This window comes from Erpetoichthys calabaricus, chromosome 11 (genome assembly GCF_900747795.2).
Source record: "Erpetoichthys calabaricus chromosome 11, fErpCal1.3, whole genome shotgun sequence".
NCBI lineage: Eukaryota > Metazoa > Chordata > Cladistia > Polypteriformes > Polypteridae > Erpetoichthys > Erpetoichthys calabaricus.
The window spans coordinates 28,242,955-28,387,133 of NC_041404.2; the positions used below are offsets into that span (position 1 = coordinate 28,242,955).

Consider the following 144,179-nt stretch of genomic DNA (forward strand, 5'->3'; position numbering starts at 1 on the left):
CCTGTCTATATAAGGTCCCACAGTTGACAGTTCATGTCAGAGCACAAACCAAGCATGAAGTCATAGGAATTGTCTGTAGACCTCTGAAACAGGATTGTCACAAATCTGGGGAAGGTTACAGAAAAATTTCTGCTGCTTTGAAGGTCCCAATGAGCACAGTGGCCTCCATCATCCGTAAGTGGAAGAAGTTCGAAACCACCGGGACTCTTCCTAGAGCTGGCCGGCCATCTAAACTGAGCGATTGGGGGAGAAGGGCCTTAGTCAGGGAGGTGACCAAGAACCCGATGGTCACTCTGTCAGAGCTCCAGAGGTCATCTGTGGAGAGAGGAGAACCTTTCAGAAGGACAACCATCTCTGCAGCAATCCACCAATCAGACCTGTATGGTAGAGTGGCCAGATGGAAGCCACTCCTTAGGAAAAGGCACATGGCAGACCGCCTGGAGTTTGCCAAAAGGCACCTGAAGGACTCTCAGACCATGAGAAAGAAAATTCTCTGGTTTGATGAGACAAAGATTGAACTCTTTGGTGTGAATGCCAGGTGTCACGTTTGGAGGAAACCAGGCACCGTTCATCACCAGGCCAATACCATACCTACAGTGAAGCATGGTGGTGGCAGCATCATGCTGTGGGGATGTTTTTCAGCTGCAGGAACTGGGAGACTAGTCAGGATAAAGGGAAAGATGACTACAGCAATGCACAGAGACATCCTGGATGAAAACCTGCTCCAGAGCGCTCTTGACCTCAGACTGGGGCGATGGTTCATCTTTCAGCATGACAACAACCCTAAGCACACAGCCAAGATATCAAAGGAGTGGCTTCAGGACAACTCTGTGAATGTCCTTGAGTGGCCCAGCCAGAGCCCAGACTTGAATCCGATTGAACATCTCTGGAGAGATCTTAAAATGGCTGTGCACCGATGCTTCCCATCCAACCTGATGGAGCTTGAGAGGTGCTGCAAAGAGGAATGAGTGAAACTGGCCAAGGATAGGTGTGCCAAGCTTGTGGCATCATATTCAAAAACACTTGAGGCTGTAATTGCTGCCAAAGGTGCATCGACAAAGTATTGAGCAAAGGCTGTGAATACTTATGTATATGTGATTTCCAAGTTTTTTTATTTTTAATAAATTTGCAAAAACCTCAAGTAAACTTTTTTCACGTTGTCATTATGGGGTATTGTGTGTAGAATTCTGAGGAAAAAAATGAATTTAATCCATTTTGGAATAAGGCTGTAACATAACAAAATGTGAAAAAAGTGATGCGCTGTGAATACTTTCCGGATGCACTGTACGAAATAGCATCCTGCAAATCATGGAGTGCACACCGACTTGGACTTCGTAACACATTCGTCTGTTCTGATAATCACTACGTCAACTTATGAAGACTTCTTTTAATGTGATCTGCAATGTCAGTGACAACCTCTAGGGCTTCACGGATTCAGAGTATTGCTCACTGTGAAAAAGGCTCATATGTCTTTTAGGCACTGAAGCCCAGTCACATGAAAGTTGGCAGAATTTGAGTGTGCATGCAAGCATGAGAGGCGTGCAGCATGAAAGGCAGAAATACTGAAGATGCTAGAGAAAGTTTTAAGTTTGTGTGTTTGTTGACCAAATGTAAGTTAATGTAAGTTCTTATGTATATGTTCACAAGTAAAGGGTTGAACATTACAGGGAAAACTGTTCTGAACTTTACCATGTTAATAGTTTACATCACTTAGTGTTTATTATGGCAGTAAATACATGTGTGGTTCTAACAAGGCAAACAACAAAAATAGAACATTCTGTATATATTAACATTTAATATACATAATATTTATATAAATATAAATATTTATTATTTCATATATTAATATTTCTGCGATGGGTTGGCACCCTGCCCGGGATTGCTTCCTGCCTTGTGCCCTGTGTTGGCTGGGATTGGCTCCAGCAGACCCCCGTGACCCTGTGTTCGGATTCAGCGGGTTGGAAAATGGATGGATGGATATTAATATTTTTAAATGTATTGTATATTTATTTATAAATACATAAACACATATATATATATACATATAGTATATATATAAACGTTATTCAGCAGTACTAATTGTAATGTTGTTTTACTATTCAATACAGAAAACTTCCAATAGGTGGCACTGTAGCTAGACACTAGCAATGTAAGGTACTTGCTACTGAAACTCAGTGCTACAACAAAATAGGCTTACATCCAAATTAATAATAACAGATCACAGAACTAGCAATTTCCTACTTTTTCACCAATTGCTGAATTTCACATGAATACTCAGAGCAGAATATTTTTACACGATTCCTCACGTTAACTTGAAGGAGTCTGTATGTGTAATAAACTGGAGTTGATTCTATTGGCAAACTAGGGTGTGAAGCTTCCAAAAGGCTCTACAATCCAGACCGGGCCTCTAGGCCTTACCGGAATAGGCCTCACCCCAGTGGGTCAAACCTCAGGTCTACTGGCCTGTTCTGGCATTCACGGGTGTAAAATGGGTTTAAGCCTCAAAAATATGTATGTTCCAAAATATATCCAGAAGAAGAATATTTTATCAGATAGAGAAAACATGCAGAAAAATAACAGTAATACCAAAAAATATATAAAAGGAGTTGCTTACAGAACAACCTGAGAAATAACCAAAACCCAACACAAAATCTAAATTGTTATCCTTAGTTAAGTGCAAAAAAAGTCAAAGAAACCAATAAATGCAGAGAAACAATGCAATACTCACAAAAAGATTCCACTCCACTCCACCACATTCAAATGACCTGCAATGTGGCCTAAAAATCACACAATTTTGGGGACATGGCTTTGTGACATGGTGGGTGTGACTGCATTGAATCAGCATGTGACATCACAGCATCTGTTTTTTCCCCGCTATATAATCAGGTCGGCACGATGGCATGATCTTCAGCTCTTCTGAACTCTTTGGAATTGACACTCTCCCTTTGTAATTCGATTTATTGTAATTTTAATGAACGTTTTACAGTGGTGTCTGTGAATGTTCCACATTATTTTCACCTTTTGTTTTTATATTTCTTTGTGCTCCTGTTTGATTTATTTTTGTTCAGTCCTGTTTTAGATGACTGGCTCTGTGGTGTTGTTTTTTTTATCTTTTTGCAGGAGCTAGTTAATGATAGGCAGGCATTCACATTACCATATGGCAGCAGTTTATACAAGATCTTTCATGAGAATTCATCTATAAGCCCTTTGGACCTTTTCTCAGGCTAGCGATAGCATGACTTTGTTTTTTTATATTTAAATAAAACAGGATAAAGTAAGTTAAAAATAGATGGAAAGGTAGATGAAATAATTTAACATGAACTTCATTTGACTGACAGGTCGTATATTCTCATTAGAACAGATATTTAATGAAACAGGATGTCGCAGACAAATTTCAGGCCTGTTGAGAGTGAGAAGTAATTTTTCTTGTTTTTCAACAAACAGCGATAAAGCTGAGGCCTGGCTGTGTGCAAGGTGCTCCAGTGTCATTGGGATGAAGGTACTGAGAGTACAGCCTTTCTCTCCAATCTCATCCACTGTAGTTTGTCACATTTTCAGAGTCCTCATAGGTCTCTTGTTGGCCTCCCTCAATAATCTTCTTCTTGCACAATCAGTGGCAGACAGGAAGTATCAACTCACTAAGGCTTGCCCCCCACAGATTTGATAGCAGGTACCCACCCCTCTTGAACTGAAAAGTACATTTTGTTTTTTTTTCTGACCCTTTTGCTAATTCACTGCTGCTGCTATTAAATAAGCACAACATTAAATCATGTGGACTCTTCACTTCTACCTGTTTGCATCAACTGCAAAGCACTCTGGGAAATACTATTATGAGGCTGACTCATGTATTACACACAGGTCACATATAAGTCCATACAAAAAGACATTACTTTTAAGACATGAATGCACCCACACATTCCTAGCTTCCTTCTTCATGCACATTTTACATTTAAATTCACTAGTTTTCCTCTAATTTTTACTTCACAATGAATCAGTTCCTATTAAATCCATATCAGAAGAGGAATATAATCTGGTATGGTGCTTGATCTAGCGTACCGCCCGCAAATAGGATCAGTATTATATAATGAGAGGGCTGTGCCATCCAACATTGGTTACTTCAGCTTTGTGATGTCACGCTGGCCCTGCAAAACATCATGGGGAACTGGGAAAAAAATTGTTCATCGGAAGCCGATGTTATATTACTTGACTTCTAGTTGTGGGGTATGTCTGATTTTGTTTGGAACAAGTGGCAATCTTTGAGTGCAGTTGTACTGGCAATAATGGGTATTGTGACAGCCAATAATGGGTACAATGGGTTAACAGCTGTAGTAAGTTCAGCAGCAAACTCAACCCTTTTGTATCTTCTTTCTATTTCATTATAGTTTGTAAAACACCAAACATCAGGCTGAAAAAACATTTTTTCGGTTTGTGAGGTACAAGCCTCCATGCTGCCTGATGGAGCCGGTGCTCTACAAAGGGTTAACAGGCACATTGAATTCAGCTGCAGTCTCAGTCATTTTTTTCTTTTTTCTATTCTGTTTTAGTACATAAAACACAAGACATCAGAAAGATGAGCCACTATTCTGTTTGGGAGATTCAAAACACCGGTGTTCTTATTCCTCATCACTACATTAAATGGATTGTACTTATGGATGAGCATTCACTGATTGTCAGTTCTCATGCACACAAGACTGCCCCTGTGATTAAAGACAAAATCTAACCTATGATTTTATTGCATCAAGTCACAGACTAGTTGGTCTCAGTTGTTGGGTATGTGACACTAGATGACCGGTTTCAACTTGCTATGATTATGTAAATGAAGGCTACAACTGAAAATCGCTGAAAAAGTCATCTAATGTGACACAGCCTTAAGCCAACATCACAGCGAATTCTTGGGAAAATACTTGGCAAACAAGGTCAGCAGTAAATTTGCTGCAAAAATACTTCAGCGGATTGTGCTGATCATCACTATTTACTATATGGAGTCAAGCTTTTCCACCAATGTCATTAAGAGAACTGTTCTAAGTTGTGGTGTCTATATGCATTTTCAAAAATGGTTTCCCTGTCAAAGTGCATATCTGTAGTTAATTGTATTATGCATTCTTTTATTCCTTTTTCAGGCATCAAGTAATAACATTACCTTGTCAGACACACAAATAAACCTGTTTTCTGCAACTGAATAAAAATGCAGTTTAACAAGTGGAAACACCTTCAGTAAACTTGGCTTACTTAGAATTAAGTTTTGACAAAGGAGACAGACTGCCAAAAAGGACCTGAGTGAGAGGTTGGGTGAGGGTGAGAGAGAGAGAGAGAGAGAGAGAGAGAGAGAGAGAGAGAGAGAGAGAGAGACAGACAGAGAGAGAGACAGACAGACAGACAGACAGACAGACAGAGAGAGAGAGAGAGAGAGAGAGAGAGAGAGAGAGAGACAGTGACATCTTGTGGTGATTAAGGAAAAAGATCACTCCAATTGCCCAGATTCATAATCATTTTGCTCTGTTCCTGTTCAGCCTGTACTCTGAGTTCAAATACAAAGAAGGAGCCCACCCTGGACACAATGCTGGTCCATCACATAGCACACACTCTCAAAATGGACCCATCTTTATTCAGTTCCGCAGTGAGAAGTTTCTACAGTGCAAGCAAACTGAGGCCACTAACAGAAAATTAAAGAGCCAAGGCAAAACTGTCTGGGCTGCAGGGAGCTGTGAAGAAGCCGTGTTATCCTTGTGTCATCCATTTGAGTTTTCTACAGATCATGGATAGGAAAATAGTTTGTTGTTAGTTTTTATATTTTCATTTGGTCCATAAAAATTCTGATATTAGCTTACATTGTTTTCTGTGCTTCTGTTCCTATGGTGTCCTTTTGAAAATGTGTTCTAAAATAAAATGTATTAGTTCTTTTAGGAAATTTGTAGAGTGTTACGAGCATGGGAAATGTGTTCTTTAAATAAAATATATTACTACTGTGTCACTAGTGCCAGCTTGTGTTTGGAGTCTGTGCTGTCACTCTGAACCTTCTTCATTGCTCTTGGTCATAAATGGGTCACCAGCTGTGCATGACAGCTACCTGAAGAGCAGATGGTACAATAAGTTGACTGACACTCCCCTGAATCCACTAGAAAATAATATAGAAGTGGCAATATACAAGTGTTAACATTTATTGAAGCACTCTATATAGTAAAAGAAAACAAGGGAGGAGATAAGGGGCTCTTCTGACATTCCTAATTAGAAAAACACCTCAGCAGTGGCCTACAATGAACACATGCCTATGAAAAGTATTCACCAAACCTCCTGGAAGTTTTCATATTTTACTGTTATGCAACATTGAATCACAAAGGCTGTAACTTGGATGTTTTATAAAAGATCATCAGAAAAGGACTCTTTAATGTCAAAGTGAAAAAAAAAGAATCTCTGCAAAAGTGGTCTAAAATAATAAATTACAAATATAAAACACCAGTAACTGATCTCATAAGTATTCACTCCATTTAATTTAACTCATCCATCACTGGTGCAACCAATTGGTTTTAGAAGTTGCAGAATTAGTTCAGTGGAGATCACCTGTCTGAGGTTTCCACTGATTGTAGTTTAAATGCACCTGACCTGGAAGACATCACTTATGCTGAGGCAGTATGGTGGCCTAACCTATACTATGAAGACAAAAGACCTCAACAAGCAACTCCATGATAAGCACAAGGGAATAGAGGCAAGAAAATGTCCAAGAGACAGGATATTCCTTGCAGTGCAGTTAAATCAGTCATTAATAAATATAAATATATGACACAGCTGTATTTGCCTAAAGCAGGCCATTCACAAAAACAGAGTGAACAGCAAGAAGAAGACAAGTGATGAAGGCCACCAAGAGACCCATGAGAACTCTGAAGGAATTATGAACTACACTGGCTGAGATTGGAGAGACTTAGCAGACAGTAAATGCTGACTGAGTGCTTCACTAGTCTCAGCTTAATGGGAGAGGGTAAAGAGAAAAAAGTAGATGACATCTCAGCTAGAGTTTGCCAGAAGCCTCATGGGAGTCAGCTGAAAGAAAGTTCTACGGTCTGATGAGACCATGATTGAATTTTTGGCCATCAAACAAAACTGTGAAGCCTGGTGGTGGCAGCATTATGCTGTGGTGATGTTTCTCTGCAGCAGGACCTGGAAAGAGTCTGAGAGTAAAATGAATGCAGCAAAATACAGTGGTACCTCTGGTCACAATCGTAATTTGTTCCAAAACTCTGGACACGACCCGATTTGGTCGCGACCCGAACGTAATTTCCCCATAAGATTGTATGTAAATACAATGAATCCGTTCCAGACCGTAAGAACTGTATTTAAATATATATTTTTAAGCACAAAAAGTTAATTATACCATAGAATGCACAGTGTAATAGTAAACTAAATGTAAAAACCTTGAACAACAGAGAAAACTAACATTGTAAGAGTTTGTGCTACACCCTTACGAACCGCTCGCTGTAAATACTTATTTTATGAGTTTTAAGCACAGGGAAAAAAATTAAATGCCTCTTCTCTTCCGTAACTTTCATACCATCCTTTACTGTCTTTAAATTCCTCACCTCTGCCACACACAGAAGGATTTTTTTTCAGCAAATCGCCATGAATCTTCCTGGCTTTCTCGCATATGATCGGCTCGCTTACGCTATTCTCTGCAAGTTGCTTCTCGTTCAACCACACTAGCAATAGTTTTTCCACCTCTTCCAGCACTTGAGGCCTCTGCTTGGTTAACATTATAATTCCTTTTGCAACATCAACTGCTTTGTTAGGCCTTGTATACGAAAACAAAATAAAATGGGAAACGGAGAATGGGAAATAATTGGCGCACACGAACGCGCATAGGGAAACTGGCCGCCAGTGTTTTTGTTCGCCACCAGAGCATGTGGTCGTGAACAGATGCAAGATTTTGGCACACTTTTTGATCGTAACACAATCTGTACGTGTTCAAAAACGTTCGTGACCTGAGGTTCTACTGTACAGAGAAATCCTGGAGGAAAACCTGATGCAATATGCAAGCCACCTGCACCTTGGGAGAAGATTTGTTTTCCAGCAAGACAACAACTCCAAGTCCAAAGCTACACAGCAATGGCTTAAAAACACCAAAACTTAATGTCCCGGAGTGGCTGAGTGAGAGTCCCGATCTCAATTCAACTGAGAATTTGTAGCTGGACTTGATAAAGGCTGTTTGCTTATGAACCCCATGCAGTTTTGGAAAGAGGATGAGGGTGAAACATGGCAGTGACCTCAGCACACAGACTCAAGGCTGGCATGGCTACCATAGCTGCACCGACTAAACAGGTCAGATTGCAGTACTGACTTACCACAAATTGGACCCTCCAAGTAAGATGCATTTATACTGCAATCAGATGAAACCCCCTGACTACAGACAGGTGACACTCACCACACACTGGACATTCTAGATGAGGTACATTTAGACTACAATCAATGGAAACTCCAGAAAGGCGATCTTCATTGATATAGGTCTTTTTTATTTTCTATTTTAAAATGGGTGAATACTCATGCAATCAGTTATTTTGGGATTAATATTTGTAATTAATGTAGTCCATTTTTCAGACATTTTTTTCACTTTGACATTAATTTTTTTCTGATTAATGACAAAAAGCCAAATGAAATCCACTGTGATTCAATGTTGTATAACAATAAAATGTGAAAACGTCCAAGGGGATGAAGACTTTTTACATTTATTTAGCTGACACCTATAACCAAGGTGACTCACCAGATCAGGATTGTTTAAATTTGTTAAATGATATATTTTCCAGGAGTGTTTTGCTCAGGGTCCCACGACGAGGCACCTTAAATTTCAGTGCCTCAGCCCTAAACACACAAGAGAGTTACAGATGGGCACAATCCCACTTTTTTAAGAGAAGTGAGATTTTTACGATGCACCTTGCATTAACTCTGGATGGAAAATACATTAGGAGCAATATTTCACAAGCTCCCTAAATTTACATTTTAGAAATCTGCTACTGTAAACACTTTCCTTTAAACCACAAATTATTCTGGGATACCCTGAATGGACTGTTCTTCATTAAACGAATCGCTAAAAACAAAAACAAACAAACAAACATAAGCAATGACATTGACTAAACGAAGGCTGATGCTGACTACCCTGACTCTTTTATTTCCATCAGTGGCGTAGCTAGGGGGAGGCAAGGGGGGACATCTGTTCCCGGGCGCAGCATCCAGGGGGCGCCAAATTTCCCTTCCCCATTGCATTTTGGCAAACAGGAGTGGGTGTGAAATCTTCAGCTGTCCCCAGGCGCTGAAAACCCTAGCTACTTCTCTGATTTCCATTAGCACCCTTGGCTTACACATTATGACATTTTTTGGGACAAACACAAAGCAGGAACACAAACTTCACTCCTGAGCTGTTTATCCTAGCTGTGCTTTTAATCACACAAAACCAAGACACAAGCATCAGCAGAACCTTTTTTAATGAATCAGTGCAGGACACAGTATCACAAACACAGTTACAAAATGTTCCTTCTGTTTTCCTTCCACACAAATAACCAGGATTCCAACCACCGATAGAGCCTTAAGAAAAATAAAAATTAGGACAGGATTTGAAGGTTACCCTTCATACAGTGCAGAATTCATCCCCGCCATGTCGCAGGCATTCTTATAAAGCACACTTCCATTTAGAAACCCAGCACTTTCATTTTGACCCGGCAGGGAAAAAATAGCTTAGGTAAAAAAAAAAAATATCAGGATTTTTTTATATCTTTTTTTTTAAATATGTAAACAGAGCCTGGGATGTCGGACAAGACTAAATTTGTGTTGAAACTCTGGCGATACACAGGGACAGGATTGTGGTTTAATTAGCATCCAGCTTAGCCATTTCCTGCACATAGATGCCTATACTCTCACTGTCGAAAAGCACAAAGTAAACGGTCTTGATTGAAGACGACATTGTGGAGACAAAGTAGCTGGAAATAGCTTTAAGGATCAGCTGGGCTGCTGTTTGCTTTGGAAAGCCATTTCTGGAAAAAAAAGTAAAGAAATAAAGTGAAATGATATCAAAGGTACAAAGCAGGGGTGGCCAACTCCAATCCCAGAGAGCCGCTGTGGCTGCAGGTTTTTGTTCCAAACCCCGTTGCTTAATTAGAAGCCAATCTTCACCACTAACAGATCTTACTTAATTTCATAGCTTGTTAATATTTTAACACTACACTGTCAGTTCATTCTTAAATAATAGATTTGTGTTTCCTTTCTAATGATACATGTATAGTCCAAGTGATTTCCATCCATCCATCCATTTTCCAACCCGCTGAATCCGAACACAGGGTCGCGGGGGTCTGCTGGAGCCAATCCCAGCCAACACAGGGCACAAGGCAGGAAACAATCCTGGGCAGGGTGCCAACCCACCGCAGGACACACACAAACACACCAAGCACACACTAGGGCCAATTTAGAATCGCCAATCCACCTAACCTGCATGTCTTTGGACTGTGGGAGGAAACCGGAGCCCCCGGAGGAAACCCACGCAGACACGGGGAGAACATGCAAACTCCACGCAGGGAGGACCCGGGAATCGAACCCAGGTCCCCAGATCTCCCAACTGCGAGGCAGCAGCGCTATCCACTGCGCCACCGTGCCGCCCTCCAAGTGATTTGAAGCCTAAAATGGATCAGTAATTCACTTCATTAAACCAAATAGTGAATGATGAGTACCAACGGGGTGGAAATGGAGACAAGCTAGATGTAGAAGTGCTGGTTTCTTTGTCATTTGCATCTTTTGACAATAAGGAGCAGTTAAAATAATGAATACAGCTCATTAAGAGTAAATAAGCAATTAAGGGTTTAAAATCTTAACAAGCGAGACAACTAAAATGAAGAAGAAAAATGTCAATTGAGCAATAAGTGCTTCATCAGTAATGAATGATTTCTCTAGAAGCAATTGGGTTGGTACAAAAACATTGAAGCCACTGTGGCCCTCCAGGATTGACATTGCTCAGCCCTGATTTAAAGGGTCCGAGTCTAAAATAGCAAATAAATTAAATGAAGTTAATTAGTAGCAAAAACTAGTCAGTAGTTAAAAAAATAGTTAGAATGAAAGCCTGTAGCCACTGTCGCTCTCCGGGATTGGAGTTGGCCACCTCTAATATAAAGTGTTGCGGAGTGAATGCCTGGGGCTAGGACTGTAGGTAGAAGAGGGCGCTACTGGACAAATGGCACAGGAAGATAACAAATAATTTAACACATCTGTGGGCACAAATGAATCCTCTGCAGTTTATGCTGTATGTTGGGGAGGACATGGTTGTCTGGGGGTTGTTTGCTCCTTTAAATGAAACCTGGCGCACAAACCTGGGGTCAAAAGGAACACTTAGGGATTCTCGGCAGACCTCTACGATGATATCCCCAGGGCACCAAGAGCACAATCCAGAAATGATAAGGGGATTCACTCTAGAAGGTTTAAAAGTACCTCCCTGACACACTTGCAGCACACCTGGAGTCATGCTGTGAGCTGCATAAGGGTTCAAATGGTGGGAGAAAGTGAAGCCAAGCCTGGAGAGAAAGTTAGGAGGAGAAGAAGGAGTACTTACCTCCAGTACTTTGGTAAGTAGTAGACCAGCCTGGATTGGCATGTGTATAGGAACGCCCAGGAAGCATTGGTAATCTGTTTATGTTGCACTTGTTTCATTCCCTGTGTTATCAATGTCTATTGTGTACTACAAATGCCACTCTTATATTCTTTGGAAGATTCCCTATCTTCCACAATAGATTCAGATACTGCCTTAAATGTGGCCACCTATTGTTTCATTCAGGAAAGTTGAATGTGGCCCCTCCTTTCATGTACCGAAGAGAAACAACATTTCCTACAAATGTCCAAGATCTTTAAATGTGACCCCCAAATCCACGCACAAATTCAGATATAAACCAATCACAGTCTGAAAAAACAGAAAGTGGTTCAGAAATGCACCCAAAAGTGACATAATGATAGGAGTACAGGAAAGATCTGAATATCTGCTCAAAGTTGATATTCACACACATTTGACTCTTTTCTAGCTGGTTCAGTAATAAACAAGGACTCAGATGTTACCCAAAATGTTTTGTGTCTGGCCTTCTGATTATTTTAGAATAATTTCCAGACATTTCTAAGAGGCTATTTGGATTTATCACAGGCCATAAAATGCTTGGATGATATCCAGTGCTTGATAAAGTATTTGCAACTAAACAGCGACAAAACAGAAGCCATTTTTGTGGGTACTCCATGTCATGGCTACACTCATGTTAAAATAAATAGTCAGATGATTCCACTTTCCTCCTTAGTCACAAACCTAGGTGATGAGTTTTTACCTTCCATAGCCATATTGCCTCTGTCTAAAGCTTCTTTTTGCCACCTCAGGAATATATCAGATCTCACTTCACTTTTATTAATGCAGGATGCTGAGAAGCTGGTCCATGTTCTTATATAATCCTAACTGGATTACTGCAACTCTCTGTTGGTCTCCCACAAAAGACCATCCAGAGATTACAGTACATCCAAAATAGTGCTGCACGTGCACTTATACAAAAACATATTCCAATATCCCTTGTGATTAAATGTAAGATTCTGCTCCTCCTATACAAGTGTCTTGCTGCTACTGCTCTTACATCTATCTTTTGGGTCTCACTTACTTCATCCACTTTTGCTGTCTAATTCTCTGGTTGTCCAGCAGACAAAGTTGTCTATAATGGGTAATCGAGATTTCTGCTCCATTGGCCTGCACTTATGAAATAACTTGCCATCGTCTGTTTAGGCTTTACCATAATTGGCTATTTTTGAAGACGCATCTCTTTCGATGTGCTCTTAGTGATTTGTAGTGGTTATTTATAATGATTATTTATTTATTTCATTTTATTTTTCTTTTAACAGATGATTCCTACTTTAGCCTGTTTTGTTTTCCATATATATTGTGAAACATTTAGTGATGACATTGTTCTTTATTATTTATTTATGATCATTACACTATAACATGTGTGTACAAGTATTTATTTCTCTATGATTTTGATTATTCTCTAGAACAGAAGCACTTGGCCACCTTATCTACTGTATTTGGTTAATTAGTACTTAACTTGCCCAATATCCTCATCTGCTCACTTGTAAAAAGGATGATGCCATCTGTGAAATAGCTGAGGATTTAGCTTCTAAGACAGAAAAACTTCTGCCTTTGCTCTAGTAAACAGCTCACATAAATGCTCCCTTTCAGTATCACTAAACAGATATTTAGCCAGGGCATGCTGTCCTTTAGTTTTAAGGCCATCTAATTTAAGCTAACGTTGCCTTTCAAGGGTTTTACTAATCTGGGAACTGGTTCACTTTCATTTCCATCCAATTCTATTCCACTATTTAAAGACCTTTTCCTCTGCAAGACCCTCAGAAACAAAAATCCTCAATGACTACTATATGTATATGGTTATGTACATAAGCATTGAGAGTGCCTTACTGTGACCGATTTATTGGGACAGTGAGAGAACTAGAGAGAGGGCTATACTGTATACTATACAAAATTTGTATTCCCAACCTCAGGGCACAGGAAGCCCCCTGGACTCCCAATATATCAGTCACAGTAAGGTACTCACAATGCTCACATGCATGACAATGGTTACACTGAAAGAAAAAACAAAAAATTAAACATACCTTCCACTACCAATAGAAGGGAATGCAATCGACCTGAGCTTCTTCTCATCTGCCAGAGCTAGGCAATTCTTCACTGTCTTTTCAAGGAGCTCCTCACACTTGTCTGAGCCCCAACCCGGACTGTTGCAATGTATTACAAACTTAGCTGGCAGACCGTGACCAGTACTTAACGCCGCTGCAACAATGAAAAAGAAAAACATTTACAGGTAAGTAAATTCAAATCAAGAAATGCAAGAAGAAAAACAAACAATGCTACAAACACTTTAATGAAGTGAGTTTTGCAGCAAGGCTAATGGAAATAATATACGCTTGGGCAGCAGTTACATGTACAAAAAGTCTTAAAAATTATTCTGTATATTATTTGCAAAAGTAAAGAGGATGGGTGAAAATTATGATTTATCAATACTCAAACCAACATGGTGCTCTTCCTGAGGAATGGAAGGTCAAAGCTTTTACTGGTAACATTGTGCACAAGTCCATCACAGGGCACACTTACACACATACATACCCACATGGGGCCAACAAAAAGCAGTCTATTAATTTAACATGCACACTTTTTGGATTTAGGAGGAAAACTGGAGGTGAAAAACTGATGAAAAATTCCCACAGATATGGGGAGGAAATATAAACTTCACACAGACCTTGACCAGGGCAAGACTTAGAAGTTGTAACGTGTTCTCTGCCTCCTCAAAAAATCATAATAATTAGAATAAAAATAAAATGGTATATTTCACTATGCTGGTTATAGCTGTTTGTGCAGAGCTGCATTGATATTTTTTAATTTACTACATATAAATTTAGGCTAACAGTTGGCACTACTGTCTTTCATACCCAGGAACCTGCACTTAAGGCCAGAGTTATACTTCACGCGATGCGACGCATGCTGCAGCGGACGCTCCTGCTACGCAAGCGTTGAAGTGTTTATACTTGCGAGCGTACTTTACGTAAATCTGGAGGAATCCGCCAGATGGCAGTGCGAGATATTATCACGGTGAGAACATGTTCGGCTTCTCTGTGTTATGAATTGCCTAGAACACCCATTAAATTCCGATGACACCTTACTGCAATATCTCTGAAAAGGACGTTTATTGATTAAATCCAGGGATGTGTCCATTCCAGCAAGCATTGGGCACGAGTGAGAAATAATCCCTGGACAATGCCTCGGCTCATCGCAAGGTGAATACAAGCACACACATACACTAGCGTCATTTTAGCGGGACCAAATCCCCAAATCTGCATATATTTGGAAGGAAACTGGAGCACATTGAGGAAACCCAGCAGGAAAACATATAAACTCCAGGCAGGGAATATCAGCGACGTGACTCCCTGCAAGACAGCAGCACTAACGCTCTGCCACTGTGTCACCCCATGTGTGTAATTATAATAAAAATAATTCTTTGCATTTATATAGCACTTTTCTCACTACTCAAAGTGCTCAGCAATTGCAGGTTAAGGGCCCAACAGAGCAGAGTCCCCTTTGGCATTTACGGGATTCGAACCGGCAACCTTCCGATTGCCAGTGCATCTCCCTAGCCTCAGAGCCACCACTCCATCCTATTAACAGTATTCATTATTTAAATGAAATTACCGATTTATCTGTAAAATGTAATATACATACTTTAATGCTTTTCATCATGAAAGTGATAGCAAGTATAAATCTAAGGATTCTAAATGTGCAGAGAGTTGGAATATCATACATTTAATGTGCTCAGTGTCGCGATCTATTGCTGGCGATTCGCTGCTGTCAGGAGCAGAGGAAGCCCTAGAAAAAAAGAAGGCACAGTATGTGAGAATTTTAAAATGTATCGTGTCACTACGATCGGGAATATGCGACACTTGAATATAAAAGCACCACGAATACATCTGTATGTCGGCATTTTGCTTCACCACATTGAACCATTTATCAAATATCGAAGCACGCACACCGATCTCGTAGGATCCGCAAAGCAGCTTTCTGTCACATGTAGATAGTAAACAGAGACTCTGACATCACATTCCAACTTTAAGCACACTGCGCCCTCCGACTTTTTGCTGGTACTGCAACTCGCGCACGCGTCGCGTTAATTTCTGAGGACCTGCTCAGAGGACGCATCAAATGAACGCTCAGAACGCGTGGCGGCCATGATGCAGGCGCGTACGCGTTCTGAGCGTAAAGTATAAATGAGCCCTAAGTCCTATACCTGTTTGTAGTCCATATAGGGGTTACAGTTTTTCCTTGTGTCTGCATGGACTGCTAGTGAGAAATATGGCAGCAAGTAATGCTGTTAATCCTTGAATCTGTGATAGTCAAATAATTAGTGAGTAAAAATGTAACATTTACAGTACATACCCACCTAGTCTAGTTCAAGGTCACGTGGGACTACAGCCTGTGAACTGGACTAGGTGAGTTTATACTGTAAATATTACATGTTTACCCTGCAATTATATTGAGTGTTTGACTATCACAGACTCAGGCATTAACAACAAGCCATTCCATTTTCCATGTCCCATATTTCTCACTAACAAATGGGAGGAGCAGTCTCTTTACCGTCTAATTGCAGAGATGAACCTGTGCCCTCAGTTCATATGGCCAATGATTTGTATTGGATGCTTGCCTGGAAAGGAATGGTGGGGTATCAAACTAGCTAGTGTCTGTTTGTTTGTAATATCATGGGGTACTTGCAAATAGCAGTGGTGTGATTGCACAACAAAACAATTGGTGTGATCGGAAGAGTTGAAACTGTGTATGGGTGGAGCATAGTGGCAGTGCTGCACGAATGTTGGGCACTGAGTGAGTGAGAACTCAGCTGATACACCTGCACATATGGACATAAAAGATTTCCTATTAGATCACATTGTAATGAGAGTGCGTCTGATGGCCTTTGTAATCCAGATACGATAGGTTTGTGGCTGGCCATTAGCAGTTACCACAGTGTGAATGTCCAAAATGGGATGGATCATGGTGTAGCTCCATGACAAAACTGAAGTGGAGGTCTGCATGGATTAGCATTTTGGCAGGGTTTCCAGCATACTGGAGTTTTTGTTTGCCTCTTCTCTGTTGTCATTATGCCTTATATAATGTGTGCAGTTTTACCAGTTTACCAGTCTAAACAAGTTAGCCAGTTTTGCAGCAGCTTATTAAACTGTCACCCAAATGATCTGAGTGGCACGAACAAATGGGAGAGCTGCATAGGACATATTACAAAATGTAGGTGTTTAAGGGGCTAAGATACCGTATAAGTTTGAAATTGGTGGATTTTTGTTAAAATTGTACTGGCAGTAACCATAGTCTGTCTGAGTGTACAATACGCATAATAAAACATCTGTGTTTTTCCTTCTTACATAGGCTGTTGCTTATTAAGGGAAAAAGAACATAAGAAAAATGAAACTAAGCCTTTAGGAAATGAGTGGTCAGTGCATATTTATTTTGTTTTAATCAAATTCAGAAAGTCACATTTATGAAATAATAAGAAAAACAATATTTTGTTCAGGTAATATTTGATAGATTAAAAACATCACAATGTGCTCTATTGAGTGATGGCCTTGAGGCTGTTCTGGCAAACTGTTCGACGCCTCAGAAGAGGAAGGCGTGACCTTGCCAAGACTGTATTAAGCAGGGATGGAGAGGCCCTCCTATCAAGAGGCAGTGTTGGACCCATCACTGCTGCTAATGTCACTATGGTGGTCCAAGGAGTCCATGGTGGTAAGGCTGCTGGGATACATAAGATCAAACTGGAGAAAGCATTGGGCATTGTTTGGATTGTGTGGTTATCATGTCTATTCAATGTTGCAAGGAAGGAGGGTAAAGTACCTTTGGACTGAAGACGGGAGTTTTGGTCCCCATATTTAAGAAATTTGACCAAAGGGTGTGCTCCAACTACAGATAGATCACACTCCTCAGCCTTCCAGGTAAGGCTTACATCAGGGTGCTGAAGGGGAGTTTCTTCCAAATGGTTGAGCAACATATACATGAGGAACAATGTGGATTCCATCCATAGTGTGGTAAACACAGCAAGTTCTTGTTCATTTGTATTGCATCACTGTGTTCATTCTAATGCTAATGTGAGGTCTCACCTGAAATACTGGGAGCAGTTATGGTCTCCCTTCATATTATAAAAAATACATGGAAATTCTAGAAAATGTTCAGAGAAGAGTGGCTATTATCATCTTAGGTCTATAAAGCTTGAGTTTCAAGGAAATTTTGAGCTATTTTTTCAGATTAAGCAAGAGGAGGATAAGATGAGATATGACAGACATTTTCAAACTTATGATAGAAAGTAGAATATGGGCACAAAACACATTGGATTAGGGTAAATTTTGCCCTAATGTTATAAAATATTTACTTAAACACATGACAACAGGTACAATGAATAAGTTTCTAAGCATTGTAGTAGGTATTAGCACTTCAGTGAAACTTCAGTTCTTGATTAGAACAGCTTTCTGAAGGCATCAAGACCATGTCATGTTACTCAACTTTTTTCATTTACAGAACTTAAGTAAATCGGTGATGATCATGGTGCGCTCCTGTGCCTTTTAGTCGTGTAGTTTGACATCTCAAGTTACTCAGTCTTACCAGTTTATGACTCCCTCCAACAAAATCAGCCTGGTGTGATTTTGTCTTAAGCTGGAGTTGTGGGTTCCGTGTGTGTGAGAGCTGAGAACTAATGAGCACTCAGCCAGAAGCACAATGCATGAAATGTGGAAATGTGAAATAAGAAATGTGGGTGTTTTGGACCTCACCAGCAGAAGAGAAGCTCTTCTGTCTCATGTCTTGTGTTTTACATACCATGACAGAATCAAGAAGAAAAAAAGGAGACCGAGATTGCAGCTGAACTCAAAGAGATCAGAAACTACAATCATCAAGTTTGACATTCCCTCCAGGTACAGGTCATGTGATGCGCCAATGACTTTAGCAGAATAGAGATTGACAATCTAGGTTCTTGCCAAAATGTTTCCTATGTTACCTCCTGCCTTACACTTGACATTGCTGGAATTGGTTACAAACCCATCCATCCATCCATTATCCAAACTGCTATATCCTAACTACAGGGTCACGGGGGTCTGTTGGAGCCAATCCCACCCAACACAGGGCGCAAGGCAGGAAACAAACCCTGGGCAGGGTGCCAGCCCACCGCAGGGCACGCACACACACATCCACACACCAAGCACACACTAGGGACAATTTAGGATTGCCAATGCACCTAACCTGCATGTCTTTGGACTGTGGGAGGAAACCAGAGTACCCGGAGGAAACCCACGCAGACAAGGGGAGAACATGCAAACTCCATGCAGGGTGGACCTGGGAAGCGAACCCGGGTCTCCTAACTGCGAGGCAGCAGTGCTACCCACTGCGCCACCGTGCCGCGGTTCCACTAAATTAAGTGGGCTTGAGAATTTTGTATTAGGTCAAAATATTCACCGTCTGCTTACTATTTTTATAAGCAATACAGGGCTCATACATAAATATATTTTCCACATAGCCTCCTTGCTACTCAAAGAGTATATAATGTAGTAATGTACAAACTATGACATGCTTTATGTTAAAAAATGGATACATTCAGCATGGTGAAAAAAACACATGTATATTATCTCCCTTCTAACATTGATGGTTACTATGGAAAAATTTTGTATATTTGATTTATCCCTTTATTGATTGTTACACTCTTCTCGGTTCAAATTAGCGTGAAGACATGTCAGCCCTTTCAGTAGTCAATGTGACTGGACACAATTGACCTTTCTTTTTCCAAAAAAGTTTGCCATTTTAATATATTAATTTGTACAAGCTTTCTGAAATTAAACACAGACTTTACTATGCTGATAGTCTTTGATGAATGTCACACATAACCTACATATACATACGTATATGTACATATCGTGCTCACAAAACTCAAAACAGTGCGTACAACTTTTCTTTGTTGTACTGTATGTGTAAAGTCACACTAACCTCAGTTCAAGCCAGCTATGTATAAGGAGGCTTTGTATTAAGTTTTATACCACTACACCTGGATCAAAAAAGACATCAACACTTTGCAGATCCACAGTGAAAGTAAATGACATGTGTTATATTAGACAGAATAGCTTTCTCTGTTACTCAGGGTGGTGTCTTGTGAACTGCGAAAACAAAAACAAAAACAGCACGCTTAAAGCTGTAGTACCAGGCCGAAGACAACTATTGAGCACTTAGACCTTGGACACAGCTCAGTGCCTTCTAAAGCCACATGAAAGGTTTTGAGGACAGGCCAGATTTGCCGTGAACCAGATTTGTGTTAAGTGAGAACGTCTGCTGCTTTCTGATTCATCTCATTTGTGTTTTCTTGGCAGCCACAGGCTTGCTGTGCTAAAGCCACAAGAAGCTACGAAGTGGGAAACAATTTAGAAATATTTAAACTGAAGTGATCTGCTTGCATCCTGTACAGAGGTCCCACAGTGCAAAAATAATGGTGTGAACTCACTAATTTCTGTTCATCATTCATATTTTAATGAAGCAGATCCTTTAATCAACACTAGTGTGATGCATGGACTCTACTGCACATTCGCTCAACTTTAGTTTTGGACTCCTTTCATTGCTTTCTGAATAATTATTTTGAAATGTTTTGTCAAGTAAACATAATATAAAAATGTTCAACAGATGATGTGAAATGACAGCCTATCAGAAATGTGACAGCCTATCAGAAATTACATTCTAGCAGGGGTCAGACTGACTGAAAAAGCAAATTTAGACTAGTGCTCTGTTTAGTTATGTGGTGTGGCTGAACTAAAAATTAAAATTTCCATCCCTATCTGACTAAGTGACCCTGAGAATGTTACGTGCAATTTTCCTTTAAAAACACGTAACATTAAAAGTGTGATGTTGCTCTCCACAATAAAAAACACATTTGCTTGTCTTTTTGAAATTTGTGCCATAATTAGTAATTAGGAGGAAACTACAGTACAGAGTGAAAGAAAGAACATACAATCTCCACACATTTAATGTCCGGGGCATGAGTTAAATCACCAGAAATATGCAACAGCTACATGTCACCTACTTTTCATGTTTTTTATTTTTAGTTCTTCCACCTACATGTACTTCCATCAAAATAGGTGGATATTTACATTTGCATTCTTGGCAGAAAAATCTAAAATTTATTAGGCTCTGAAACCACTTTTTTATTCTCATAGGAGACAATATTTACCTTTGTTGTTTTTTGCAAGCCTGTGGAATTTGACCATAGGCAGTTTCTGCAGTATCACTGATTGTCAGCAGATGCTGCTGTATATATTTGTATCAGTGACACATCTACAATTATAGTATAGAGTTACTCTTAATTAATGTGAAGAAAGAGATTCAAATGTGATGTGTCATCCTGATGTAAAGTGTAATGACGTTGCTAACATCTCTGAAAGACATCCCTCAGGATAGACAAACAGATGTTAAAGGCACAACAGACAGATAGACAGAAAATGCACTATGTATTAGATAGATAGATAGATAGATAGATAGATAGATAGATAGATAGATAGATAGATAGATAGATAGATAGATAGATAGATAGATAGATAGATAGATAGATAGATAGATAGATAGATAGATAGATAGATAGATAGATAGATAGATAGATAGATAGATAGATAGATAGATAGATCATATGTTTAGTGCTTCTGAAGAATTCAGGTAGGTTGCTTTTCCCTAGAGATAATAAAAACATACTGGCTTAGCATATTTTTTATGTAATGTGTCTCTAGATTACCGAACATAAAATGAGAAAACAATCTGCATTAACATTGCTTCACAAATAAGTTGTCAATGTAGCAATAACCTAAAGCACTTGAAACACTATCAGTGGACACTTAAAATAAATGTAGGCTTGAAAGGGGCAGAAGAGGTCCAGACCTGAATTCTTGATATGACTTGATGTGACTGTAGCTATAATAAAACATGCTTCTCATGCAAAACCTGCTACAGCCCGAAAATATTTAAGTTTATATTTAAGGTGTAGTACAACCCCAATTCCAATGAAGTTGGGATGTTGTGTAAAACGTAAATAAAAACAGAATACAATGATTTGCAAATCCTTTTCAACTATATTCAATTGAATACACTACGAAGACAAGATATCGAATGTTCAAACTGATAAACTTTATTATTGTTTTGCAAATCTTCACTCATTTTGAATTTGATGCCTGCAACACGTTCCAAAAAAGCTGGGACAGGGGCAGCAAAAGACTGGGAAAGTTGAGGAATGTTAAAAAAAACACCTGCTTTGAACATTCCACAGGTGAACAGGTTAATTGGAAACAGGTGTTTGTCATGATTGGGTATAAAAGGAGCATCCCCAAAAGGCTCAGTCGTTCACAAGCAAGGATGGGGCGAGGTTCACCACTTTGTGGACAACTGCGTGGGCAAATAGTCCAGCAGTTTATGAACAATGTTTCTCAATGTACAATTGCAAGGAATCTAGGGATTTCATCATCTACTGTCCATAATATCATCAAAAGATTCAGAGGATCTGGAGAAATCTCTGCACGTAAGCGGCAAGGCCGAATACCAACACTGGATGCCTGTGACCTTCGATCCCTCAGGCGGCACTGCATTAAAAACTGACATCATTTTGTAAAGGATATTACCACGTGGGCTCAGGAATACTTCAGAAAACCATTGTCAGTTAACACAGTTCGTCGCTACATCTACAAGTGCAAGTTAAAACTCTACCATGCAAAGCGAAAGCCATATATCAACAACACCCAGAAACACCACCGGCTTCTCTGGGCCTGAGCTCATCTGAGATGGACTGACGCAAAGTGGAAAAGTTTGCTGTGGTCTGACGAGTCCACATTTCAAATTGTTTTTGGAAATCATGTACGTTGTGTCCTCCGGGCCAAAGAGGAAAAGGACCAGCGCAAAGTTCAAAAGCCAGCATCTGGGATGGTATGGGGGTGTGTTAGTGCCCATGGCATGGGTAACTTGCACATCTGTGAAGGCACCATTAATGCTGAAAGGTACATACAGGTTTTGGAGCAACATATGCTGTCATCCAAGTGACGTCTTTTTCAGGGACGTCCCTGCTTATTTCAGCAGGACAATGCGAAGCCACATTCTGCATGTGTTACAACAGCATGGCTTCATAGTAAAAGAGTGCGGGTACTAGACTGGCCTGCCTGCAGTCCAGACCTGTCTCCCATTGAAAATGTGTGGCGCATTATGAAGCGCAAAATACGACAACGGAGACCCCGGACTGTTGAGCAACTGAAGTTGTACATTAAGCAAGAATGGGAAAGAATTCCACCTACACAGCTTCAACAATTAGTGTCCTCAGTTCCCAAACGCTTATTGAGTGTTGTTAAAAGGAAAGGTGATACAACACAGTGGTAAACATGCCCCTGTCCCAGCTTTTTTGGAACGTGTTGCAGGCATCAAATGCAAAATGAGTGAAGATTTGCAAAACAACAATAAAGTTTATCAGTTTGAACATTCGATATCTTGTCTTCGTAGTGAATTCAATTGAATATAGGTTGAAAAGGATTTGCAAATCATTGTATTCTGTTTTTATTTACGTTTTACACAACATCCCAACTTCATTGGAATTGGGGTTGTACTTACTTTTTAATTTAAATGTACCACAAAAACAAAGAGCTATTACTTTTATTACTGACCAGCGCAGTTCTTTTTTTTTTGATAGCTTTCATTATATTACAGAAGTATGCTACTTGCATATATTTGACTGTACATCATACATAACATAGAACTGTTCTATTAAAATATCCATCCATCCATCCATTTTCCAACCCGCTGAATCCGAACACAGGGTCACGGGGGTCTGCTGGAGCCAATCCCAGCCAACACAGGGCACAAGGCAGGAAACAATCCTGGGCAGGGTGCCAACCCACCGCAGGACTCTATTAAAATATATACATTTTAAATAATAAACATACACATTCAAATGTAACTGATGTTGCGAGACAGAATTTTTAATTCATTTAATATGTTGGCCTTGTATGTCTATCAGTATATAGTCCCAGTGAATTAATATTGTGGAAAGGAAAAATCACATTTATAAGTTTTTTTTTTCACAAGCAGCTTTCATGGTAAGAAATAGTGGTTTTAAAAGGCAAAGCTAGGTAAAGTAAATATAGAACATTCTACTGTGAGTGAATGAAAGTGCCTTTTAAAACAACAGGAAAGCTCATTTTTGACTATCTTGTTTGCATTTAATTTTAGGTAAAATACTCTTCAGTTAGGTAACAAATCACCAGCATGTTTGCTATCAAGGAATCATTTTTCCTGAATTTTATAAATGAATACTGCAGAAGGAAGATTCACTTGAAAGAGGCCCCAGATATTCCGTAATAACTCTCACTGGGACGAAGCAATCTGAACAACAACAACAACAACAACAACATTTATTTATATAGCACATTTTCATACAAAAAGTAGCTCAAAGTGCTTTACACGAAGCAATGTGCAATGTGCTCCTCAGTATATGGAGCTTTGAACAAGCCGGGATACCCCTGTGTCGGAGCAATGAGGTAGGCGTTGGATAGCCGTCGTCATGTTTAACCTCTGTTTGCAACTTCTGGGTGCATACCACCCGTACCCCTTCACTCAGTTACTCGACTTCTCATCAGGATGATGGAGTATAGTACTGAGCAGTGCGTCTTCATGGTGCAAACCTATTGGGTTACCAATTTGTTTACACAATTGCAGAATCAACTGGATGATCATGAGTTAATGGAAAGTTACTTTCAGCAAGATGGAGGAACATGTCACACATATCGGCAAGAAGCATGGCAGAAATTGAGTCCTTCTTCGGCAACAGTGTAATTTCAAAGGGGCTTTGGCCACCACGGTCCCTGGATCTAATACTACCAGAATTCTTACTTTGGGGTATGCTCAAAGGAAAAGTCTATCAGAATAAGCCTTGCACTGTGGAAGATTTGAAGGATAACATCCAACGTGAAATTGCTGGTATCCCCCCACCCGAGACACATGCCAATACATTCAGGAACATGGAGCACCGTGTTGAAATGTGCCTGGCAGAAAATGGAAACCACTTCCAGCATCGAATGTAATGCAATCGATTACACATACATCAAGGTATATAGTGTATTTTTTTGGTTCAGATTGCGTCACCCTAACGGGAGTTACAACAGAATATGCAAGACCACTTTCGAGTGAAAATCCCTGTACTGTATCATGAAGTAATATTACAACATTAGATTAGATTAAAATCAACTTTACTGACATTGTACAGATACAACAAAATTAAGTTTAGCATCTAACCAGAAAGTGCAAATTGTAGTGGAAGGTGCAAAAGACAGTGGGTGAAAATAGTCCATTAAAGTGCAAATGACAGTAAAGTGCAATAAGGCAGCATACAAATAAGAATATTTATCTATATGATATTTACATTTACATGTAGTAGTATATACTGTACAAGTACTGATACATAGTATGAATAAATATAGATATATGAAATATTTTTATGTACTGAATAGATAAATGCAAACAGGTGAAACATACATAGAGTACAGTCAGAAATTAATGATATTTAGAAAGGTCAGCTATTGAGTGGTGAGGGTTGAGAGTTCACAATGGTGATGGTGTTATGAAAGAAACTGTTTCTGAGCCTGCTGGTGTAGGACCAAAGGCTCCTGTAGCACCTCCCTGATGGAAGGAGGGCAAAGGTCCATGATTGGGATGAGAAGCATCCTTGATGATGCTGTGAGCCAGTCTCAGACACTGTGTATGCTACAGGTCAGGAACAGTTGGCAGCAGGATGCCAATGATGTGCTAGGCAGTTTTCACCACTCATTGCTGGGCCTTCCTGCCAGCTATGGAGCAGTTGCCATACCACACCATAATGCAGTTATACAGTATGCTCTCGACAGTGCAATGATAAAAATACAACAAAATCTGAGGACATGGACAAGCTTTCTTTAGCCTCCGCAGAAAGTCGCTGATGTGCATTTTTGACCAGACTGGAAGTATTTATTGTCCAAGAAAGGTTCTCAAAGATGTGGAAACACACTCCACCTTGACCCCATTTATATGAACGGGAGCATGTCTGCTGCCTTTAGTTTTCTGGTAATCCAACAATTAGTCTTCTTGGTGTTGATGGAGAGGTTTTTTGCCAGCACACTATGTTGTCAGGTGCTGAACCTCCTCTCTGTCTCCTCTCCTCTCTATGGTGACATCTGCATACCTTATGATGGAGTTGGAGCCATATAAAGGGACGAACCCATTTGGAATGCCAATATTCAGAATCAGGGTAGAGGATGTGTGGTTGTTTAACCTGACCGACTGGGGTCTGTAGGTTAGAAAGTCCAGTGTCCAATTAGAAAGAGAGGTGCTGATGCCGAGCTTGCTGCTAGCCTGTTACAGTTTTTGTCACTACTGAAGTCCATAAAGCCCATCACTGACAAACCTGCTAAATCTACTTCAGGGTTGCATGAGCCAGAGCTTTTCCTGGAAACACTGGGCACATGGAATGAACCAGCTCTGAGTACTCCTCCGGAAATTGACACAACTAAAATTGAGTCCTATGTTTAATCATTTATAAAAGACACCTCATGTATTACCTATGTTAACACAGGGAACTGACCTCATGAGGTGTGAAAAGGCAATGTGACATAGTGGTTAAGATCTTGGATCTTAAACTCTCATATTGTGGGTTCAAGTTCTGCTACTAACACTGTTTGACCATGAGCAAGTCACTTCACCTGATGTGCTTCAATTGGAATAACAAAAGAAATGCAATGAATTATATCTTAAATGTTGTAAGTCTTCTTGAATAAAAGTTTCAGCCAAATAATAATGAAGGAGCTACTCTGGTCTCATGTCAGCATTTCCTCCAGCAAACCATGTACAATTCATTCTTAAGTCGTACTCTTGTATTAACAGAAATTATTAAGGTGACCACAAAGCAGTGGTATCTTTGTATTAAATTCACACTACTGCAGTTAATGGAAATAATGTTTAACTTTTGCTCTCTTTTAGATCCTAAAAGGACAGCAACATAAAATATTCAATAACATGTTATAATTAATTCTCTCCTCACATTTATTTTACATAAGTAATTTGTTTCTTTCATCCCATTTATTTTATACAGATAAATTACTCATATGACAACATAGTGGTTCCAACAGTGTTTGAATCCTGGACAGGTTCCTTACAGTCATCCTCCAAGTACTCCACAGGATGTTTTTCAGATTGATTGGAGAATATAAATTGACCCAGTTGGAAAGATCATACACTGTGGGCTGCTGCTCAGGGCTGGCTCCAACTTTTGGCTCTTGCCTAACGTCACACTGAATTAAAATAACTGGGTTAGACAATGGATGTAATTTCAAGTTTTATATAATTATTTTCATTTATTTATATGCACAACGAACATAGTTTTGCAATTTGATTTTTATCTGATTTCACAAGAACAACCTGAACTTGAAATCTGTTGCAGTCACATAGGGCAGACTGTCTAATGCCACCTTAATTGTTCTAAATGTGTGATCCTTTTACCTGCTTTAGTTTGTTATGTTTATGGTGTAGAAAATTTCCATATGCAACGTTTTTGGCTTTGTTATTCATTTCTGTTTTTGACAAGGATGCTATTTATATTCATATCAGAGCACATAAAGAGTTAAATGTGATATTCTAAATCAATATCATTCTTTCAGGCAATTGGGTGAAGTCAATCAGCTGATCAGACCTATTTTAAACGTCTAACAGGTATGGAAGCATGTTCAGATCCTAATCAGGCTTGCGCTCCATAATGTGACTTTTGGGTTTGTGATTCACACGCACTTCATTACATTAACAGTCAGAGCTTCTGCACTGTTGCTGAGGAGCTCCGGCCTCCCTTATCCTTGAATTATTTCCAGCTCCAAATCCTCTGTCCTAATGCAATCTTTAGTCAGATGCACTCTACATGAAAGTGCCACTGAGTCATATTTAGTGTGCTCTAGAGATGACAAAATATCAGAAACAAGGAAAGACATCCAAGAGGACAGTCTGTACAAAGAATGTAAATCATAACTCTTTAAGCAACCATTCTATTTATGATGCCATTATTTCAGTGGTATTATCAAAAATGCGGGAAATAGTAAGACAAATTAGGGCTATTCACTCTAGCACTATTGCTCGAAACAAACCTGGTAGTTATCCAGTTGCAGGTAAATGGTTTCATACTAGTGTTTATAACCACCTTCAGAGTAACATGCTATGTAGACTACAAAATAAGCAAAACCAAAAAAATAAAAAATACTTCAATAGAAGGCCATTTTGTTCTGCCATTAATGCATTGCCTGAGTGTGGATTTGAATAACACGCCCTGAGGTAGACTACCTTCATATCCAAGGTTGGTTCACATCTTACTTACTTCTTATCATCTTGATATAGGCCAGCGTTTCTCAACCTTTAAGTATTTGTGACCCGAGTTTTCATAACAGTTTTAATCACGCCCCTCTAACGTTTTTTTGAAACCCTAATAAAATTTACTCCTATATTTTTTGCTGCCGATACACAAGTTTAAAATTTCCCTACGAATAGCGAAATTATGCCACATATGGCAACATTCGTGCCCCCTTTTTTGTTACTTCGGCATGCCCCACAGATTGAGAACCGCTGATATAGGCTATGACTCCCCGTGACTCCAAGCTGAATTAGCAAGTTCAGCAAATAATTACATTAATGAGCCATTAGCATCACTGTTAATAAGGCATTTCAAAATAACCTGCCATTTTTAATCTTGACTTGTATTTAAAGAAAGAATTAAAATCGTATTATGCAAAAAGAAAATACAGTATGAAAAGAGATCAAGTATTGTTTATTCTACAAATATATTCTAGTGGCCCAGGTACATTTGTTGGTACTCATAGAAAAGATCATAAATAATTTAAATAGAATGATTTTTCAAACAAGCTCTTTTCTTTAATTAGCATTTCACATGTCTCCAATTGTGTAATCAGTCACCCAACCTATTTAAATGGAGAAAAGTAGTCAGTTTGCTGTTTGGTATCATTGTATGTCTCACAGGCTAGTGACAAGTGTTATATTACATAAATATTAATAAGAAGTTTAGCTCAGTGTGGGACTGTAGCCAACCTCCCTGGGCACGGCTGCAAGAGAAAAATCAACCCCAGATTGGGCAGAAGCATTGCGAGAATGGCAGGCAAAAAGTCAAGGACAACTTCCAAAGAAATCAAATCAGAACTCCAAGGTCAAGGTCCAAAGCATTTCACCTCTGAAAGAAAAACATAAAAATGCCAGACTGGAATTTGCTAAAGTGTATATTGACAAGCCTTGATGCTTCTGGGAGAATGTCCTTTGGACAGATGTTACAAAACTGGAGGTTTTTGCTAAGTCAGCTTTATAGCCACAGAGATAAAAACTGAAGCTTTCAAAGAAAAGGACACCATACCTACTGTGAAACATGGAAGATGCTCGGTTATGTTTTGTGGCCTGCTTTACTGTATTTGGCACGGAGTGCCTTGAATCTGTGCAGGGAAAAATGAAATGTCAAGACTATAAAGATATTCTGGAGCAAAACGTACTGTCCAGTGTTAGAAAGGTCTGATTCAGTCGCAGATCATGGATCCTACAATAGGATAAAGACTCAAAACACACCAACAAAAGGACCTAATCAAGGACTTTGTTAAATGGTTCGATTCAAACCACCTACACCTGAACACCAGCAAAACCAAGTAGCTGGTGGTGGATTTTAGGAGGACCAGGCCCCTCATGGACCCCGTGATCATCAGAGGTGACTGTGTGCAATGTTTGCAGACCTATAAATACCTGGGAGTGCAGCTGGACGATAAATTGGACTGGACTGCCAATACTGATGCTCTGTGTAAGAAAGGACAGAGCCGACTATACTTCCTTAGAAGGCTGGCATCCTTCAACATCTGCAATAAGATGCTGCAGATGTTCTATCAGACAGTTGTGGCGAGCACCCTCTTCTACGTGGTGGTGTGCTGGGGAGGCAGCATAAAGAAGAGAGACGCCTCACGCCTAGACAAACTGGTAAGGAAGGCAGGCTCTATTGAAGGCACAGAGCTGGACAGTTTGACACCCATGGCAGAGCGACGGGCACTGAGCAGGCTCCTGTCAATAATGGAGAATCCACTGCATCCACTAAACAGTATCATCTCCAGACAGAGGAGCAGCTTCAGCGACAGACTGCTGTCACTGTCCTGCTCCATTGACAGACTGAGGAGATCGTTCCTCCCCCACACTATGCAATTCTTCAACTCCACCCTGGGGGGTAAACGTTAACATTATACAAAGTTACTGTCTGTTATACCTGCATTTTTATCACTCTTTAATATAATATTTTCTTTATCAGTATGCTGCTGCTGGAGTATGTGAATTTCCCCTTGAGATTAATAAAGTATCTATCTATCTATCTATCTATCTATCTATCTATCTATCTATCTATCTATCTATCTATCTATCTATCTATCTATCTATCTAAACAATGTGAATGTTACTTTGGTCAGTTTCAAATTATTTCAGAGACAATTGTGGGTTCTTCCTTTTTCGTAGAGAAGTACCAACAAATCTGACCACATTCATGTTTGTCCACGTATGTAAAAAATGGACTAGTTTAATGAATGTCTAAAGTATGTTTGAATTGTAAATGATTTTCCAATGATCTGTCCATGTGTCTACTTCCCGAATCTGCACAACTACCATTAGGCATTCACTCCTTACTTTATTTTTGTTCACTGAAAAGACCTTTTAGTTTTTATATTGCATGCAGGGTAAGTAATATCATGATAAAATATGAACAAGTCTATGGGTTAAACAAATATGTTTAAAATATAGTCTGAACTGTCCCGAACTCTTACCATGGCAGACTGATCCATATGACTTCAATTTGTGCACTAATAAAAAATACGCATCTGACTTGCTGCCTGTGCTACTATGTGTGTTCATGTAAGGTGACAAAGTTCAACCGGTCTGGGCAGAGCTGAACTCTGCACGCACACAAAACCTTTCATGCTTTGTTTTTCTTTCACTCTGAGCGTGTTTGAGTAATCACAGCAGTGCAAATACTGCAGCTTATGAGGGGAGAAGTCAAAGCACAAAAAAAATTCCATTTAAGCCTCTTGCAATCAAAGTCACATTTTATTAAAAAAATAAATAATAAATAAGATTTTGTTCATACATGAGCCAGTTTGGGTTACCTTTTTCAATTTACATTACTTTTCATCCAAACAGAATGGCCTTATTCGGTTTAATATGAAAATTATTTTGTTGATTCTCCAGGTTCAGTCAGCAATAATACACATTGCCAAAGCAGGCTGTCACTGAGAAGCTGATCCCTGAACACACATTCTTACCCATTCATTCCACAGTCCATCTGGAGCAAGTTTACCTACATGCCATGCACATAGTACACTTCAGTCTTAATGGGGTTTGTTTTGTGACTCTGTCACTCATGTTATGTTAAAGGCTCACATACCTCAATGGCCCATAAGCCCAATTTTATGTATCTGTGAGAGACTTTCAAGAAAGTCAGAACGTAACAGAATGACAATACCAGCACTAAACTATTCATATATATATGCATATAAGGCAAATGTTTTTTAACCGCTTGTACGAAGTTAGTATGAAGTGAAAAATAATAGCTCTTATTGGGATTGAAATCTTAATTTTTTTTTCTTGCTACAGTATAATTGAAAAATTTATGAGTGTTGAATTTCTTGTGATTAAGAAAACTCCAAAAGGTATTTTGCATTTAAAAAGCCATACAGTATATTCCAAAATGTTCATATGGCAATAGAAAATGGCAACTTAGTTGTTTTATTTCCATACAGGTAGAAAGTGCTTGCCTGATACAATACTGTAAGAAACTTTATATACATACTAGCAAAATACCCGCGCTTCGCAGCGTAGAAGTAGTGTGTTAAAGAGGTTATGAAAAAGTAAAGGAAACATTTTAAAAATAACGTAACATGATTGTCAATGTAATTGTGTTGTCATTGTTATGAGTGTTGCTGTCATATATATATACATATACACATATACACACACATATACACACATATACAGATATATTATATATACATATACACATATATTTTTTATATATATATTTTTTATATATATATATATATATATATATATATATATATATATATATATATATATATATATATATATATACACACATACATACATACATACATATACACACATAGATGCACTTACAATAACACAGAAATCAATATAAACAACATTAACATCATTATCATATGAGAATATGAAGTAATATATAAGAAGCACATTTCATATAAATATAAATTATTAAACAGTAAAATCTTCTTCTATAATTTGCTACCTTGGCTTTTCGTTGGTCTGTCCAGGATTTTAAATCACCTGTAGCTTGCAAACCGTTTCACCTATTGACTTGAAATGTGGTACACATATAATACGTCACGTCTGCTATCCGCTTTATGGGTGATGATTGTATTACTCTTTTTATGTTTATTTTATTTTAGAATCAACTCCTATCTGCGCACACCAGGGCGGCCGTGGGCAGATGCGTATGGTGTATTCACTCCATGTTATCGTGCATTGCGCTGTCAGTGGTATTTTGATAAAAGAATTTGAACAATATATAAGAAGCGTATAAATTATTAAACAGTAAAACATTAACATTTAAGAAGTAAAGTTACATTGAGTACTACTGCAGTGCCTTCGGGTATACCTCATTTTTTCTTTGCCCATTACATGCTTAAATGTATACATTTTTTGGTGTACCTACCCGAGAACACGCGACATATAACCGACCGTGGGAGAAGCATGGATTTTAAACATGCGTTGAGTTCATCTGCTGGTCTCCCTCGTGGAATAACTGGTAATGTTTGACTAAAATGTACAGCGAGTAAAACGACATTACCTCCTTTTTTTTTTTACGATCTCTGAGATGTTGCTTTTTTCGGTTCAAGGCTTCATAAGCTCTTTTATGTTCCATGGTGTACTTAATAAGTACTAATTATCCCAAACCATCATCTTTGAATGTTGCAAGACTTTCGCCTTGTATGTAGATCGGGGTAATTACATTCATTGCATTCCTAGTCTGAATCACAATCTGATTGTATGGGTGGTTACCTGGCACTGTAGGGTTGCCACCCGTCCTTTAAAATACAGAATCGTGCCGCGTTTGAGAATGAAATTGCGCGTCCCGTTTTGAATCAATACTGGACGGGATTTATCCCGTATTTTTTTAATCATTTTTTTTTTAAAGCAGCGTCTCATGCAAATCATCCCACACGCATTTTATGAAGATGCCTCCTTTCCTACTTTTGATTGGGTAATACTTGATGTCATCGTTAGTTTGATTGGTGTTTTTAACTGTCCAGTGAGGAGGGCGTGTCTTTTAAGTACAGTCTGCAAAGTGTTGGCACTGAGATGTGGCGTCAGCGCCATATTTGAAGCCCCTAACGTTGCGGTCAGCAAGTCGGCTAACATCCGCCATGTGCCGTCTTTCAGTTGCGAGAAGCAGATCATAGAATGGTTGAAACTGTTGCCCCTAACGTTGCGCCACGGCGTGTGGTTCGTTTATACCTCGTGTCTTCTCATTAAACTTTTATCTCGCGAATATGTTATTGCAATCCGCAGCGGGAGCGTTTCTATAAACTTTATTTAAACTTACGTTTTAAACCGTGGTTTGTTTCCCTTATGAACATGCTTGTATGCTTAACTCGCTCCGTTCTCAATTGTTTAATTAATTTTTTGCTCTTCGCTGTTTGCGGCTGTTCCTCCATTTCCCCCTACTTCGTTCTTTTATCTCGCGAATATGTTATTGCAATCCTTAACGGGAGCGTTTCAATAAACTGATTGAAAATAGTTTTGCATTTACCTTTTTAGTAAAAGGCGAGCTTTTAAGCCTGAGAAATCACCCCGTAAATGCACACGTTTAATTGGACATGTGTTAATATGTATGGTTACACAGTATTAAAAGACAGTGAACAACGTCAGTTACCTTTGTTCCCGCGTTTGATAAAAGGTGAGCTTTTAAGCCTGAGAAATCACCCCGTAAATGCACACGTTTAATTGCACATGTGTTAATATGTATGCTTACACAGTATTAAAAGACAGTCAAAAATTAACGTCATTTACCTTCGTTCCCGCGTGCGACTCGTGCTGTAAATCTCTTCCTTGTTTTTAGTTCACGTGATTACGTAGGAGGCGTGATGACGCGATACGTGACTCCGCCTCCTCCATTACAGTGTATGGACAAAAAATATGTTCCAGTTATGACCATTACGCTTTGAATTTCGAAATGAAACCTGCGTAACTTTTGTAAGTAAGCTGTAAGGAATGAGCCTGCCAAATTTCAGCCTTCCACCTACACGGGAAGTTGGAGAATTAGTGATGAGTCAGTCAGTCAGTGAGTGAGTGAGTCAGTCAGTCAGTCAGTGAGGGCTTTGCCTTTTATTATTATAGATACGATGTCCATAAAAAGCATTCACCTTCTTGGAAGTTTTCACATTTTATTGTTACACAGCACTGAATCAGAGTGGATTGAAGTTGGTGTTTTGTCACCAATCAGCAGAAAAATACTCTTAATGACAGTGTGAAAACAGATCTCTGTAAAGTGTCTAAATGAATTACAAATATAAAACACAAAACAACTGATCTCAAAAGTGTTCATCCCTTAATATGGCACACCTTAATCATCACTGATGCAGCCAATTGGTTTTAGAAGTTACATAAGTAGTTTAATTGTGATCATCTGTTGGTTGTCATGAGGCTTCTGTTGATTTTAGTATAAATGCAACTTATCTGAAAACTCCAACTTGTGGTGAGTCAGTATGGTGGTCTAACCTACACAATGAAGACAAAATAACACAATACACAACACCATGAAAAGGTGATTGAAAGTATATGTCAGGGGATGGATACAAGAAAATATCAACGGCACTGAATATCCCTTGGAGTCCAGTTGAATCTATCATTGAAGAATTTAAAGAGTATGGCACAGATGTACATCTGTTTAGAGCAGGCCATCCTACAAAAACCGACTGAATCTGCAAGTCTAGACTAGACTAGACTACAGAGGGAGGGCAGGTACAAGTAAAAGAAGATTCTATGGTCTAATGAGACCAAAATTGAGTTTTGTGGCTATCACAGTAAAAGGCATGTTTAGCATAAACCCAATATACAGTAAACATGTTTAGCATAAACCCACATTATTAGTAACACACCATCCTTACAGTTAAGCATGGTGGGGACAGCATCATGCTGTGGAGATGCTTCTCTGCAGCATGCCCTAGAAAGCTTGTGAAGGAAAAATGAATACAGCAAAATACAAGTAAATCCAGAAGGAAAACCAGATGCAGCCTGCAAGATATTTTCATTTTTGACTTGATATACTTTATTAATCTTTTTGCATGACCTTTGGAGGTCGTAGCATTTTGATCATTTATTGATAATCTAGTTGCTTTAAAAAATGTTAGAACATGTCAAGACCTGTAACATTCATTTGGACATCACCCCTGGAGCAATTTTCAGGTTAAGGGCCTTGCTGAAGGGCCCGAAAGAGTATGATCCCTTTTGTCAGTAACAGGATCTGAACGATGAAACCTGAACCTTAGGAGAAGATTTGTTTACCAGCAAGACAACCTCCACAAGCATACAGCCAAAGCTATGCAAGAATGGCCTAAAAACAATGATGTGAGTGTCATGGAGCAGCAAAGTTAGACAGCAGATCTCAATCCAATTAATAATTTGTGGGTGGACTTAAAAAAGGCTGTTCACACATAAATCCCATGCAACCTGACAGAGCTAGAACAGTTTTGTGAAGAAAAATGTGAAAAACTCTAAAGTCCAGATTTACATATCGGATAGCAACAGAGACCTAAGCACACAGACTCAAAGCTGTCATGGTTGCTAAAGGTGCATCTACCAGATACTGAGCTGAAAGCCATGAAAAGTTATGTGATTAATTATTTTGTTCTTTATGTTTTTAATTAATTTTGACCACATTGCAAGGATCTGTTTTCACTTTGATTAAAGAGACTTTCTATTGATCAGTGTCAAAAAAGACAAATTACACTAACTGTGGTTCAATTGTTAAGAAAATGTTTGAATACTTTCTATAGGCACTGTATAACATATGAATAATGAATGAATAAAAATTTTTAGGCATGAACCTGAAAGCGGTATTATATAGAGCTTGTTTTGTAAGTGTCCAAAGATTAGGGTACTAAAAAAAGGGAATTACAAGTTTCTAGCATTTGTAGCTTATCAAGTATGGTTCTTGTTTGAAAACTAAATCAACATGAATACCAAAGACTGCAAGACAGCAGCCTACAGACTCCACTTGTCCCACCTCTCAAACAGTGGCAGTGATGCATATGATTAATTCCTGAAAATGCATCCTATTTGTGTTTTTAAATTTGAAAAAATACAACTATTTGTTTGTAGTTTCTGAAGTTGTGAATGACCACTCTAAATATATTAATGCACTACAGGACTTGCTGTTACTATTAAACACACTCTCAGGAAAGGCGCTATATAAATAAAATGTATTATTATTATTATTAGTAGTAATCCCTCGCTATATCGCGCTTCGCCTTTCACGGCTTCACTCCATCGCGGATTTTATATGTAAGCATATTTAAATATATATCTCGGATTTTTTGCTAGTTCGCGGATTTCTGAGGACAATGGGTCTTTTAATTTCTGGTACATGCTTCCTCAGTTGGTTTGCCCAGTTGATTTCATACAAGGGACGCTATTGGTGGATGGCTGAGAAGCTACCCAACTTACTTCTCTCTCTCTCTCTTGCGCTGACTCTCTCTGATCCTGACGTAGGGGGATTGAGCAGGGGGGCTGTTCGCACACCTAGACGATACGGACACTCGTCTAAAAATGCTGAAAGATTATCTTCACGTTGCTACCTTCTGTGTGCAGCTGCTTTGTGAAGCGACATGCTGCAAGGTGCTTCGCATACTTAAAAGCTCAAAGGGCACGTATTGATTTTTCTCTGTCTCTCTCTCTAACTCTCTCTCTCTGCTCCTGACGGAGGGGGTGTGAGCTGCCGCCTTCAACAGCTTTGTGCTGCGGTGCTTTGCATACTTAAAAGCCAAACAGCCCTATTGATTTGTTTGCTTCACTCCTTTGAAGAGGAAGATATGTTTGCATTCTTTTAATTGTGAGACTGAACTGTCATCTCTGTCTTGTCATGCAGCACAGTTTAAACTTTTGAAAAAGAGACAAATGTTTGTTTGCAGTGTTTGAATAACGTTCCTGTCTCTCTACAACCTCCTGTGTTTCTGCGCAAATCTGTGACCCAAGCATGACAATATAAAAATAACCATATAAACATATGGTTTCTACTTCGCGGATTTTCTTATTTCGCGGGTGGCTCTGGAACGCAAACCCCGCGATGGAGGAGGGATTACTGTATTATTATTATTATGTGTCACTCTTCCACTTTTTTGTTTGTGCGTCTTGTCTGTATCCTCATAAAATGATCTAGAAATTACCCAGCTGATAATTAGAATAAACATTTTAAGCCACATTTCATACATTTTTAAGGGGTATCAATGAGCACCTTTATCTATCAAGGATAAGTTGCAGCACCTCAGACTTCTTCCTGAATTTTAATGCAAATTTCCCATAAAAATAGATTTAACAAGTTTTATCACTGCTGTGACTATGTAGATATGTCTTACAAAGTCAACAACACACTAGTTAAAACGATTAAAAGCATGACAGTCAGGGAAAATGAAACAAACCTCCTGCTATGTCCAAGGGACCATTCTTTTTCCGTAACTCGCTGACAGCTTCACCAAATTCCTTTCCACCCTTCTTCTCCAAGGCATGGCCTGATAAACAACAGTACGACAGTGTTAGAATCTAGTACATTTAGCAAAGAAAGGATGCTCTCTCCTGAAGCTGGGGTGTAAGGAATTAGCAAATAAGGCAGAATGACAGCAAGACACCTCACCCCACACGCATAGATGCTGAAAAGTACCCAAAGGCACAAAAAATGAAAATTCCTGTTATTTTTCCTCCTTTATCAAGCAACACATCAAACCAAGATTATCTACTACAGCAAGGGTGAGCAGCACTTTTCCTGTTGAACTTGTGTGATTTATTTATTTTTCACATATATATATATATATATATATATATATATATATATATATATATATATACAGTAAGTGTTGGCATTCAGTTAAACTAAAAAGTACTCTGGTGTATTTAAACAGCTGACAAAAAATGCTAGTTAGGTGTGCAAGGCAGAGTAGCAGACACTGCAGGGTGTTGGAGTAGCACAGTGTTTATTTAGCACTGCTCTTTCACAAATCCAACGTCTTGGGTTCAGATCCTACTCTTGCACATTTGCCAGTGCAATGTTTGTATGTTCTTTCCGTGCTTGTGTGAATTTTCCACTATCATTTCCATTCAAGTAAGGTGAATTGGTAGTTGCAAAATGGCCTTGTTGGGGTAAGTGCATGAGTGGGCTCTGGACCCCAGCAAAATTGAATTGCAAGAAGTGGGTTTAAAAAAGTTGTATTACTAAGTGAAGCTAAGCCTGGAGGTAAGTGTGAAGAGTTTGGTAGTTTTCCATTGACATAAACCTACAGCCTGTTATCAGAACTGCCTTCTGAATCTTCTTCAATTAAGTAGTATGTGTATTCTGAATAACTACAGCAGGTAAATACACACAAGAATAGAAGGGACTAAATTACTTGTATGTCTCCGCAGGTTGTCCTGGCTATATACTATATTATGATATATAAATAAAAAATGTAGTAATGTCAATTTCAGGGTGCTGACAAGATTTCTAATCTCTTGGGTTGTGCATTTTCAGTCTACAATGCAAGATCAAGCAAATCACAGGTTGCACATGCTCACAAGCAGTGGAATCAGTTTTGGAAAAGCAAAGCTGTCTATTTGAAGCAATCTTGATGCATTGATGTGAACGTTAATTTCAAGAGTCCATTTCAATTATTACTCATAGAGGTGTGTACTGAATTTCAGTTCCAGTTTGGAAGATTGTGGATATGAGCTAAATATCACGATGTGTTTCGTTACATATAGATGTCTATAGAAGCCTAGAATGAGTCAATTTCTCTTGCAGTCACCAAATATCTCAAAATAGTTAAGAAAGAAATTAAATGAAAATAAAAAACTAACTATCATAAAGGACTGAAGTACACTCAAACCATTGTTAAAAATATACTACTGCATTTTCCAAGGCCTTTATTTTTCTATTTTTCAGTCTCTCATGGTACATAAAATGAGTCATCAGACAAACAAGCTTCTCTTCTGTTTGTGAGGTCCAAAACACCAACATATGCTCCTTACTCCACGTTGCTGCATTATATGCACTGTACTTCTGGATGAGCATTCACTGGTTGTCAAGTTTCACACACTCAGAACACACCCCTACAACTAAAGGCGTTTGAATATGTCACTGCAGACTACTTGGAGTGAGTCACTAGGTATGCCACACTACGCTTCTGGTTTCACAGGAGCACGCCAATGACTGCTTCCAACTTGCTAAGATTGTGTAATTGAAGGCTATGGCTGAAAATCACCGAAAAAAGTCACAAATAGTAATGTCTTCAGTCAATGACAAAATGTTCAAGCAATTAAGAAGCTGGGCTGGTGAGCTCCATTTCACAGTTTCAGTTTCAACCAGTGATACATGATGGCTGTGTTATAAGGAAAATAAGAGTTTATTCATTTTGGTACATTCTGACTAAATATAGTGCTTTGTGACGAGTGATATGAACAAAAAGCACAATAAAGATTGCTACTTTTCATTACCTTTGTGGTGAAGCACAGCAGTTTCTAAATTTCATTTGCATTGCCATGTCTGTTTATAATAGAAAACAGCAAAACATAAACTACACTGCTAAAACATGCTTTTTATTGTATAAAACATAAATATTCACATAGGAAAGTATAAATTAAACATATTTTGATAATTTGGATGCCATTATTTTCTTAGTATTGTATTTTAGATTTTTGCACTTGGGCTAAATATCAGGAAGCATAGCATAATATACATTATCCAAGACTTTGTTAAGAAATATCTAATGGATAAGCAAAACAAAGTTTAAAAATTGTGGATTGAATTGTAAATAATCTTAGTAATTGATAGCCATATTTGAGACTTAGGTCCTAGATGGACAATTTGAACTGTGAGTTTTAAATGTCAGCTTTTAAGTCAGCTTCTAGTTTGTGCCTCTTACTGTGAACAGACCCTGCCTAAACACTAAGACCATCTTTGCAGTCTTCTTATCTAATGGGCAAACATTTCGAAACCTTTGTGGAATCTACCACTCCACTTTATCCAAGCTTTACAGACCAACATTAAGTGTAAGTGCGGACAGACATACACAATCAGCAGCTCCTTAAATATGACAAAAACAAAACACATCTCACTTCTCCTTACTTCTAGCACCTGCAGTGCCTGAAATCATATAGTAATCAATACTTTTTCACATGGAAAGCTGTACCTACTGTGCTAAATAAAAATGTATACCAATAATGTAAACAGTATCCACAGAAGAGAAGCACAAATTAAAATTTTCATGATTTATTCTAATCAGCAATGCTAAACTGAATCTGTGTGACAGTTTCAGGACACACGAAATTTGAAAGCATTACTCGGATGTTTCAAACTGACCCTTTAAATCTTTCTGACATATGTTGAGAAGACACAGTTAAACATAAAAAGCAATGACATATTGTTGACTAATTAGGACAGAGCTACTACAAAAATGTCAGCTTAAAGTTAAGTAATGCAACTGTGTAGGAAAAATATGAAGTCCCTAAATTCCACAAAAAAAAATGGATGGCGACTTCCTTTACTTTGTCAAAAGGTGTGAGTTGGTGAGAAAAGTTCAAATGACCTTTTGTAAACAAAATGACACTTTAATGGGTGCTTTAAATTTGTAGCTACTTCGTATTATGTTAACAGTATTTTACAGTGCTAGTACTTGTTTATGTTTATCACTCACATTCATTTCTGTTTTACTGTTTGCAACTTTACATGTGACAAAATAGCACCCCATCCAGGGCTGTTTCCTGTCTTGCAACTAGTGCTGCTTGGATTGGCCCCAGCCACCTATGACTCTGAGTTGGATTAAGCAAGTTTGAGAATGTTATGTTTGTTTATCTTCATACAGTCAGTCATTGTCCAACCCGCTATATCCTAACACAGGGTCATGGGGGGTCTGCTGGAGCCAATCCCAGCCAACACCGGGCACAAGGCAGGAACAAAGCCCAGGCAGGGCGCCAGCCCACCGCAGGGGGCATACACACACCCACACACCAAGCACACACTAGGGACAATTTAGGATCGCCAATGCACATAATCTGCATGTCTTTGGACTGTAGGAGGAAACCGGCGCACCTGGAGGAAACCTACGCAGACACGGGGAGAACATGCAAACTCCACGCAGGAAGGACCCAGGAAGCGAACCTGGATCTCCTTACTGCGAGGCAGCAGCGCTACCACTGTGCCACCGTGCCGCCCTATCTTCATACAGTATGTGTGTTAATGTATGCAAATATTTTATGGTTTAGAAGTGAGCTGTTGTCATCCTATAGCTGAATACACAGTGCCTATAGAAAGTATTCAACACCTTGGAAGCTTTATTGCTATACAACATTGAATCACAGAGGATTTAATTTGGCTTTTAAGGCATTAATCAAGAGAAAAGATTGTCTAATGTCAAAGTGAAAACAGATCTCAAGCAAAATGTTCTAAATTAATTACAGCTATAAAATATTATTTATTGCATAGGTATTCACCTTCTGTAAGTCACTATTTAGTATATGCACCTTTAGTGGCCATGACAGGCATAAATCTGTGTGCACATCTGTTTCTCTATCACCTTTGCACATCTAGACACAGCCATTTTTCCCCATCAGTCTCAAACTCTGTCAAGGTGGCATGGGGATGTGAGTGAACAGCATTTTTCATGTCCAGCCACAGCCACAGAGTCTGACTCGGCCAATCTAGGACATTAACATTGTTCTTTTGAAGCCATTCCTGTGTAGTTTTGGTTTCATGCTGGGGGTCACTGTTTTGCAGGAAAACAAATCTTCTCTTAAGGCGCAGGATTGCTACAGAATGCACCAGGTTTTCCTCCAGTATTTCCCTGCTTTCTTCATCTTTTCCCACTCCTATGTGTGGTCAATGTGCTTGATTAACCTCCATACAGCTCAGTCCTGAAACTCCTCCCCAGTCAAAACTCCTCCAGATCTTCTTTTACTTTATTCATCTATCTCCACTTTGGCCTCTCTTGCTTTGTCTTCCCCTGTACTTCCATTCCCATCACTTTTTTTTAGCTACATATTCATTGTCTCTCCTCATTACATGTCCATACCATTTCAGCCTACTTTCCTGCACTTTCTTAGATATCACTCCCACTGTAGCTTGTAACTCATAGGTCTCTTGATGGCCTCATTCACTAGCCTTTTTCTTTCAGGTTCACTCAGTTTTTGTGGACAGCCTGCTCTAGGTGGATTTACGGGATTTACGGTTGTGCCATACTCTTTCCATTTCTTCTTAACTAGATATCAACGGACATTCAGTGATCTGGATTGTTTCTTGCACTCCATCCTTTGACTTGTGTGTTTCAGTGTCCTTTTAAAGGAATTGCTTGGAGTGTTCTTTTCTCTTCTTTCTGTAGGTCAGGCCACCATTATGACTCACCATAAAGTTGGACCATCTAGATAAGATGCATTTATACTGTAATCAATGGAAACCTCTTAATTACTGCCAGGTGACTTCCACTTAATTAATTCTGTGACTTCTAAAACCAATTGGCTGCAGCAATGATGATTAAGGGGTGTCATATTAAAGGGGGTGAACACCTATGTCATGAATTACTTTGTTTTATATTTGTAAATAATTCGAGCCACATTGCAGAGATCTGTTTTCACTTTGACATTAATGAGTCTTTGTTGGATTGATCAGTGGCACAAAAAGCCAAATTGAATCAACTATGATTCAAAGTTGTTTAACAATAAAATGTAAAAACTTCATTGACAGTGAAAATTTTTTATAGGTACTGTGTGATCTAAGCCTGTACTTTCAATCAACATGAATGTTAAAAAAGAAAATATGGCACCTTACTTGCTAATATAATTTAAAACTAAAGCATGGCAAGATATCTGGAACTGTTAATGTTATGCCAGCGAATACTGCTAGTATATTCTTTTCAGACAATATGTCGGGAGCACTTGACCTGGCAGCTGAGCCCGTCTAGCAGAATATGTCTACTAACTGTGTTAGTTCCATAAAGGTACAGGCCAATGCTACTGTGAGTCCTGTCTGCACTAGTCAATCAGCATATATGAGGACCAGCACTAGAGAAAGAATGAAAGGAGCATAACTCATCACTGCAAGGATACAATGAGCCTTCTGCTGTCTGAAAGGGCATACACCTAAAATGAGTAGATAAATTAACTGGTCAACGATAGAAGAAATATAGGGACTAATGAATAATAGATCATATGAGGTCACATGAAATAAAAAAATCTCTTGAAAGAAAGGTACCTGAATTTGACGCTTTTTTATTTTACAAAATGATGATTTCAACCCACGTTTTTCAAATTGACTCCAATAATAATGTACATCTGCTGCTGCCATACAGGATCAAGACTGCCCACCTTTGCTCTAAAAGAATTGAAAATACCAATAGCAGTAAAGCTTGCAAGCGTGGTTTAAACTAAAGTCATCAGACGTGGAATGATTAAGACAAACATTGGTCCACGCTCTTTCTCATAACACCAGCCAAGCTCATGCTGAGGGGTAGTGAGGAAGCAAAAAGGCAGCAGCTGGAAGTGTCAAGGAGTTACAAATCAAGATCACAGCCCTCAACCTTTAGATTTGTTGCCAATGAATGCAAACACACAAGAGCCCTGCAGTGAGAAAATGTCATTACCTACTTCCCCACCAGTGTAGAAATCAGAATTGGTCGGGTGTACAATAGCTTCGCTGTCGATGGAGGCAATGTCAGCTTGCACAACTTGCAACTAAAACAATAACAACAACAAACACAGGCAAACACCCAGTGTCAACCACTGAAGGTCAAGGGGGAGTTGAGCATACATAAAAACTCAAGCCAATGGGAATTACATGAGACACATTTTCCTTTGTGATGATGAGCATTGAAAGTGGGAGGAAAGAAATTAAATTAAAAATGAAACATATCATATTTAATGGAACATGAAATCCCAAGGAAGGTTTCAGAGAAAGACATGAAAAACAAAGAAATGTCACATTACATAGCATTTAAGCAAAGAGCCCCTTTCTGGGTTTGCACCCTTTCTGTAGAGATTACAAAAATCCTTGAAAAGCAGAGCTAAAGAAAGCCAAATGGCTTCACTGCAACTTAATACATGCTCAGATGTTGCACAGCAACTAACGTTCCGCTAACAAATGCCAAGGTCCTAACAGGGGCTTAATCTAAAAAACAAGACACAAAATGAAAAATGATGATAATAATATTATGTTATTTTGGACAAATGTAATGAATGAATGAAGACTAAATGACCACCTACACTCTTAAAAATAAAGATGCCAGAGTGGTTTTAAAGAGTGATGCCATAGGGGTACCATTTTTAGCTCCCAAAAGAGCCATTCTATGTGAGAGTTTCAGAAAGAATCTTTTATTTTGATTCATAACAGGTTCCATATAAAACAATGAATAGAAACACTAACAAGTTCCTAATTTTAAAATGACTCTTACTGTATACAATAACACCGGCTAAGTTCCGTTTTACTTCATTTCTCAGCATTATGCTAGCTTGCCTACTATACATTGGATTTTTATTTTATCCATATATTAGGAACCTTTTATGAGCACAAAGAGACAATTTCTTATGCAAAGAACTTTTTCCAAAATGGTCAAACAATGGTTCTACAAGGAACCACATAACACAGTAAAGTGCCATTAAAGAGCTGTTATTTTTAAGAGTGAAGGTGGCACTTCAACAGCAAGACAGAACACTTAGACATAAGTCAGAAATGTTTATTTTTTTAAGACAGAAAGATTTTACATTAAATTCACATAGAGCTGACTATAGCTGCATTGAAAAAGAACTATACCCTTATCAGAACCTTAATGTAATTTTATAGATGGATTATTATTTTACTGTTTTTCACACTGTCACTATTCACTATCTTACCAAATAACTTAAACAGTCTAACAAAATGTAACATTCTCAAACTTATTAAACTCAGTTAAAGGTCATGAGGAGCTATAGCCTAAGTTGGCAGTATCGAACACTGAATGGTGTGCCGATGCATTGCAGGCCACGCTCATGCACACAGAGAGAATTTTAGACTTGCCAATCAAATTCTTTCTGGGGCAGAGGAGTGAGATTTTGGCTTATTGACAGATGTCATAAAATGTATATACCCTTTATATATTTCAAAAAACAAATTAGAAAACTAAATTCACTAAAAAACCAACATTTTCAGATGTGTGATAACTGGTTTTACTGGTTCTTAATAATTTACCGGAAGTGTTGTGTATTAATGGAGGGGATTAAAGGGGCTTGTATTAATGACATGCTTTCCTTAGACATTATTCAAGCAGTCTGCTAAGAAAGGTACAGTATAAAATAAAAACTTGTTTACCATACATGTTTACTTGTTTTACCAAAGTCTGACATAGTGACCAATTTGGGAATTAAAATTCAGATTGCAGCCTGTACACCATCTTTGCGACTTTGCATGTTCTCTCTTTGGTTCCCTCTGGCATCTCAAAAACTTTCTTTATAACTTAATAGGCCCAGTCCTAGATCCGTGTGACAGACTGGAGTCTTTCCCAAGGTCCATTCTTGCAAACTGGAGTATCTCTACTGCAATACACTTCTGTAATGGGTTAAGCAGGTACAAAAAGCGGATGGATGGATGAATGATTTTTAAAATTACATAAAATATAGCTCTGTAAATTACAGAGTAGGGAGTAGCTTGGCAACCTATGCAAGAAAAAAGACACTGGTCTTTGAAACACTGGAAAGTTATTTTGCTTTGTCATATGAGTTTGTGCATAAATGCTCCCTGCGATGGACTGGTGACCTATGCAGGGCTGACCCCTTTCTTGCTAGGTTCAGAAAACAGTGAGCCTGAACTGTATTAAGTGGTTGGACAATGGATGGGTGGATGGATGGAAGGCAATGCAGTTCAGCTTTCACTTTGTGGATTACACACACCAAATCTAAAAAGCAGATTGTCCAAGTAAAAAGGATGAAAAATGAGCAGGTGATGAACCAAGATGATTATTTTTGTTAATTCACACTGTCCTGTCACTGAGGTAAGACAGCACTGGAAAAAGACAGAATCTAGGAAAACAAAAGCGAGCTGTGTTTATTTAATGCAGACAGGTCTCTTTGTTTAGAACAGGGGCCACCCATCTGTCTCATGAGTGAAGACATCACCTGCTCTCGATGTCATTCCTTTTTAGACAAACCACTCATAAAGGTATATATTTTACAACTTTGTACAATTTCATTATTATGTTCTTTCACTGCTTTTCAAGGATTTCCTCAATCTTCTCAGAACACACCTACTCAGTAAGTGACGTGAACTTAGAGCTGTGAAAGAAAGAATTTAATTAAATCCCTTTATTATACGGATATCCTTTAAGAAATTAGTTTAGGATTGGCTCATCGGCTCCAAAATTATTTTCATATTTGTAAATAATATAGATTACGGTCAGAAACTTGGTCTACATTATCATATTTTTGAAACATACAATATTTAAAATGTCACGATTCTTTTAAATAGATTAATATCTCCATAGCAAAATAAATACTAGCCTTGGCTGACATACTGCAATTTACTTTAATAACAGCTCAAAGAATAAACCCACTCATTTTGATAACCATCAATCCATATTTTAGAGGAGTGGTGCAAATGAGAGCCATAGCCCCTAGTATCCAGGATTCCCTCAATAAATCAGCGGCACAGGTTGAGTTTCGAATGATTAATAATTCATCCTAATATGTAAATGGCGGAATTAGACAAGACATTGTGCTCAAAAGTACTACAGTATTACAGCCTCTGAGCTATATCTGCACAATCAGATGTTAGAAAGTCACACCAAAACAGAGGCAAGTATGCTTATATTTAATTACAATAAATATATTTAAAGTGCATTTTGAATAGAAGTGTATTACTTTGATGCTTATAGCATAGTTGCGATTATATAAAAATTATATTAGGTGGGTGCTAATATTAGGTGGGTTTATTTCATTCTTTTCAAAGCATATATAAAACTACAGTGCCTATGAAAATATTTACCCTGTTGAAAGACTTCTCATTTTGTTGTTATACAACATTGAATCGCAGTGGATTTAATTTGACTTTATTGAAAATAATCAGCAGAAAAACACATTTTAACATTAACATAAAAAACAGATCTCTGAAAAGTGCTCAGAATGAATTACAAATATAAAACACTACATTACATCTTGTCATGAAGAAGGGGCCCGAGTTGCCTCAAAAGGTTGCATATTGTAATCTGTTTAGTTAACCAACAAAAGGTGTAATTTTGCTTGACTTCTCATTACATCCATAATGGCTAACACGGTAGAGTGACCTAGTACTACAAATCTAAAACACAAAACAACTGAAGTCACATATTTAACTCAATGAAGATCACCTGTCTGTAGTCAAGGGGTTTCAATTGGATTGTTGCATAAATGCACCTTATCTAGAAGGTTGTGGTAAATCAGTAGTTGGTCTAACCTACACATGAAGACAAAACAAACACTCTAAGCAACTCTGTGAAAAAGGTGACTGAAAGCACAAGTCAGTGAACGGAGACAAGAAAATGTCCAAATCACTAAATACTGGAATCCAGTTAAAGAAGAAATAGTTAGAGTATGTCACAACTGTAAATCTGCCCAGAGCAGGATGTCCTCAAAAAATGAGTGATAGTGCAGCCTCCTCAGAAAGTACAGCTGCTGTTGAGCCCTCTTGACCAGCTGTGTGGTGTTAAGTGTCCAAGTGAGGTCCTCACTGATGTAGATGCCCAGGTATTTAATGCTGCTCACCCTCTCCACTTCAAGCCCTCGGATGAACAGTGGCCGGTGAGGTCTCCTCTCCTTCCTCATGTCCACTATCATCTCCTTCGTCTTGTCTGTGTTGAGGGTGAGGTTGTTGTCCTCACACCATGATGCCAGACTGTCCACCTCCCTCCTGTAGGCCGCCTCATTCCTGCCAGTGATGCGTCCAATCACTGCGGTGTCATCTGCGAACTTTAGGATGATGTTATCTTTGTGGGAGGCGACACAGGGTGAACAGGGTGTAGAGGATGGGGCTGAGGACGCATCCCTGTGGGGTGCCTGTGTTTGTGATAATGGTGGCTGAAATCCTATTACCAATCCTAACAGACTGGGGCCTGCCAGTCAGAAAGTCTAGGAACCAGTCACAGAGGGTGGGGTGCAGGCCAAGTGCAGACAGTTTAGGCCACCATACTGACATACCACAAGCTGGATCTCCCAAAAAAGGTTAACTTAGACTACAATCAACTGAATTGCTTGACTCCAAACAGGTTACCTCCAATGAACTAATTCTGTGACTTCTAAAACCAACTGGCTGCATCACTTGTGAATGAGGTGTGTCATAATAAAATGGGTAAAATGGGTGAATATTTATGCAATCAATTGCTTTGTCCATTATGTTTGCAATTTATTCAGACCAATTTGCAGAGATCTGTTTTCACTTTGACATTAAAGAATCTTCTTCTGTTGATCAGTGTCAAAAGAGTAAAAATAAATCCAATGTGATTCAATGTTGCCTAACAATAAAATATGAAAACCTTGAAGGTGAAACTGTAAATATTAAAAGGTTTTATAGAAGAGCATTCTGTTCCATGGGGATTCAGTGTTATAACTAAAATATCCAATGCTAGAAGGATAATTATTCATGTGTAGAAAACCGAATTAGCAAATTAAGGAATATCTATCCATTCATTCATTTTTAACCCACTTTTTCCTTTAATGATTAAATAAATACATCTATTTTGTGATGGGCAATTGTAAATATACATGATTTAAATAAACTGATAGCTATGCATAAACAAATCATAATTTAACTGTTACAAATCTTTCCATCAATTATTTCTTTACAAATGTAATACATTTATTCCAAAGCGTGTTTCTGTTAATTTGTTGTACAGGTCATAGTGTACAGCATTAAGGTGGCACAGTGGTTATTGTTGCTGTCTCACAGCCTCAGGCACCTGGTGCAGAATCTCTGGTCATTGTGTGTGTAGACTTTGCACATCCTGCCTTTGTGTTTGTGTGTAAACTGATATTCTCCCAAATTTCACAGATATTTCATATGTTCATTCTAATTGGCTCAGCATTAGTGAGCACAGAGTGCATGGATGTTTCTACCCTGTAGTAAGAAGGCACCCTTTCCAGTGGTGGTTCCCACCATTGTGCCTAAGATATAGGGAAAGGTTTCAGTTTTTTGCTATGGACAAATATTTCAGATAAAAAAATAATTGAACAAATATGAATAAAAATAAATGTGGTGTGAAATGTGGCAGTAAATAAATAAAAACACAATCTATATATATAATTCACTAAGCCAGGAGACAAGTAGCCGACCATGGAAAGCACGCCGGAAGGTGCGTGGAGACAAGTAGCCGACCATGGAAAGCACGCCGGTAGGGGCGTGGATTATATAATTCACTAAGCCAGGAGACAAGTAAGACGCCAATGGCGCACGCAGGAAGAAGCCACGCCCACCAACTCTTAGACCATTGGATACGACAAAAAAATCACAGTCACGCCCACCAACTCGGACGCGACGCCTCGAAAAACATGCCGTCATTTCTGTTTGTCTGTGCCACATTCCACTTGCAGCTCTGAGCTACGTTGACTTTTCATTAGTCAACCTCAGTGGAATCTTGGTTCACACAGAGGCAGCGCGAGAGACAGAGCTGCGCGCACACACACACACAGAGGCAACGCCAGAGACAGAAGCATACACAGGCAGCGCGTGAGAGAGAGCCACGCACACACACAGAGGCAGCGCCACAGAGAGACAGAGGCACACACAGGCAGCGCAAGAGAGAGCCGCGCAATCCTTTAAAACTGAAGTTAAAACACAATGAAGGAAGCAGTCTTTAAAAATCAATAAGCCCTGTGCCTCTTTTTCATTAGCGTCTCACCTGCTTCAGGCCCTGCAACAGTCGAGACGCTCTCCCTGCAGCTGACCTTCTCTGTACCTGACTCCACTACTGTCAGTCACCTGATTAAAAATGGCCTTTTCAATGTGAGCTATGGACCCGCTATACCACAGGAACACATTGCCTTCGAGCCTGCTCTCGCTCACTCTAACGTACCGGCTTTCTCTCTCTCTCCTCACTCACTCACACACTGCACAGGGGAGAAATGCCCGAAGCACGAGTCTACACTGTGAGTGCGATGATTATTATGATCAGACACCCAGGCAAACAACACTGAATAATCAATAGCTCCAACTATTTTGCCCGCCCCCACTCCTCACCTGAGTCGGTTTCGTCTCTGTTCAGCAGTGTTTGCCAAACTCGGTCCTGGTGAACCCCTGTGGCTGCAGGGTTTTGTTCCAACCAGATTCCTAATCATTAATGCCGGTGAAACTCGTCCGGGATAAGTCGGTTTTTCAAACACAGCCGTGTAGCAGATTAGTCTAGCAAGATGTAATAATCCGAGATGAATGCGCGCCCTCGCGCTGAGTGAAAAGCCAATATATATTGAGTCTACAAAACATGATCACCAAGTCTTTGATAGGCTGCAACAAAATGATTAAAGAACGGGCGCATTTTTTTCACACAAGCTGAGTGAGTGGGTGTTAGTTAGTTAATTAGCAACTCGAAGGATTAAAAAACATTGAAAAAGCGGCGCAGATTGGTTTGCAGCGTGTAAAACAGTTTGTTTGTCGCGGATAATTTGCTATCCACACAGGGACGAACCGGGAAGTGAACCCACAATCTTCCACTGTCTCCTTACCGCAAAGCAGCCGTACTATTACACCGCCACAAGGCAGTTAAACAATGCACCGGGCCACATGTTCATTTTTTCCCCTGTGCTTAAAAGACATTAAAAAACTGTTTCTCGACTGTGACTCCCGAACAACTCAGTACGCGAAAAGCGGCCAGAATCGCAAACAACAATCAAAACTCTACGTGACTCACAGGTAGTGATGGGCCGTTCTATACTAAGGTTTCGACACTGTGTCGAGCTTTCGAAGCACTGCAGATTTTAATACTTGATCGAATAATGACATCTGTGATTTAAGGATTTCACATTTTCTTTCTCAAATGTGCTTACCTATATCATGGCAAAGTACAGGGATAAACCTTTATTTTCTGTCTACTCCGTTTTAATTAAGACAGACCAAACAAAACATTTAAGGCTATTAAATGTGATCTCAAGAAAAGATCAGGGTTAATTATAATACTAATAACAGGAGCGATTATAATGATACAGTGCAAAAGTAAATACTAATTGAAAGAGCCGGGAATGCATGAGGTGAGGCGTCTTATTTTGTTTAACTCTTGCTATCGTATACTGCATTCTGCCTGTCGGCATTAGTTATATTTATATTTTTTAGACATCAGACACTAGAAGCTACTGACGAACCCTTCTCTTCGTTGTCAGTCTGTAGCTACGAAAATATAAAAGCAATACGACTTTTAACAGACGTCATTGAAGTGTATCATAAGTTTCTGTAACGTTAATGAAAATGGCCAGAAGGTGTCACGTGACAGGTGAGTGTCAAATGCTTCGAAGCTTCTATACGATTTCCGAGACAATTGCTTCAAACGTGTTGATGCTTCTCAAGGCTTCACCCCGCCCATCACTACTCACAACTTACTGAACGACAAATCAGCAGACTAGCATGACGAATGGGGCGTAATGGGCGTCCTTCCCCTCTCCTCCGGATTTTTCAAATGTTAATTTTTTCCCTATGCTTAAAAATCATTAAAAAAGCAGCCTGATTATGTGGCGTATGGTACGCCGCGGGTTGGCTAGTAATATATATTTCATAAAATACGTCTTTTGTTGCTTATTTTTTTATATATTTCTTAATTCATTTATTCCAGTGACAACCCATGCAACATGAAATATGCATTGAAATGAAAACTGTCATTTTCACCCGTCCAAGTAGAAGGAGTGGGCTCTAGAGAAGAGTGTTTTGATTGGCAATTCATCAGTGAAGCAAATGCTTAATGTAGTGAATGTGCATGTCTGAGGCAATTAAGTACTTGAAAAAGTTGCCCACAATTTCTGTGGCTATTTAATTAAACAATCTCTTGAATTCAACATCAGAGGTCTGCATCTGAAGTGTTCCTTGTAAATGTTGTCCTTGAGGGCCAAAGAGTTAATTCCACTCTACTGATGATAAATCAGTCAATGCCCAGGACTCACAACAGCCCACCCTCTAAACTTTGATGGGTGAAAATGACAGTTCACTGCATATTTCACACTGTGTGTGTTAACAATGAAATGAATACATAAAGAAATAAATACATAAATATATGTGTGTCACGGCGAGGTGCACTAACTTTTTTTCTAAGTATCCTGCAGACCTTTCCCGGGAAATCCCACCAGTAGCCGCTACCTCAGCATGGGACACATCATTTCTGGTCCTGGCCCCGAGGACGGCATAATTTCCGGTCCCAAGGATGACATCACTTCCCCCAGACTTCCTATAAAACCTCACTCCCTTCATCTGGATTTTAGTTCTGTTTTGGACTCTGTCTTGTAAACACTACTTGCTCTAAAACCTTTTTGCTTTTGCAGCCAGGAACACATTATACACGTGGCTGCCCAAAACCTTTGCAATGTCTGGTGTCCTTCCTTGTTACTGTGGCATAGTTGGCAGGATGACGTCCCAGAAGAAACCGGGACGGAACCCAAAAGCAACAGAGGTAGGAAAGTACCGGGGCCATATTTCTGGACGGGGAGTGCGTCAGGGGGTCAGGAAAGACCCAGTACGGGCTCCGTTCCACAAGGACATCCCCGGGCATAAGTCCTACAGAAAGGAGAAGGTGGAAGGGGCCCACAGACATGGGCTGGTTTCTGGGGAGGAAACAAAGAGGGCTTGTAATGCTCTCTCGGCTAAGAGAGCTGAGCTGCCCATCAGGACCGAGGTCCCTGGTAAAGATGGGCCAGCAGGTAAAGCAAATTGAATGCTGGGAATTAAAAGTAGACGGGTCAATCCCCAAGCAGGCTATGTCTCTATGGGAACAGGTGGCTCTGTGGCTACACAGGACAGGACCCCTTACCAGATTGTGAAGCAGGTGGCCTGCTTCTTTTTGCTTCAGTGTCTACCCCGGACCTTTGCCCAGCCAGCCTGGGGAGACTTCCATTCGATCACTGAGCTCACATGGCTCATACAAAACCAGAGGCCAGTCTTGAAATCTGAGAGGACAGAACGACCCTCTGGTGGAACCCCTAGGGACTACGTCCCACTTAATAGGTCTCTCTCACTCAAAACGGAGCCATGGCCAAGTCCCTGGGCCCCTTGGTGTGTAACCTATCTGGAAGCAAGGCGGAATGCAGGAGGACGCGGGGATATTGTTTGTGTACCCTTAGCAACCCCTTGGTGGCTTCACCTACCGGAGAAGTGCTGGTAAATGGATGTAAGGTCACAGCATTGTTTGACTCCGGCAGTAAGATGTCCATCGTTGCTCGCCGATATGTCTTACCGCGACAGTGGAATAAACAAAAGACCAGTCTTAGGTGCATACAAATTTATATACGTGTATATAAATCCGCCCGGTGTTACATCTGTCAAGGGAGAAAGCTTAAAAGACTCTCCATGGCGGCCCTTCCAGACCCCCCTTTCCTGTGATCCTAGGGTGGGACTGGTCTGACAGTGAATGTGGTAGACTACTAAGCACTCCCGGTTAGCGGTTAGGCCTCGCGATAGATGAGAGAGACTCGTCTCAGGCTGCCTCCACGCCATGTAACCAGCCGGCTGAGAACAAGACGGAGGACCACGAGGCCGGCGCGGAGACTACTGGTCCATCGTGGGCAGTTGCATCATCTACCCACGCCCCGCCAAGCTGGGAGGAATCCCCGCCCCTTGAGGTCACAACACATCCTCTCTCTGACTCGCACTTTCAATTTAAAATGACACCGGCTTCTTTCAAGAGAAAGCAATGGAATGATGACTCTCTGAAGTATGCAAAGAATGTAGTTGTTCTCGTCAATGGCCAACACACGCATCAGCCCATGCCACAGGGACCTCGCTTCGTTATTGAAAATGATGTTATATCAGGTAGCCGACCATGAGGGGGAGGACCGGAGGTTGCTGCTTATCCCACGAACCTACCGGCGGCAGGTCTGTGAGTTGGTGCATGCCCACCTACTTGGAAGTCATCTTGTCTCCGAAAAAACCTTGGAGTGGATTAAACTCTGATTTTTCTGGCCGGGGATCAATGAGGAGGTTCACCGTTTTTGCATTTCCTGTCTGGAGTGTCAACTATGACAAATTCCTAGGAGGGACCGTGCTCCTCTTGTTTCTCTTCCCATTATTGATGTTCCTTTTGACCACATTGGGGTCGATATACTAGGACCCTTGGAGCCCTCAGCCTGGGGATATAAATATATATTAGTCCTCGTGGATTATGTGCTGCGGTGGGTTGGCACCCTGCCCAGGATTGTTTCCTGCCTTGTGCCCTGTGTTGGCTGGGATTGGCTCCAGCAGACCCCCGTGACCCTGTGTTCGGATTCAGCGGGTTGGAGAATGGATGGATGGATTATGTGACCCGGTACCCAGAGGCTGTTCCTTTGCACTCGGCTACTTCTAAGGCAATCACATGGGAGTTAGTAGGGGTCTTTGCACGAGGCGGCATCCCTAGTGCTTGATTTAATGGACCAAGGGATGCCTTTTACCTCGGAAACGTTCAAGGAAACTGCCAAGTTACTGAAAATCAAGCACTTAAGAACTGCGGTGTACCATCCTCAAACCGACGGTTTAGTAGAGAGGTTCAACCAGACTCTCAAGCTGATGCTTCGCAAGGTGGTCAGTGAGGATGGGAGGAATTGGGATCAACTCCTCCCCCTTGTACTCTTTGCCTATCGGGAAGTCCCACAAGCCTTCTCCCCTTTTGAGTTATTATACGGACGGCAGCCCCGGGGAATATTGGATATCTTAAAAGAGGGCTGGGAAGGACAGGCTCTTCCCTTGACAAACATACCTGAATATATCGCACAGTTACGCGATAGACTTGGCAAAATTAGACCGATTCTAAAGAGTCATATGGAGGAAGTGCAAACAGCACAGGCCCGCCTTTATGATTGTGGCACAACGCTCTGGGAGTTCCGTCCGGGGGGTCGAGTCATGGTATTGATTCCCACCTCTCATTCCTAAATGCTCGCCCATTGGCAAGGCCCTTACGAAATTAAGGACAGGAAAGGATTGGTTGATTATTTGGTGAAACAACCTAATCGTCGGCCATGCGAGCGGGTGTATTATGTGAACTTACTGAAACCGTGGAAGAAAAGGGACCCCGATCCCTCCTCCAGTCAGCCCCGCTCACTCTTTGCTCAAACAGACCCCCTTAATTTCAGCAAGGAATTATCGTCTAGACAGAGGCAGGCGCTGGAATCAGCTATCCGCTCCGTCCCAGAGGTGGTGAGTGAAACACCTGGTCAGAGCTCTCTGATTGTGCATGACATAGTGATTGAACCGGGGGTTATCATTCAAGAGCGGCCCTATAGACTCCCGGAGGCAAAGAAAGCTGAGGTGGAACTGGAAATCAAACGAATTCTGGAACTAGAAGTGATTGAGGAAAGTTTTAATCCCTGATCCAGTCCCATCCTCTTGGTCAGTAAGACCGACGGCAGTTGGAGGTTTTGCAATGACTTCCGTCAGCTTAACCAGGTATCCCAGTTCGAAGCTTATCCCATGCCATGCATGGACGACCTCCTCGAGAGGCTAGGACAAGCTAGATTCTTGACCACACTTGACATGACAAAAGGGTACTGGAAGATTCATTTAGCGGAGTCTGCGAAGGTCAAGACTGCGTTTAGTACCCCTAGCGGACACTGGCAGTAATGTGTCCTTCCATTCGGGTTACACGGGGCTCCTGCAACTTTCCAGCATCTGGTGGACAAAGTGCTCCGACCCCATAATGCGTATAATGCTGCCTACCTGGATGACGTCGTCATCTATTCCAGCACATAGAAGGAACATGTGCAGCAGGTCACAGCGGTATTGCAGACACTAGCAGAGGCTGGGCTTCGAATCAATCCCAAGAAATGCTTCTTCGGACTGAGACAGGCTAGATATTTGGGCTACCTGGTGGGCCGGGGTACTGTGAAGCCACAGTGTTCAAAACTAAATGCCATTCTGAAATGGCCCCGTCTGCGAAACAAGAGGCATTTCTCGGTTTGGCCAGGTACTACCGCCAGTTTGTACCTAGGTTCTCCGAGGGAGCGGCACCCTTTACCGAATTGACAAAGAAAGGAGCTCCCAACCATGTGGTATGGTCTGACAAGACGGAAACTGCATTATTTGACTTGAAACGGGCTCTGACTTCAGCACCTATATTGATAGCCCCTAACTTTTCTCTTCCATTTATCCTCCAGACGGACGCTTCGGACACAGGCTTGGGAGACGTGTTGAGCCAAAGCATCGATGGTGTTGAACACCCTGTCATGTACCTAAGCCGGAAACTGTGGGATCGGGAGACCAGGTATGCAGACCGGGAGACCAGGTGGAGAAGGAAGCCTTGGCGATTAAACAGGGGATTACCCAGTTGCAGTACTACCTTTTGGGCCGAGAATTCACTCTGGTGACGGACCATGCGCCATTAAAGTGGATGGCCCTTCACAAGAAGTCGTATCCGCGGGTTACTAGGTGGTTTCTTGACCTGCAACCATTCAAGTTTTCGCTCATTCATCGGAAAGGGGTCTCTTCATGCCAACGCTGATGCCCTCTCTCGGGCTCACGACCTCTCGGTGCAGGTCACCCAACCCAACGAGTCTGGGCTAAGGGGGGAGCCTTGTCACACACATGTGAATAGGAGGCAGATGAAGGCCTTAACGACTGGTAGTAACATATCTGCCTGGGGGGTTGCAGGGTGCACTAACTTTTTTTCTAAGTCCCCTGCAGACCTTTCCCGGGAAATACCACCAGGAACCGCTACCTCAGCATGAGACACATGATTTCCAGTCCCGGCCCCAAGGACGACATCATTTCTGGTCCCAGCCCCGAGGATGACATCACTTCCCCCAGACACCCTATAAAACCTCACTCCCTTCCTCTGGATTTTAGTTCTGTTTTGGACTCTGTCTTGTAAACACTACTAGCTCTAAAACCTTTTTGCTTCTGCAGCCAGGAACACATTATACGGGTGGCTGCCCCAAACCTTTGCAATGTCTGGTGTCCTTCATTGTTACAATATGCAACAAAAAACCTGTTTAACTAAACATGTCATTCTTTACGATCACTTGCTGTGTTTTTAATTACTGCCACATTTCCATATTTATTTCTTAATTCCTTCCAAAATATTCCTTAATATATTGCAACCATATATACAGAAAATGGATGGATGGATGTTATTGGGTATCTGTAAGCGGACGTTCATTCTTTAGCAAGCCTCTTTAGTCACTGCATCACATCCTTTTACATTAGTTCACATAAGAACAACAGCAGTGAAAGACCTGTTACTGAGAATATTTAGTTTCACCACAGGAGATGTCAGCAGTTTGTTTGATCATACCACCTAACATTCCTCATGAGTAGAGCTTATCTCCACTTTGTCCGGAAATGATGTACATTTTGCATGAATGATGATATAAAACACCCTGTTCCAGTTCAGTGACGTCAATCGCAAGAGATCCAAGAGTATCATCTATCCCGTATGGTCATTTATTTAATGGAGGATATGAGTTACAGTAGTTATTTAGCAAAGCTGCAAAGAAAGCCGGAACAGACCACATCCCTTAGCTACAGACTTGCCTACACATTATTCATAATAACTTAAGTAGGATTTAATGATTTTATAAGCTGCAGACTTGACCCACAAATAGCCTTTCCCAATTTCACCATAATCTTTATACTCATTGTTTCCTATTAACTGAAATCAATTAGCCAGCACATAGACAAAGGGTCTACTTTGTTCCCCTGGAACTGAACCTACAAATGTAACTGAGGAAACTCTTTGAGCAACAACTAACATGAGCTACAATCTTGGAAATCACCAGAGTGTTTTGACCAAGGCCACACATCACTTTGGCTACACTAATTTGGTACTACTCTTTCAATTAACTGCAAGCTCAGTATTGTCATTATTCAGAACTTTACAGAATAGCTTTAGTAAGTTAATACTCATTTAATAAAAGATGTTTAATCAATTCCATATAAAATTGCATATCTGACAATGGATAGGAGTTATTTTGCTTTATCTAGCAAAATCATTTGGTTGATATGTTTATTGAGCTGAAACACTATACTGCTTTCATTTTGATATATTTTATGCCTAAACTGTAGGCCAAGAAGAAATTTAATTTGGTATCAGACTCTTGGCTTCGCAAACACTTATAAATTCTTTTCTTTGCAGCTCTAAGTCCATATAAGAAATGACCAAGACCCATTTACCTAGATCATCTTTAAGGTCAATATCTGCATTGGTCGGATTGATAATCGCCTCAACATCAAAGCCAGCCAAGTTACTGATTTCACTGTGAATAAGGTTCAGCTGTGAAGAAAAGGCATGCAGCAGTGGACAGGAGGAGAGTTAAACATTAATAAATCAAAGAAGAAATGGGGGCTATAACATTTTATGGTGTCCAGTGGTTCTCAAAGGCACTGCAGTCCTTCTCAAAAACATTGGCTTATAACATTGTGCAAAAGTGTGACTCCTTATATATAAATGTACTCAATGTTTTAGAAAGTGCCTCGTGCAATATTCAATTTTGAGGCAAAGCCAAGGATCATTTTTGACTTAGTAATTCTGAATGGACAAACTATTCAAAAATTTCAGTGCTTGATTTAAATAAGCAAAATCTTCATCTCACCAGTCTTCTTCACAGTAAAAATGTTGAGAACCTATGTTCTGTAACACTGCCCCATATTTAAAATGTATGAATCATGATTTTGTTAAGGAGCATTCAATACAATAAGAGCTTTCCAGAAAATAAAAACAACATAATCTGTCAAGTAAACATTTAAGAATAAGAATCATGATTATGTAAAATAAATACATACATAAAGTATTACATATAATTTTAAGATTAGTAGAGTTAATGAAGAATTATTAAATTAGACTGATTTTTTTATTTGTACATTGTATGCAGATATTGCACTGTATACAGAGAAACATGTCTGTTAAAACAGATAACCTTCAATTGATCTAGTTCTCTCAAGCAACTAGTATTTATATAGTGCCTTTCATTGCAAGCATAATCCCAAATTGCTCATAAAAATATTATGATATGGTCAAGGATATTAATGATTACCAGTGCACAGAGTTATGAGTACTCCATGACAAAGAAATGGTTATAGTCAGATTTGTTGGACCAGTTAACATGAAAACCAGAAGGGGAGAGCTGCATAGTCAGATATGGAAACTGTCATATTCAGTTTAGCCACTACAAAGCTGCACATGTGGTGTGCCATAACAAACTGACAACTTGACTGGGTCAGGTCATAGTGACCTCAGAATGATTGTACTATGCTACTACACATCAAGAATGGCTCAACAAGTTAAGCAACAATCATATGAACAAGTAGGTGATTTTGACAGGGGCCAAACGTTTTGTTAAGATGAGACTAGGTCAATGCCAGTGTTGGACAATGGTTATTGGAAGGCTCTCACACCTAAAAGGAAGAATCTATGAGGCCCAACAGAGAAACAGACGGTGTGTGAGAAAAACTGACACAACACCTACATCAACCCATTCCATCATCTGTGTAGATGCCACTTCCTCACTGGATTGTCAGATAATGTCTTGGGGCAGAGCTACACGAGCATGAGAATGCACTTTCCATTGCGAATTGTATCTGAACTGTGATTCCGATTTCTTCTGGTCAATAACACATAAAGAATGTCTTCCACCATCTCTGATAATTATGTCACCTGTTCTGCATGCTGGGACTCATGAAAACTGAACTACTGCCTCCTGTTGCAACTATTTTATGTCACAAACAATGAAAACAGTGCAGTTTCTGGCTTTTAAATTCTTGTGGGACAACACAGGTCTTGGTGACAGACTCTGCTAAGGTACTGAATCTAAGGATTGTCAGTGGCAGGGCAATCCTGAAAATCAAGATATAAAAGGAATCCATGAAGAGTGTGTGTGTGCGTGTGTGTGTGTGTGCATGTATAAGAGAGTGAGAGACAAAGATGATCAAGCACTTAACAGCAGAATTTTTTGAGACCCACTCTGCTGCTTAACACTACTGGCCTGGGTGTGTAACCGCCAGCAAATTCTGGAAAGGATCCTGTCCTGGACTGGTTCACAGAGTTGGAGAAAGTGGGTGTAGATTGTGCTGCATCTGACACCAAGTGAGCAGCATGAGGCAGAGGCAGCGCCATGAATGTGCAGGCAGGAGACATAGCTCTAACCTTCAAGCCACGAGGCAGGACTATGTTCAAACTGCACACGTGCACACATTAGCAAGGGTATGCCAAGAACACGGCAGTAACCTAGAATCAAGGCACAAAGAAGCATTCACATAAACCATAAAAGGAATATTTTTCAAGATATAAAATTGCATTCAGAATATTACACAAAATTGGAAAATTCAATCATAGCAGTTGAGACTGCTATAAACATTTTTCCAATACACTAAATTACTAAGGTGAATTTACTACATATTTAATTTTAGCACAACAGCAACATCTGCTGGAAGATGGGAGTCAGTCAGTGTCCTACCTGTCCTTATAGGGTACTTATCAACTTTTTCTATCTTTTAATAGTGAAAAATATTCTTTCATGTGGGAGCGTTAAAAAAATCACAGCACAAAATAATGCGTCAATGCGTTGGCTGCTGAGATTTGCATTATTCCACAACCACAATACTAGACAAGTGGTGTAACTAGTCTGCTCTTCACTAGTGATTTATTTGAAAAAGGCTGCATTAATTCAAAGCACAATTTTTTTGAAGTACCCACATGACAGAGTAATTTTCACAATAAAAAACAGAAAAACTTGACTGTTTCCCTTTAATGCAGAGGTGCCACCAGTAGAAAGAATATAGTCAGTTTCATTTTACATTTCCTTTTTACCTGTACGACGAGATGTACAAAGAGCGTAGTTTAACACATAAAAGACAACATCTGAGCAACAATTTAAAAATTCACTGGAAACGTTTCAATGTGGAAATAAGGAAACACAGGGCCCATAATCTGAAAATTTTCAAAACTGCTTTCCGAAAACAACTGCTTCACACTCACCAGAACAAAAGCTGCTAAAAGTTGTTACAAAATAATTTAAAATTTACCATACCATACCATTTTTATTTGTTAAGCGCTTAAAAACACAGCATTACAACTGACTGAAGCGCTGTACAGTTAAAACAAGCAAGACTAAAAGCAAAATATTCAAAACAAACATTAAGAGAGAATTAAAACAGAGACACTAAAAAAACAGGTCAGGGGACCCAATAAAACAGACAAATAGCAAAAAGCAAGTGGGAATAAGACAGTTTAAGAATTAAAAGCCAATGTGAAGAAGTGCGTTTTTAGGTGTGATTTGAATGTGGCGACTGTAGTGGCTTGCCTAACCACTAAAGGTAAGGAGTTCCAGAGCTTGGGTGCACAGACAGAAAAAGCCCTTTCACCACAAACTTTAAAATGTGCCTTGGGAACGGTTAGGAGCAGCTGATCTGCGGATCTAAGAACACGAGGGGGATTGTGACGATGGAGCAAGACACTCAAGTAGGCAGGGGCTAGACCATTTAGTGCCTTATAGGTTAAGAGGAGTATCTTAAAATCAATTCTGAAGCTAACCGGCAGCCAGTGTAGGGTTTTTAAAATCGGTGTAATGTGTTGGCTTCTGCTGCTTCCAGTTAAAAGCCTTGCAGCCGCATTTTGAACCAATTGGAGTCTCGAAAGAGTGGCTTTACTAATACCATATAGGCAGGAATTAGAATAGTCGAGCCGGGACGTAATGAATGCATGGATTACTGATTCCAGGAGGTGGTAAGGCAGATTTTGTTTGAGTTTGGCAATTCGCCTGAGATGGAAAAAGCAGGATTTTACTGTGCTGTTGACTTGAGCATCCATTTTCAGGACCATATCCATTTTGATTCCAAGATTGGAAACAGACGAAGTTACTGGAATGGGAAGAAAGTCGAGGCCAAGGGGTAGGGTCTGTTTGCGGTCGGGACTAAAAACAATGACCTCGGTTTTTGAATCGTTCAGGTGAAGGAAGTTTACAGCCAGCCAGTCCTTAATGTCAGATAAGCAGTTGAGAAGAGGTTTAGTGGAGTCAGTTGACTTGAGGGAGAAATAAATTTGGTAGTCATCAGCATATAGGTGATATGAGATTGCATGTTTTCTAAAAATTGCACCTAAAGGCAGGATGTAAATTGAAAAAAGTAGTGGCCCAAAAATGGAACCCTGACCTAGACCTAAATTTGACCTAGAATAGATTATGCAGTTGACATTTCCTTGTGAAATGCTGCCAACTGCAAGTCAGCTTTGTACCTTTTTTAAGTAATTACAAATTAATGAGATTGATGAACGTTTATTTGGCTAGAAATGCTCAGATATGTCATGTTGTGCAAAAAGGCAGCATTACAACATCCAGTGCTCATTTATTACATAATGTCATTGGAGGTTATTCAGCGCTTACCCCCACAGTCTTATGGATCCAGTGTCCTGCTACTGAATCTCAGTCCTGGTTGCTCATCCTCCTTATGTCAGCTTGGCTGGTGACTGTAAACAGACCCTGTGTGAATGTGCCCTCCCAGCACTACCAGGAAAGGCAGGATTCTGCAGTGGGTGAAGTGCATTTGACAATACTGTGGTAGGTCATATATTTGATCAATAAGACTCAAAAAGACTTTGTAGGACGAAAATATAGCTTAATCATTTAAGTGACATGAAAACATAAAATAAGAAGGAAAAAATGTCTGCATTGCAGAACATTCAAGTGAATTAGCTGATTTAAAAGCTGGAACTTTTTTACATTTTCTAGTCACTTTATAACACTTTTTTTATTACATATCTTTGTAACAGTGAGTCACATTCAAAAATTACAGTGGTAATAGAATGTGAGTACATATATTAATAGTGTACATAAAATGTTTTATAATACCATTTTACAACATCATGTGGCTGAAATTGCCTTCATAGACTGCAGATCCCAGTTCAGGTGATAAAAAGATTCCTGTGCTGTTCTTAGTTGTTGAATGTGGAGGGCCTGTGGCTAACTGTAGTTCAAATTTCTGAAACATAAAATTTTTCAAAGAAGTACCCAATGTAGATTTAAACCCTGTGTTGAAGTATCAAGCTAAAATTGTTGGCTGCATTTGAACATGTCAGATCGGTGATGACTGTGGTGCATTGTCAATAAATTACTGTGACAGAGAAATACTGAATCATTATAAACTTTAGATAATGCAGCCATGTGGTTATTTTTAGTGTAACAGAAATATGAAGTACACGTTTAGTCACTGTAGCATACAATGTTTCAAGCCATCTTTTTTATTTCTAAAACAGGTAAGTTGCTTTTATTTTTTAATTTTACAGTCATGAACATCATCTCACATACCTGATTCGATTTCAAGGAACTGAAGAACTGAGTTGTTGTGACTGCGGTTCACATAAGATGGTGCACAGCCACAGAGACGAGTGCAGGATAAGGGCAGAGGTGGAAGTCAGAGACAGTACTTACCTTGTGGTGATAAAAAAATTAAACAATATAATTTATACCATATTTAATAATTTCAGGAAATAATATCATTATTAGCAAACTGAATGCATAAATACACATTTAACGACATATATGTAGTCAAAGTCACACAGAATGTTTCTTTATTTCAAGATAGACAATTTTGCAAATTACTGATTGTTTTAAATAGGAGATTTTGAAATTTAAAAAATGTGTGCTGTATTTGAGATATCTTAAAAGAAGAAGTGTGCCAAATTTCAACAAAATCAGTCCACGGTACACAAGAAGGCAAGTCATTTCATGCAGACAGACATGGCTATCAAAGCAGGAACTTTTCGCATTAGATGTGAACGTACCTAAAAAAGTGAAGCAGGTTACTGTTCACTCACATATTGACAAATAAGCCTGGAATATTTTTTTAATATGTGTGATATGTAAAGCATTGTGTATTCTGATGATTGTATGGTAGGTAAAGTGCAAAAAGTGACTACATTTGTACATTTATACATTTAAATACATCAAAGCATATTCACCTGTGAAAGGTTTGTATTGTTATCCATTATATGCAATGACAATATCACCCTGAAAAAAATTTGGTAACTGAGACATGGAATACAATTATTTGTAGGTATTTTATGCCTTGTGTAATAACTGATTTATTTAATAATTGGTTTATTAGGAAAACCGGTTTATTATTTAAGCAACAATTACTGATTATTGAATACCTAGCTATCATTAATTTATGTCATTTGATTGTATTTATTACTAAAGTTAAATATGTAACAAACACCTAAATTATTTATTTATTTTATGTACCTAACTTTCTGATATATGCTTACTTCATTCTCTTAAAAGCATTTCTCCTAATTTAACAGACAGTGTAATCGGATAATTTTCAAGTAATGTATTTTTATTAATCCGTTTTATCTTGAGTATGCCTGAGATCATGAGTGATTCAACCGGATATCACTCTTTATTTTCCTTCTCCCAATCTTTCTGCACTCAGCACTGGAGGACACCTGTCTGGTAACTCAGTGATTAACTATACGATAATTATGAGCACTGAAGCAGACATTTCACAATGGCTAACATCATTAAGAAGCACTATTACCTCCGGGATTGTATTTCTCACTCACATTTCAGCTTTGGGGAAAGACGCTGTTCTCCCTGCTCCATCCAATCAAAGCAATGTTGCCTAGCAACAGTTTTAGATACCACCTCTGTTCTTTTCACATCAATTACTTTGTATTTTAAAGAGACAAAAATGAAAAAGAAAAAAAAACAAGAAAAACCTGTCTATTTCACAAATGACTGAGAAGCTAACACCCTGAAAATCATATTCCTGAATCTGAAACTTGAACTAAAATCAAAATGACACTAACCCCATGTCAGCTAAAGTATTACCTTCATTGTTGCCTCTAAGCCTTTTTTGAAGCTTATATAATTTATGCACAAAATGCAAGAGGTTCAAATGTTGCCAGTGGCTCTGGAAGGACTCATTTAATTTTAAAGACATTAGCATTAAATGAAAAACAAACACATTTACTTATTTATACAATTATTTTATCCAAAGTGACTCACAAATAATTAATGTGTCAATGTATATGTGAGAGGACCAAACCAGTTCTTTCTTGATCAAATGCATACATTACAGTAGGCTAAGTTGCCCAAAGCTGGTTCAGCCTGCAATTTTCATTATAATGTTTTTTTTTTAATAAATACAACATACAACATATTCTAACACTTTTTCAGTTGTATTTGTAAGAAATGTATAGTATACTAATACTAAATACATTATAAATGTCATACTACATAGTGTTTAGTGGTTCTGGGTTCAAATCACTTGCCTGGTGTTTGTGTGGAGTTTGTATGTTCACCCCATGTCCAATTTTGCTTCCCAAAGATGTACAGGTTTGGTAAATTATAAAAAAAAAATATTAATAACACAATGGCTTTATAACTAACAAACAGGGTTGTTGCAAAGGTCTTATAGGTGCATAAATGGGGATTATATATATGTATACTAGGGGGCTCCACCCCCTACTCGCTCTGCTCACCCACCCCTGGGTTTGGTTAACTGGATAAACACTTTAAAGAGATTGTTATTTTCAAGGGAATTGTTACATATGTATTATTTTAACTTTTACTTTAAAACTTTAGTAAAAACAATATTTGGAATTAACTTTTCTTCAAGATCGCATTGAATTTTGATTCTGTTTGGACTTACATTGTGACAACGCAACATTTAACTGCCTGTGAGTGAATATCATTTCTTTCTCTCTAATAAATAAATATCACATATTTTTCAAATATTTGTCCATGCTCTTTCTTCTTCGCTTAGTCGTTGACGTGACATCTAGAACGTATAAAATTACTGTCCTGATAAAAGTTATAAGAGCTGAGAGCGCAGGAAGTGTGTCTGACAGAAGCATTCACATGACTGAGGTTAGATGACCGTGGTCTTGTTTGAGAATAGTTGTAAGTAGGGCGTGACTTGAAAGATTCTTATGTTAAAAGTCTCTGTCTCACAGGACTTCATGCCGTGCCAATGTTTTTAGAATCTTTTAATTCTCGCTGGCAACACGAATAAGACGATCTACAAGTCTCCAACTTAAAGTTTAAATCCGAACAATATATTCAATCTCTTTTTGCTGTTCCATTATTTCAATGAGTAATGATTTCCGTTTGTTTGCGTTAATGTGACCTTTACTATCCTTTTTTTCTGAGACTTCCAAATTTTCGTACTTCCATTATCTCTAACCTGCTTGCATGTGTACCACGCCAACGTTTTTGGAATCTTTTAATTCTTGCGGATACGCTTCTTCATTTGGAAGAAACACTACTTTTTTTTCCCCTGATGGCAACAGGAATTAGTCGATCTACAAGTCTCTGACTTAAAGTTTAAATCCAAACAATATATTCAATCTGTTTTCGCTGTTCCGTTATTTCACTGAGTTATAATTTCTGTTTGTTTGCGCTAATGCAATCTTTCCTATCTTTTTTTTTGAGACTTTCGAATTTTATTACTTCCATTAACTCTAACCTGCTCTGCTTGTGTACCTTGTCAAATTTCTCGCAGGACGTATAAGTGTCTCTCCGAGAAAATCACGTCTTTATAATACAGAAATATTTACATATTATATATTTAAAAATTATTTTTAATAATTTTTATTTCTACTTTAAAATAAAAGCCAACGTGACTAAAACTTAATCAAAATGTATCTTGTACTGTTTGTTGTTTTGATGTGTTATTTTAGCTTAATAAATGTAATTCAGTTGAGCTTTGCGGTATAAGTCAGATGACAGCAAAACGTTAATTTTGAGTGATGAGGAATGGATAAAAAATCATATTTTAATAAACATTCTATTGTATTGACAGATTATTTTGTAATATATGGTGAAAAGCGTCACAACAAGACATACGTATCATAAGACATTCTACTTTATGTGATTCCTCTCGTGCAGCATTAAACCACTGAGAGACACCTTGTAAAGTCAGTGTGTTGAACTGCAATAGATCAAATCAAAACAGATAACAATATGGATCTAATTCCAAAATCAAAATCTCTTAACTAGGCACACTTCTGATTTTGACCAAATGAAAATGAAGAGCCCAATAATCTAAATAAAGTCATTTGCTACAGAAAAAAGTGACTGATGCTATTCATCTAAAAAAAAATAAAATTGCCGGTAAGAATTAAACACCAATGCAAACATGCTGACATTCCCATTGTCAGCTGAGATACCAGACATGGTGACTGTGTCAGTTGGAAATCCTGCCTGTAAAGAGTACATGATGCAATGTAACATTTCAATAAAACCTTTTCTAACCATAGCACTATGTGCTCTTTCTGTACCTGTTAGATTTGGTCAGTCCACCTAACTGTACAATACCATTTTTTATTATCTCGTTTTACTAATCCTTCAATAAGCATCTCTTATTTCAAGTTATGTGTGTGCTGTTAGTGCATTAATTAGGCATCAACTGTAACAGTAGTACAAAATTAAAAATTAACATTTTTATTAAATGAATGTGGTCATCGTTGTGCCAATCAATCATCACCCAGAATTTATAATGGACAGATAGGTTTATTTCTTCATTAACATTTCTAAATGTGAACAATGATAAATATTCATATAAAATGTTGCACTAGTAATAATCAACACACTTGTGAAAAATGAAGTTTAACAGCCTGATAATAAGAAAGTCAAAATTAAAAAAAAACACTCTATTGCTGACTGTGTGGCATTAATTTAATCATAATTTGGAAGTAAAACATCTAGAAAAGAAAAGTTGGTTGTTTGGATTACTTAAATAGCTTTGTTACAGTAATACAGTGTAAGTAATATTAAAGTATAAGACACAAACAGATAATACAGTACCTATAAAATTATCCCATAGATGTTTTTATATTTTCCACTTTTTTCTCATACAACATTGAATCTCAGTGGATTTAATATGGCTTTTAATGACAAAGATCAACTGAAAAAAAGCTCTTCCATGTCAAATAGAAAACAGATCTCTGCAAAGTGGCCTAAAGCATTATAAATGTAAAGCACAAAATAACAACTGCATAAGTATTAAGTTAGTATTTAGTAGATGCACCTTCTACAGCCATGACAGTCTTGAGTCTGTGTGCTCTCTTTCAGCTTTTCACATCAGTACACTGCCACTTTTCCCAATCTGCTCCAGCTCTGTCAGACTACATGGGGATTGCGAGTGAACAGCCTTTCTCAAGTCCAGCCAGAAACTCTAAGTTGGACTGAGATTTGAACTGGCTGAGAAAATAAATCTGCCAAGGTACAGGTTTCTTGAAGAGAGCATCAGTTATTTTTTGCTAATGTGCTGTGTTTGGCTATGGAAGTTTTTTTCCCTCTGACTTCAGAGTCTCCCATGTGTCTTCTGCCAAGACACTATGTGTTTGTGGTTTTATAACAGTGGTTTTATTTTTTTCTCCAGCTGTCTGGAGTTTTTTTTTTTCTGTCCTTCCCGGCCATTGGACCTTACTTTGATTCTATGTTAAATAGTGTTCCCTAATTTTAATTATTTATTTTGTCTTTTTTTTCCTTCTTCATCGTGTAAAGCACTTTGAGCTACATTGTTTGTATGAAAATGTGCTATACAAATAAATGTTGTGGATGGATGGATGGATGGATGTTGTTGTTTTCTATTTGCCACTCTCCCATAACGATTCAACTGCTAAAGTACCTGGGCAACAGTTGTTCTCTGCACTGTCTCTCCAATCTCATCCACTGTAGCCTGTAAATCCTCTAGAGTTCTCATAGATCACTTGGTGGGCTACCTCACTAGTCTTCTTGCATGAGCACTCCGTTTTTTGTAGATGGCCTGCTGCAGGCAGATTCCCAGCTGTACCATACTCTTTCCATTTCTTAATGGATGATGTAACTTGATTTGGAGGGAGGGCGGCACGGTGGCGCAGTGAGTAGCGCTGCTGCCTCGCAGTTGGGAGATCTGGGGACCTGGGTTCGATTCCCGGGTCCTCCCTGCGTGGAGTTTGCATGTTCTCCCCGTGTCTGCGTGGGTTACCTCCGGGCGCTCCGGTTTCCTCCCACAGTCTAAAGACATGCAGGTTAGGTGGATTGGCGATTCTAAATTGGCCCTAGTGTGTGCTTGGTGTGTGGGTGTGTTTGTGTGTGTCCTGCGGTGGGTTGGCACCCTGCCCTGGATTGTTTCCTGCCTTGTGCCCTGTGTTGGCTGGGATTGGCTCCCGTGACCCTGTGTTCGGATTCAGCGGGTTGGAAAATGGATGGATGGATTTGGAGGGATATTCACTGAAATATTCTTGTATCACTCCCCTGAATTGTGTTTTTCAATCACCTTTAAAAGGAGCTGCTTGTTATGTTTTGCCTTCATTGTGTAAGTTAGGCCACCACACTGATTCTCCACAGGTTGGTCCTTCCACATAAGGTGCATTTAGACTACAATCAATGGAAACCCCGGATAGTTGATCTCCACTGAACTAATTATGTGATTCCAAAAACCAGCTGGCTGCACCAATGTGAATACTTATGGAATCCACTATTTTGTGTTTTATATTTGTAATTTATTTAGACCACATTGTGGAAATATATTTTCAAATTGACATTAAAGAGTCGTTATCTGTTGATCAGTATCAAAAAGCCAATTTAAATCCACTGTGATTCACTGTTGTACAATGATAAAATGTGAAAACTTCCAATGGGTTGAATACTTTTTATAGGCACTGTATGTCCAGTTAACATCACATAATTTGATCAGTCTAAATACATTTAAGTCTAAAAAGTTACATAACCCCACCCTAATGTACTATAATTAAAGTGTTTAATTACACTAGTTGTTGTTTAAGCATAGTGAATTGCATTTTTTATTTTTTTGGTATTAGTCACTCCATTTACTGTATGCTTAACATTTACAAAAGTGTTAGAACAATTTCATCCAACAGATCACTTTTTGAGTGGTCAAGGTGTTGAACTCTAATCAGAAGGATGTCTGTTCAATTCGTGCCTGTGACACTGATCAAGTCAGTTAACAAGGATGTGCTCCGACTGTAAAAAAAAATGAATGACAATATGGCTATGTGTACTTGTAAACACCTTGGAGTTTGCTTATTATGGTCCAAATATACATAAATCCTCTCCATTTAAATTTGTAGTAAATATTTAGAGCAGACTAGGAACCTGGATTTGGAATAGTAAGGCTGCAGCTTCAAATTCCAGTCTTGGCCCAGTGCGGTCATTTTGCACAACTATGCTGAGCATGTTTATGTTTTGCAGTGAATGTAAAGAGCATTAGAAAAGAATTTCTCACAAAAAGGCACTATATAAATACCACTTGTTTAACAATGTGTGACTAAGATAACAATCCTGTATCTTTCAAATAAGCACCCAAACTGGAATTCTTGCATAGTGTTGGCAAAAGGTTAACATTCTCAGAAAATTAACTTTTTCAGATTATTCATATAAAAGACAGAAAGAGATAAAGAAGACATCATCATCTTCCCAGAAACTGCAAACTTCTTTAGCAATAATTATAATAATTTACACAGCTTTAAACAAATGCATTGGTACGATACCTTCTGTCCTAAAAAGAGACTCTTGGTGGAAAGGACTGTGAATCCATCACCTGGGGTGCCATCTGTTGTGCTGTCTGCAGTAGCAGACTTGCTAGCTAAACTTCGTTTCTTCTACAGAAAAGGTAAACAATCAATCAATAAATAAATAGATTAATATTTGAGCAGAGAACAACAAAATGATACAGTCAAGATTACAAAACAGACAGAAGAAGCAGTAATAGCATAAACTAACATTCTCTGAACTACCTAATCCATTTCAGGGTTGTAGGGGGTTAACACAGCTATCCTGGCAGCTCTACATGCAGGGCAGGAGCCAACCCTGAACACAGTGGCAGTAATACAGAACACAATAATGCACATATCCATATCAGGCCAATTTAGAATTATCAATTAATCTAACATGCATGTCTTTGGGTTGGAGATGAAAGCCAGAATACATGGCGCACATCCAGCAAACATCAGGTGGAATGCGATTCAGACATAGCATCCATAAGGCAACAGAGCTAACTACTGTACCACCTTGCCACCCAAATGAAGCAATAATGTTAACTTAAAAAATAATAACATTAAAGTAAAACATAAACCAAGAGAATATACCAAGACACTTCTGGTAGAGCTAGAAAAATATCCTTACTTAAAACAACACAATGAACTTAAAACAACACAACGAATGTATACTGTACATTTTAGTAGACAGAACAAGTTGCTAGGCAGTACAATAAAGACAGACTAAACCACAGTAAACTACAAAAAACTCGATTTCAAAAGAGTTAGACATATAGAATATTATTAAATATAAAATTATAACAAGCAGATCTTCAACCACATTTTGATTGTAAAGATAAAGCCTTTTGGACAGAGCAAGCATGAGAACTCCAGGAAACCTCGTCACAGCAAGTAGGCTGGCACTAAAACATCTCAGGATCATGTGGGTGAACAAGTGTAAGCAAGTACTATGGAATAATGAAAATCAAAGATTGGTAAACATGTAACTGAATTTTATGAACATTACTGATTGGAAAAGAAATGCAGTGTAGTTAGCCCAGCTAAGGGGAAATTGTGATATTATTTTCGGTTCAAGTCAAGACTCTAGCAGCAGAATTTTAACCAGTTATAGTCTATTAAAAAGGCTGGACTGAAGACTTAGAAAATAACTGCAGTAAGCAAAGGAGGCAACATAAAATGGTTGAACAGGACAGATGCAAACATAGATATAGAATATGGTGATATTTTGTATGTTTTGTAATTCTGAATTAAGCTTTTATTGCCAAAGCTATGAATACCCTCAAGAATGATAAAGGCTACATTAAAAAAGTGTGTAATCTATAAAAACACAAAATTAGGAAAGAAGGGTCCGAGATTTTTGGGTGTGCTGGATATTTCATAATCAATAATAAGCATGCTTTTAACGTGTTCTTTTTTGTAGAACTATGTAACATAAACAATTACAATACCCATATACCTATCATTATTGTAAAATAAAAGCATATTTTGTAATTTGACAACAAACATCTGCCTCCGAATAAAAAAGAACCCTTACCTTAGACTTTCCTGCACTTTTCTTGCCACCTTTCTTTCCTGGGCCTTTCTTTGCTGCGGACATTTTGGATTTCTTGACGGGTGAAGGTGTGATAACAGCATCCTGCTTACTCTTTGAGCCCCTCTTTTTTGCCAGAAGCTCAGGGTGAATGTTGGGCAAAACACCCCCAGCAGCTATGGTAACACCCTTCAATAACTGTAAAATAAAGCAGGACATTTGCTTTGGAATAACATTACTTACAACATTACTACACTACTATAATAATAATCATCAACATCATCATCCTAATTATAAAAAATGATGATGATAATCCATCCACTGAATTTGAAAGATATGGTGATCTGTCATAGAGCACACTCATGTTTACTGATACTGAGCAAATGTAAACGGACCAATTAAATCAATGTACACATCTCTGGGATGGTTAGTATCGGCCTTGAGCTTACTATTGCTGCCAACATCTCCATCATTGAGAAAAAAAAGTGCATGAATGATTCTTAAATGACTGCAACATGTTACATTACTGCCTCACAGCACTACTGCTACTAGTTCAGTGCCAGAGAAGGGTGCCTGTCAAATTTAATATGCATAGACTCACCATGTTGTCTTGTTGTCTGGGCTGTGGTTTCTTCTAAGTATAAAGGTATGTTGCTGGATAGATAATGAGGATAAATTATCTTCTTATGAGCTCGTGTGTGTATAGCTTTACTTTTGTAAGTGACCCCTATTTGGCCCGTGTTAGATTCCACCAAATCATACAGCTATCTTGATTACCAGATATGTGATAAGTTACTGGAAAATGGAGTTGGCTTCTACAATATTATAGTGATTGTACAGGATGCAAAGACCTTTTAACATCAGATTTCATGTCATTCATGTCATTTGGATAATAGTATAACATAATTGAAAATTCTCAGACTTGCCTAATCCAATTCAGTGTAGTGGATGGCTGAAGCCTATCCTAGCAACAATGGGCATGAGTCCTTCACAGGTCTTACTCCATGGGCCCTATTTAGATCAACAATTATCCTAAGGTTTACAACTCTGGGATGTAGAAGGAAAAGCAGAGTACCTGAAGCAAAACTCAGACAGACCGACAGACATCGGCAGACAATGATGGGATGGGATTCATATGCTGGTCAATGGATACATGAAGTAGCATTCTTAATCACTACACTACCCTGCCATCCATGCTCTTAGTAATATACATGAAAATCTATAATAATAAAAGGCAAAGCCCTCACTGACTGACTGACTGACTCACTCACTCACTGACTGACTGACTCACTCATCACTAATTCTCCAACTTCCCGTGTAGGTGGAAGGCTGAAATTTGGCAGGCTCAGTCCTTACAGCTTACTTACAAAAGTTAGGCAGGTTTCATTTCGAAATTCAAAGCGTAATGGTCATAACTGGAACATATTTTTTGTCCATACACTGTAATGGAGGAGGCGGAGTCACGTATCGCGTCATCACGCCTCCTACGTAATCACGTGAACTAAAAACAAGGAAGACATTTACAGCACGAGTCACACGCGGGAACGAAGGTAAATGACGTTAATTTTTGACTGTCTTTTAATACTGTGTAAGCATACATATTAACACATGTGCAATTAAACGTGTGCATTTACGGGGTGATTTCTCAGGCTTAAAAGCTCACCTTTTATCAAACGCGGGAACAAAGGTAACTGACGTTGTTCACTGTCTTTTAATACTGTGTAACCATACATATTAACACATGTCCAATTAAACGTGTGCATTTACGGGGTGATTTCTCAGGCTTAAAAGCTCGCCTTTTACTAAAAAGGTAAATGCAAAACTATTTTCAATCAGTTTATTGAAACGCTCCCGTTAAGGATTGCAATAACATATTCGCAAGATAAAAGAACGAAGTAGGGGGAAATGGAGGAACAGCCGCAAACAGCGAAGAGCAAAAAATTAATTAAACAATTGAGAACGGAGCAAGTTAAGCATACAAGCATGTTCATAAGGGAAACAAAGCACGGTGTAAAACGTAAGTTTAAATTAAGTTTATAGAAACGCTCCCGCTGCGGATTGCAATAACATATTCGCGAGATAAAAGTTTAATGAGAAGACACGAGGTATAAACGAACCACACGCCGTGGCGCAACGTTAGGGGCAACAGTTTCAACCATTCTATGATCTGCTTCTCGCAACTGAAAGACGGCACATGGCGGATGTTAGCCGACTTGCTCACCGCAACGTTAGGGGCTTCAACTATGGCGCTGACGCCACATCTCAGTGCCAACACTTTGCAGACTGTACTTAAAAGACACGCCCTCCTCACTGGACAGTTAAAAACACCAATCAAACTAACGATGACATCAAGTATTACCCAATCAAAAGTACGAAAGGAGGCATCTTCATAAAATGCGTGTGGGATGATTTGCATGAGACGCTGCTTTAAAAAAAAAATTATAAAAAAAATACGGGATAAATCCCGTCCAGTATTGATTCAAAACGGGACACGCAATTTCATTCTCAAACGCGGCACGATTCCGTATTTTAAAGGACGGGTGGCAACCCTACACTGCCAGGTAACCACCCATACAATCAGATTGTGATTCAGACTAGGAATGCAATGAATGTAATTACCCCGATCTACATACAAGGCGAAAGTCTTGCAACATTCAAAGATGATAGTTTGGGATAAGTACACCATACAACATAAAACAGCTTATGAAGCCTTGAACCGAAAAAAGCAAGATCTCAGAGATCGTAAAAAAAAAAATAGGAGGTAATGTCGTTTTACTCGCTGTACATTTTACTCAAACATTACCAGTTATTCCACGAGGGAGACCAGCAGATGAACTAAACGCGTGTTTAAAATCCATGCTTCTCCCACGCTCGGTTATATGTCGCGTGTTCTCGGGTAGGTGCACCAAAAAATGTATACATTTAAGCATGTAATGGGCAAACAAAAAATGAGGTATACCCGAAGGCACTGCAGTAGTACTTAATGTAACTTTACTTCTTAAATGTTAATGTTTTACTGTTTAATAATTTATACGCTTCTTATATGTTGTTCAAATTCTTTTATCAAAATACCACTGACAGCGCAATGCACGATAACATGGAGTGAATACACCATACGCATCCGCCCACGGCTGCCCTGCTCTGCGCAGATAGGAGTTGATTCTACAATAAAATAAAATAAAGATAAAAACAGTAAAACAATCATCACCCATAAAGCGTGTGTGTGTGTATATATATGTATATATATATGTTGATATGTGGATGTGTATATGTATATATATATATATATATATATATATATATATATATATATATATATATATATATATATATATATATATATGTAGATATGTATATATATGTGTATATGTATATGTATATATATGTTTATATGTGTGTGTGTGTATTTTATATATATAAAACACAGCAACACTCATAACAATGACAACACAATTACATTGACAATCATGTTACCTTATTTTTAAAATTTTTCCTTTTTTTTTCATAACCTCTTTAACACACTACTTCTCCGCTGCGAAGCGCGGGTATTTTGCTAGTATACAATATATGCAAGGACATTCATTGCTGTTTTGCATGTTTCCCATTCATGAGATTAAATAATCAGTTTCTATTTTACCTGGTTCAGTTCTTCATCATTGGCAATTGCCAGAAGAATGTGTCTAGGCGTTACACGACCTTTCTTATTGTCCCGTGCAGCATTTCCTGCCAGCTCTAAGATCTCAGCTAAAAGGACAAAAAAAAACTTGGTTTACACATTTGTATTTACCTGATATTATGTACTGAGTGTTCAATTAATCTCTGTTGATGTTAAAAAAGCAATTCTACAATAAAAAGCATAAGGAAATATGGCAGTAACTAAGGTCTAGTGATGCAACAATGTTGTCTTTCACAGCTATTCATTACTTTACTGAGTAAATGAAATGTTAGCAATGCTGACTAACAGTTCCAAAGTCCTGGGTTTGAATCCTGCCAAAGTCAATGTCTATGTGGTATTTGCATATTCTCTCTGCGTTTGTGTAATTTTTGCCTCCCACACCCTAAAAACAGTCAAGTTATGTTACTGGAAAATGAGTATTGGCCTTGGTGAGAGCTTAAGTGTGCCCTGTGACAGACTGGTGCCCAGTCTATGCCTGACTCCTGTGGCATGCCCAGTGATTCGAGGGCAGGCTTTGGTACCCCTACTGTGTTTGAATATACAGGTTTGGAAAATGAGTGAAGTTGTGAGTGTGGGTTCAAATGGAAAATAATTGTTTCATAGAAATTTCGTTTGAGGACTTCAATTCTTTTGTCCTATAAGTTGCTTCTCATCAAGTATATTACAAAATGAAAATATTAAGTAAAAACATTTATGGCAAACTGCTGAACTCATGGAGTGCAACTACATTTTTATATTATCAGTAAATGTTTCATGATCTCACAATCAGTTGTCCAAAACAAAGTTATTCCAATTTTTTTGACAACTCACCTGTAAGGTACTCCAGGACAGCCGCCATATATACTGGTGCACCCACCCCAATTCTGTACTTGGGATGACCTTTCTTTATGTAGCGTAGCATTCTGCCAACAGGAAATATGACGCCGGCCTTTGCCGATCGAGATATTTTTGTGGTCTTCTTCTTTCCTCCTCGGCTAGACATAGTGCCCCAGCCAGTATGATTCCTTCACTAGGAACATAAAACAGGATACTGTTGTGGCAAACATTTAGCATTTAACCTCAAAAACTGTAGTTCATGTTTAAATGATATCTTTTATTTGGGCCTCTTTAGAAGCTAAAAAACATTTAAAAATACATCTCTCTATATATAAAAGGAAATCCTGGAATGGAAAGCAAATGCAAGGCTACGATACGTGATAATCTCGAAAGACATTTAAAAGACCCGTGAGACCAAGGAGACTTGCCACAGTGCGTCTCGCGGGGACCGTAAACATGACTTGGTGCCAAGAGATTGTCCCAGGGCCGTAACAAAAAGGACAGCGGCTGTACAGGCTTTAAAAAGACTGAAGGGTAGCGCGACGGCAGCTACCCCAAACGAACGCGAGCAGCGTTATACGTCCTGCAAGAAAGAATTCAAACATGCCTGGGGCCAGAAATAAAAGACAGGTATTGCTTTTACAAAGTCACGCGAGACCAGGCATCATTTAAAACAAATCAAAAGACCTCTAATCTAGCCGTTGTTGGATTGCTTTTCGCAGGCAAGCATCATGTGCTCGGAGCTCTTAAAACAACAACATGCGACAGGCAGAAGAGGCAGCTAGCAAGCAGCAAAAAGACAGCAAATGATCCAAAGGCATATCCTTAGCGTACCTTCAGCCGCAACACCCTTCACAACACGAGCAGCATTATACGTCTGGGAAGAAAGAGATGTAAACACGCGCGGGGCAGGAAATAAAGAAACAAGTACTGTTTTTACAAAAGGTTTTAAAGCAAAAGTGAAAATAATGCATATGTAACAGTTCACAAGAAAATAACAATCTCTTTAAATTGTAGACTGCCTGCCTAAGGTAAAGTCATCCCTGATGAATGGGGACGTGGGAATGAGGGGTTCTTTCATCGGATTAGCGATATTTCAGATGTTGAATGGCAAAATGAGGGAGGCAGCTTGGTGAATGAGGTCTCCAGGACTTAAAACAAATCCAAATCATATTATGTGATATCATCTAATGTGAAATTCTAATCCGTACTTCTAGAATTTTTATTTTTATATTGTATTGAGGATTTATTCTGTTCTATGTATTGTACTGTATGGCTCAGAATTAAAAGACAATGAGTAAAATGACAAACTAGAACTTCATAAAGACGTTTACAAACGCTGACACTAAACATATGCAGAGCAGGTTAGAGACTATGAAACCAGTGAAATTAGAAAGGCTCAAAAAAAAACAAACAAAAAAAAGTTAAAGTTTAAAAAGTTAAAGGATATGAAAGTAGGAAAATTAGAAAATATAAAAAAAGAAAGTAAAGACTGCAGTAGCGCAAACAAACAAACTGCCTCATTTAACTATGCACCAGTCTAACTTTGGTTTTGCACAATAATTACTACACTATTGCACCTTAACACTTAATTCTACTTTATTCACATAATTGTACTTATTTATTATGTTCTACTATACTGTTATCCTTCAATCTATGACTTTTTGTTAATTTAACTGATATTCTTTGAACTTTGGATCAGGATGCATTTCACTGCGTGTTGTCCTGTATAACTATGCATGTGACAAATAAAGAATCTTGAGAATTTCAAAAACGGAGTTTTCCGCACATGCATTTATTGGTTACTTTGTTAGTGTATATATATTTATCTGTCTGCTTATTTAAAAAGCTAGTTTTCATATAAAAAACTCTCAAATCCACTCAATCTAGTTCAGGATAGTGAGGGGCCCAAACATCTCACAGCAGCATTAAGGTGCTAGTTAATTGCAGGGCTCACACATCAACAAATCATGCTAAATTACAAATATAAAAACTATGAGAAAAGACAAAAATAAGCTCTTTATATGTTCTAAGACTTCTCATAAAGCATTGGAATAATAAAGAAGACAAACAGAGGTAAAGACCAAAGACAAGTAGTAGGGTTTAGGCCTGTCCTGAAGGAGCCTTGGTGTTTATTATTTGTTCTCATTCAAACTCTAGATTTTTTTTACCTTTTCTGAGCTTTTTAGCAGTTTGACACATGTACAATTAGGCGGCCACAACTTACCTTTGAATATTTTATGTGATGAAGGCTCAGCAAGCAATATTCTATATTTCTGACTAGGGCCACTTGACATTACCTATTTACCTGTGAATCTTTAAAATTAATAAGTAATTTGACCATCATGTCCACATGCACACTGCACTGAGAAGAAAAACCTATCTGCTGATGATTTATAAGTGTAATAGATAAGTAATAGATGCATTTTTTGCAGTACCTAAACTAAAGTGATACCCAAACTACACTATTGTAGGAGGTGATGGAACAGAAAACAGCAAATGCCAAAGCCTGCAGTGATGCACACAAAGCAACATCATGCAGAATACAGACAGACAGACAGACAGACAGACAGACAGACAGACAGACAGACAGACAGACAGACAGATCTTAATTGTCATTGTCACTGTTACGAAGAAAAACTAAATTAAAGGTGCTGTCGAAACAGTGTGAGGCATAAGAGTTAAAAAACAACAAAAGGAATAGTAATAAAAGTTCATTACAAATATATACAAATTAAACTTGTCATATATACAAATTGCACTGGTTAAATGTACAAATTGCACTGGTTGATTTAAGGTCTATATTGCACATTTAGAGAATGATATGGTGCAGCTTTATTTGAGTTCAGGGCCATGATTGCTTTTGGATAAAAGCTGTTTTTAAGGCGGTTTGTCCTGGTTTTCATTGCTTTGTATCTCTTGCCCGATGGCAAAAGCTGGAAGAGGCAATGACCGGGATGTGATGAATCCTGTGAAATGTCTATTGCTTTTTTGCAGCATCAGGAGGTGTAGATTTGTTCCAGAGTGGGGAGGGTACAACCAATTGTTCTTTCCGCTGTCCTGATGACCCTGTGGAGCGTTTTCCTTTCTGGGGACGTGCAGCTGCCGTACCACACACACAGTCCGTACGTAAGCACACTCTCGATGGAACAGTGATAAAATCAAGGAGCAGATTTTTGGGGAGATGGTTCTTTCTGAGGATTCTCAGAAAATACAGTCTCTGTTGCGCCTTCTTCAGTAGCTCCTTGGTGTTGGTGCTCCAGGTCAAGTCATCCTCCAGCTCAATGTCCAGAAACCTGAACACCAGTACCCTCTCCACACAGGCCCCGCCAATGATGAGTGACTGGATGTCAGTTTTGTTTTTTTCTAAAGTCAATAACAAGCTCCTTCGTTTCTGTGGTGTTGAGGAGCAGGTTATTGACTCCGACAGCCGCTCCACCTCATCCCTGTATGCCAGCTCACCCTCCTTGCCAGAGATCAGTCCGACCACCATAGATATAGCTCACCCACTGGGTCAGACTAAAACCCTCAGTCCTGACCGGTGGTCAGCTCACCTCTGATGAACTGAGTGTAGCACACGAGGCCTTGACCTGTGACTGAACTACAGCATGCTTGTGATTGTGCGCATTGAGCACAAGATGCCTACACCACTTCTTTACCCCTCTGTCAGCTCTGTATTCCCTTAACAGTTTTTATTTCTAGACAGGTGACATTTTTATTTTTTTGTAAACTGGCATATGCAAATGACAAATGAAACATGAAAAGACTAATAATAAATATGTCCACTGCGTTACATTTCCTGAAAGCTTTAGTTGGAATGCTACCAAACCAGACATGCCTTTGTCAGTTGGAGCCTGAGCACACCCACCTAATGTGACAGTCAAACATTTTTAATGTGTGCTGCCACCTAGTGGGTATTACATGGCTGCGACTGGAAATCTGTGGATTTGGGGGAATAGATCACTCTGACCACATCTGAAGAATGTCAGAAGCATGTGATGACCCTAATTTCATGTAAGTGCAAATGAAATGCATTTTCTATCAGGCGTAAACGTAACCCAGCTAAATGATACCCCAGTACAATCCAGATACAAAATGCATGTTAATGCCAAGTGTAAAGGTGTATACTGTAGTACAGTTTTAAGGAAGTCAAGGAAGGACCTGCATGGAAATCTAGCCAGGCCAGGGACTCAAATCTGAATAATGCCGGGCAGAATGTCACCCCTGACATTAATATTAGCTGGCATCTCAATGGGGATATCTTTTTTTTTTTGTTGTTGATTTGATTTAAATCAAGATTCTCATTTGTCCTAACCTTGTAAATACCGGGGGGCTGCTTAAACAAGTGGGGACATCTACAGTATATAATTGGACGGACACACACATACTTACATGTGCATGTGTGAAGATTATGGATTATGTCTGCCACTCATTGTGCATATAGGAACTCCAACAATGCAAACCTATCAGTTGTGAAAAGAACAAGATAATACAATCCCATATTACTTACATATAAAAACATCATGGATCCAAAAAAAAATCGTTAGTCCCAACCTTGACCAGAATAAACTTAGAAGGTGTAATACATCCATCCATCCATCCATCCATTTTCCAACCCGCTGAATCCGAACATAGGGTCACGGGGGTCTGCTAGAGCCAATCCCAGCCAACAAAGGGCACAAGGCAGGAACCAATCCTGGGCAGGGTGCCAACCCACCGCAGGACACACAAACACACCCACACACCAAGCACACACTAGGGCCAATTTAGAATCGCCAATCCACCTAACCTGCATGTCTTTGGACTGCGGGAGGAAACCGGAGCACCCGGAGGAAACCCACGCAGACACGGGGAGAACATGCAAACTCCACGCAGGGAGGACCCGGGAAGCAAACCCGGGTCTCCTAACTGCGAGGCAGCAGCGCTACCACTGCACCACCGTGGTGTAATACAGTTTTATTATAATGCTGAAATTTGCTTATATAAATTACATATACATTTCATGAGAAACACTTAATTTGTAAAATTCTTATTACTAGGCTACATTAATACTCCTCAAATCCATTTTAGTCTACTATTCTACAAAAACAAATTGGTAGTACCCTACTGATCTGTTGTCCTCTGCCTTCTGAAAGAACATTAAAGCATATTTTAGTTAATCTCTTCTCTCTCCATTTCTGCTTTGGAGTCATGTAAAAACTGACTGTACATGAGTGACTGACAATTACAAAATAACACATAATGAACATTCAATATAAGTTAAAATATATCCACCTATATAAAACTGCCTTACTTTACTCCCTAACAATATTTTTTTGTTTCCCCCACCATTTGTCTTGTGTCATTGAGCCACTAGGCTGTCACAAAAGTAACTAAGGAAAACACAACAATGTGGCTCCTGGCAAAACGATCAAACACACTTGACACAATACAATTAGGCGATCAGGCCCTGCTTTTGAGCCGAAGAAATAAAGTAAACTTGGAAGATCTTTATTTCACCCTGTCATAAGGCAACATCTAATCATTTCAATTTTTTAAAAAACACAGTATTAATTCTAAATTTAAATGAAGAAATTATGAACAAGGCTAATTCATAAATAATTAATTTATACATTCACCATTTAACTGTTAAACTGCCTGAGCTTTGACCTGAGATTAATTGAGAACATGTTTAGATTACCTGAGATATATAAAATTTTCTGTAACCATAAATTATCTGCAGTCCTATATCTGTAGACATTCTTTTTAAAGCATTAATTAATTTAATTGACATTCTTTTTAATGTGTTTATTCATTTTCCAAATTTGTTTATTTCAATACAGGGTTGTGTGGTGCTCTCCTGGCAGCATCATAAATAAGACTGTTTTGGGTCTGCCTGTTGTGCTCAAGTGCTATCTATGTGATGTCTGCACATTTTCCCCAGGTCTACCTGGATTTTCCTCTAACCAAACCAAAGTTTAGGTTAACTGAGACTTCCAAATTGTTCCTGTGTGGATGTGTGTGTGTGAATGAGCCTTGCAATGGTCTGCCAGCCTGGTCATATTAACACCTGCTCAAGGTATTAATGTCAGCTACACAGGGCGCAAGGCAGGAACCATATCTACACCAGCATCCACACAGCATCTGGGGAAAACAAAAACACCACAATACAACGAGAACATGCAGACTCCATACAGCCACCAACTTGAAGTCACAGGTCATTCGGTCAGAACTGTCACATGTATACAGTGCACTGAAATTCTTACTTGTGAAATTTAAACCCAAAAAGTAAGAACTATGAGGTTGCAGTGTTAACTACTTAACCACTGCTCCACAATATAATATAATATAATATAATATAATATAATATAATATAATATAATATAATATAATATAATATAATATAATATAATATAATACACCTGAAAAAAATGACAAGTGTCTGTGTGTGTGTGTTTTTGTATCTGTGTGTACATCCAGTTGCTGTGTCTCTCTTATATGCCATTTGGTATGGAATTTATAAAAGCAGTTTTAATGTTTGCTATGTGCCACCTGTTGGAATGAAAAATGCAATGCATTTTATTACTTTATTATTACAAAATAAATTCCAATAAATGGTGCACAACTGTTAATGCTGAATACGCTGAAGTCCATGTTGATTATTTAGATTTCAACTTGTCTTAGTGAGGTACCAAAACTACCAAAATATATTATATTATATTATATTATATTATATTATATTATATTATATTATATTATATTATATTATCCATCCATCCATTATCCAACCCGCTATATCCCAACTACAGGGTCACGGGGGTCTGCTGGAGCCAATCCCAACCAACATAGGGCGCAAGGTAGGAAACAAACCCTGGGCATGGCGCCAGCCCACCGCAGGGCACACACATACACACACACACACACCAAGCACACACTAGGGACAATTTAGAATCGCCAATGCACCTAACCTGCATGTCTTTGGACTGTGGGAGGAAACCAGAGCATCCGGAGGAAACCCACGCAGGCATGGGGAGAACATGCAAACTCCATGCATGGAGGACCCAGGAAGATATCCATCCATCCATCCATTTTCCAACCCGCTGAATCCGAACACAGGGTCACGGGGGTCTGCTGGAGCCAATCCCAGCCAACACAGGGCACAAGGCAGGAACCAATCCCGGGCAGGGTGCCAACCCACTGCAGGACACACACAAACACACCCACACACCAAGCACACACTAGGGCCAATTTAGAATCGCCAATGCACCTAACCTGCATGTCTTTGGACTGTGGGAGGAAACCAGAGCATCCGGAGGAAACCCACGCAGGCATGGGGAGAACATGCAAACTCCATGCATGGAGGACCCAGGAAGATATTATATTATATTATATTATATTATATTATATTATATTATATTATATTATATTATATTATATTATATTATATTATATTATATTAGGGGGCTTATCCCCTGCTTGCTTTGCTCACCAGCCACTTTGCGTCTCTGCCGCTCACATTCTGAAGAGGGGGGCTAAATGCACCCCAAGGAGATGCGGTCGCTACCTCTGAAATCCCCTCTTAAACGGTGATACAATGGGAAACAAATAGTCTTTATTTACCTCCTCTTTGCTCGATCAGCTGCTGGATAGCTGCTACTGCCTTGCCGTGTGATCTGCATCTTGTGCAGCGTTTTAAACATTTAAAAGCCTGTACAGCAGCTGTCCTGCTCTTTGTCTTTTATTTCCAGCCCTGGGCGTGATTAAATCTGTTGGCACAAAGTCTCGTCTCGCGGGAGTTCTTGATATTTTTTAGTTTAGAATTTAAAAACGGAATAAGACTCTGAAAATCTAACAATGTCACATTACAGTTCAATAAATTCTGAAAAGAATGATACGAAACATATATATGTAGGTTTTAAAATAACCTTGATTTAAAGCATGACAAAAAATGTGACACAAAATCATTGCACAAAATCGCTGCACTTTTAGGCTTAGGATTAGAGTGGATTATATTATATTAAATTATATTATAAGTAGTGGTAGCACCGCCGCCTTGCAATTAGGAGACCAAGATTCATGTCCCAGATCCTCCCTGCACAAAATTTCCATGTTCTTCCCCATGTCCACGTGGGGTTCCTCCTACAGTCCAATAACATGTCGGTTAGGTATACTGGCGATGCTAAATTGACTCCTGTACGTGTAGGCTTTCACCCTGTCATGGACTGGCACCCTGTCGAGGGATTGTTCCTGCCTTGCACCCTATCCTCGCTGGAGTGCGACCCAGCTCAAGATAAGGCAGGTTTAGAAAATGGACAGCTATTATATCTTTAAACTCAATTTGTAGGGTGGAATTGTGGTACTGTAGTCAAGAAAGAAGAAAGCAGGGAAATCCTAGAAGAAAACCTGGTGCATTCTGCAACAATCCTGTGCCTTGAAAGAAGTTTTTTTTTCCTGCATTTCTCCAAAATCCTAAAGTTGTGGTTTACATTACATGATGGTTCCATTAACCGATTTCCCTAAATGGTCCCATAGGAGTGGACCAGGTAAATGAATAAGTATGTCCTGCAGTAGTCTGGCATGCCATTCAGGGTTGATTTGTGTCTTGTGTCACCTCAAGCTACTGGGATTGGACCGAGCCCTTACAACCTTGAAATGGATTAAGCATGTTTTAAAATGAATGAATGAATGAATATAACAGTCAGTCATCATCCAACTCACTATATCCTAACACAGGGTCACGGCCGTTTATTGGAGCCAATCCCAGCCAACACAGGGCGCAAGGTAGGAACAAATCTCTGGGCAGGGCGCCAGCCCACTGCAGTGAATATAACATATACATACAAATACACAACATTATGTTGAAATAATAGTAACACAACAATCCTCACTTTATGTCCTAATAACACAAATTGCTTTCCCATCATGTGTGAATATTACTGTTTTCTTATAAAATATGCCTTAAGAGCAATAATCTCCAAGTTCCTATCATAACAACCTGTTTCCCTTCCTATACCTTAAACTAGTAGTAAACACATGTTATACTTGCTACTGAATGCTTATGACCAGAACTCTAAGGTGAAAAAGAACTTCAGGATTTTATGCCAAAATGTGGAATTAGAGTAAATGGTACAGTACATCCTCCCCACATTTCACTTTCTAGACCCTCTCATGCTTGAGTACATCCACGCTAATTTAATACGCAGACAGTCACCCAAAAACTGTGGCTCAAGGTTCAAGGCAGCAGTGAGTAATAATTGATTGCCTTCTCACTGTGAACAGGTTGATGGTCAGGAGGTACTTTTTTTTTGTGTGTGTGTGTGTTCAAAAGAACTGGCACCTCCTGGTTACCAGTACACAAAAACCCAAAAATACAATATGCTATACCATTCAATTTGCAAACATTGAGATGTTTGGGGTCTCCTTCTATTTTTTGCCCCATGGACCAGCAACCCTAATTTGTAGGCCATTTCTGGATGACACTTTGTGCAGGAAATCACACACTTAACGTAAAGAGTAAACCAAAAGGTTTCTTTAGCAATAATGATTAAAAGGACTCAAAGTTGCGCAGGCCACATCAACCAATGATTCTCAAAATGGGGTCAAAAAGACTCTTGTACAAAACTTCGAAAAAATGAGGATCAGTACAGTAGCCATGTGGAGTGTTGTTTTATTCTATTTTAAGGCTGCTGATCACAAATTTATTTTTATATTTGATTCGTCACTGGTGGTCCCAGCCCTTAAAAGGTTAAGAATGACACATTTTAAACATAAACATGTGGGTGTCATTTTAAACTATTTCAGTGGTTACGAATATGGTGTTTTGATTTTTGATTCTTTCCTAGGGATCAGTCCCTCTGGAGACCTCTAAAATGAGTGAAATATGACAAATATATGATACAATCACAAATATTTAAATATTTACATTTTACTATTTCAAATATTTGGCGCAACTTTCTTGTTCATTATATACTTCTACTTTCTTGAAGTAAATAACTGCATTTCCCATGAACACCACGAATTACGGTGATTTACGGTAATTCAGACTTTTTATTTATTTAATTTTAACGTCCTACTTTAACCCTTGGCGGAAGTCGTCTGCCTTTCAAAGTAATAGGATTTGTTATTTCTACACAGTACAATACGGAAATATGTGCTCTTTGACGGAACACTGTAACAGTCAGGCGTGACCTTATATAATAGTATTTATCACAGGTATGTTAGGTCCGCCACGTATTAAAATGATTCCCAGTTTTTACTTTTGCCAAGTGTCTTACGTGCATACTGTAACTTGAACTACTGCCGGTGTAAGAGGTATGTATGGCAGTACCACAGCCGGCGCACGTACCTCTGACCTTAATCAAAAAAAAAAAAAAAAAACTACGACTGTATCCGCACTTTTTTAGCCCGTTTATTGTATACCCACGTAGCGAATTCTTTTTAATTTAACGAAACTGGCTAGGAAGGCATGCCGTGAACCGCGCACTGCACGAGTGACCTGATGGTTCCGGGATCCACAAGGCAATCACCTCGGAGTGTTCTGCAGCCCCGGCCGCGTTCAAATTATACATTAATTCTCCACAAAAATTCATAATTCACAGAATGAGAGGAAGTGACGAAGAAGGAGGGGGGCTTCTCTTTACACGCTGTCAGATTATTTATTCCAGGGGAGACTTACACTAAACCTTGCCTGCGACGATACCGTATTGCATTTTAGCAATAAATAGGACAGTCACCATCGCGCGATCGCAGTGGCGTAAACGACACACCGACAGAAACGACAACAGCTGCACAAAAGGGGGCGACACCGCGGCAACTTATACGAGGGCCGTACCGTGCACATTAAGATGGAAAGAAATGAAGTTACTTACAGAGAAAATACACAGCAATATGTCTACGGACAGCCTTCCCTACTGCTCCAATAAAATAGCACGAGATGGGGCAGTGTCTTTGATTCCCACAATCCACAGCGACCGAAATCATAAGGCCGTGCAGCCTCAGCTTGATGGCATATGCAGCACTGTACGCATAGTGTGAGTACGCGCTTGTGGCTCAGGCAGAAGACCTCTCGGGGGCAGCGCCGCTTGGGGACTGGAAACCGGGGCAACGGGGCCGGCAGCCAGGGTACCTCTTTCTTTTCGCTTATACTGTAGGAACATGTACCTGAATTGTCGGGCTCAGGTGTTATAAGTATTTGTATAATCAAATTACGTGCCATTAGTGGATCCAGATTTTCATTTTATGTTTGTCAATTTTATATTATATTAACTGTAAGAAGTCATTTTGTGAATTGTGAGCATTTATCATCCTAGAATTCTAATTCACATGTACTATATACAGTTGGCCTAGCTATCCATTTTCTAAACCCACTTCATGCAGAGCAGGAGCCGACCTCAACGAGCACAGGGCCTAAGGTGGGAACAATCCCTGGACAAGGGGCCAGTCCATAACAGGGTCAAAACACACAACACATGACACCACACGCACACTCACACCCGCTAAGCCCCAATTTAGCATCGCCAACCCACTGACTGGCATGTCTTTCGACTATGGGATGAAACTGGAGCATTCCAGAGGAAACCAAGTGACATGGTGGGAACATGCAAACTCTACGTAGTCGGGGAAGACTCAGAATGCTGAGCTCTGGTCTTCTTACTACGGGATATACAACCGATAATTCATCTTATCCATCAATCCATCCATGCATTTCCTATTTCACTTAATCAATTTTATCCATCAATCCATCCATGCATTTCCTATTTCACTTAATTCAGGCTGGAACAAACTCTGGCTGGGATGCCAGTCCATCACAGGACACATTTTTCATTCTGTGAAAAACTAAATAACACCCCATGACATGTTTTTTTTCTTTTGACTAGGGGGCTCTGTTTGCTTCGCTTGCCCACCCCCAGGTTTGTTTTACCAGATATACAATTTAAAGAGATTGTTATTTTCATGTGAATTGTTACATATGCATTATTTTCACTTTTACTTTAAAACTTTTCTATAAACAATATTTGTCCTTTATTTCCGGCCCCGGGCGTGGTTAAATCTGTTTCTTGCAGGATATATAACGCTGCTCGCGTTGTGGGGGGGGGGGGGGGGCTTGAATATACGCTAAGTAGATGCGGTCGGATCAGCTGCTATCTTTCTGCTGCTGCTGGCAAGCTGCGTGTTCTGCTTGTCGTGCTTTACATCGATCATTTAAAAGCATGTACAGCAGCTGTCCTTTTGCCACTTCGTGTCTCTGCCACTCGCGTTGGGGGGGGGGGGGGTGTGGAATGAAAGCACACTAAGGAGATGTGCTCGGATCATTTGCTGGCTTGCTGCTGCTGCTGGCGAGCTGCGTGTTCTGCTTGTCGTTGTTTTAAGAGCTGGGAGTACATGAAGTGTGTCTGCCAAAAGCATTCCAACAACTGCTAGGTTAGATGTCCGTGAACTTGTTTTAAATTGTTTGAAAGTAGGGCGTGACGTGCAGAAGTCACCATCTCACGGGTTTTGCTTCCTAAGGTTGTAATGTCTAGTGTCTAGACTTGCGTATTGTCAAAGTGTCTCTCTGAGTTGATCACGTCTCGATTGCTTTGCTCACCAGCCCCCCCCGCTCCTGCCACTTCAAGTCTCTCCTGCTCATGTTGTAAAGGGGAGAGCTGAATGCAAGCTGAGGAGATGCGGAGGGATCAGCTGCTGTTGCCAAGGTGCGTGTTCTGCTTGTTGCGCTGCGTGTCAATCATTTAAAAGCCTGTACAGCAGCCGTCCTTCTATCTCTCTGCCTTGTCTCACATGACGTTAAAGTGTCTCTCGCGGGATGTCAAATTGTCTTCCAAGAAGATTACATCTTGTCTCCCTGGTCTTCCTACCAGGATTTTTTTTATAATAATATATAATAATATAACACCATCTCTGTCCTGTTTATTAAATATGAATTCATTTCCACATGTCACACACGTGCGCATGGGAGGCTTTGGCGATTAAGTGGGTGATTACTCAGCTTAGGTACTACCTGTTGGGCCGGGAGTTCACCCTTGTCACGGACCATGAACCCCTACAGTGGATGGCCCTGCACAAGGAGTCGAATCCACAGGTCACCAGGTGGTTTCTTGACCTACAGCCATATAAGTTTTCGCTCGTTCATCGCCGAGGCTCTCTCCATGCCAACGCTGATGCTCTTTCCCGAGTTCACGACCTCTCGGTTAGGGTCGCCCGCCCCGACGGGTCTGGGCTAAGGGGGGGGCCTTGTCACACACGTGCGCATGGGAGGCAGCTAAAGGGCTTGAGTGACGGCAGTTCTGAGATATGCCGGGAGGTGGCAGAGTGCACTGACTCTTTTTCTCTCTTGCCTGCAGACCATTCCCGGGAGATTTCCACCTGGCTCTCGTGACATCATTTCCGGGACCGAGCCAATGGAAGGAGACCTTACTGGCTCCGGCCCCTCTGACATCACGTCCAGGCCCGAACCAATGGAGAACGAACACGTCCCTGATCCTTATGACCTCACTTCCTGTCTTCCCCTTTAAAACCCTGCCCTTTGTCCTAATTCCTCAGTCTTGTCTTGGACTCAATTGTATGCACACCAGTGCTGTTTATTTACATAAAAACGACTTTTGCAGCCAGGATACTAGATTATACGGGTGGCTGCCCCAGACCTTTACCTGAGTATGTCTCGTCTTTATAACACACAGAAATAGGGTGGTCTTAGTTTGCAATCTGTGTCTAGCTATGATTTGTGTGGAGTCTGCATGTTGTCACTGCATCTATGTGGATTTTCCTCCAGGCGCTCCAAAGACTTACCAGGTGGTGGTCCCTGTGTAAGAGTGTGTGTGTGGGAGTGGAGCCTGGGATGGACTGCTACTCTGACCATTGCTGTTTCCTGCCTTGCACCAAGTATTCCCAAGTTTGGACTTAGCCCTGCATGGTACTAGGAGAGTCTGAGGAAGCTATGCTATGCCCTCGATAACCAGAATCAGGTTGTACTCAGCTGTTATGTGACTAACTGGACAGCAGGCTGTCAGCGACTATGCACAAGTCATATCATTCTCTGCTGTCTGATTGGCTGCAGGTTTTTTGTCAGGGGTTTATCCTCTTTATATTAGTGACAGTATTGTACAAGGAAGACCACTGCAGGATTTGTGTTCCTTATACTGTTTATTCAAGCTGATCTATCTGGTGTTAAATCACTTAAAATCTTTCCGCTTGACGATCATCTCTCTGAAATGTAGACGTATACAAGCCATTGCTACTGTACCTGTGTGTCTTCCTTAGATAGCATTGTCTTAACATACATTTTGGACAATAATGAAGCAGCTACTCCATGAACATCAGTAATAATCTCATTCTGTTTATCCTTTCATATATAGACCTGCCTTAAACCTGCTCAGGATTGCTAGAAGCAGGAGCTTATTTAGGCAGCAAGGGACACAAGGTATAAACAGGACTGGAAATCAGGACCGGGCACCAGTCCACTATAGAGTAACATTCACACATACTTAATTAATCTAACACACATAACTTGTGAGTGGAAAACAGAAAACCCACACACAAAGATGGATAACATAAGCATTTAAGCAAGCAAGGATTTGAACCCGTTTCCTAGAGCTACACTACATGACCACATTATGTGGTCAGCCCTCCATATTATTGAGTTCAGGTGTCTCATTCTTAACAGGTTCAATCTCCATTGACAAACACTGGCAGTAGAATGGATGGAGCGGAAGAGCCCAGTGACTTTAAACATGGCAGTGTCATAGGATGCCACCTTGGCCACAAGTCAGTATGTGATATTTCTGCTCTGCTAGATCTGTCCTGTTCAACTGTAAGTGTTGTTATTGTGAAAGGGAAGTGTCTGCAGTAACAACATCACAGCGGCAAAGTGATAGACCACACAAACACAGAGCTGGGCCACTGAGTGCTGAAATGCATAGTGTGTAAAAATCACTTGTCGTCAATCACCTTCCTGTCCGAGTTTGGTTTCCATCTTAGGCCAGATCCCGCAAGAATAGCCTCCTGCTTATCTCAAGGCAGTCTCAGTCCTGTACTGAAAGAACCAAATTCAGAAAATGGAAGGAGACATGTTACTTGTACTCAGGGTTAGCTCTTCCCTTACACTCAAAGCTCCTGAGAGGTGCTCAGAACCCCACCCCTGGAAGATCATAAAATGGACAGATATTAGTTGGACCCTGTGATGGACAGGCATCCCACCCAGGGTTGGCTCCCGCCTGTTTCCTACTAAGGCCCCATGGACCATGTAGTCGGAAAAAAAACAGGCTTGGAAAATGAATTATTATTTTGGGTTGGTTACATTTCTCATTATTAAAAGTTTCAGCAGCACAGTTATACAGTTTAATATTCCCCAAGTCTTAAATTAGTATTGACATAGGCATATTATAGACACTGCAAACGTGGAGGAGTCCACTGTGACAAAACAATGTGTATTTAAATCTGAAACAAGGCAGATATTGAACACCAAACATGTTTCCAGCCTACGCTTATGAAGTCAAAGAAATAAACAGTAAAATATTGAATCCAAAGCACATCTGCCTCCCTTCACTTCCCCGTGTATTTCTAGACATAACAGTCATTGTAGTTTATGAATAAAAACTGTTTCACATCTTCATGAACAGTAAGAGCTATCCATCTATTTCATGAACTGTGTATTTGGTTTACATTTTAGATGTAGCTTTTTATTTTAAACAGATTTTCTAATTATTTCAAATTAAAATGATCACTTATCATTTCCCTCCATAATGTTTGGGACAAAGACACATTTTTTTCCTCCACAGAAATTACAAATCCAACGATGCAAACAGAAGTCAAGCAAAATGACACCTTTTATTGGCTGTTTACAAACTGCCTGAAAAAGGGACCTGAGTTGCCTCAAAATCTTGCACAGTGTACTGTAATCTTTTTAGTTAGCCGGTACAATGTGTCATTTTGCTTGTCTTCTCATTGCATCCATAATAGCTAACACGGTACAACATCCTTCTACTACAACAATTCAGATGTAATTAAAGTGTTCATTGCAGACTTTAATACAACAATTCAGATGTAATTAAAGTGTTCATTGCAGACTTTAATTTAATGGTATTTGTACACATTTTGGTCACACTATGAAGAAATGACAACACTTTTTATACAAGGTCACCCCCATTTCAGGGAACCATAATGTTTGGGACAATTGGTGTCACAGCTGCTTGTGATTCCTCAGGCAGGTTTAATTGATTCATAAGATACATCGGCTTCCTTGAACCCTTTGGAGTTTGTAGTTGCTATTGTTCAACATGTGCCAGTGAAAGTCAAACAAGCCAATATGAGGCTGAAAAATAAGAATAAAACCAATAGAGACTTTGGTAAAATCTTAGAATTACCTAAATCAACTGTCTGGAATATCATTAAGAAGAAAGAACGCACTGGTGAGCTCAAGTAATTGCAAAGGGACTGGTAGGCCAAGGAAGACCTCCACTGCTGATGACAGAAGAATCCTCACCATGGTAAAGAAAAAGCCCCAAATGCCTGTCTGACAGATCAGAGACAGTCTTCAGGAGGCGGTTGGGTGTGTGTCAGAGACGACTATCCACAGAAGACTTCATGAACAGAAACACAGAGGCCACCCTACAAGATGCAGAGCACTAGTTAGCCACAACAACAGGATGGCCAGATTACAGTTTGTGAAGAAGGACTTAAAAGAATCCGCAGAATGCTGGAAAAAGATCTTGTTAACAGACGAGACAAAGATGAACCTGTATCAGAGTGATGGAAAGAGCAAAGTGTGGAGACGAGAAGGAACTACCCAAGATTCAAAGCAGACCACCTCATCTGTTAAACATGGTGGTGAGGCTGTTATGGCTTGGGCATGTATGCCTGCCACAGGTACTGGCACACTCATTATTCATTGATGATGGAACTGCTGACGGCAATGTCGCAATGAATTCTGAAGTTTGTAGAAACATCTGATCTGCTCAAGTTCCAGTAAATGCCTCCAAACACTTTGGACGGCGCTTCATCCTACAACATGATAATGAACCAAACATACTGCTATGGCATCACAGGAGTTATTCAAACCTAAAAATGAAAATCCTTGAATGGCCAAGGCAGTCACACGATTTAAATCCAACTGAGTAGGCCTTCCATATGCTGATGAGAAAACTTAAACAGGATAAAAAAAAGCAGGAACTGAAGATGGCTGCATTTGAGGCTTGGCAGAACATCACCAGAGAAGATCCTCAGCACCTGGAGAGGTCTATGAATAACAGACTTCAATCATCATTGCATCCAAGGGAGATGCAACAAAGTCCTAAATATGACAGTTTTAATAGTACTGATATTGCTGTGTCCCAAACACTATGGTGCCCTGCAATTGGGGACTTTGTATAAAAAGTTTGGTCATTTCTATATGGTGTGACCAAAATGTCTGCAAAAAACCCTTAAATGAAAGTCTGCAATGTGCACTTTAATCAAATCTGAATCAAGGAAAAAATGTGTCTTTGTCCCAATCATTATGCATTTCTTTTCCTTTTTCTGTGAAGTACGCCTACCATGTTGATACACTCATTTAGAAAAGACCTTTTCCTTCTTGTAACATTAAATACGAGCACTAAACCTGCTAACTAGTAATACACTAAAAAATAAGCCTGTTACTGGCTATTTCAAACATATGTTGCACATAAATGTTCACACATTTATATCCTAGTGCTCATCTCCTTGTAACCCTTAATTAGAGATAACAGTTTCATAAAATCACTGGGTAAACAGATTGATATTTCATATACAAATGCAGCCAGTACACCTAGTAAAATGCAATTTGGATGGTTAAAAAGTTCCAAATGACCACAGACAAGTCAAAACCACTGAACAATGTCAAAATGCCCCTTCTAGTTGTAGTTGATGTTCATTATGGTGTCTTGGTGCTGATTCAAGTTCTTCATGCCCACGTAGTCCGGATCACTCAATGGATTCATAAGAGCGGACAGTTCAGCGTGGCATCATGTCATTCATTTGTTAAGTTAGTGGTCTTGAGTCTAGAGTCCAGCGCTTAACCGATAGTTCACTGCATGGACTTCCTGTAGGTGACAGTAAAAATACAAGCAGAAATCGATAATAAGCTCATTTTGTGCATGAATGAATAGGCAGACACTGCCCAATCACGGAATGTAATATTTTGGGCTTTTTATGTAAGCTTTTCCTTTCCTTGTGGTTGCTGGAGAGTTAGTAGATTGTTTGTCATACCAAATGAGGTCATGAGTTTATAAAATTGTACATCACATTAACCTCAAGAGGTATCATTTTGCTTCCAACTATTTTATACATCTGTTTGCAATGATCAGCTCTTGGCGAAATATTCTGCAAGAGCCAGAGAACAACTTTGACTACTTATATGACATCAGATTCATCATTTTCCTCGGGCTGCTTCATATGAATTACAGGAGAGTCCGACACGTGAATCTCACACACATAGCCATCCCAGGAGACGCTTTGATCCACGGTCACCAACATCTGGAATCCAGAGAAGAGAATTGTGTTTTTGGCATGAATAGGTGTTTTCTGCAGGTATTCAATGTTCATCCCGTTCACTTTAAGAATGCCTTTATGGCTGAGATTTTTTAGGCTGAAGCAAAGGTAAGGATTACCTTTAATAAAATAAGGTTCAAGTTCAAAGTGCCGCCTTGATATAAATTTGTGATTCAGCTGTAGGTTGCATTTAGGGCTTCTTCCAATGGAAAAGTTCTGGAATATGCAGCACTGGTCCTTCCCAGTGACATCCTGGAATATACCATTTTGGCCTTCTGGGTGGTAAAGGGTGATGTCAATTTTTGCTAAATTGTCACTTTTGTTATTGTTCATGGTGGCCCCTGAAAGAAAACAAAGAAGATTCAAATTCGCTCCGAATGTAATAAATATTGAATATGTTTTGACTGCTTTCATAATTACTTTTTAGGTATCAGAATTGTTATGTGATCAAAGATTAAGGCGAAGGTTGAAGACTGGGGTATGACTAGCAATGGTGGATGAAGCTAAAATGTGGCCAGTCAAGAGAGCACAGGAAAAGTTAGATGAGGCAGAAATGAGAATGTGGAGATGCATGTGTGGAGTTCCAAAGAAGGACAAAATAAGAAATGAGACAGAGCTACAGCCAGATAGGGAGATAAAACTATGAAAGTACAGGAAAGGAGATTAAAGCGGTATGGACATGTGATGAGGACAGATGATTACTATGTGGGCAAAAAAGTGATGGGAGTGAAGTGCAGGGGAAGCAAAGCAAAGGAGGCCAAAGAGGAGGTGGTTGGATAAAGTAGAAGAAGATTTTAAGTAAAAGTGTGGCATACTGGTTAAGGCTGTGGACTTTAAACCTTGAGGTTGTAGGATCAGGGCCGCTATTGACACTGTGTGACCATGAGCAAGTAGCTAGCATTTGTATAAACAAAAACAAACGTAACCAAATCTCAAATGGTGTATGTCGCACTGGATAAAGGCATCAGCCAAATACAGAAATAAAAATAAAATTGAAAAGGTTCTGATGGGCAGATGTGACCGGACACGTCGACCCCGCATACAAGTGGGAAAAGAGGAAAAAATAAACGAAGGAAGAAAGGGAAGGATATGCTGGTGTCCTGCCCGCGGCTGGTTCACAAATATATATTCCACTGGCTCCTGTCCCCCGTGACACTGAATTGGACTGCGTGGCTTTTAGAATGTTTTCTTATGCTATAATTACGTATATTCCACAATGATTCCTACCTTTCGAATACTAAATATAGACCAAAAATGAAGGGCAGGTTGCTTAGTGCTGGTGTTTCTCATCAAGAGAGGTTCAAAAGCCCTGCGTGGTCAGCCTCCGCATTTTACACAGCACAGTCTCTTCGTGTCTGTATGAGGTTTCCTAACAAATTCCAAAGATCTGCACGAGAAGTTCTTAAACATCTCTAAACTGGCCCGCTTTGAGTGGAAAAAGGTGTGCGCATGCGTGTGAGGGGGTGTGGCGATCGCGCATTGACTGACGTCCCCTCACGCGGTTGTCACCTACGTTTATTTAAATAAAAGAAAGAAAAAACTTCAGTCTTGATCGCATTTTCAATTATTTGACTAAATTGCTACGTGCAACTGTTTGTGAACACGTCGATTATTTCCCCTTTTACGTACAATTAAGTCCCTTTGAAACACAAGAATCAATTTAAATTATGTCCGCATTTTTATTTAAATAGTGAAGTTTATTCATCTCATGCCTAAAGTGTTTCCCGTTTTCTTTTGTTCTCGGATTTTGACAGAGGAATGTGTACAGAAGTTGTACCCTGCTTTGTGTTTTTCCTGATTAAAGCAGGGGTTCTCAACCTTTATTCCTTCAATATCCGCCGATGAACCACGAGAATATGCGAGGGACCCCATATACAGGCCGTGCTGCCCCCCCCCCCTCTTGTAATTTTGCTGCAGTCTTGACAAAGATGATAGTTTATGAACTTAGATTTATTTAATAATAATTCATTACATTTATATAGCGTTGCTGCTCGTGTTATTACACCGTTTCAGTTTTTAAATCAAAATGCAAAATGTGTAGGCCATTTCAAAGTCAATTTGTATGTTTTTATTAAATACAGTTTATTTTACTAGTGTCTGAATCACTTAATTATTTTATTTTTAAAGTATAAATATAATCAAAATACAGAATTCGTCATTGCAAATATTTTGGTAACAGCAAGAGCTGCTCAGTACTCACTCGGCTTTAGTATTACTTTTACATTAAACATAAATGATTAAGTATTTCTGAAAAAAAAAATTAAAAAGTAAATAAAATGCAGAATAAGTCTCTACTGACATTTTTTCTTTCGGATAAAATTGGGCTGGATTCAACACTGGAAGGTTTTCATCCACAATAAGTACTAATGGAAATGCAAAGACTTTTAAAGAACAAACGAGACGGCAAAAAAGACAAAACAGTCGAGCAGCGCTGAAGTCCGTGCAGCTTTAAAAAGTGAGCGATACGTGTGTGAAGTCGGCTGCCACACGCCACCATGCAAAATGTCGCATGTTGGTTTCTTTTCGTTTTTTCTTGTTAGGGCCTTTAAAAAAAACTGGGAGTCACTGCCGGCCATACCACACACACATATTGAATATCGATAAGGCGGCCCTCTTTATAATGGTACGTTTGACACCCCAGATCATGACTGCTGTTTTCGAGAGCTAATACCATCCATCCATCCATCCATTTTCCAACCCGCTGAATCCGAACACAGGGTCACGGGGGTCTGCTGGAGCCAATCCCAGCCAACACAGGGCACAAGGCAGGAACCAATCCCGGGCAGGGTGCCAACCCACCGCAGGACACATACACACTAGGGCCAATTTAGAATTGCCAATCCACCTAACCAGCATGTCTTTGGACTGTGGAGGAAACCGGAGGCGCCCGGAAGAAACCCACGCAGACACGGGGAGAACATGCAAACTCCACGCAGGGAGGGACCCGGGAAGCGAACCCAGGTCCCCAGATCACCCAACTGCGAGGCAGCAGCGCTACCCACTGCGCCACCGTGCCGCCCGAGAGCTAATACTTTGCATCTATTATACATTGGTTTTCAGTCATCTTACGGCATCCTTGGAAGTTCACTGGGGTCCCTCTAGTCGGCCACAACAAGCCCCCAACCCACGTTGACCGCCACTGGGAAATAGGTAATAATTAATCTATCAGGCTAGATAGATAAATACGGAAGGCGCTATATTAGATAGATAGATAGATAGATAGATAGATAGATAGATAGATAGATAGATAATTTAAATGATTTATGATAATAATTGATGATAACTAAATTTCAATTCATTTTGGTTCAATTATCCAGATCGCTTAATCGGAATAGGCAAATTTGAAAATGGATGAATGCGTGAATTTATCCAGCTATTATTTACATTATGAAGAATTACTATAACCTTACTTTTATTAATAAAGATTTCGTTAGGAAAGGTTCAAGAGTTAGTGCTACTGGATATAGGCCTATTGCAAGGCAAGATTTAAACTTTATTCTAAAGTGTATCATCGGGAACAACGATAAAATATATAGTCCTTTAATTCCTCCTTTAACTACACTGAGACCCTGCGATATAAATCGTATAGATCAGAAACTGGATGGATTAACGATTCAGTATTGCCCAATTACTATTTGCTTTCCAATGTAAAATATTTTTCCAGATTAAACCAAGCTAGCTAGTCTACAACAATGTCAGTTTTGCATTGTGTAAATATGGAATTTACCTGAATCTTTAAAAGATTTGCTTGACGGCGTCAGATGGCCTCTGCGGATTTAACTAAATGTTTCCTGTACTCAAGTAGTTAAATACAGTATCCTGCGAGGAAGTAAAAACCTCACATTCTCTGTATTGGTCAGGCGTATAGAAAAAATGAGAACCACTGAGCGGTGTTTACGCAAAGGAAAAAGTGTGGGTTTTTTTTTAACCTCCATTTTTGCAGGAAGCCGAAGCCACTCCAGACACTAAACGGCACACTCGTCCACACACGCTGTGGTAAAACAAGCAATCCGCTACTCTCCCTGTCACTACGTTTTTAACTTCATGCATTAATTAGTTTATTTTAATTATAGAAGTAACGAAGAGCTCTGCCCATTTCGGGACACGATTCAATTGTGACCGTATCGATTTGCAGTGGCGCCAATCCATCAGCATGGCTTAGGGAAGGAACAGATAGATAGATAGATAGATAGATAGATAGATAGATAGATAGATAGATAGATAGATAGATAGATAGATAGATAGATAGATAGATAGATAGATAGATAGATAGATAGATAGATAGATAGATTGTGTTAACATAACGCTTACTCCCTTCACCCTCATCACCTTTAATTCTCCTGTAGTTTGTTACATTAACCTGCTGTAAACCACCACGCCAAACATGCGAACGAAACTCTCCAACAGAGTGAAGCTGCGGCAAAGCCAGGAATCCCCCAGTTCCCCTCCTTCTTCCTCAAAACTGCAACGAGGCCGTTTGTTTTTCCCCCGGGACGTCCTACTTCTACACCAGAAGGTAGCCTACTTCAGAGCTAATGAAGCAAAGCAACGCCGTACCTGATTACGATTGCTTGGCCTTGGACTGCCCTGGAGTTGGAGTCGGATTTTCCCGGGATACTTCCTTTTCTGCCCAAATGATGAGCCGGTTACGATGTCCTCAGTAAACTGGTCTAGTCCGGTCCGGAGTGAACGTGGGTGCGTGATAATGCCCAGTAATGGAATGGCGTTCCATCCAGTAAATGCCTCCTGCCTTGGTGCTTTGGTTCCTGATGATCCGGCAGTGGAACAGATTTCACAAAATTTTGTAAATCTGGCAAGCTCTTCTTCGTCTTTGTGTTCAGTTCATATTCATGTACGTCTCTACTCGAAAACTGGACAAAGCTATATTTTTACTTGTTATATTAATAATATAAAATCTGACTTTTATATTGTATATTGTGTTGATAGAGTGGACACTGAGATTTATGATGATAAAGTTATCCAGTCCCCGGGAATGCCACATTTTTTCCATGTTTAACTGCTTCACAATAATCATGTTTGATTTAAGCTGTGCCTTGTAATAACAGTAAATTTGAGAGGGTCCGGGCAGCTGGCCACACTGCCACTTCAAAATAGAGACAGGCGATGAGTGGGAGCTCAAAGAAATGAGTGTCCTGTAGCCTCCCCCAACAGCACAAGTACCTGGACAGCTTAAAGAATGCAAGTGCCATTCGCTGCAGGACATGTGATGGGGCGGGGTCGGATGTAGGCAGGGTTGGATGACTGAGGGTTACCATATAAGGAAGGTATGATGTTAGATGTGTATTCATTTTTTTGATTCACTAGTAATTACATTGCTTTTTTTAATTGCTAGTAATGATATACAGTAGTTTGTTTAAAGGATAAACATCACTGCTAAAAGTAATGTAATACCATCCTCATCTGTACCAAAATGCCAAGGTAAATACATATTGCTTGTTAAATGTAAAAAGTTTAGCTTCTGCCTTGCTTCATTTCACATCTGTCATTGAACACCTGTCTTAAGGCCATGTTACACAAATGACTTTTTCAGTAACATTCTTTATTTACATAATCTTAGCGAATCGGAGGCTGTTGGCAGTACGCCCCCATAAAGATCTGTTGTCTGATCTGACATACCAGCAACTCACTCCAGCTATAATTCACAAATTGCCCCGACACAATCAAGCTCCATGTGCATGAGAGCAGACAACTAATGAATATTAATTCAGAAGTACAATGCACAGAATGTAATGACAAGGAATAAAGAACCTCATTAACAGAAGATAAGCTCATCTGTTTGCAGTGCTAGAGTTCGTGCCGCACAGGGCGGGGCGGTGCTTCAGTTTGCCGCCCTCCAACATATCTGAATATGTTAACCTATTTAAATAGAAAATTAAAAAGATGTATAGAGAAAAATTAAGATAATTTTTGCATAGATTTATTCATATATAGAGAAACAGCAATAATTTTTCATATATAATCTATATATATAAAAGTCAATGTGTGTAAGTATGTATGTTCCAGCATCACGCCCGAATGGCTGGAGCGATTTTCATAAAACTTGGTACACGTTTCTCAATGGTCAACTAAAAACACTGTAGGGTGAAATCAGCCCTTCTGGGTAGGGTGGGGGGTGATCTTACAGTCTTATATGCATGTTATCATTCAGTTGATACTCGGAACGACCTCTGGAGGTGGCTGCCAGCATTCTTTATGTTTGAGCACCACCGCGCCCCTGTTGCTTTTGAAATTAAATAGAGTTCTACGCGTGCAAGTGTGTGTGCCTGTCCGGCCCAGAAGTGACACATAGAGTCGGGGTGAGGGCTCCAGCTCCTAGGATACGCAAGCGAGACCAGCACACCGGCAAAATGAAACCTCCTAAGAAAGACAGTCGCTTAGCTGCTAATGCACAAATGATGCGAGCATGTCGGCAACACGAATCCTTCTAGCAGAGAGATGCCCAGAGTAGTTCTGACGATTTCAATACTTTCTAGGATCCCGTGCTGTTACACAGTTAGTATATAGCAGGTGACTGTCAGCATTCTTTCTGTTTAAGCAGCATCGCTCCCCTGTTGCTTTTCAAATTAAAGCATCAACTGGATGATAACATACATACAAGACCACAAGACAAGGACATTAGTGAGTCTTTATTGTTTGTTAATTTATTTTTATTTTTAAAGTTCTGTTTTTTTAAATTATGTTTTTCTCAAACATTTAAATAAAAAAAAACAGTTTATTTTCCTCCTGGGCAACGCTGGGTATTTCAGCTAGTCATTTATAAGTATCAACTAGACAAGAATATAGTATAGACGCACTGATAAGCCGTGTTCTAATTATTAGTTTAATATAATTATGCTGCCAAAACCAGAACCAGTGTAGTGTACAAGTGATAGGTGGCGATGTTTTCTGCGCAGAGCAAGAATGCATTCGGATTGATAACGAAATGAAATTATAAATTTTAAATGAGTTGTTTATCTTCCTAGAAATTATTATCGGTGTAATATTTATGTTTATTGTTATTATTGCCTCATAAATTTCAACTGCTGTGTCTGATGCCATCACAGAAGGACAGTCTGAAAATTATTTTTGAAGCATTTGTGGATAAAAATCAGAGAATTTTACTTTTTTTTATTCATGAGTGATATTTTTTTCCCAACCCTGCTGCTTACACACAAATTGTACTGAGCCTTTTGGCCAATAATGCCACCACCTCCGCCCGCCCTTAGCTACGCCACTGTCTGTCTGATGTCTCGTGCTTTACATACCACGATGGAATGAAAAAAAGAGAAAAGAAAAGGTCCAAGATTATGGATGTTAACTGTTTGTAAACCACAGCCTTTGTCTTGTTAGAAAAAGTGGTGAGCATTACTGTGCTGAAAGATTGGCATGCAGTCACCAAATGAGACATGACCAGTCATTTATACTGACGTGCTCCATCGATGAGATCAGAAACTCTAGTTGGCTAGTCAGATATAACTAAAAGTTGCGTGATTGGACGTTCAAACAACCAACCCCAACTCCATCTGTCCAAGCCCACTCAGAGGCTCGAGGTCGTGAATTTTTTAAGAGTTTTCTTCATTAGTTGGTAAAGAGCTTGTGAAAGGTTTCTGTTATTTGGACCTCCATCTCCAGCCTTATTGCTCAGTACGGCTACCAAGCAATGTAAAATAAAATATTTGGTCAATAATTTATCCCTAAAAAACAGTGTTCATGGAAAACTCTCAAGAAAAAATGTAAACATACAATTATAATTTGTATGTAAGTACAAGGAATGGAATAGTGGTTAAAGCATCTGATGTCAAATTCCAGCATCCTCGGTTTAATTTTTGTAAAATTTGCTTCCTTCATCAACTCAGAGAAGTGGACTTTGGGTTGACTGATGTCTGTAAATTGGCCAGGTGTGAGTGGGGCCTACGATGGCCTGCACTGTCCACTATTCTTGGTCCTGCCTTTGCACTTTTAATTAACTTAAGCAGTTAAACATGTGGCTTTGTGTCACCAAGCATGTGCTGAAGCAGAAGTAGATGTGACAAACAGTTCTTGTTTATGTGCCACAATGAAAACAGCACATTTAGGGTATGCTGTGCTGTCATTCATCATTCAAGATAACAAGCCAGACATAAAGTAATTTAAAAAAACATACTTTTTAATTTTCATTCCAAAATTTCCTTAAACAGTAAGTGAAATGTTGGACAATCAATAATTGACTAACGTGTTCATAAAAGACACAATGGCAAAGTTATTAGAAAATGCGTATTATCAAGTGGTACATGTAATGTTTATATATAAAATAAAGGTTGCCTGTTATTACCCTGAATTGTGCTTTCATTTGTAGAAACCTGCTTTTGCCATTATAGGGTCACCAGGAGCTGGAGACTATCTTGATGGCTATTTAGGAGTGGACCCTGGAGGGGATGCCAGTGCATCATGGGACACAATTACACTCACACACACATATTGACACAAACTGTAATAATGTAAAGTTTCTGGTTCATCTTGGACACACATCTTTAGTATACTAGGGGGCTTCGCCCCCTGCTCGCTTCGTTCGCCAACCCCCGTGTTTGGTTTTCCGGATACACACTTTTAAGATTTTTTTTTCTTTGAATTGTTGCTATTTCATTAGTTTCACTTTTATTTCAGAACTTCTGTAAAAACAATATTTGTAATCTTGCGAGTCCCAATATGCTGAATCTTTTTAATGAGGTCAGGATAGGTTTCTCTGTTTGGAATTTCAGCACAGACAAAACGATCTACATCATCAGCAGTTAATAATTTTTTTTTACAAAGTAACAAAGTAAGTAGAGTTCTGCATTGGACTCCTGTCTGTAAAGTCGTGCTATTTTCCTCTCACAGTTCCAAAAGTACAGGGTGTTACCAAGGTGATACCCCAGCTTTTGTCTAGGTTTTTGTACAAGGGCTAGACAGAACGTTTTTGACTCCTGGGGTAAATTTAGGTTTTTAAATAAGCAGACAGATAAATATATATACATTAACAAAGTAACCAATAAATGCATGTGCGGTAAACTCCGTTTTTGAAATTCTCAAGATTCTTTATTTGTCACATGCATAGTTATACAAGACAACACACAGTGAAATGCATCCTGATCCGCTTATCAAAAACTGTGCAAAGTTAGAAGAATATCAGTTAGATTAACAAAAAGTCATAGATTGAAAGATAACAGTATAGTAGAACATAATAAATAAGTACAATTATGTGAATAAAGTAGAATTAAGTGTTAAGGTCCAATAGTGTAGTAATTATTGTGCAAAACCAAAGTTAGACTGGTGCATAGTTAAATAAGGCAGTTTGTTTGATTGCGCTACTGCGATCTTTACTTTCTTTTTTTATATTTTCTAATTTTCCTACTTTCATATTCTTTAACTTTCTCCACGTGTGTATAGTGCCAACGTTTTGTTTTTTTTTTTGTTTTTTTTTGAGCCTTTCTAATTTCCCTGGTTTCATAGTCTCTAACCTGCTCTGCATGTGTTTAGCACCAACGTTTGTAAACGTCTTTATGAAGTTCTACTTTGTCTTTTACTCATTGTCATTTAATTCTGAGCCGGATTGGACTTGCTTTTTTTCCCCAATTCCTCTTGTTCCGGGCTGATAATTACTTTCCTTATTTTCTGAATTTGCACCTCGATTATCCTTTTTTGCTCATTTTTCTGTCCAGCGCATTTGAGTCTCTTTTCTCTGCGCTGCTCTCTTCTTCGCTTATATGTCGACATTTAATTTATAATGTACTGTCCTTATATGCTTTATATGCGCTGAGAGCCCTGGATCTGTGTGTGCTCAAATCCTTCACAAGACTGAATGCTTTGCTGCCTATTGTCCTATTTGATAGATTGTAAGTAGGGCGTGTCTTTGGTCTCGCAGGTCTTTAAAATGTCTCCCGAGAAGATCACGTATCGTAGACTTGCTTTTTGCTTTCCAGGAGAGGATTACTTTTTATAATAGATAGATAGGAGCAAACCACATCTTTAGGACCAACAGTTCTGGGATACCATCTAGCGAGAAGCCACCCATTAATCAAGAAAGCGTTTTCAGAAAGAGGATAGTATGGAGAGTAACAGGAGCAGCCTTGAAGGGCATCATACAGTAACCTGAGACGAGCATTATCAAAGTGCTGTACATGCTATGAATTTGGACCTGGGACACAAAAACACTTGACTGTCTTAAACCATTTTGAAGTGAATTGTAGTAGTCTTTGTGACAATTATTAAATTCATAGTGGTCTTTGCTCTCTTATTGGGTCTCCAAGCTAAAATCTACCTTCAGCTATTGGGCAAAGTCTCACAGTGAGCCAGAGAAATGGAGTCACCAAAATCTGACCTCAACCCTTTGTGGAAAAGCACCACATTTTACATTTCACAGCATACTTTCTTATTTATTACTGTATGCAATGGCAGATTGCCAAAAGAGCAGTTTGGAGGCAAGGAGGCTTTTGATCCTGCACATTAGAGTCTATGTGTTTTCTTTTTAGAGACATTTTGACTTCTTTTCCTGTACCGGCTTCTGGCATTCAGGTCACTCTGCAGTTCTGTAGTTTGTTAAACTGTCACCCTGTTACATTCCTTATCTATCTATCTATCTATCTATCTATCTATCTATCTATCTATCTATCTATCTATCTATCTATCTATCTATACGATATTGTGGCTGAACCCATAGCAGCTGTAAACCCTTCACAAGGGCACTGGATCCATCAGGCAGCATATTATTGTCTAATAAAAATGGGCAAGTTTGCAATACTTTGGAGGTGGGGAACTGTGCTGGAAAGCTGTCACAGAGTCATTGAATTTGACATATCCTACAATTTCTGAAGTCTTGTAACCCTCAAGAAACAATGGTAATCATTAGGTTTGATATTTCCTCCAACTACAAGTCGTGTAATGTAACATCAGCTTTCGTTGTATCCTAATAATGACAGTTAATGACAAGCAGAGTAGACACAGGGCAAATGACACAGAGTATTTAAAATCTATTGCTACTTCACTGTCAGACCCACTAGCATGCTTGTTAGAAAAAAACACCTGAAAATGTGGAATGAAAATAATAATAACCATGCTTGAAATCTTAAAAACCAAGATAAAAAACATGATCCCCATGTAACATACATAAGTGCCTGCTACATTCCAATTAACATTAGCAAAACTAGCTTTAAAATTTAATACACCTAAACATAAAAACATAAATATACTGTAAAAGTCAGCCTAATTAAGGTGCAGGTCCAGTTACAACAGAAGTTATGATAAAAACCTCCAGCACAGGGGTCCCCCAGGACTGAACTTGGAATCCACTGGTGAAGAGTCTGCAAGATCTCCATACATCTGCTTGGGTTTTCCTCCAGGTCCTCATTTTTTATAGGTAAACCGGTGTCTTCAAATTGTCCCCCGTGTGTGTGTGTGTGCCCTTTGATGGACTGGCTGTTTCCTGCCTTGTACCCAGTGCTTCCAGGATAGGCTCCAGCCCTCATAACACTACATTAGGCAGGGCATGTTTAGGTATGGTATGGTGTTTTAGTAATGTAATTATAATTACGTTCAATTATATTTTACAATTTGTTCCAGTTCATTTGTTAAACCATTCGTGTTTTGGGGGTCGTCTCATTGTTGCCCCTCTAGTGCACCCGTTGTTAATTTCATTAACACCAAAGCAGCTGAATCTGATTAACAGGCCCCTCTGCTACTTAACTGACCAGATAAATAGCCCAGAAGTTTCATTGACTTGATGCTATACTCTGATTCAAAAGTGTTCCTTTAATTTTTTTGAGCAGTATATATATACTTTATATATATCTCTCTATTATATTAAAAAAATCCTGGGACAAGACAAGACTTTTTAGCCTGGGACGAGACGTGACTTTCTCAGAGAGACACTTTCATGTCCCGCGAGACGAGACTTTGTGCCAAGAGATTTAACCCGCCCGGGGCCAGAAATAAAAGACAAAGAGTAGATGACAAAGTAGAACGTTGTAAAGAATTCAAAAATGTTGGTGCGATACACATGCAGAGCAGGTTAGAGATAATGAAAGTACTAAAATTCGAAAGTCTCAAAAAAATGATAGTAAAGATTGCATTAGTGCAAACAAATGGAAATTATTACTCGGTGAAATAACGGAACAGTGAAAAGAGATCAAATATATTGTCTGGATTTAAACATTAAATCAGAGACTTGGAGATTGTCTAATTCGTGTTGCCATCAGGGAAAAGTAGTGAAGAGGCATATCTGCGAGAATTAAAAGATTTGTTGTTTGGTGAAAGTGAAATCCACATACGCAAGTGGCAGAGACACGAAGTGGCTGGCACGTAACGCAGGCCGGGAGGGTTGGCGAGCGAAGTGAGCAGGGGGCAAAGCCCCCTAGTATATATATATATATATATATATATATATATATATATATATATATATAGAGAGAGAGAGAGAGAGAGAGAGAGAGAGAGTGTAAATAAAATGAAAAGTTGATTCATTCAGTCACTCACTAATCAACAAAAACACTACTTGCCTTTAAGTTAAAAAGCTGAAATATGGCAGGATGACACATCAAGGTCAGTAGCAATCTACTAAGAAAGAACATTTCAGTATATCAATATTTATGGAAAAACCACAAACAGAAAAACTAAATACTGTACCTCCAAATCTCAAAAATGGCTTGATGGATTGGATTCAACTTTGGTGGCATTATAGAAAAAAGACACCTAGCCAAAACATTTTTTATCAATATTTATTCATATTATGCTAATTTGCATGCTCTGTGCTGCTCTGAGAGTGCACTTTATGCAAATGAATGGCGAAGCAGAAACAAATGATGGATCACGCGAGCAAACCAAAAGACAAGACAGGAAAAAAGCATTTTGTCGTTGAAAATGTAAAAACACTTATAATGTGACTCAGCTCCATTTCCCGCCACCTTCATGAGCAGTGCCTCCGTTCATTGGGGAAGGAGACCTTAGTCTTTGTTATTCTCACAGCGCCTGCCTAGGCACATACAGTCAGACTGAAACAATTCAGGTCAGTTTCAGTTCCTTATGTAATGGTTCTGCATTTATTTAGATGTGAAAAGCACTACTGGAAAACATGAACAGTTCTAGAGTGGCAAAGTTGTTCCTTGCATAGCGTTGCCACTTCCAGTGTCCTGAGTTTGAATCCCACAAGTAGCTGTTGCCCACTTGGAGTTTCATATTATCCCTGTGCCTCTGTCGGCCATTCTCCTGGTGCTAAGGCTTTCTTCCCAGATTTCTAAAGATATGCAGGTTAGGGTAAAACTGATGACCCTAAATTGGCCCAAGTGTGTGGGTTTGTGTGTTCGAGTGGACCCTCTGATGGACCTTCCAGGAGAGGCTTCATGCCTGATGGCTCCAAATTGGATTAGGCAGGCTTCAGAATGTTATGCTAAAGCAGTCTGAGTTTTAGAAAGTCATAATCCATAAGAGCAGCACGTTGGCGAAATTAATCAATTAATATCCCACCAATTTCTTTATTTCATTGCCTGTAAATTCAAGAGCCACAAGTGCAGCAGCTTTCAGAACAATGTCATCCTTTCTTGTGTCCAGTCCACCAAATTTGAGAAACTTACTTACTTATAAAGCCATGTGGATTTATTGAACTTTGTTTTGTTTCCCACGTAAACACCATTGTCACTGTATTTTTTACTAAATCTTGGCTATAAACACAGAAAGACTTATTAAGTTTTAGGAATTTTTCACAAAGGAAATGCAGAGGACCTATTGTCCATTTTTATTTGCATTTTTTAAATAGTTAGGCTCTTAAGGAACGTCTAAACAAGAATGCCAAATATAAAAGTACCGATTTCAGAGTTATAACTTGGGATTATCATTTAAGAAATTGGTGCAAATCTTGAAAACACCCAATGTTTCTATATTATTCAAGTTGGAATTCAAAGACAAGTGATTAATGTTTAAGATGTAAGCCTAGTGCGGTGTATTAGCAATCTGAAAAGTATTTCCTGTGTTGCTTGTTTCAATCCAAGTCCCCGTGTTTTAACATAAATTAAGCCTTGAGATAAAAAGAGCACCGATATGTACTTCACATCCCCAAGGACAGGCATGCTAGAGTAATACAACTGCAAACTGGCCCTGCATGGGTGAGAGAACTCTGTCTGACACTCTGCCCACTGCCATTGCCTGCTTGGACCCAGTGTTGTTGGGAGGGGTTGAGGCCCCTGTGGCCAAGAATTGGATTTGGCAGGTTTGAGAATGTTATGTTATGTTGTGTTACGTGAAAAGCTTCAGTATTACAAGACCACTTTGCATTTCTGAAGAGCATAATTACAGTCAGTCAGTCATTCTCCAACCCAGTATATACTAACTACAGGGCCATGGGGGTCTGCTGGAGCCAATCCCAGCCAACACAGGGCATAAGGCAGGAACCAATCCCGGGCAGGGCGCCAACCCACCAAGCACATACTAGGGACAATTTAGGATGTCCAATGCACCTAACCTGCATGTCTTTGGACTGTGGGAGGAAACCAACGCAGACACGGAGAGAACATGCAAACTCCACGGAGGGAGGACCCGGGAAGTGAACCCGGGTCTCCTAACTGCGAGGCAGCAGCAATACCACTGCGCCACCCCAGCATAATTACACTTGTGTCTAATTTGTTAAACAATAATTGATTAATATATATATAGAAATACTATGAAAAAACACAGACACTTTGGAATGTTAGACAGTATTATTTCTTACAGCTAATGTAAGGTGAAGAGATTATAATCTATTGACATCTTGTTTAGCGCTTTCGCATGGCATTAATTCTCTGAGATTTTTCATGTACAGAAAACCAATGTTAAGAGGAAAGGCAGTTATTACTAATCATGGCCCCAAAGAGTGGTGACATGGTGAATATTTATTATTATATGAAAGCAAGATTTTCACAGTACTCCATACATGTGACAATAATGACTCTTGTGACCTGTAGGGGGCGTCTCACAACTCCAAACACCAATGCAAGAATCCCAAATTGACAGAAAAAACAAAAAAAAGCTTTAATAATAAAGCCTAAATAAATAATACAAATTAAAAGCAAAGTACAACAAAAGGCTGTTTCAACTGCTCACCTTCCACTACTTTGACCAGTGGAGCTCTTGTTGTCAGCTGCATCCCAACTCCAAGCTTATTGATCAAAATGTTGTGCCCCAGCCACCTTCTGGGTACCCTCCTATAAGCACTGCCAAGGTCCCGGCTGACAGCATCAGTCTCTGGTGTTGTATGGGTAGAAATTCCCTTAGCAGCACCAGAGGTTTCTGCACATTAGCCTTACTACAGATTAACAGTACGCCTGTGAGGGATTGTCCCCTAGCAGTCCAGGGACCCTCAAACTCTATAATAGGGCTTTTATCATGACCTATAGGGTCTTGAAACAAATGCAAATAACATAAATAATATAAGTTAAACAATATACATTATAAACTTCTGCAAAGTATTTCATGTTGCATGAGGTGTCACTCAAATAAATAAATGAAGAAATAATTCAATAAATACATAAAGAAATAAGCAATACAAATCATTTCATGACACATTTAGTTACTTATTTTCACATATCTGATTATTATTTTTTATTGTCACATTTCATAATGCACTTATTTATTTAATTTATGTTGTCCAAAATATTCCTATATAGTAGTCAGGCAAATTATAATGGGAGTTCTAAAACTATTTTTTAATATGTTGTTGTTTATCTAACCTATAACTAGATGGCGCTGTGGCCTCTGTTTTGTATTATAGCTCTCCTCTGTAAGAAGCTACAGAATAAATGTAATGATTTACAATGATCTATCCATCCATCCATTTTCCAACCCGCTGAATCCGAACACAGGGTCACGGGGGTCTGCTGGAGCCAATCCCAGCCAACACAGGGCACAAGGCAGGAACCAATCCTGGGCAGGGTGCCAACCCACCACAGGACCCACACAAACACATCCACACACCAAGCACACACTAGGGCCAATTTAGAATCGCCAATCCACCTAACCTGCATGTCTTTGGACTGTGGGAGGAAACCGGAGCACCCTATTGATGTTTAATTTTAAAGTAACAAAAATAGATTTAATAAAAAATAATGGAACATTTAGAATTGACAGCCCATTTCCTCACCTGTTGAATGACAATATGCAAAAATGGTCTTCTCACAAGCTCCACTGACAAGGCATCACAGCCTGCTTTGCTTTGAACAATGCTTTATGAATGCACATTGAATGTATTGTGTATTTTCCAGTGGTAGTAGTGCATTAGTAGACAAATCAGAGAACAGCAAAGCATGTAAACCAATGAAGCAAGCATACCAACTTAGACACGAGCTCAACTGGCTGTTCAATGAATGACAGCATTACATGTGTAGACAATTTCAAGACAGCTACCAATGGACTGAGTGTGCATGGAATTTGAAGGGAAAGTCAGTAAGGCTACAGACTTAAGTGGCCTCGAACTCGTTGTGATTCGGATAACTGCCCCTAGTGGTTCACTTTTACTCACCCAGACATGCAGAGGTGCACTTCTGTTTTCAGACTTTGCTTGGAGGTTTTCCCCTTCCTGTGTAGCCACTGCCAGTGATAATCCTGGCAACTCCTTAAACATTAGGCCTCCTTCTAAATAGGGCATTTACAGTTTGGATTCAGCATTTTTCACTTAATTTGCCACTTTCCTGTTAAACATCCATCCATCCATCCATTTTCCAACCCGCTGAATCCGAACTCAGGGTCACGGGGGTCTGCTGGAGCCAATCCCAGCCAACACAGGGCACAAGGCAGGGAACCAATCCAGGGCAGGGTGCCAACCCACCGCAGCCTGTTAAACATGACATTTGTAATTTATACTAAATATGGTATTTAACATTAAACACTTTTATCATTTAATGTAAAGAGAACAGTTCAAAGAAGAACATTATTTGTACATTTATCATCCTCTAAATTAGGAAAAAAATTACACCAGGAAAAGAACACATCCTTCTACATATGGCACTCAATATAGAGGGTTTCAACATGTTCTCTGGCTTCAGCTGACATTGTAAAGATACGCATGTTATGTGAATTGATGTCCCTAAGTTCTCCCAGTATGAATTACTTTAGTTATAGCTAAGTGTGCCTTCCTATTTAGAGTTCGGCTCTGCCTTGCACCATCTTCTCCTGGTGTACACCATGATTTGGGCAGCCCTTCAATGGACGAAGCAGGTTCATCTATACTGATCTCATGTTGTTTTAAGGTGCAATAATGGTATCTTCCTTCACTAACTAGACTTAATTTTGGCTTATACAGTAGTCTTTTCCTTAACAAATGTGTGAACCTGATTTTCAGGGTTTAATCCCAGGTTAAGTCAATAAGTCACAGAGAACACTAAGGTAAAAACTGATCTCAATTTTAATAATCTATTTATCCTATACATTTTTTGAGCCTACCTCACCTAATATATGGTTACAATTTTAATCGATACACATACTATAATGTTCAGATGTTCATGACAAATAGAGTCATGCACAAAGGTGGCGCTAGGGGAGCTTTTAATGGCCTAGGTGGATTCAGACAATAAGAGATTAATTTAAGCTTATTTATAACACTTATTCTAGAGCTAATACTCGATGCTGTAAGGTCTATGATAAGTTCTTTGCTGACTAAGACCAGAGCTAATGTCTGATAATGAGAAGTGCTGTCAATTCTTATTGGAAAAAATAAACATGGTAAAAATGGGCAAGAGCAGCCCATCTACTAAAAAAGTTTACATTTCTGTAAAGAAAAGTATGAACCATCTTTACAGCAGCTGTTAATTTTAATGGCCTGAACAAATTATTAAAAAAATAGTAATATCATTGTTGAAACTGTCACTAGACATATAGAAAGTTCACATATGCTGTTAAAAAATAAATCATCATTTTGAAATATGTGTAGTGCAATGTAATCAACCAATAATCAGTTTTATTTTTATTTTTTTATTTTATTGATTTTATTGAAATCACATAACATTCCATACAAATAGATCAGTTTTACAAGAATAGGATTGAAAACAAATCAACCCCCACCCCTGAGAAAGAGAGCATGGGCAGCAGAATAAAACTTAAACCTAGTAAAAATAAGTAAATGGATAAATTAATATGTGAATATAGATAAATGGAGAAGAAAAAGAAAATGGGGAGAGAATCTGCTTCCTCGGTGCTTTAAAAGCTTATTCTAAAATGTTATTGATTAGATCCTGCCAGATTTTGAAAAATTTCTGCACAGATCCTCTAAGTGAGAATTTTATTTTTGCCAACTTCAAATAATATAAAGCATCAGTTACCCACTGACTTAAAAAGAGAGAGTTAGGATTCTTCCAGTTTAGCAAGATATGTCTGCGTGCCAATAGTGAAGTGAAGGCAATCACAGTTTGTTTGTCCTTCTCCACTTCAATCTAGAAGAACACCACAAACAGCTGTTAGTGGATTTGGAGGGATTGGGACACCAAGGCTGTCTGAAAGGCATTTAAAGATTTTGGTCCAGAATGATGTTAATTTGGTGCAGGCCCAAAACGTGACCCAGTGAGGCTGGAACTTGATTTCAATGTTCGCAGGTTGGATCTTGCCCTGGGAACATTTTGGACAATTTTAAGCGAGACAGATGTGCTCAATAGATGATTTTGAGTTAAGTAACTGTATGCTTTGCACATATGGAGCTCGAGTGAATTTTCTGCATTGCTGCCTTCCACTCCTTTTCTGATATGTTGAGGGAGAGATCCTTTTCCCACTTACCTCTTGGATCTTTGAAAGGGAGGGACTGTAAAATGGTTTTATATATTGCAGAGATGCTGTCTAAGTCCTTGAAACTGATCAATATTTTTTCCAGCATAGAGGGAGGTGGGAGATGAGGAAAATTGGGCAGGTTCTGTTTAACAAAGTTTCTAATTTGAAGATAGTGAAAGAAATGTGTTGCTGGAAAGTTAAATTTAGAATGTAATTGTTCAAAGGATGCAAAGACATTGTCTATGTACAGATCTCTAAGTGATTTAATCCCAAATGTTTTCCAGACATTAAAAACTGCATATGTTTGCGAGGGTTGAAAAAGGTGATTCTCGTGCAGTGGTGCCACCGATAAAAGATTCTCTATCTTAAAATGCTTCCTACATTGGTTCCCTATTCTGAGTGAGTGAAGCACAATTGGGTTATTAGTATATTGGCAATAACTTGTATTTATAGGGACACAAAGCAAGGAATATAAAGAAGTACTGCAAGATTTTCTTTCTATTGCAGACCAAGCCTGCATATGTTCATCTATTTGTGTCCATGTCCAGGTTTTCATAGTTTGTATGTTTGCTGCCCAGTAGTAAAATTGAAAGTTAGGTAAAGCCATGCCACCTTCTGCCTTTGTAGGGTCGCTCTTTGGATTCCAAATAAATGTGGTTATAGTTGAATCTAATTTCTTAAAAAATGATTTATTGATGTATATTGGGATGTTTTGAAATAAAAAGAGAAGCTAACCAATAATCAATTTTAAACCTGCTTTTTCTATTAAATCAGGGCTATCTGATATAGAGTGGTTATAGTGGCTTTCATCTTAGCCATTTTCTTCATGAGTAAACAATTACTACTGTTAACATCTTTGCTTTAATTTTAAATTAAATGATATTTTAAAGATTCAGAACCTTAATTGTTTCATTTTCCTTTACCAGCATCCAAACAAAAAAGAAATACAAAATGAGAGAATACCGGCTGATTTGGGGGTCTTAACTCATTACCTGGAAGATCACCATTTTCACTCCAAGCTGTTTGTTAATCCTTGGCCAATTCCTGCTGTTAATAAAACTGGTAATTTAATTCTACAAAGAATTGACAATCTGACTATTTAAGTAAAAATGTTTAAGACTTTACACATGCAGGGTAAAGCTGTTCTTTCCTAGTACATCATAGATGACAGCATTTGAAGTTGAACCGGGAGACTTGGCTGTGATAAAGGTCTGCAGATAAACAAATCATCTGACTCCAAAAAAACCCCCAGCCATACCAGAGAGGGGATCAAGTCGTGGATCAGGCCATTGACTGTTTGACTACTGGACAATGTATCTAAATTCCAGTCCAAGGCATCCCAGGTTCTGGCTGCTAAGAACTCAATTGTGCTGGTGAGGGTTGACACCAAAAGATCATCGTGGGTCATGAATTGTAGATGGCATCCAACCACTTTGGACCAAGAATTCTAGATATTGTCTCATTTGCCTTGGGGTATTGGACCCCAAGACCTGCTTTAATCCTGACCAGAGAAGAAATTTGTCACACTTCTACTCCACAAGGCTCATCATTCTTTGCTGGAGCCCACTTTAACTGTCCACAGTTCATCCACGTGTTTGACAATGAGGTACTTGAGCTCTCATTTCTGCAGCAATATCTTTCAAAGAGGATTTGAAGGTATGGAAGTAAAAAGCTAATTATCTGCAAGCAAAGCCGAGTAGAAGAACTTGTTTCATAAGCATCATGTATTCATTGAATATTTGTATCAATAGGAATACTGGATGATTATTATGAATTCAAAGTGTTTAGGGTTTCACTGGTATAGAAATTGGAATAATATAATTAAATAATTTTAAAATGTGATTAATATGTGTACCTTTAAGGACCAATGATTTATGTAATCCGGAGCTAATCAAAATCTGATCTAACACAGCATAAAATGCCTATTTGGGATTATGTTAAGTGACTATCATCACAGAGGCATTCCAGCATTAATAGTTATGGCCAGTTCATTATTCTTGGTCATTGAACATCCATAACCATTAGGATAGAATGATACAGTTTAGGACAACATGTTGATGGCGATACAAGACAAATGTTATGGTATATTGACCATAAGCATTATAAAAGATAACAAAACAAAGTAATAATTTGGTACATAGGAGATGGAGTGTCTTATGCATGTAGTGGTGAATGTGTAGTTTGTGAATTGAAAATCCCAGATGCAATTTGGAGATCCCAGCTGGTGACAGAAGATTTTACCCTTAATGAGAAGCTTGGTTATAACCCTTGCAATTTAAATACAACCTCAGAGAACAGCCAGTGACTTGTATTTCAGGTAGTAGTGCTTACATCGCCCGAAGGGAGGATTGACACCTACTGTCAGCAAAATAATTGTTTACACTAATGTGATAAAGGTGGTCCAAGTTTAAGACCACAGCTGGGTGTTAATTTGGGCAACTTTATGGATGAAAGTGTCAGGATGTGAGCATGGTTATGTGTATAAGAACTTTATCTCTGATTATTGTTGTGTACATCAGTGCCAAAATACAACTGGGAACGTTTGAATTTTTAAGATAAATATTTGTGATGTCTGTGTTGCCACCAACAGTATTATTAAAGGTCTGACTGCAGAGCTAGGTACATTAAACAGTTACTTTAGAAGAAGGGAAACTATGACATTGATTAATTCCAATGTTATTTCACCTTATTTAGGAGCTGGGTGGTTATGGGATAATTCTGATATGATGTATTTAGTGTAAATCAACTTTAGAAACAAAAGGCAAGATCATCACACTTAGGATTGGCCCCATTTGAACCTATGAACATGTAGAGCAATGTTTACTGAAGCAGGAATTATTCTCTTGATTACATTGTTGTGTCCTTGAATGGTATTTTGCTGCCTATTGTTATTTTTCAGATCATTTATTACCATTCATCTGTCAGACAGATGAATATCCAGGTCGTCGAGCCACAAGCATCTTTAACTTCAGATTTTGATTTTCTTCTTAATGACATTGTGGATGAGGAAGTGGTAACAGCTTCCCAAGAAGAGGACACTCTATGCTGCGCAAAGTACCTGGGTTAAAGCAAATGTTGCAATGTAATTCAATGGAAAATCCGCACTAAATTGGAAAAGCCACTGGACTGAGTACACTGGCTCAAGAACACTGGACTTTGCCATTATCTGATGATGTTGTTTTATACTGTTGTTATTCTATGTAACCCTATATTTTTATACTTTCATAATATCTACAGTATATTATTGATTTTATACTATTGTACGATATAACCTCTACTTATTTTTAAATACTCTTATACTTTATATTACTGTAAGCCTAAGCTATTGCCAAATATAAGTGCCTCCTTTAATTCGGCTGACCAGAGGTCTTTTACTCCTCTCTAGTCTGTGAAAGGGGGGAGATGTTTAGCCTCTGTGTCACCAGAAGGAGAGAACAGTGAGCCAGGGGTTGTGAAGACTGATGGTGGTCTTGGGTTCAAGACCTAAAAGAAGATTGAAACCTGGCTCCTCTTCTCACTTTCTGGGTTGCAGATTGGTTGGAGTTTTAGTGAACCCCAAAAAGAGGGGAAAATATAGAAAATTGTATTCCTAAAATTGGTAATTTACATGTACTAGAAAAGTATTATAAGCACATGAGAAAGTAAGCATTGTTTCATACTAAGCATTAAGACTTATGCCTACATATTCTTTATTATTTTGTATGAGCCAGAAAACACTAGTTTTTCATAAACCAAAGGTCAGATGCGCCAGAGAGCTGAAGAATGGGCCCCTTGCTTAGAGAAGGGAATGTGAACTCTTTGGTTGTAAATCATGGTAGCAAGTGCTGAGATAGTAGGGGGAGAGAATAGCCCTTATCAAACAGATAAGATGGAGAGAGCAGGGATTTGACACCCTCACAACTAAGAATTATTGGTGGAGTTAAAGGAGTTAGAGGCAGGACCAGTGCAATGGAATGCTGGAAGTCAGATGAGGAAGAATAATGGCTGAAATGATCAAAAATGTAATAAAAGTAAAAGGTGCTCTTTCTGGGGGCTCATTGCTCCGAGTTTAATCTGTATGTGCGCCATATAATAAAGCTTAATTCTGCTGTCTGTCCTGAGTCTCCGAGCGCCTTCACTGGGGCTGAGGGTGCCCCTGCCATGTCTGCCTGCTTCAACAGTACCAGAGCACCTCGATATTTCTCTGGCATTCACTTTTTTATTTTTAAATGGTGTATTTTTTTCTTTTATAAATTATTTTATTTTCAAATAGCAAAACATTACAATGTAATGCTATTTAATCAAAATTAATAGTAACATATCAGACGCAACCATTTACTTCAGAATACAGAAAAAGCAAAGGAAAAATTGGATTACAAAGGGAAAGAAGCAAAATAAGTATGAACCTCCATCTAAGAAAAAGAGAAAAAGAAGAGAGACAGAAGTGCAGAAAAAAAAAGATTAAAATAAACATATACCCTTTTAAATATAACAGAACCATTAATAACACAAGAGAGACAATCACAGGCCCAGCATGCTTATTTCCATAATAATTTTAAAGAATTAATGCCTTTATTTTAAAAATGTTTTTGACATATGTTCTAAGAGAGAATTAGATTAATCCTAATTTCCATCCACACATTGTCCAACCCGCTGAATCCGAACACAGGGCCACGGGGGTCTGCTGGAGCCAATCCCAGCCAACACAGGGCACAAGGCAGGAACCAATCCTGGGCAGGGTGCCAACCCACCGCAGTAATCCTAATTTGAAATGATAAAAAACTTTGCTTACCTACTGCTTTATAGAAGGTGGGTTGTGATTTTTCATTTCAGCTGGATAAGCCTGTGTGCCAGTAGTGTGGTATAGGCTCTTAAATCCACTTCTCCATATGCACTTTAATGCCACCTCAGGGTATGCCAAATATTGCCGTTAATGGATTAGGAGATATTGTGACACCAAGGCTATCTGAGAAGTATGGAGAGATTTTTATCCAAAATGATATTAATTTAGTGCATTCCCTAAACATATGGTCTAGTGATGCTGGGGCTAGATGGCAATGCTCACAGACTGGATCTTGCCATAATAGTACATAATAAGATACTTTCAAATGAAATAAATGTGATTGATGAATGACCTTTAGTTGAATTATGGAATGCTTGGCACATATAGAACTGGAGTGTTTTCTTTGTATGGCTGAGATTCACTCCTCTTCTGAGATATTAATTGAAATGTCCCTTGCCCACCATTTTCTAAGATTACTGAATGGTATATTCTTTGAAATATTTTTGTATATTATTGAAAGACCATCCATGTCTTCATCAAGACTAACTAGTGTGGCCTCTGGGATTGATATGGGTGCAATAAATGTAAAGTTAGGTAGGTTTCTGTTAACAAAATTTCTACTTTGTATATGAAAAAAGGTGTGATTCTGGAAAGTTAAATGTGGAATGTAATTGTTCTTAAGATACAAATACATCTCTCGACTATATAAAAAAATCTTGGGATGAGACGAGACCTGTTCAGAGAGATGAGACGTAGTTTTCTCAGAAAGATACTTTCACGTCCTGTGAGGCGAGTCTTTGTGCCAAGAGATTTAACCACACCCGGGGCCGGAAAAAGACAAAGAGTAGATGACAAAGTAGAACATCTATATTACTAACCGAGAATGGTAAACCGGATATGGAAGCAGGTACATGGCCGTGGACGCAGGAGACATAGTGTGCAGGCGCCACACAAAGCCCCCCTCCCCAGAGTGAAACAGGAGAGACTACGAACGACACGCAGGTGCCACACAAAGCCCCCCACCCCAGAGTGAAACGGGAGATAACAAAGTAATATAAAGTAATATGGAAGCAGGTACATGCCCATGGACACAGGAGACATAGTAGAACAAGAGGAGTCAACGCCCCGCCCCAGAGTAAAACGGGACACACTACGGACTCCACAAAGGTTCACATATCAAACCCGAGATAGTACGGACACGCGTCTGAAACCGCGGAAGCAAAACTGTCTCAGCTCCAAAACCAAACAGCTCAACAACTAACACTGCTACAACAAAAATGAGCCCGCATGGACAGATATAATGAACGTAGACGCCTACAACGCGCGTCTCAAACTGCGGAGGCAAAGCAGGCATGGGTTCAAAACGAAAGAGCTCGAGTGACCGAGATACAAAAACGAGCCCGCCTGGATATAATTAATGAACGCAGACGCCTACAACGCGCGTCTGAAATGCCGCAAACCAGGCAGGCATGGCTCCAAAAAGAAAGAGCTCGACTGACCGAGATACAAAGTGAAACGGGAAACACTACGGAGTCCGCAGTGGTCCACAATGCACCGCATAATAGTACAGAAGGAGCTCCGTATTAACAGTGGGGGGCCCCAGAGTAACACGGGCGAACGCTCCGTATTAAATGTACATCATCCTCACACATCCAAACTATACAGCATAGGTGAATCACATTACAGTGATGCATTATTGACAGTACAGTAACAATCACAAGATCGCAAACAAATGGAAATTATTACTTGAAAAGGCAAAATATAATCACCATGGACCAGGTGTCATTGAAACAAAAGCAGGATAAAGCGAGGTCAGAAATAAAAGACTGAGTAGAAAACAAAGTAAAACGTCATACAGAGGTTAAAAAAGAGGGCCAAACACATGGAGAGCAGGTTAGAGATAATGAAAACTGGAATTCAAAAGCTTCAAAAAAAACGTAGGCACAAAACACATGCAGAGCAAGATACAGAATTATGAAAGCAGAAAACAACGACAGTGTCAAAACAAAGAAAGTAAACATTGCATTAGCGCAAAGAAAGAGAAATTATTACTCGGAGAAATAACGAAATGTCGAATAGAGATCGAATATATGGACACAGGTGATATGTTAGAAGTATGTAAATATCGTAAGGCTTTGAAGTTTAAGTCAAGAGAATTTCAAAAACGGAGTTTACCTCACATGCATTTATTGGTTACTTTGCAAAAAACATTATTAACTGCTGATGATGTGGATTGTTTTGTCTGTGCTGAAATTCTAAACAGAGAAACCTATCCTGAATGATTGGTACAAAGTCATTAAACACATGTCTCACGGACCTCATTTAATAGATTCAGCACATTGGGACTCGAAAGATTCCAAATATTGTTTTTACAGAGGTTCAGAAATAAAAGTGAAACTAATGAAATAGCAACAATTCAAAGAAACAAAACTCTTAAACGTGTGTATCTGGAAAAACAAAAAACGGGGGTTGGCGAACGAAGCGAGCAGGGGGCGAAGCCCCCTAGTCGTAAAGAATTCAAAAACTCTGCCGCGGTACACATGCAGAGCAGGTTAGAGATAATGGAAGTAGAAGAATTTGAAAGTCTCAAAAAAAGGATAGTAAAGATCACATTAGTGCAAACAAACAGAAATTATTTTTCGGTGAACAATGGAACAGCAAAAATATTGCTGTTATATTGTTTGGATTTAAACTTTAAGTTGGAGGCTTATAGATCGTCTAATTCGTGTTGCCAGGAGGGGACAGTTCCGTCTTTTAATTAAAAGAATAGAAAATCTTCCTCTTCATAGGGGCACGCCTCGGGCGCTTGACCCCCAACAGGAGCAGAGGATGTCTGGGGGAGAAGAGAGACAAGGCAGTGAGACAAAAGGACAGCTGCTGTACAGGCTTTTAAATGTTCGAAACACCGCACGAGGTGCAGATCACGCAGCACGGCAGCAGCAGCAAGCCAGCAGCTGATCAAGCAAAGAGGAGGTTAAAAAAAACTATTTGTTTCCCATTGTATCACTGTTTAAGAGGGGGTTTCGGAGGAGTGACCACATCTCCTTGGGGTGCGTTCAGCACCCCTCTTCACAACGCGAGCGGCAGGCTGGTTTGGGTCAAAGCCCCCTAGTTATCTATATAAAGATTTCTAAGTGTCATAATCCCTCACATTATCCATAGGTTAAACACTGACTGGGTCTGAGAAGGTGGAAAAAGGTGATTCATTTTTATTAGTACAACAAATATGAGCTTTTCTACCTTGAAATGAGTCCTATGTTGGTTTCTTATTTTAAGTTATTGGTAGATGTCTAGGTTACGGATAAATTGACAATAGTATTGATTTGAGCACAAAACGGTATACAAAGAAGATTTACACACTTCTAAAAGTATAGGTTTTCCTTTACTGAAATAATCATCAAAATGTTTTGTAGATCAGAGCATATTAGTACTTCACTTTTTTTTTCTCCAAAATATCTTATTGATAAAGATTTGATGATCATTTCAGTTGCAAATAAAGCTAGCTGTTGGCTTCCTTAACTTCAGCATCTTATTGTTAAATTGGCAGTTGGTTAAAGAAGGAGCAGCATTTAAGTTGTCTGAATATTAAAAGGTGAGTGAACTAAACTTAGGTTATAACCAAAAGATTGTTCCATTAGCAGTAATAATTGACTCCTTATTAAGTAAGTGGCTAGAAAACTGTAGGCACAGTGGTCATCCAATGGGCTAATACTCAACTCTTGATAGAGAATTAGATTATGCAATATTTTAAGATTTTATTAGCAATACAATTCAATAAAATAAAAATTCAATCAAAGATACTGAGCAGTGACATTATCCAACATAAAGAAACTTCTGCTTCTGCTTTATTCATTATAATCATGCCATTGTTTTCTGTCCCTGTACTTCTTGTTTCTGGCGTATCAGTTTTCCGCATACTTTTTTAGCATGTAAATATGTAATTCAAGGCAAGCACAGACAGTACATTTGACACATTTGAATCTTCAAGAGAGACAAATACAAAGAAAATCAAGCAAAAATGGACTGGTACTCTTCGTTCAAGGCAGCTGTATTCTTCTCACTTGCAATAATTGGCACACCAGCCAACATTGCCATTTTGGTAGCTTTGGGATCTCTTTGGGTTTCTGGAGTCAAGTTCGGTCCAAATGAGAAGATCTTATCAGCACTGGCGCTTACTAACACGATCCTGATAATGACTCGAGGGCTTCCATATAGTCTCTTTGTTGTCGGAGCAGCTACATTTTTCAATGACACTGCATGCAGTGTTATTGTCTACATTTCTAGACTCTCTCGGACCATGACTTTCAGTTTAAGTTCCTTGCTCAGTGGTTACCAATTTCTGGTGATGAAATCACCACATCCTACTTGGACTGCATGTCGTCTGAAAGTCTCTAAAATGCTGGGACTCATTATGTTCACCATGATCCTTCCAAATCTTGGAATTTGTTTTTGTTCAGTTCTGTACAGCAGGCATGCTAGTAACACAACTGGACTGGAATACACATACAATTTGGGCTACTGCATTGTACACTTCCCTGATCGGGCTACTTACCTTGGCTTTGGAATTGCCATTGTCATTCGTGATCTGGTGTTTGTCATCTTCATGGCTACAACAAGTACTGCAATTCTGCTGCTACTGTACAGACATCAAAGAAAAATTAAACAGATGTCTGTGTCCGGTTTCAACACGTCAAGAGAGATTAAAGCAGCTAAAATTGTTGTTGCCTTGGTTGTCAGTGACATCCTATTTCTAGGCGTTGAAAACACAATATTCCTGTACATACTAACCTGCAAGATAGTAAACCCTTATGCTGTAGATGTGAGATTTTTCTTTTCAACTTGCTATGCTACTGTTTTTCCCATTATTATTCTCAAAACTAACAACAATATCAAAGAAATTTCGACTTGCAAAAAAAAAAGTGAAAATAGCTCTCCAGAAAGCACTGAAACGAGACTGTAAGTACTTTTGTTTCAAATTGCATTTTTGCTTAATGCATGTGTCTCTGACAAAAGTGACATTACAAAAAAGACAAAATATAATTTCCATCCTTATTATGCATATGCAATTATGTATAAAATAATGTCTCATAAAATCTGATAAAGCAGTAGCTTCCATTATTTATTTTTGTGTTGACAAGCATGTCTCAAAATAATAATAATAAAATTAAGCAATAGTGTAAAAGTTTCTGATTTATTATAAGCAAATAAGATGTGGGATGTGCAAGTGAAATAATATAAGCAACAACTATGACATATGGAGCCATCCTGACATAAGAATAAAAAAGTATTCATCCTGGGCTTTTGCAAAAATCTCCCAGTAGCCATGGAGTTTGATGATACAAAAAGAGCTTCAAGGCTCAAAGCCAACTTAAAGGTTCAACAGGTTAAAGTATACCCAGTAAAGTTCATTTGAATGGTTTTAATAAAGAGTTGTTAATGGTAAAACTACCAAACAGATATTAATTTGTACCTATGGAGACATAATGTCATAATGTAGTTCTAATAAACAAGACGGATGAAGATATAGTCTGAGAAAGCAACAGTCGATGGTCTTAATAGACATAAGGTAATGGTCCCAATATTCATGGTGGTGTATTCTTAATTGCCATAATCCTATTGTCTACATATTTCTGGGTCAATGGTTATATTATCTCTATAAACATGGGTGTAACAAGAAGGGCAGTGCTGTGAGGCTGAGAAAGAGCCTGCTGTGAAACATGAGACTCCTGTGTAATTAGTACTCTGATCACCTGTTGGGCAGAAAGATGTCTCCTTCAGTGCAATAGCAGAAAATGATGCCATGTGATTAAGTGACTTGCGTTCAAGCCTGACTGCTTGCCGCACCAACCACACAACAAAATAGCTTGGGATCCTAGTTGTCAACCCCCCAGGCAGACACATGGTCCAGTCACCACTCTCCTGAAATGACCCTCTATCTGCTGCAGCCAGGTGTTACATGGGCATCCCCTTGGCCTTGTCCAGCCACTTGTGTCCTCAACAATAAGGATCCTGCAAGCCGGATCACCCCCTGGGAATCGCGCCATATGACCGTACTGCCGCAACTGATGCTCCCTCTCAATGCAGGTAATGTACCTCATTTGGGACTCCGTGAGAAACCGCTCATTCAACACAAAGTCAAACCAGAGGTACACAAGGATTCTCTGAAGAGTTACAGTACCAAAGGAGCCCAGTCTTCATCTCAGGTCATTGGATAGCGTCCATGTTCACAAACTATATAGCAAGACAGGAAGCCAGGACTCTAAATACTTGAACCTTTGTACTTTTGCATAGATATTGGGAGCAGCAGCAACCTCATGACCGCCGATGCTGTCCCAATCTGTCTACTGACTTCATAGGAAGACTCACCAGAGACATGAATGTCACTGCCAAGGTAAGTAAACCTCTCAACAAGGTTGACACTCTCTCCGCAAACAGACACACTGCTGATGGCTGTGCCCAAGAGGTCAGTAAAGGCCTGGAGCTTGGTTTTTATCCAGGACACTTGCAAGCCCAGACACTCAGATTCCTCACTCAGTCTCTCATCAGCAAAGTCAAGATCCGTGAACCTTTCTTCACCAACAGATGCCCCACAGCCGCTGGACCCCACGACCTTGCCCAATACCCAGTCCGTACAAGCCTTAAACAGAGTAGGAGCAAGAACACACCCCTGATGAACCCCAGAATCAACTGGAAAAAACGCAAAGGTCCTGCCTCCACTCTGCACAGCACTCACAGTACCAGTGTACAGGCCGGCCATGATATCCTGCAACCTCGAGAGGATCCCGCGAATCCTCAGGATGTCCCACAGGGCAACTCGATCAACTGAGTCGAACGCTTTGCGAAAATGGCTGCAAAGAAACTCTGCCGATATTCAAGTTTGCGCTTCATGAGATCTCTCAGTGCTAGGATGCGGTCAGTGGTAGACTTCTCAGGCATAATACCAGACTGTTTCGGTCACTGGTAGGTGAGCAAATGATCACAGATCTTATTGAGGATGACCCTAGCAAGGACCTTACCCAGCACCGAGAGCAGTGTTATCACCCTGTAGTTGCAGCAATCCAGGCGATCACCCATCTCTTTCCAGTTGGGATGATGCCAGTCTTCCAAATGAAAGCAAAGATTGCTTGCAATTCCAGGAGGACAGCCTTACCTGGCATTGCAAGAAGAAGAAGTGGAGAAGTTCACCTTGGATACCACAGATCCCTGCAGCCTTCCCTGCCCTCAGCTGGTCCATCACCTGTGCAATCTCAGTGAGATTGGGTGGTTCACAGCTAATTGGAGAATCAGCCTCAAGGACCGTGGACCCAGAGATATCCAACATCCTAGCTGGAGGATCAGCTTTGAACAGCTGCTCAAAGTAGCCAGCCCAGCGGGTCACAACTGCAGTGTCATCCGTAAGGACCATTCCATCAGCCACCCCAACTCTCCGAGGAAGAGATTCGGATGTGCGTAATGCTTCAATTCCTCTGTAAGCAGGATGTGGGTCGCTAGACCCCAGATGGTGTGTTACTTGCTCACAGATTCCTCTAACAAACACCTCCTTATCTGAACTCAGAGCCCTCGCAGCTGTCCTTCTCAGTTCCCGGTACAGACCAGAGTTGTCATTGAGCCGTGTGCTGCGATTCCTTTCGATGATATCCAGGGTGCCCTGCGAGATGAAACACCTCCTTCTGGGAACTCCGGTAACACAACCCTCAGCAGCCTTCAGGGTCTTGTCACAGAAGGTCTCCCACATCACATTAGGATCGGCAGTCGCACCCAATTCTGCAAGTTCCTCACACAAACTGTGTGCAAACTCATTAGAAACAGTCTGATCTTGAAGTCTGGCCAAGTCCAGACTCATTTTCCTAGTAGGTGATAAACTACTGGACCTAAGCTGGATCCTAAGAGTAGCAACAAGTCTGTGGTCAGAATTCACAGACTGGGCACTTCTGTAGACCCTGCAGTTTTGCAGCCTTCCCTTAAATCAGCGAGAGACTGCAGATTAAACAACAACTTTTTTCTGAATCAGAGAATTTAAGTGGCATAGGGTTATTTTGTCTTCAAAAGTAAATCAGTCCTGCTGCTTAAACAAAGACAGAAAAAAAGTTATGTGGTTGTACCCTATGGCCAGGCACGAAGCCACCCTTTTTACTGCTCTACCTGACAAATTCAGAAGATGGGACTTAATCACCAGCTGGGAGAACTTCAGTGTCTGCTCTCTTTATAACAGATAAGCGAGTTTGAAAATGGACAGACGGAAAGCTTAGCAGAGAACCTCCTGTAATAAGTTTCAGCTGCAGTGTAACTAGAACCATATGCTGTATATATAGGGGGGGGGTAAGAAGCAATGCGCTGATACATGCACACACCACATGACAAACCAACACAGGATCCCAGTTTTGGACCTGAGTGCAGCCATACAACGGGTGACACCTCAGCACCACACTAGTTCAAATAGAATGGAACCAATGTGAGGTTTTTTTATGGTGGCTGGAGTGCCAATTCTGCCACCAACGATAGTGCCTTTAATAGTCAGAACAAAACACAATACGTATTTATTAACGTTACAGTATAGGTCGAATAGAACAATGTGTACAATGGCACAATCAAGATTAACAATGTGATAAAGACAGAAACGTCACATTTACATCGCAATGCAGAAAATATGGATGAGCGTTCATAATGCTGAGAAAGCTACATGTCGCTACATGTGAAGATGTAGTTCTGAGTCCGTTTTTATTAACATGTTAAGAAACTAAGGCGTGCTGAACCTGCAGTGCACAACACACCCTCTGCATGATGTACCTACTTATCTTTTCAAACCGATAAATTGAGGCCATCCACGGCTAAAGGGCACACACATTAAACGCCCGTTCCGGCAGCTCTGCAATCACGCGACACCGAGCTGTTGGCCGCGTGACGTCACGTCCCTGGTACAAAGCGAGTGCTGTTTTCCTCACAGCGACGGACTACACAGCGTTGGATCCGCCGAGGAGGACACAGCTTTTGCAAGTAAGGCGTCTTCTCCCATGTTTACTTTGAAGTTTAATGTCACGAACTTAAAATAAATTAGGACATTACAGGGACTTTGGAAAATGCCACTTTTTTCTTGACAGGCTTGGCAACCTTTTAAAAGCTACGAAAGCGGCTCAAAAAGAAAAAAAAAACGTAACAGTTGGCTCATTTTAAAGGATAGTTAATCGTTGTTTCTTACAAACAGTTGTCGTAAGTTTTATTTCGAACTCGAGCACTTTCTTCTTAAATAGAAATTTGTCATTCTTGCCAACCCGATCAGAAGAGTTAACTTACAGGAACAGAGGAAGAGAGTGTGCACAAACACATTGGCTAGCGAAACGGTGCAAAAACGATGAAAGCCAACACGCAGAGAGAACAAATTAATTTCTTAGGGTGGAAACTAAACAATGGATTACATTTCAGACAGTCATCAGCTGGCATCAGCTAATTTAAGAGTAGATAGAGGATCGGCAGGTTGTTTTTTTCTTTATATTTTGTTTGATATTCTCTTCAATGGACCTTTTTCTGGACACTGACGCCCCTAATAAAGTTAGGTGTTTCTCACTCATTTTAAGAGGAACTGTGCTCTATGAACAGTATCCAAGACTGAAATGAAAAGCCCTATAATTGACTGTCACTACACTGTGCACATTCTGTACGTTGCATTGTTGCAAGTTGCATCAGACTAGGGACAAGACACCAGCAGTATTAGCTGCCATTCCCTCATGCCAGGGAGCCTAGAGGAACAGCAAGCCTGCCAAAGCCATATTAAGAATTGTGTGAAAACAGTGAGCATGAGCTACCGAAAAGATAGATTTAAAAGAGCAAGGATTCTTTAGCACTTGTATGCACCACAGTGACCCGCTGCGTAGAGACTGTACTTGTGTGATGACGTGTTAAAGCAGTATGATTTCTAAACAATTTAACATGCAGATGAGCTGCATATAATTTAAATTGGTAGTTTGATAGCATAGTGAACATAATAAAATAGTAACTCTTTATTTTTTTTTGTGGACTGGTAGAAGACCCTTCAGCCCAGTGTCTGAGAACCCCTATAAATGTTCCCATAGTGCTTCTTGCTGGTTCCGTCAGGGTAGGGTCATACCCCAAAACCCTACACTAGATGAAGAGGATAGAAAATGGATGGACAGATGGATAGTAACAAAATAAAACTGATGACTTACATGGAAGACCTACACAAATTGGGAGGTGGTTATCATAGCTAAAGATGTACTAGGGGTCCAGTATTTTTACGAATAACATGAATGCTGTTTTGGAATTAAAGTTATGTGTGTCCAAACTTGGTTCCTGCCTTGCTCCCATGATATTGCTTTAAGGTTTCTCAATAAACAAATCTAAGTGGAAAGCATTATTTTGACATAAAAACTTCTGAAAAAAGTTTATGACTAGTAGTTATTTTAGTGGGTCCAGTATGTGACAAAATCCCTGCTCTAACACCCTAATGTCAAAACAGAGATTCATATCAGCTGTTGTTATGGAAAAAAAAACATTTTTTCCATAATTTATCTAAGATGCAAACCTTCTGCCCCTAACTCTATTGTTTTAACAAACACAAATTGTCACTACTTTTTAAGTAGCTTCAAATCATTTTAATCATTTTAAACATCATAGATCTCAAGCAACAGCTAGCACCTGCAATTATGTTCCTCTCTTACCCTGTGTCTACAGTTAACCAAAAGCATGTTAGTGCCGAGTGCTGTGACATATGTTCGCTTTACTCTTGTGTTAGTCCTTTTGTTTTGTATTGCTTCATATGTAAATACTCTTAATTGCTACTTTAATAATTGGCAGTGTTAACATATTTGTGACTGCTGTTGCAGCAATGGAACAGTTAAAGTGGCTTGTCATATTATGCTACTTGTAATATGAAATGGTGTTTTAAAGTATTACTATGAGCAACAAAACAAGTACAAATTAAATACTTGTACTGTTGCAGAATGATAACAGTACAGATGTACCAGGCTAATGCTGATTTCTCTTTTGTTTCCATTATGTGTTCTCCACACATTAGTGAAATTCTGCTGCTTGAATTTGTGTTGAGCTTATTGATGCCATGGTGAGGGTTTCAGCCTTTGTTGACATTCTGATGAAAAGCAAATAACAGAAGCATTATAGATCTTATTATCTATTTCTGCCATTTTTAACCAGCTAATTTAATTGTTTATATTTATTTTGTTCTTTGTAATATTAACTTTTTTTAAAACTAGGGGTCTTTGCCCCCTGCTCGCTTTGCTCAGCAAACCCGGGGCACGCTACGTGCCAGCCGCTTCACATCTCTGCTGCTCACGTTGTGAAGAGTGGGGCTGAATGCATGCTAAGGAGATGTGGTCGCTCCTCTGAAACCCCCCCTTAAACGGTGATATAATGGGAAACAAATGGTTTTTTATTTTCCTCCTCTTTGTTCAATCAGCTGCTATCTTGCTGCTGCTGCTGCCATGCTGCGTGATCTGCATGTCGCACAGCGCTTCGAATGTTTAAAAGCCTGTACAGCAGCTGTCTTTTTGTTTCACTGCCTTGTCTCGCGGGACGTTAAAGTGTCTCCGAGAAAATCGCATCTCGTCTCCTTCCAAGCCTTCCAAGAATTTTTTTTTATAATAGAGAGAAATGGAGTAACCAGTGTACAGGACTGATTACAAAGTGCAAGCATTTATAGACTCTAAAACTTTGACCAATAATGACTCATATAATATATGTGTATATTAAGGATTTTGTCCCAAAACAGGAATCTAGTGCAGGGTTAAACAACTGAGAAAAAAATAAAAACTCAGTCTGATTATAAAAAGCAAAAAGGGAGATAGTACCATAGTAATTTTTTCTCATATCCAGTGTGGTTATGTAGACAAATTGCTGTCATTTACATTTGTTTTCAGTGCTCAAGTGACATCTTCTTTAGAGTTTCTGCTTTTATTGGAAAAAATATCAGAATCTGTACAATCAGTTTCTAGAAGCAGACTGAATGGACATGAATTTCTTTACACAGTGAAGCATTAGCTGAAGAAAACTACTATGACATGAAACAGTAATGGATAATTTTAGATAAACCAGCTTGCAGTTTTCAGAATTGTATCAGCAGTTCCATCTTTTTGAATATATGCCTGCTAATATCACTATTGTAAAATAATCATTATTGCCTTAAAAGAAGGAGTGTACGCTTTTTAATACATGATCCATGGGACTATATATACAGTATAATACAGCATGAAAATACTAAGTAAACTAACAGTTGAAGTTAAAAATTTAAAGAAAATGGTCAAAGGTGGTAAACATCAGGAACAATTTTATTTGTAGAAGCAATGATTGTGGAGTGTGTACTTTAAACACATCATGAAATGTCATAACATGTGCCTTCAGACATTGTGTGTACAGCCAGGTGTTTACTTACTGCTGTGTTCTCTGCTCTGTAATATGCTTCGTTATGTAAGGCATACACTGCAATTTGGTTAAAGTCTATTGTATAACTATTGTTTTTGAGCTGCACTGTGTGATTCTTCAAACTTCAACTATAACTCCAGACTGTAAAGATTTTTTTTTTGAGCTATTAAGTTCCTGCCATTAAACATGCAGCCATACAACATTAAACTTATTGTCCATTTACATTACTCATTGCAGTTACATTAATATATATATAAGGACCAGGAGCAGGTGCCATTGCATAGTCATGTTTCATTGAGAAGGGACCTGCTCTGCTCTTTTCCACCATTGCAGACTCTCAAACATTAACTCTGAGACAATCATTTGCTCTTTCAAAAAGCAATGTCCGTGTTAGTACGACACCAACGTTGTTCCAGTTAAAAATGGAAAAGTATCAGTCTTAAGGCTTTGTGTAAACTTTATGTATTAATCATATTTAAATTGGTGGCCACAAGTATAAGCTCTCCCATTACATATAAAAAGTGTAGTCCTTTGTCTCTTTTGATTGTTTGGTTCCATTTTCTTCTCTTCATCAGTGGGAAAACTATTGAAACCCGGGTAAGGATGTTTTTGTTTAGAATTTGAACACAAAGGGTCACTACAGAAGCCGTTTCTTTATTCTTCCACTGTTTAAGATAACCAACCAGTAGAGAATTCACCTGTCAACAATGACTTCCAAAAAAGAAATACCAGAAGTGTAAAAAGGGCCAATTGACTATGAAATTGAAAGAATTCTGCCAGATTTACTTTTATGCTTACGATAATTTTGAAGATACTTGTTTTAGTTTTTCAGCCTGCTAGACTGTTGGCAGTGCTCCATATGCTAGCACATTATTTGCTTTAAGTGTAGCTTTCTTTGATTTGTGTTTAACAGGTTTTGTCCATCTAGATGTGTGTATGAGTGTTTCCAGCGATGGACTGGAACTGGAACACCACCAAGTATTAATTTCTGCCTTGTGCTCACTACTTGCTGGGATAAGCTGCAGTACCTTAGGAGCCTGAATGGTTTTTATAATTAACTCAACATTTTTAATTGATTCATCACAGTTTCTGGATGGTAAATGTTCCATCAACATAATCTCTAAATGATCATCAGAGTTTTTGTTTTTCTTGTAAGCATCTGCTGTTTATGATTAATGTTTCTTTTAATTGTATGAAATATGTCACATTTGTCTACACTGTACAAGTATGGACCCGGATTTTATGAATCCCTATATCTTTCTAAACCGTTTTTATTTTCACCCAAGTATTTGCCATTCTTATCTAATCCTATTTGTTTCTCCCTACCCAGATATGCGGAAAGAAGCTACAGCAGTATCTCAGCCTGCACAGCTGCACAGAGTAGTAAGCACTTTAATCTTCACTTTACTGTTCATAATTGTAAATAGTTGTGCTCTATTTGTAGTTCAAGTAGCTTGATGAGGTTGAAGCCTGACAGAAAACTTATAATTCTGCTATTTATAGTGTGTATTAGAAAGCTGGTAAGTTTTTGGCAATTTGCACCTGTAATTTTCATTCATGAAAAATAGAACAATTACAAAAACATTTTTGTGGTTGAACATCAGCAACAAGAAAATGCAATGGGCCAATTGAGTATCAGAATTTTGCTTGACTTGAGCAAAGGTTTTTTATTTATGTATCATAAAATGTTTCTTCTGATCATTCCATCTGAAGTTATATTTGCTGTTTCTTGAAATGGCAACATTTAAGAGGTCCATCCCTTTTGAATGAAATTGCTGTGTATTTTGAATTATGTGTGACATGATTGTAAACTGGTTAATGGTTCATTTAATTAATACCTATAACATAAGAATGGACTTATCAGCATATATCTCTTTTGACTAATCTGATTGTCACCATCACTCTACAGCCAATAAACTATCAGTCTTCAATGGCCTACACTGTAATAAAAATGTTTGAAAACCGAATCACTTATCACAAAACATTTTGATGCTGTCAGGTCCAAAATTTTGAAGGTAAAATAGTGAAGCATCTACAGAGACTTTTCATTTTTTTCTTTAGGCAACCAAGTACCACTTATAAGAACAAGAAGACAGATAATATAGCAAACAACCATATAATATAATATAAATTCAATTATGCTCAATGTAAGGGATAATTTACAAGCGAAGATGATTTCAGATCACTGGCAGTTTATCAAAAACTCAGTCTCATTAAATGCAGTCCACAAGGTTTCAAAAAGATTTTTAACAAATTCTGTAAGGGACCCAGAAAGTGACAAGTGACTTCAACCTTGGATATTGAAGTTTGAAGTGTAAAAATAATTCAAGTTAATGCAGATACTAAAAAATAAAATCACTAATATCACAGGAGCTGTGATGTACTTCCATTTCAGGCAGAGCAAAACTAAGATATCAAAGTAAACTACAATTAAATGTAATAGTGTGGTAAAGATATGGCAGTAATATTGTAAATAAGACGAGTAACTTAATACAATACCTGAACAGAAATTTGAATATTTATTTATGCAATATACAATTGTATCCAGAGATTAGAATAATCAATTCATGCTTTTGTCTATGACCCTAATTGTCCTTATCACAGTACATGCAGAGTGTAATTGCTATACATTTAACTTGGTATAGAAATAAACAAATTAATTAAAGCCGAACACTGTGTAAGACAGCAGAAAAGGAAATAGTCATCAGGAGAACATCAGACATCAGGAGAAATTATGTGATTTCAAGTGTGACAGAATGGTTATATTAAAGCTTACAACCAATGAAAAGAGAAAAAAATGCCTTTTTAATCAGATTAGTATATAATTTCTGAAAATGTTTTCTAACCTGATTGGAATTACTTTTAAAAAGAAAGAATGTAAAAAAAATTATAAACAGCTTTCATGCTCTTTAAAATTTAATTCTGCATGCACCACAATTATTATAAAAAAGCCTCACCTCCACTCTTGTTGTTGTGCTTAAGAAGACTGCATCCTACTTTTGAGCAGGTCATAGATGATTGTCAGTCTTGTTGTTTTGTAGTGATGTTTCCCCATGGGCTTCCTATAGCTGTATTAGTGGGTGCAAACAAGCTTTAGAATGACCTGCTAAGTGTATCATTTGATTAGTGTTTTATTCCTTTCTTTACCATGGCCACTGGTGGCAAAAAGGGTTTCAGTAAAGTCTATAGTTCTAAAAGAACAAATTGCACATGGAGTGTATGCCACCAGCTGAATCCAAGAACATTATGGATTGCAGTTATTTGTTCACATACAGGCAGACAGTAAAAGATCAATTATGAAGGAATTCCAAATTCCATAGGAATTCTAAATTCCTATGTAAAATATTTTATTGCCCATCACTTGTATTCAAAAGCTTGCAGATTAACATAAACCTCTTAGATAGATAGATAGATAGATAGATAGATAGATAGATAGATAGATAGATAGATAGATAGATAGATAGATAGATAGATAGATAGATAGATAGATAGATAGATAGATAGATAGATAGATGTACACGCACTATAGCCTGAACACAAACCAGAATGACAGAAAAGGAAAAAAATTGAAAAGAAAGAAAGGCACAGGTGAGGTATTATGCAGACGTATTGCTGTTGGTATGAAGGAACCCCAGTAGTGTTTCTTGACACAATAGAGCTGAATGATTTGTGGCCTGAAAGTACTCAGTGTTTGTGTGTTAGAGACAGGATGTGCAGCATTGTTCATAATTTGTTTTAATTCTCCCCTTTGCTATGACCTCCAGGGGTCCCAGAGTGTGTTCCATTACTGAGCCTGCCTGTGAAACATGAATTGGTGAATCCGTATAGTGCATACATATAAATAATATATTTTTCTTAAGTAATAAATTTTCCTTGGTATTTTTGAGGACATATAGTAATGCAGCATATTTTGTTATTTGCTGTCATAGGACTACATTTTGTAAATTATGTGATATGCAATATCCTCAATCAAACCTGCTTGCAGGTTTCTAGTGTGAACATATTGTGAACAGTATTAAAATTTCATATTGTGAACAGTATTAAAATTTCGAAATTTTAAATATATCCTTACTTGAATCTAAAATAAAAAGAGACCCTACAGTGTGTTTGATTTGCCCATGATCATCTTGGGCAGACAAAAAGGTTTTTAAAGTTAATTTATGAGTAGGTACAAGGCTAAAAATATCTCCTTCCTGAATTGATTTCAGCATTTTAGAGTGAGGGTTTGAGCATATTTCTCTTAACAATTAAATAAAGCAATAAACATTTTCTTTTATGTGTTGACATACTCATATTACAGCATAAATGTAAGTGCTATAGGCATTTATTTCATGGAATGAGTAAGTAGTCACTAAGTGAATAAACAGCAATTTGGCAATGATAAAAGCGGGCTGTTCAAGTTGAAGGATAAAGGCAGTGGCCTCAGCAGGGAACAAAAAGAGCTAGGGGCCAACTTGGGGAGGAACAAAGAACAAAAGATCCTACTGAGAAAAAAAAGAGCAACATAATTAGAGCAACACAACTGAAATCAGTATGCTCACTATATTCACTGAGCTTTACAAACTGTTCTGTCAAATAAATAGCATTTAAAACAGATTTTCTATTAAGGAATTTAGTAGTAGCACAAACCATAAACCCACCATCTAAATCAGTGTATAACCTTTAGTGAAGCCAGTTGTTCATTTTTGCAATTATGGAAACAAAATACTGTTCCTCTTTAGTACTTCTTCTTCTTTCGGCTGCTCCTGTTAGGGGTTGCCACAGCAGATCATCTTCTTCCATATCTTTCTGTCGTCTGCATCTTGTTCTGTTACACGCATCACCTGCATGTCCTCTCTCACCACATCCATAAATCTTTGCTTAGGCCTTCCTCTTTTCCTCTTCCCTGGCAGCTCTATCCTTAGCATCTCTCCTTTGCACATGTCCAAACCAACACAATCTCGCCTCTCTGACTTTGTCTCCCAACCGTCCAACCTGAGCTGACCCTCTAATGTACTCATTTCTAATCCTATCCATCGTCATCACACCCAGTGCAAATCTTAGCATCTTTAACTCTGCTACCTCCAGCTCTGTCTCCTGCTTTCTGGTCAGTGCCACCGTCTCCAAACCATATAACATAGCTGGTCTCACTACCGTCCTGTAGACCTTCCCTTTCACTCTTGCTGATATCCGTCTGTCACAAATTACTCCTGACACTCTTCTCCACCCATTCCACCCTGCCTGCACTCTCTTTTTCACCTCTCTTCCACAATCCCCATTACTCTGTACTGTTGATCCCAAGTATTTAAACTCATCCACCTTCGCTAACTCTACTCCCTGCATCCTCACCATTCCACTGACCTCCCTCTCATTTACACACATGTATTCTGTCTTGTTCCTACTGACCTTCATTCCTCTCCTCTCTAGAGCATATCTCCACCTCTCCAGGGTTTCCTCAACCTGCTCCCTACTATCGCTACAGATCACAATGTCATCAGCAAACATCATAGTCCACGGGGACTCCTGTCTAATCTTGTCTGTCAACCTGTCCATCACCATTGTAAATAAGAAAGGGCTCAGAGCCGAACCCTGATGTAATCCCACCTCCAACTTGAATGCATCCATCACTCCTACTGCAGACCTCACCACTGTTACACTTCCCTCGTACATATCCTGTACAACTCTTACGTACTTCTCTGCCACTCCCGACTTCCTCATACAATACCACAGCTCCTCTTGAGGCACCCTGTCATATGCTTTCTCCAGGTCCACAAAGACGCAATGCAACTCCTTCTGGCCTTCTCTAAACTTCTCCATCAACATCCTCAGAGCAAACATTGCATCTGTGGTGCTCTTTCTTGGCATGAAACCATACTGCTGCTCACTAATCATCACCTCACTTCTTAACCTAGCGTCTACTACTCTTTTCCATAACTTCATGCTGTGGCTCACCTCCTTGTGAGTATGTTTCCATCTTTATCCTTTATCACCCTAACCTGCTGCACATCTTTCCCAGCTCAGTTCTTCTGTCTAGCCAATTGGTACAGGTCCTTTTCTCCCTACTTAGTGTCCAACCTCTCATACAACTCATCATATGCCTTTTCTTTAGCCTTCACCACCTCTCTCTTCACCTTGCGCCTTATCTCCTTGTACTCTTGCCTACTTTCTGCATCTCTCTGACTATCCCACTTCTTCTTTGCCAACCTCTTCCTCTGTATACTCTCCTGTATTTCCTCATTCCACCAACAGGTTTCCTTTTCCTCCTTCCTCTTTCCAGATGTCACGCCAAGCAACCTTCTTGCTGTCACCCTTACTACATCTGCTGTAGTTTCCCAGCTGTCTGGTAACTCTTCACTGTCACCCAGTGCTTGCCTCACCTCCTCCCTAAACTCAAACTTGCAGTCGACCTTTTTCAACTTCCACCATTTGATCCTTGGCTCTGCCCTCACTCTCTTCCTCTTCTTGATCTCCAATGTTATCCTACAGACCACCATCCTATGCTTCTTAACTATACTTTCCCCTACCACCACTTTGCAGGCTTCAATCTCCTTCAGATCAACTCTTCTGCATAGGATGTAATCTACCTGTGTGCATCTTCCTCCAATCTTGTACTTAACCCTATGTTCCTCCCTCTTCTTAAAATTCGTATTCACCACAGCAATGCCCATCCTTAACGCCTGTGTAAAGCCTGTGTATCCAGAGGACTTAACAGCTTTATTTATCTGCTACCACAGCTTTCCATTTCCCAGATAACTAGCATTCTCTGCATGCTAAGTCCTTCTATACCTCATCCATCCATCTTAGTGTCAGCTTTCCTGTATTTCTCACTCATTTTTCTTATTTCTCACTCATATTTCTCATTTTTGTTTCCCCCAATTTCAGGTCATGATGACAAAAAAAAAGGAAAGTTAAAATCTGGATGACCACATGAGAAGCGCTGTAGTGCCTGTGAAATAGCTGGTCCACAGCTGAACAAGCTGGAGCTTGTTTTAAATAAATAAATAAATAAAAGGCGGGCTTGATCTCTTTGGGTGTGCGTGCTCACGCAGCTACAGGAGGTTGGTGACGTAATTGGGGCAAGACACACCTGCACGTGAGCATGCAGTCTATCTCAGTTGCTTTATAGGCTTTCTGCCATGTGTGATTTAGGAGTTGCACCAACAGAGGCATGTAAGGGGGAGCCAGGACGAAAAAAGGGGTCCGAGAAAGATAGGAGTCTGTATTGGATGCATTTGAGTCTATGTATCAATACAAGATGCTAAGGCAACTTCAGAGTGCAGCTAAAAGTGACTTAGTTCTGATTGTTGACTCATATGCGTTTTTTTAAGCAGCAAGTGAACTGCTTTAAATTTGATTTTCAGTTAATGGTGTGCAGAAATATTCTTCACAAATAAGGGATTAAAATCCAGATTAATAAACATCATGCAGATGGCTGAGTTTTCTAAAAAGAGTACTTGAACCCTATAGATTCATCAAGGGGTGGGATTCCAAGTGACAGTGTGTCATTTTGCAGGTGCTCATTGCCTTCTTCTCTTCATTTTCAAGGATGGACATTTGTGGGACTCAGTGAAGAAAGCAACTTTTGTTCTGGGTTCAGGATTGTTCTTCTTCGCAGCATTTCGGAACTCTGTAACATGGTAAGGGGGAAGTAGATGACCACTTTTCTGTCAACACTTGTTTGAATGGAAAATTGTTCATTGTATGTTTTATTTGCAACCTGATTTAAAAACAAATTAACTATTAAGGCTTTGTGTCTTAAATTGTGAAAGTAGTAATTGTAGTTAGATGACACGTTCTATTCATTTGTAGAGTTGCAGAATATAACCTAAACAGAATGGAAAGTAGCATGGCCAGCCAAGAGGGTTCCAGAAGGAAAAGGAGATTGTGTTATACTGTGTACTTCTGTTGCTGGTCCACACAGGAGGTAACTGCTAGTGAATGGTAGCCTTGTTTCTTTTATGTAGGGATAGTGAATTAGATTAGTTCATTAGGGTTCAGACTCTGAGCATGATTGACATTAATTTAAAGTACTTTACTATCTATCTGGTTACCAAACCTGTTTTATCCAATAGTAAGACTGAAGAAGCTGGAACCTATACTGGCAGCAATAGGTGCTTGGCAGAAACTACCAATAGGATGTGATACTAGTTGATTGCAGCGCATACTATGCTCCCTCATTTTGGAAAAATGTCAAGTCACCACACAAAAGAAAGAACATTGCAAACTATAGTGACCTCAGCCATAAAAAAAAAAGATACCATCTGGTACCAGCATATTTCTTGATGTTTGTGAACCCAAACAGAAAAGTGAAAGCAAAAAGAAGGGTATTGTAGTTGTATACATGTGATTTAAGTGATTTGTTTAATAAAACTAACTGATTACCATTTCATACTTTAATTGAGCAAAACCAGTTTAAACTTGGAAGTGGCAGCAGAATACTTCTTCAGAACAGGTAGTTTATGGAATAATTAAAATATTACATTTAAATTCAACGTCATTTTGTGAAAGAAACTTTATAACACATACCTGAATGATAATGTATACCGTGTGTGTGTTTTTGTATGTATGTTGTGGATGCTTTTGTGTTTTAATTTATCTGCATTTTATGTATTAATGAATACCACAAGATAATGGTAATTGCGCCATATAAATAATTATTGAATTTGATCATTGTGTTGAGAAATATGTTCTGCCCCAAATGTATTCCTTGCACAGTTTCCTGTTCACAATGGATGTTTTAATTCTACAGGCTTTAAGTTAGTAGACTCCATGCAGTGGCTTTCTTAGATCATCTGCTGTAACCTCTCCAGACATAAGGAATCATACTGTATGGCAGTTTTAAGTTGCGGTCATGGAAACCCAGCTAATATCACATTCCTCCCTTTAAGGCGCATAAAAGTCCACGACAAGTAAACAACCAGTAAGACGACAGGTTTGGCAATCGGCAAGGAAGGAAGTGTAGGTAGAATTTAAAGGAAAGACAAGTTTAAAGAACATATGAGGCCATGCAGTTGACACCAAGGAAGTTGATTGCATTTTTTCATTTTTCACTAGTTTACTTATTCATTGTGGGCTGAAGCACAAGCCATGTGCCAAAAAAAATCTTAGAAAAATGTTCTGATTTTCTCCATTCTGTAGACCTGAGTTCCTGGAGGCCAGCCCTGGCTGCCATGGCACTCTGTGGCACAATAGTAGAACAGTACTCTGTACATAATTTATTGAGAGGGTTAATTTGGATAGTTAAGGAATGAACAACTAAATTTAGCCTAAAAGCTTTAGTCTTACCAACAAAATTATTATATTTTTTCTGGGTAGGTATAACGTGCAAGTATGGAAGTGTAATTGTCATTCTGAGTTTATATAATTATCTTTCAAAATCTAAACCAAAAAATACGGTATATGCTTTTAAAATTATTTTTCCAGTCTTAAAGCCTTTAAAATCTTTTGACTATTTGCACTTAAGATTTCAGTCATATTTGTGGTGTACCTGTCCTATAGTACTATTTTCATTTTTTTTAAATCTAGAATTGCCATATATACCCTTTGTAACTGACTTAGATAAGTAGGTCAGAACATAGATATATGGACATTTTTTAAGCTGTACAGTATTTGTGATATAAGTCCTTGACATTTACCAAGACAAGCGGCCTAAAAGAACGAGGTGGAAGGGTCATGAGGTAATATTTTGTGTGTTAAACTAATTGCAGTTTTCCCAAGTTTTATTTTAGTAAAAACATCCAAATGTGTTGTGCAAGATAACGTGGCCCTGTTACAGATATACAGTGGCACAACAGCATACATGTTTGTTTTCTTATTTTTTTTTTATTTTTTTTGTTGTTGTTGTTGTTGTCCAGGCACTTTCAGAGGTTTTGGGGAGCATCTGGTGATTTTTGGCAGACTCTGTGGGGTATGCTGTACAGCTATTTTGGTGGAAATGAATGGGTCCTGTTTTTTTTAGGTAAGATCAATAAGCTGTTTGCCATAGAAATAATTCTGGGTCATTATGCACAGGAGCAAAAAGAAAAAAGATAAAGCTCTGGGAAACACCTGTTTAAACACTGAAAGGACTTTTAGCTCACTACATGTTTAGTAATACACTCAAGCTTTTGTAACCATTTAGGAGCTGCCACTTGAGAGAGCAGATGCATTACTGGTGGTACCTGCATCTTACCTGTCAGTTGCACCATCATCGATGAGAAACATGTCCGTATTTGTGGACATTTGTTTGTGGCTATAGGTAAAATGCATTAATAATACCAAAGGTGACATTAAGCAGAAATTGTTTTTTGAGACACAATGATTTATTCTCGGACATGGCATTTTATAAATTGACACTACTAACTGTAGAGTATTAACTTTTCAAAGGCATTGTGCTTGTAGCACTTTTTGCATCACTCATTTTACCTTCCTAGTTGATGGCTAGACAGTGTCAGCTGTTATATTGTGATTTAAAAGTGACTTGAGTCATTCTGCTAATCTGAGTAGTAGTGAAGCAAGTAACCAATTGTGTCCTGCTTTGAATTCAGCCATTTGTTGTTTAGTATGTTCCACTCAAAACATATATTTTCAGGAAAACAAAAAACAACTACAGGAGTCAAACACAGGGTATTACTACCTGTAAAATTACTACCTGTGTACATTTTCAGCTATAGTTAATAAAAACATACCTTTATGAGGAATCCTAACTCGCTTAAAATTTGTATTCTTGAATCCTGAAATAGCGTAACACTCTTTCCCCACTTCAATTCCTGCTGTCACAAGACCTTTTAACATCTTTGAAACGTTAAACTTTCACAAGAAACATGTTCTTGCAACTGCCAGAAAGCACAATTTTTATTTTACCTATGGCTTAGTGACCTTGCATAACATGATAACAGCTGGTTTACTAAATGCTGAGATTGTGAAACTGTATTTTTTAAAAGTATTGTGGAATCTGCCAACTCCAAGTTGTAATGTCAAGGAGTTCCTAGGCTTCACATACATATTACAATCACTCAGGCATTGAACAACTGTTAAACATTTAATAAATGTCCTATTAAGACAAAGCATAATCAAAAATGACGTGCCAAGTACACAACAAAAACGAAGGCTTTCAATAAGTTGTAAGTGAATGAATGACCTTCTTTAATAGTCACAATCTCTCGTAAGTCAGGTACGGTAATAGTTTTAGCATCAAGTAAGCTAATAGTGAAGGAAGGCTAAATCTATGTAATACAGCTATTATTTAGTGTGACTGCCCAGGTCAGTATTATTCTGATTTTTTAATTGATTCATATTATTTGTTTAGTTTGCTATTTTTCTGTTATAAATTGTAAGCATTTTTGGTGATTATAATTTGTGTTATTGACTGTATTATCTTTTTTATTTCTTTATTTTATTTTTACCTTTATTTTGCATGCTTTTTAGTGAATGTCATGCCAAAGCCCTATGCAAATTTAGAGATAAAGTATCATTATACAATTGAAGAGGTCTATCACAAAATTCTATATACCCTCCCATATTCATTTTCTAAACCAATGTTTTCAGATCAGGGGTGGCACAGTGGTAGCACATCTACCTTGCAGTAAGGAGACCAGGGTTTCTGACCCGGGTCCACCCTGTGTGGAGTTTGCATGTTCTCCCCGTGTCTGCATGTGTTGTTTCCAGGTGCACTGGTTTCCTCCCACTGTTCAAAGACATGCAGGTTAGGTGAATTGGCAACACTAGATTGGCCTAGTGTGTGTTTGGTGTGTGTTGTGTGTATTCTCCCTACGAGGGACTGACACCCTCCAGGTTTGTTCCTGCCTTGTGCCATTGCAGGGTGAAAACACAAGAACACACACATCAGGGGCGAATTTAGTTACACCAGCCCACCTGTTTTAGGGAAAATACTTCTTTTGCTGTGTTACCAAATGCATTGGGAATACTGACAATGTAAAGTTTTATAAATGTATGAATTCTGTATTGAAACATTGTATTTTCAAAAGTAAAAAGTAATAAAATTTTTCAAGAAAAGATGATTTTTGATTTTTGAGAAAAAGCAACATATTTGTTCACAAAATGCTACAATTAAGAATAAGCAATGAGCAAAAGCAATACATCTAAATAATAGGTAATTAATTAAAATAAATAAAATATATTTAATTATAAAAAAGAATAAAAATGGCATACCTAAAACAAAAACTCAGGATAACAAGACAGCAAAAGTAAAGTGGGACATTTAAGCAAGAACAAAAACATTTTCAGAAACATGCATTATCATGTAGACAGTGTAAAGTCTTTCCCGTAAAAAGATGAAGGAAAAGCTTACAAAGTACTGTTTAGAGCATAAATAATTCTTTACAATACATAAGGTATGAAATGAGAAGCTGCTCTAAAAAGTGTACCACATTTTTAAGCACATAAGGGCAAAGAGTATATATGTTTCGCTTTATAGTGTATTTCAGTGCACACTGTATGCATTTCAGTATGGTGTATACTTACTGTATGTACTGTTAAGAGTGAACTAAATTCTAAATGACAAGTCATAAAAGCTGACAACTCACCTGCCTTTTTCCAACCTCAGCTGCTGCTGACAAGGTGGACGCACAAGCCTCACAGCAGGTGCAAATTCCAAACTATTGTGGTGATACAAATAAACATGGAGTTAGGGGCAATAGGCTGGTGCCTGCAGAGTACAGTGATTAACAATAAATAAATAACGTGACTAACCTCACCTACTATAATTATTATGTTTAATGATTTTAAGGTGCCAAAAATATACAGATTTTTCTATGGAAAGAGAAGTGGCACTTACCACATTCTGACATGAAATGATACATCTTAACATGCTGCAGACTAAAATATTTCTTTTTTAATATATGATTTCAGTATAAGGCATGGGACTGTGAGTAAATTTATTTTCTACAGTAGTGGTCTAATGACATATTTCAGTTTTTCAGTTGGAGCACAAGCAAGGTTAATTATCCTACTCAGTATCATGCAGTACGTATGAGGCAGGAATTGAACTAGTGGCCTTTGGGATTTAAAGTCCAGTCCCTTAACCACTTGACCACTCTGCCCTCTGGCTATCTATATACAAAACAAATGGATGAACCTGCTGAGCTTATTCAGTGTTTCAGCTAACAATAGTATATATATACTATATATATATATGGAAGTGAAGGTCTGTGATACGGTTTGCATATTTGCAGCTGGAGATCCACAAAGGGAGAAGATGAATCACGTATCATAAAGTAGTTTTATTCCTGAGCTTTCAGACCCTACCAGGAGCCGTCATCAGAGGGTAATGCTTAGAC

At 39.1% G+C, this 144,179-nt stretch overlaps 3 protein-coding genes across 4 annotated transcripts in view; 1 reads left to right on the forward strand and 2 right to left on the reverse strand.

Annotated features, from left to right (window-relative positions):
- Window positions 1-9,447: 9,447 nt before the first annotated feature.
- Window positions 9,448-87,579, reverse strand: LOC114660269 (core histone macro-H2A.1). Of its 2 annotated transcripts, none has more exons than XM_028812865.2 (9): window positions 87,413-87,579; window positions 76,560-76,758; window positions 75,711-75,817; window positions 72,077-72,271; window positions 70,537-70,647; window positions 43,540-43,630; window positions 37,360-37,449; window positions 13,651-13,825; window positions 9,448-10,010 (listed from the first exon to the last, which is right to left on the reverse strand). In XM_028812865.2, exons 2-9 carry the CDS (start codon window positions 76,729-76,731, stop codon window positions 9,845-9,847), a joined length of 1,107 nt encoding a protein of 368 aa, XP_028668698.2. In that variant the 5' UTR covers window positions 76,732-76,758; window positions 87,413-87,579; the 3' UTR covers window positions 9,448-9,844. The 2 variants fall into 2 exon arrangements, with proteins under 2 accessions (XP_028668698.2, XP_028668696.2); XM_028812863.2 differs by lacking the exon at window positions 43,540-43,630 and adding an exon at window positions 58,221-58,320.
- Window positions 87,580-93,891: 6,312 nt separating this feature from the next.
- Window positions 93,892-98,804, reverse strand: LOC114659992 (TRAF-interacting protein with FHA domain-containing protein B-like). The gene is made up of 2 exons (XM_028812528.2): window positions 98,770-98,804; window positions 93,892-95,383 (listed from the first exon to the last, which is right to left on the reverse strand). Exon 2 carries the CDS (start codon window positions 95,373-95,375, stop codon window positions 94,905-94,907), a length of 471 nt encoding a protein of 156 aa, XP_028668361.2. The 5' UTR covers window positions 95,376-95,383; window positions 98,770-98,804; the 3' UTR covers window positions 93,892-94,904.
- Window positions 98,805-127,361: 28,557 nt separating this feature from the next.
- faxdc2 (fatty acid hydroxylase domain containing 2) overlaps window positions 127,362-144,179 on the forward strand; it is a 30,999-nt gene continuing 14,181 nt past the window's right edge. Inside the window, exons 1-4 of the mRNA XM_028812866.2 lie at window positions 127,362-127,527; window positions 132,254-132,306; window positions 138,448-138,539; window positions 140,757-140,860. Coding sequence (XP_028668699.2) covers window positions 132,256-132,306; window positions 138,448-138,539; window positions 140,757-140,860 — 247 coding nt within the window. The 5' untranslated portion in view covers window positions 127,362-127,527; window positions 132,254-132,255. The remainder of the gene's footprint in view (window positions 127,528-132,253; window positions 132,307-138,447; window positions 138,540-140,756; window positions 140,861-144,179) is intronic.

Bases quoted from the DNA above. Each gene is read 5' to 3' on its own strand.
- LOC114659992 (XM_028812528.2), bottom strand. From the start codon at position 95,375: ATGAACAATAACAAAAGTGACAATTTAGCAAAAATTGACATCACCCTT.
- LOC114660269 (XM_028812863.2), bottom strand. From the start codon at position 76,731: ATGTCTAGCCGAGGAGGAAAGAAGAAGACCACAAAAATATCTCGATCG. The intron at 58,321-70,536 runs GTATCGTACCAA...TTTTCTTCACAG, and splicing joins GTCTCTTTTTAGGACAGAAG to CTGAACCTTATTCACAGTGA. The intron at 37,450-58,220 runs GTAAATGGGTCT...GTTGTTTATCAG, and splicing joins TGACCTTAAAGATGATCTAG to GCCATGCCTTGGAGAAGAAG.